This window comes from Cetorhinus maximus, chromosome 8 (genome assembly GCF_964194155.1).
Source record: "Cetorhinus maximus chromosome 8, sCetMax3.hap1.1, whole genome shotgun sequence".
Lineage (NCBI taxonomy): Eukaryota > Metazoa > Chordata > Chondrichthyes > Lamniformes > Cetorhinidae > Cetorhinus > Cetorhinus maximus.
The window spans coordinates 129,837,387-129,946,122 of NC_135886.1; the positions used below are offsets into that span (position 1 = coordinate 129,837,387).

Sequence of the window (108,736 nt, forward strand, 5' to 3'; positions counted from 1 at the left end):
TTCTCAAGTAGTACATCAAAGAAGGGGAGTTCATTTGACTGCTCCATTTCATAGGTGAATTTGAGTGCAGGATGGACCCCGTTAAGACACATAAGGGAATTGTTACATGCAGCTGCGGATTTAAATATAGCAAACGCATCATCCATGTATTGGAAAAATGCGAGGGGTAGGAGGTTCGGTGTTATTCCAACAAAGACACATTTCTCATGGAACCCAACAATGATGTTTGTGAGAGCTGGGCCTAGAGGGGATCACATGGCAACACCATCTATTTGGCATACATGGTGTCATTAAAACTGAACTCAACTGCACGAATTGCCGAGTTCATAAGTTCATTGAATACTGATTCACGCAATGGTGGCAAGTCTAGATCGCCATGATATAGTACTGCTGCGCAAATATCTATGGCTTCCTTAAGTGAAACATTGGTGAATAGGCTAGCAATGTCAAATAAGCACATGGACACAGCATTGCTATCGATATGCAAGTCCTGTATGGCCTTCGCAAACATGAAGGAGTCCTTCACCGTGTACGTGGAAAACCTGGTCAAAACTGATTGAAACAATTTGCTCAACCATTTGGCTTTCTCCAAGACAACGTCACTTGGCAACCAATCAGCACTCTCTTCACATACAATATAAATTGTTGTTTTTTTACCCCTTACATTGGTATTCTTACGAGTGTCCTGATGAGAGCAACACAAAAAGCTTAGACATGTCTTTTTTTTTAGCAATTGTCTCTAAGGTATGATCCCATGAGTATGACAGTGTCAGGCTGTGGCTTGACTAGACTGTGGGACAGCTCTCCCAATTTTGGTACAAGCCCCCAGATATTAGTAAGGAGGACTTCGCAGGGTCGACAGGGCTTAAGTTTACCACCATCGTTTCTGGCACCTAGGTCAATGCCAGGTGGTATGTCTGGTCTCATTCCTTTTAGGCTGTGTAGCGGTTTGACACAACTAAGTGGCTTACTAGGCCATATTACTGTGGGTCTGGATTCACATATAGCCCAGACCAAGTAAGGACAGCAGATTTCCTTACCTTGTAGACACAATGGGCTGAAAGGCATCTTTCCATGCTGTAGCTTTTCTATGGTTCTAACCAGGTGGGCTTTTATGACAATTGACCATTAGACTAGCTTTTAATTCCAGATTTATTAATTGAATTTAAATTCCACCAGTTGCTGTGATTGGATTTGAGCCTGTGTACCCAGAGCATTAGCCTGAGCCTCTGGATTACTACTCCATTGACATTACCCCTATGCCACCAGCTCCTCCGAGATACAATGATACAAATACAATGACACAACTCCTAATACCACCCCAAGAAATTTATGTAGATGCTCCATAACATTATATTGCTGACATGTCACAGAAAAATGGATAGATAACTGAGGGAACAAAACAGAAAATCCTGGAAAAACTCAGCAGGTCAAACAGTATCTGTGGAAAGAGAAACAGAGTTGACGTTTCGAGTCCACATGACTCTTCTTCCAAGCCATACAGGCTTGAAATGTCAACTCTGTTTCTCTCTCCACAGATGCTGTCAGACCTGCTGAGTTTTCCCAGCATTTTCTGTTTTCTTTTCAGATTTCCAGCATCCGCAGTATTTTGCTTTTGGCTTAGTAGATAACTGAGGGGTTGTACAACGAGGGGGAGGGGTGTGCAGTTTCTCTGTCAAATATATGCAATGCCATTGTCCGTGAGGAAGGCAGGAATAGAAGGACATACTAAAGGAGGAAATGAAAAGGGATGGAGGAGGTTCATGCGGAGCATAAACGCCAGCATGGACCAATTGACCTGAATGTCTGTTTTACGTGTGGTAGTTTCTATGCAATAATTATTCTCAAGGGTCAGTGGGTATAACAACAGAAGATGATGGAAAAACTCAGCAGGTCTGGCAATATGTGTGAAGCAAGAAACAGAGTTAACGTTTTGAGTCCATATGACCCTTCTTCAGATCTAAGAAAAAGAGTCATACAGACTCGAAACGTTAACTCTGTTTCTCTCTCCACAGATGCTGTCAGGCCTGTTGAATTTTTCCAGCATTTTCTGTTTTTATTTCAGATTTCCAGCATCTGCAGTATTTTGCTTTTATCATTGGACATAACTGTGTGCTTGTTTTTTATGGATAGTAAGGAATACAGGATGATGTTCATATGTACCTATGAATACAATTTTATTAATATGTTGCTGTTAAGATTTATCCAGTCCATCGGCACCTGTTTTCATCAGAAGTGGAATGAGAAGTAGAAGGAAAAGAAACAGAGACGCCTGAAAGAAATAAGTTTTAAGAGAAAGGAATAAGGCGATTTTCACTATAAACAGAAAGTATGACCGGATTTGTGGTAAAAATAAGCGATTTTTAAAAACCTTCCCTTTCTGTCTCTTTTATCTGTCTTAATCCAATCTTTCTTTCCCTCTCTTTATTTCACTTTCTGTATATGATTTGGCATTGAATTAAATATTCTAATTTACACCTTCTGGTTCCAACTCTGTGGGGTAAAAATTGAACTTGCCCCATTTGTGGGCATGGAGATTGTAATGCACTATTGTCCCATGTCCAAACAAGTTGATGCAGGCAGCATTTAAACTTCATGCTGCCTGCTAATCTCCATGATTGAAGTGTGCAGCCTGCGACTTCCACATCCTGAAATTAATTTTTTTAAAATCTAATGTTGCTGAGTGACTGCACACTCAGAAGGGGACCCAGGTTCATGTGAGACTTGTACGAGTTAAAGCTAGCTTGCACTTCTTAAAGAGAAATGTATTCTGTCTACAGTAGATGTTGGAACTGTCTCTGAAAGTGTTTCTCACAGGGAAGAAACAGGAGCAATGGAGAAGCTGACCAGCGAGCGGGCTGCCAGGTTCTTCAATGCAGCATTGGAGGCCTTAGTCTAGGAAATGAAAAGGAGAAGAGATTTCATGTGTCCATAGGGGGCCAGGAGCAATGCACTCACTAACTTTTTTTTCATGCCCAGCTGATTTGTTTAAATGCGCTGGCACTCTAAATATTTTTACGTGCAGTAACATTAAAGGAGCGACATGTACGCAGCCTGTGCAAGAACTTATGTGGTACTGCGCAGCTACACAACTTAGAGGAATCATTGACCAGGTGTACACTGTGAAGGCAATGAGAGCAGACAATACAAGGAACCTGGCCTCAAGGACTTGGCTGCAGTTCTGGAAAAAGTTCAATGAACTCACACGAATGGTCAAGGACAACAAATGTATCTTTAAATGCCATGTCCTACCACTGCATCACATATCTCACAAACTGCTCAAAACACCGTAGCTAACATTCAAATGTTTCACCTCACCCTCACACACTGTTGCAAACCTCTCACCCACATCTCAGTTTACACATACTTTCAGCTATTTATTTATGTTCGGAAATAGAGATAATTTAAGTTATATTTATATTTGGGTATGTTAAGGATAAGGTATAGCTTTAAAGTTTAAGTTTTATGACTCCTAAAAAGAAGTTAAGCAAACAAGAGTAGAAAAAAACTGTGTTATTGCCTAGCAACAGGGGTCCAGAAAACTGCAATTTTGAGTTCAGTTGGGAGCAGCCACCAGGCAGAAGCAACCTAGAAGGGACAGATAGCCAGTCCCTAGCTAAATTTGGTTTGAAGACAGCTGCCTGAAGAGACTGGATACTGGGAGAGGGAACTACAGAGATAGTAGATTTCCCAAAAGAACCAAAAGATCCTAAGGCCAAAGCAGTGAGGCAGAAACAGGAGAAAATCGCAAGAAGACCTTCTAGTCAAAGGAAGGACAGCAGCCTGGAAAAAGTCCTGTTAAGTGAAGTTAAAAATAAGGAGCAGAGGGGAAGACTCAAAGCTTCAAGCTTGAAGAGATAAAGGCTTGTGAGGAATCAGAAGGTCCAAGGAGAGAATTGAAGGTCTGTAACTCTTTGCTATGGGCATGTGAAGCAGTGGTGTACTCGTGACAACACTCAAGATAATGAGAGAGAGTGTGTGGAAGAATGCTTGATTGCACGTGGTGACCCAGGGGAGAGGAAGATCGGAAGGAGAGCTCAGAGCCCTGGAAGACATCTGAGAGAAAGTGTTGGTTTGGGAAAAGCTTCCAAACCTGTTTCTTGGAAAGTGGAGATTGGAAACCCTCATATGAAAGATGGAGTTCAGTGAGACTGGTTGGCTCACAGTGTGACAAGCGTCTGGGGGGAGTTGAAGAGAGTTCCAAAGCATCTGCCTGGGGTGGCATTTGTCACTTGATTTCTGAATATGGTGTTTCTGACCACAGGTTGCCTATGGTTTAATTGGACTGTGTACTTACTGTGAACATTCAAATATAAGATAGCTTTTGTAACTTGTGTTATCCTTATAAATCTGTATATATCTGTAAAGGTATAGCTGTGGGTGAAGGAGTAATGTAATATAGTTCACATTTTCTTGTTGAATAAATGTTTTATTCTTTTGTTAAAAGTTCATCAGCTGACTCCTGTGACTGTTCAGTAGCTACTCTCTACGTATCTAAACAAACAAATAAAAGTTAGGATCTATCAAGCTGGGTTCCAGCCTGGGATCAGGCTTGTCCAGTTATAACAAAAACAGAATTACCTGGAAAAACTCAGCAGGTCTGGCAGCATCGGCGGAGAAGAAATCAGTTAACGTTTCGAGCCTTCATGGCCCTTCGGCAGAACTGAAGCATAGTTAGAAGAAGGGAGAAATATAAATTGGTTTAAGGTGGGTGGGAGGGGGGGGGGGGGGTAGAGAGACACATTGAGGGTGTGGTGATTGTGGAGATGAGCAGATAATCAAAAGATGTCACAGACAAAAGGGTCAAAGAGGTGTCGAAGGTGGTGACATTTGTCTGAGAAAAGTGCTAATTAAGAATGGAAGACAGGATATTCAAAGTACAGCTCTAGTGGGGGTGGGGTGGAAAGACTAACAAGGTTTTAGTTTAGATTTAAAAATAATGGAAATAGGTGGGGAAAGAAGAATCTATATAAATTATTGAAAAAAAAGGGGGGGGTGGGAGGGGAAGAAACGGGGTGGGGATGGGGGGAGGGGGAGTTTAAGATCTAAAGTTGTTGAATTCCATATTCAGCCCAGAAGGCTGTAAAGTGCCTAGTCGGAAGATGAGGTGCTGTTCCTCCAGTTTGCGTTGGGCTTCACTGGAACAATACAGCAAGCCAAGGACAGACATGTGGGCAAGAGAACAGGGTGGAGTGTTAAAATGGCAAGCGACAGGGAGGTTTGGGTCTTTCTTGCGGACAGACCGCAGGAAAGACCCAAACCTCCCTGTCGCTTGCCATTTTAACACTCCACCCTGTTCTCTTGCCATGTCTGTCCTTGGCTTGCTGCATTGTTCCAGTGAAGCCCAACGCAAACTGGAGGAACAGCACCTCATCTTCCGACTAGGCACTTTACAGCCTTCTGGGCTGAATATTGAATTCAACAACTTTAGATCTTAAACTCCCCCTCCCCCCATCCCCACCCTGTTTCTTCCCCCCCCACCCCCCCCTTTTTTTTCAATAATTTATATAGATTCTTCTTTCCCCACCTATTTCCATTATTTTTAAATCTAAACTAAAACCTTGTTAGTCTTTCCACCCCACCCCCACTAGAGCTGTACTTTGAATATCCTGTCTTCCATTCTTAATTAGCACTTTTCTCAGACAAATGTCACCACCTTCGACACCTCTTTGACCCTTTTGTCTGTGACATCTTTTGATTATCTGCTCATCTCCACAATCACCACACCCTCAATGTGTCTCTCTCCCCCCGCCCCCCCACCTTAAACCAATTTATATTTCTCCCTTCTTCTAACTATGCTTCAGTTCTGCCGAAGGGCCATGAAGGCTCGAAACGTTAACTGATTTCTTCTCCGCCGATGCTGCCAGACCTGCTGAGTTTTTCCAGGTAATTCTGTTTTTGTTTTGGATTTCCAGCATCCGCAGTAGCTTTTAGCTTTTTGTTTTTATCTTTGTCCAGTTATAACATCAGCTGGGATCATAACAGTTGTGGCAGGCATATCACCCAAACACAATGCAACACACTCATTGACACTCTTCCCTCTCCCTTGCAGGACCATGTGGCACATAATAGGAGGAAGCAGTAGCAAATCAGCAAACCGCACGCGACTGCATCTCCTGAGCCCTCCAAAGGAGATGGTGCTCCCAATTGTTGGCATTGACCTGAAAGGTTAACTGCATATATCTCTCCACAAATGCTGTCAGGCCTGCTGAATATTTCCAGCAGTTTCGTTTTTATTTCGGATTTCTAACATTCACAGTATTTTGCTTTTGTATTGGTACAGTCCGAAGTAGGGCCCTCAACTGCTCAAGGATGTCCTGGAAGGCCATCTACAGACTCCTCCACTGAAAGTCAGCTATTTTCCATTGGATAGCACTGGGTAGAAACACTAGGCCAAGCAAAGAAATATGCAAGACAATCGCTAAGGGAAGCTCAAGGGTAAATAGTTCCATTTTATATATATTAGTGGAAGTGTTGTTGAATAAAGTTGCTATGGAATGGTTTTTCTGGTGTCTTTTCTTTCAGGACTTTGGCCAAGGGAACATTGTGATGGTCCATAACAGAGGGTTGGAAAGGTGGGAAATTGTGGAACAATGGTGACGTGGGGATGTTTTCAGCGGAACCAGAGTCTGATGAGCTTCTCGCAGACAGCCCATCCAGAGCAATGATGCTCAGATTCCTCCCCCTCCTTCGGCAAACCAAATGTGCGGCAATAGTGTGGAGGACAAGTTGATAAAATAAATACAACATAGTTTTTTAGATCAGTATTTCAAGTAACCAACTAGGGAACAGGTTATTTTGAATCTAGTATTGTGTAATGAGGGAGTGAGTTGGCTAAGATATGATGGTAGACAAGTAGTGGCTAGCATTTAAAGAAATAATACACCATTTGCAATAAATATAGATTCCTGTAAGGCACTAAAACCCCGCAGAAAAAAATGGTCCAACTAAATGGCTAACAAGAGTTAAAAATAGTATTAGATCAAAGGAAGAGGCTTTTAATGATGCCAGAAAGTAGTAAGCCGGAGGATTGGGAAGATTTTAGAATTCAGCAAAGGGTACCAGGAAATTCATAAGGAAAGAGAAAAGAGTGTATGAGAGTAGACTCATATAGAAAGAGGTCAGTTAGCCTAACATCAGTAGTGGGTAAAATACCAGCATCTATTATAAGGAGTGTGATAACAGGGCACTTAGAAAATCATAATATGATTAAGCAGAGTCAACAGTGATTTCTGAAAAGAAAATCATGTTTGAAAAATTTATGAGAGTTTTTTGAGGGCGTAACTAATAAGATGGATAAGGGGGAACCAGTGGATATAGTGTATTTGGATTTTCAAAAAGCATTCAATAAGGTGCCACACAAGAGGTTATTACACAACACTGATATATTAGCATGGATTGAGGATTGATTAACGAACAGAAAGCAGAGTGAGAATAAACAAGACATTTTTGGGTTGGCAGGTTGTAACTGGGGGAGTACTGAAAGGATCAGTACTTGGGCTTCAGCTTCTTGCAATGAATATCAATGACTTAGACTGAGTGTAACATATTCAGGTTTGCTGATGATACTAAATTAGGTGGGCAAGTCAGCAGTGAGTAGAACACAAAGAAGCTTCAGACAGGCTGGGTGAGTAGGCAAGACCATGGCAGATGGAATACAATTTGGTCAAATGTGAAAGTATCCCACTTGGTGGGGAAAGTAAAATAGCAGAATATTTTCTGAATGGCGAGGGACTGGGAAATTTAGAGGGGTATGGGTGTCCTTGTGTGTGAATCACAGAAAGTTAACATGCAAGTATAGCAAGCAATTAGGAAAGTAAATGGTATGTTAGTGTTTGTTTACAAAGAGATCACAGTATAAGAGTAAAGAGTAATAATACTGGACATGAGTGAGGCCACACCTGGATGTGCAATTTTGGTTTCCTTACTGAAGGAAGGGCATATCTGCCCTTGAAGGAGTGACACAAAGCTTCACCAGACTGGTTCCTAAGTTGAGGGGATTGGCCTATGAGAGACTGAGTAGACTCAGCAAATAATTCCCTGGAGTTTAGAATAATGAGGTGATCGAGTTGAAACAGATACATTTTTTTAAGGGGCTTAACAGGGGAGGTGCTGAGAAAATGATTCCCCTGCCTGGGGAATTTAGAACACAGGATCACAGGCTCAAAATAAGGGGTCAGCTATTTAAGACTGCTTAACAGGTTTGAGGAACAGATGACCTATTCCTGCTCCTATTTCTTACATTCTCCTCCTGAGATGGTCACTAAAGGCTTGTTGGCAAGGGCTTCACTCTCACGATTACCACATTCTGTAGAATGCTGTTTGAGAAAGACAATGATATGTTCCATTCTGATCCTGGTTGCAGTATAGTTACCATTGTACAAACACTGTCCATGCATGGTTGGGTGGCAGAGGGGAGTCATGAGCCAAGTGTAGAGCAGGTAGCTCTTGTTGCCGAATAGCCACCCTCTGGAACAAAGTGGCAATTCAAAGATGGTCAAAACAATTGACTGGTACAGGACATGGTGCTCTGTGCATGGTCACACTGGAAGTGTACATTGAGGGAGTGATGCCCCTTGTGGTTCCAACAGATCTCCTCATTGAAATGTGGCACCACAGAGCCACCTGCGTACAGTGAATGGTTCCCTACACCATTAGGAATCCCACTACCTTGGCAAAGCCTTGTGCCCGCTCCTCAAGCTTCTCTCTGCTTAGAGAGAAGATAATGAATTCCCTTCTCCTTCTATACAGGGCCTTGGGGCATCCCTGATGCATCACTGCATGGCAAACTGATAGATGTCAATGATGTCACTAGCTCTAGTTTGGAAGGATCCTGAGGTGTAGAAATTGAGAATGACAGTGACCTTGATGACTACTGGCAGCACCATCCTTGCTTTGCTCTGTTGCAGCCAGTCTGGTTGGAGGAGATGGTACAGTTCAATGACCACCTCCTTGGTGAATCGTAGCCACTTCGGACATAGCACCTGGCTGTGGTGGCAGTGCAGGAAACATCCTAAGTGGATATGGCCTTCTGTTGAGAGCCCTCCTCCCCCTCTTCTACGCATAGCTTCTCCTCTTTGCCGCCTGTGCTCAATCTCCCTGTTTTGCTGTAACCCAAGAGGGACAGTAGATATAGCCCCAATGACTGAGAGCAAACATTCTGTTCAGAGACCTTCAAAATCCACTCAGCTCCTAGAAATGGTCTAAAGACACTCCCTTATGACTCAAACAACTTGTGTGAGCTCCTCAAACCCACTCTGCATCCTTATAGCACATGCACACTCGTGCCATTGCCTTCTCCCAGATGATGTTCAGAGTTAGGCATGCTGGAAGTAACCAGAAGCAGAACTCCAAACCACCCCCTCCCACCCAACCACCATTTTTTAACCACTGGGTTGCAATAACACCAAAACCAATGGGCCTTTGGAGCTGAATTTTGTAGCCTGTTTACCTCAGTAAGAATTCTTCAGTCTGATTGATTAAAACACACTGTTGCTTGCCCTATTCGAATTGATCCCAGATCCACTGCGGGGGACACCATGCTGAAATAGGTTTTCTAAATAGTGCAAGTTGCAGCACAAAACCCATAGAAAGTCTGTGGGCAAATGTATGAAGAGCGCCTTTCACTTGGCACTGAGCATAAAATCCAAGCCTTCTTTCTATGTTATGATGTAGACTGAGGTATACATTTTTAACTGCACATTTACCAAACTGTAATTCAGAAGTAACCAAAAACATAAAGGTATTTTCTCTGCATAATAAAATCTTCTTCTTAGGCACTCTTTTTGGATCGAGGATGACTTCCTTCCGCTCTGGGTTCTGAGATGACTGATAAGCCCAATCACGATCTGCAGACTCTGTCACATGCAGGGCTGGTGGGGCTTGAAAGGGTTGGGCAGATGGGTTGTTTGAAAGTTTGTACACTCCTTTCGACACCCAACTTTGCTTCTGCACATTGCTGTCAAAGCCTCTTGATGTGTTAGGTGCCTTCCCAAATGAGTCTTCTCCATTTAGGTCAGTCACAAGCCAGGGTGCCCCAGAATCGACAGGTATGTTTTACTTCTTCAGGGATGCTTTGAGGACATCTGAAAGCATTTCCGCTGTCATTCTGGGAGTCTCCTGCTGCAACTGAGTTCAGAGTAGAGCAGTGGCTTCAGGAGTCTGGTGTCAGGTATGCAAGCAACATGTCCCACCCAGCAGAACAGGTCTTGAGTGATAAGTGCCTCGATGCTGGGCAAGTTGGCTTGGGAGAAGACACTGATGTTGGACCATCTTTCTTACCACTGAATTTGGAGGATCTTGTGAAGACACCACTGGTGGTACTTCTCCAGTGCTTTGAGGTGCCTTCTGTAGTTCTTCCAAGTCTCCGAAACATAAAGGAATGCAGTAAACTGCTACCCAGTAAACCATAACCTTCGTCTCGGTTTGAGATCCCAGTTCTTAAATATTCTTTTCCTCAGTTGGCCACAGGCTGAGCTGCACATTGGAGGTGATGATGAATTTCATCATCTATACCTGCCTTCATTGAGAGGAGGCTCCCAAGATATGGAAAATAATGTTTTACTGTGGGAGTTGGCTGGAAGAGCACCTTAGTTTTCAGGTATTTAGTGAAAGACCCATTTTCTCATATGCTTTGGAGAAGGAGTCAACAATGACCTGGCACTTAGTTTCTGAGTGAACGCACACAAGTGTGGCCTGCACACTGAAGCTCTATGACTGAGGTTCGATTGGTTTTGGTTTTGGATTGAGGTGGTGTTGATTGAACAATTTACCATCTGTTTTCAGTCTGCTCTGTAGATTATCCCCACACCTGTGGATAATTTGCTGAAGGTGCGGTGCACTATTGCAACAAGGAAAATGGAGAAGAGAGTTGGTGCAATGACACAGTCTTGTTTGACCCCAGTTTTCAGATAGGGTTTGTGGTGGTTCCATTGGCGAGGACCATATCATCGTGGAGTAGGCGGATGATGGTGATAAATTTCTGAGGGCAGCCAAATTTGGAATAACAAAATCAAGCATTGATGAAGTATTATCAGACGATTCTTAGGGAAATTAGAAAGTCTTTAATTCCCTTAACAGTCACAGATCCTGTATGCCTCTGTTTACTTTCCTCTCCCTATATTGGCCTGGACTAGATGGTCAACTAATAAATCAAACCACCAAATTACTATCAGTGACTTGAAATGCAGGTACATGAATGGGAATGCGGCTCCCAGTTCTCCAAGGTACTCATCGATTCTGCCAAAGATAAAAACCTTGGATGCACATGTAGAAAATCTTGTTTTTTTTTTATTTGTTCACAGGGTGTGGGCGTCACTGGCTAGGCCAGCATTTATTGCCCATCTCTAATTGTCCTTGTTCAGGGTACATTTAAGAGTCAACCACATTATTATGGATCTGGAGTCACATGTAGGCCAGACCAAGTAAGGACAGCATTAGTGATGGGTTTTTACAATTGACAATGGTTTTATGGTCCTCATTAGACTTAATTCCAAATTTTTATTGAATTTAAATTCCATTAACTGTCATGGTGGGATTCAAACTTGGGTCCCCAGAACATTATTCTGGGTCTCTGGATTACCAGTCCAGTGACAATACCACTATGCCACCACCCTCCCTGTTTTATTGATCAAGTGTTCCCAACCTCCTTCCTACTTATCCTCTACAAGTCAAGGTATTATCTTTATTTGGCATCAAACCATTCAATTAATTTATTTCTATTTTACTGAAATTTTGTGCAACCCTGCAGAAGTGTCAAGACACCAACTGCATTGGTCTGCAGGGTATTTCATGATGTTATCCTTGCTCCACTAAACCTATCTGTTAGAGTCAACTTCCTCTTGTAGATCAATGTTTTGTGTTTGCTTTGCAGATTTGCAAAGTCATTCTCTTAGTTTCATACTGCTGAATGTATATTTGCAACTTAATGCTCTTTATTTCTTGCAAACAAGACTTGCAAGACATTTTCGTTTGATTTTTTAAAATTTCATAAACTTAAGCACACACATCTGTTTAAAGCACAATTAAAATAAGTGTACAAATAGTCATTTGTAATAGTCATTTGTCATAGTCATGCAATAGTCATTAGTCACTCAAGTACAGAACTTGAGTATTGCTGAAAAAAGACATTTTGTCAAAGCTTTTCGTCTTGCACACATGAGGACAATCGCAAGTTTGCTAATGTCAGGGGAAGCAACAACTTTGTCTGTATGGGAACAGAGTGCTAATTGGTTGGCAAGTGGACTCTGATTATTAGAGGCATTGCCATGGAGAAAGCACCATTTAATGGTGACTGACAGTTAACTGTCAAGTATTGTTTGAAATTTTAAACCAGGCAGTTTGACTCTGATTGGTCAAGGCATTATCCCGAGGAATGAACTAGCGAATGGCTGTCACTTATTTTGTTTAGCTGAAACAGGTACAACGTGTGTACATGTTCTGTCTGCAAAGATCAGGGCTCTGCGTATTAATATATGTAGCTTCCAGTACATGCAAATGTGCCACACTGCAGAGCTCTGACGAAGGGTCATACAGACTCGAAACATTAACTCTGTTTCTCGCTCCACAGATGCTGTCAGACCTGTTGAGTTTTACCAGCATTTTCTGTTTTTATTTCAGATTTCCAGCAGTATTTTGGTTTTATCTTAAATCTATTTATAACTTGTTTAAGAAGACTATAGTTGTCATTAGCACAGCTTTGCTAGGTAAGGGTATCAAGGGATATTGAGCTAAGGTAAATGGAGTAATCTAACTGAAGTGTAGAATGTTAACTGCCAGGTGGAGTGGAGGTTACAGGTTTGGGTGAAAGCAGGGCAGGAAGGTTAAATGTCCAAAAAATGCCAGCATGTTAGAAACCCAGCATGATCCTGCTCACTTCTGGCTTTTACATGTGTGACAGGAGAAGTTTAGGAAAGCCCCATGGAGCTGTCAGTCTGTAATTTAATATGCAAATAATCAATTAATGCAGATTTTAACCAACATTCAGTCAACACGGCACAAGCAGTGATAGGCTGGAAAGTCTTTAAAGAGTGAAACTGCAAAGCTGGTTTGCTGCTTAAGTAAAAGGCTTGTGCTCATTGTACTTCAAGTGTGCTTTCATGCTTTATAGATCATTTCTAACTTTTTGGAAGTCATTTCACCTATCTTGGACTTAACTCACCTTGATCTGCCTTCCCTGCTGCCAGCCTTCATGGTAGCATTGGGGCAGCTTATGCACCTCTTTCTTGGCCCTCTAATGAGGAACAAGAGGGAAAGCAGCAGCACCATCACCCACAGGAGCAACAGCAAATATTGCCTTCTCCTCAGCCTCATGCCATCCCACAAGACAGAACAGATGGATACAGAGTTCCAGCTCAAAGGAGGCCAAAACCTCAGGAGGCCTAGGATTTCATGGCAGATCATTGCTGACATCTGCAGCTTCTGGATCAAGATCTCCTTCCCAGTAAAACCAGATGGGCATGCATTGTCAGTGAAAATCAAGATCAGCACAGCCCAACTCTTTCCAGGCTGGTGACATCTGTTGGATTTCACAACCAGCTGCCCACAAATACATCTCACAAGGCCATGCTGGCCAGGGCTGCCACTTATGTCCACTTTGTTACTGATGGGGATAGTCAGAGTGCTCTTGCTTTCATTGCAATGGCTGGATTCTCAATTGTGCAGGGGCCACAGACTGCACAATGTAGCAGTCAAGGTGCCCTCAGATCAACCAAACAGTCATCAATTGGAAAGGATTCCACTCCAACAAAGTTCAGTCGGTATGTGACCACTGAAAGGTTTTCATGCATGACTGTGCAAGATATCCTGGAAATTGCCAATGATGCCTTCATTCTTCGCTTGTCACATCTTCTACAAATCTCCGCACTTCCAAATAGAGTAAGCAGGTGGCTCCTTGAAGAGGACATCCCTCTAAGGATGTATCTGATTACCCCTATGAGGAGTCTTACCTCTGATGCAGAGGAAAGGTACAACCGAAGCCACATGGCCATAAGAGTGCAAACCAATGGGAAGCTGAAGATGCATTTCAGGTGCCCGAACAGGTCTCAGGACATCCTTCAATTTGCACCAGCAATGGTGTCTAAAATAGTATTGGTCTGCTCTGCTTTGCAAAACTGCAGACAGAACCAGAGCTGTGTGAGGAGGCAAGTGAAGACCATGGCAAACTGAGAGTGCAGGCAAGGGTAAGCATGCATGTAGTTCCCTACCTTGTCTCATTTTCACTGCAGGTGGTCATTCTTTCCATGAAGGTAGATATCAGCTCAACTCTTGAGACATCATGGTATTGATGTTTGTGATGAACTCCTCCAATCTCTCTCCAGGGCGTGTAATGTCTCTGGAATTGCAGATAGAACCTCACACATTTTCTGCTGCTGTTCCAGAGTAGTCCTTTTCATTGATGACTGCCAATGAGTTGAATTCTTTTGTTCATCTCTGAGGTTGGGAACCAAGCAGCCCTGGCAGAACCCAAACTGGGCATCAGTGAGCAGGTTATTGCTGTGTAAGTGGCGCCTCATAACCACTGTTAATGATACCTTCCATCACTTTGCTGATGATCGAGAATTGACTGATGGGGCAGTAATTGGCCGGATTGGATTTGTCCTGCTTTTTGTGGAAAGAACATAACTAAGGAATCTTCCACACTGTCTAGTTAATACCCATATTATAGCTGTACTGAAGATATTGGCTAGGGGCATGGCTAATTCTGCAGCACAAGTCTTCAGTACTATAGTTGGAATGTTGTCAGGAGCTATACCTTTTAATGTATCCAGTGCCTTCAGCCATTTCTTGATATCATGTAAAATGTATCAAATTGGCTGAAGACTGTGATGCTGAGAACCTCAAGGAGGAGGCTAAGAGGGATCATCCACTTGGCACTTCTGGCTAAAGATGGCTTCAAATGCTTCAGCCTTGTCCTTTGCTCTGGTATGCTAGGCTCCTCTGTTATTGAGGACGGGGCTGTTTGTTGCTGGTGCAAATTGAAGGATGTCCTGAGATCTGTTCGAGCACCTGAAATGCATCTTCAGCATCCCATTGGTTTGCATTCTTATGGCCATGTGGCTTCGGTTGTACCTTTCCTCTGCATCAGAGGTAGGAGTCTTCACAGGTATAATCAGATACATCCTTAGAGGGATGTCCTTCTCTTCAAGGAGCCTCCTGCTCTGGTTAATTGTTTTAATTGCCCACCGCCATTTATGACGTTATGTGGCAGGACAGGAGGGCTTTGATCTGATCCATTGGTTGTGGGATTGCTTTGCTCTATTTATTGCACGTTGCTTCCACCGTTTAGCATGCAAGTAGTCCTGTGATGTAGCTTCACTAGGTTGGCACCTAATTTTTAGGTATTCCTAGTGCTGCTCCTGGCATGCTATCCTGCACTCCTTATTGAACCAGGTTTGGTCCGCTGGCTTGATGACAGTGGTAAAGTAAGACATATGCCAGGCCATGAGGTTGCAGCTTGTGGTTGAAAAGAGTTTTGTTTCTACTTGTGGCCAACAGCACCTCATGGATGCCCAGTTTTGAGCTGGTAGATCTGTTATGAATCTATTCCGTTTAGTACAGAGGGTATTCTTAGCATTAAAAGGCGACTTCATCTCCACAAGTACTGTGCTAATCCTGGTCTGGACAGATGCGACAGGTAGATTGGTGAGGGAAAGGTCAAGGAGGTTTTTCCTTCGTGTTGGTTCTCTTACCATCTGCTGCTAGCCCAGTCTTGCAGATATGTCCTTCAGAGCTAAACCAGCTTCGTCAGTAGTGATGCCATCAAGCCATCCTTGTTGATGGACATTGACGTCCCACACCCAGAGTACATTCTGTGCCCTTGTTACCCTCAGTGCTTCTTCCAAGTGGTGTTCAACATGGAAGAGTACTGATTCATCAACTGAGGGAGGGCCATGTGTGGTAATCAGCAGGACGTTTCCTTGCCCATGTTTGTCCTGATGCTGCGAGACTTCATGGTTGGGGGGAGGGGTCTTTAGGCAATATTGAGACCTCCCAGGTTTCACTCCCTCCCAATTCTATACCACTGTGCCACCACTCTGGTGGGTCAGTCTTGCCGGTGGGACAGGGCACACCTAGAGATGGTGATGGAGAGTTTCCTACATTATAACTGTGACTACACTTCAAATGTGCTTCATTGGCTATAAAGAGCTTTGTGACATCCTGAGATTATGAAAGGCACTACCTAAATGCAAGTCTGTTTTTCACATACTTAATTTCCTTGAACCATCTGCAAGAGCAGAGTTCTACCCTCTTCTCCTCTTCCTCGGTTTTCTTTTGTTCTTTTATGGAATGTGGGCATCACTGGCAAGGCCTGCATTTGTTGTCCATTCCTAATTGCTGTTGAAAAGGTCGTGATGAGCTGCCTTCTATAACCACTGTTCCAGGTACACACCCACAGTGCTGCTGGGAAGGGAGTTCCAGGGTTTTGATCCTGCAGCAGTGAAGGAACAGCGATATAGTTCCAAGTGAAGATGGTAAGTTGCTTGGAGAGGAACCTGCAGGTGGTGGTGTTCACATGCATCTGCTGCCCTTGTCCTTCTAGATGACAGTGGATGCGGGTTTGGCAGGTGCTGTTGAAGGAGCCTTGGTGGATTTGTTGCAGTGCATCATATTTATGGTACACACTGCTGGCATTGTGCGTCAGTGGTGGACTGAGTAAATGTTTAAGTTAGTGGATGGGGTGACAACCAAGCTGGGTGTTTTATCTGGATGGTGTCAAGCTTTTTGAATGTTGTTGGAGCTGCACTCATTCATGCAAGCAGAGAGGATTCCATCACACTCCTGACTTGTGCCTTGTAGATGGTGGATAGGCTTTGGGAATCAAGAGGTGAGTTATTCTCCACAGAATTCCCAGCCCCTGACCTGCTCTTGTAGCCACAGTATTTCTGTGGTGGTCCAGTTCAGCTTCCAATCATTGATAACCCCAAAATGTTGATAGAGGGGAATTCAGTGATGGTAATGCCATTGACTGTCAAGAGCAGATGGTTAGAATCTCTCCTGTTGGAGATGGTCATTGTCTGGCACTTGTGTGGCACAAATTTTACTTGTCACTTATCAGCCCAAGCCTGAATGTTGTCCAGGTCTTGCTGCATATTGGCACAGACTGATTCAGTATGTGAGGAATTGTGAATGACATTGAACATTGTGCAATCATCAGTGAACATTCCTACTTCTGACCTTATAATGGAAGGAAGGTCATTAATGAAACTGCTGAAGATGTTTGGGCTTATCAGCCATCTCAGAACCCATTGAACTGGAGTAGAAGCAAATCATTCTCAATTCTAAGAACTGCCTAAGGAGTGAGAGAAGAGGAACTCCTGCAGCAATTTCCTGGGACTGAGATGATTGGCCTCCAACAAACAGAACCATCTTCCTTTGTGCTAGGTAGAGTGAGACATATGCCAGGCCATGAAGTTGCAGATTGTGGTTAAATTGTTGCTGCTTGATGCCCAGTTTTGAGCTGATAGATCTGTTCTGAATCTATCCCAATTAGTACAGAAATGTAACCATACAACACAACTTAGGGTATCCTCACTGTGAAGATGGGGCTTCATCTCCACAAGGACTTTACTAATACTGTCCTGGACAAATGTGACAGGTAGATTGGTGAGGGCAAGGTCAAGTAGGTTTTTCACTCATGTTGGTTTTCTCATCACCTGCCGCAGCTCATTGGAGAGTTTTCCCCCGATCCCCATTGACTCCAGTTTTGTTAGGGCTCCTTGATGCCTCACTCGGTCAAATGCTGCCTTAATGTCAAGGGCTGTCACTCTCACCTCCCCTGATGAAACCAAGTGTCCAACTATGCCCCTTGACCATTTCTAATGCAGCCTAAAATCAGAGCTTCTCAGAGTGTAGGAACTAACTGAAGATTGACACTGACATGCACCTGTCATGACATTGTCTATTGGCACTTCTCAACACCACTGGGAATTGGATGCCTGATTTACCTCAGCCAGATGTATCCACATGACTGTACCTGAAGAAATTCAAAGTTTTACACCTTACTGACGTTGATTGCTACCAAACATTATTTTAACTGAGGAGAAACCTTCCTTTGAGACGCTGCCGCGCGCACTCTGGTGACGTCCGCACCACTTTCAAAAAAAGGAGGCGGTTGCTCAAGCGGCTGGCCAATGGAAAGCCTCCGGCTATAGGCCGCATCGCCAGCCGGTGGCCAAATGGAAACCTCGCGTCGGCCGAGGCTCCGCCAATAGCCCACTTCCCCCCGCCCCGGTTGTAAGGGCGATCCCGATTGGTCAGGGTGGGGTGACGCCGACCCGGCGGGGGCCAACCGCCAGGCGTGGGTGGGGGAGGCTCGGCCGGCCGGCCAATGGGCAGGCGGGAGGGGGCGGGGCCGAGAGGGGAGCCAATGGGAGGGGAGCGCGAGCCGGACACCGCCAAGATCGGTTGAGGATGAAAACAGTCGAGCTGCTTGCAAGCGGCTTCATTTTAGCTGGTGCGTTGTCGTGGCCTGGAGCCGAGACGGAGGGGAGGGCGGCAGCAGCAGCAGCAGCAGCAGCAGCAAGTTAACTGCAAGCAAGCGCCTGAAAAAAAAGCATCAACACACCGGCGATCCGGACACCTCGGCTCCAGCACCTTTAACACCAGCACCGAAAAACTGACAAAACAAAAACTAACCGCCCCCTCCTGCCCAGAGAATAATGACAATGTAATTCCAGTTTATCGGGGCTGAGGAGTTTTTATTTCAAATCCACTCCCCCTGATGTGTCTTGCGCTGGACGAGACGCGGTGGTTCGCTTCATTTCCCTCACTCACCCCCTTTCCCCCTACGACCTTCTTTATTGGTCGACCGTTGTTATATTTATTTTAAATTTATTTCCTACCCCCCCCCCCCACCAACCCCATTCTCCCCCCCCCCACCAACCCCAACCCCCACTCACTCCCTCATCACCACCACCCCCCTGGGGAAAAAAATTGAGAAAGCGCCGCCCGTGGAGCCGACAGATCTATATTTATGAAAAAGGTATCACCGCTTTTACCTCGCTCTTTCTAACAGGAAAAGAAATCGTGATCGGCTTAATTTGAGGCTTTAAACTGAGCTTTTCTTAAGTTTCTGATCTAGATTTTATCTCTCGGGGTGGTGGGGTGTTCCTAGAAATCAGTTAAAATGACTGGAGTCTTTTTCTATGGTTTAATTTTCTTCCAGACACGAATTAAGTGAAGGGAGGGTGAGAGGGAGAATTATACGTCTTTTTTTATATATGTAAAAGAACCCCCCACCCCTAAACCTTCGCCCCCTTTCTAAGGCTGTACTCATCCAGTGTTGGTGTGAATCCCATCTGCTGCTGGTTTGCAGACTTGGATTAGGTTGTTTACAGTAAGGGAGCCCCTGGCTTCAAGGCCTATAGGCTACAGAGAAGGTGGGGGTCGAGAGGGCCAGGGTTTGAGGAGCAGGATCTGGCCCGAGGGATACCAAGGGGGTTAGTGGGGTGGGGGGGGGGGGGGGGGGAATGAATTGCAAATACAGCCGGAATTTATTTTAATGCATGAATTTCGCTATGCTTTAATTGAAAAAAAAAATTGAAACGCCTCCAAATACAGCACCAGAGTAGGTGTTCAAGGCAGCAGCACGAAAAAGAGGAAAGACAAAAACAATTGCAGGCTAATTTTTCTGAAACTTTTCTTTTTCAATCGCCCGAACTTTTTGGTTGTAAATGTGCTGAGTTTTTTTTTATATCCATATATATATATATATATATATATAATTTGAAGAAGCTACTCCTTGGTGCCATGAATATATCGATGAAGGGGAAAACTCTCAAAAGGTTTGCTTCGAGCATGCTTGCAAAGTAAAAAGTGTAATTTTTTAAATGTTTTATTTTCTGCTCATTAACAGCACGACGGATATAATGTGTGGAAAGCACTGGTCTTTACTACGAAAAAAAAAACCCGTGCGATGATTAAATGTGACAGTATTTGTATTTCATATTCATGTATCTGGTGGGTAGGCCATGAGGCCTGCCGGGGCCTTATTGCTCAGTGAACTGCAGGAAACCAGTTGTGTTAACGTTTTGTCTCAAAATATTCTCATGCCTTTTTAGTATTTGACATTAGTTTGCAAAAGTAATAATGTTGATCAAAGGTTATGGTGTAGGATATAGACTAATGTGAACTGCAGATCATTTAATCAGGCTTTGCACAAATTACCTGGTTGCTTCTGGAGAGCTAGGCCCCAACAATCTGTTTCAGTAATTTCCAAATTAAGTTTTTGCTGGTATACATTACCAAGATTCTTCAGTTTCCATTGCTGAAAGCATTTCTGCTTAGCAATATTTTCAAATATTACTTTGAGCAAACATATACATCTTTATATTCTGCAGTTTTTAACTTTAATGAAAAAGATTGATTGTATAGCTGAGGAAAATTGCAGTGTTTTTTGTATGTAATGTGGCTTTATATTGTTTAATTTATGAGAAGTTGAATTGAATGAAGACATAAATAACTGAGTTGTTTAATTTTGAAGCTTGTATATAAAAACTTTACTTCAATTTATTTAATTCCACTCTTTTCCATTTAGGTGCTGTTTAGGTGAAATCCTGCATGTTCTAGCATTGGCAACAGAAGTATCCAAAATTCAGCAATAAAAGAACCGTTAACATGGCCAAAGACGTAAGTCTTATATTTTGCCAGAAAGTCGTATATTTTGCCTTATGAACTACTGTGAAACAATGTTCTTTAACATAGCTAACATTTAGGTTTTAATTCAAAAATGTCCTTACCTTATTTGCAGTAGATTATTTTTATTAAATCGTGGGGTGTGGGCACCGCTGGCTAGGCCAGCATTTATTGCCCATCCCTAATTGTCCTTGAAGGTAGTGGTGAGCTGCCTTCTTGAACTGCTGCAGTCCATGTGGTGTGGGTACACCCATAGTGCTGTTAGGGAGGGAGTCCCAGGATTTTGACCCAGTGACGGCGAAGGAATGGCAATATATTTCCAAGTTAGGATGGTGTGGGGCTTGGAAGGGAACTTTCAGGTGGTGCTGGTCCCATGCATCTGCTGCCCTTGTCTTTCTAGATGGTAGCAGTTGTGGGTTTGGAAGGTGTTGCCTAAGGAGCCTTGGTGAGTTCCTGCAGTGCATCTTGTAGATAGTGTACACTGCTGCCACTGTGCGTCGGTGGTGGAGGGAGTGAATGTTTGTGGATGGGGTGCCAATCAAGCGGGCTGCTTTGTCCTGGATGGTGTCGAACTTCTTGAATGAGAATAGAAAGCAACTTCTACTTGAATTTATCTCATAACGTAACTCCTTAGGACTTTGCTAACACACTTTGCATTGAATGAATTGCTTTTGAAGTATAGTTACATTTATGTCAGCAGATGTGGCGACCAAGATCCACGAACATCAAGTGAGATGGGTGGTTTGATCTTTTTTGCATTGGTAGATGAGAGTGGAATATTAGCCAAGATAAAAGGAGAACTCCTTACTCAAATAGTATCATCATGGATCAATTGTTCTTCAGATACGTAATACCACTAGATCCACTGTTCTTCAGAGCACCATGGGATCTTTGTCTACTAGAACAGTTGGATGGGGCCTTAATTTAACGTCTCATCTGAAAAAACAATGCAGTGCACCCCTCAATACAATGTAAAAGATCTGTCTAGATAATGTAAATAATCTGGATTACATCAACAACTGTATGACTCCATCTTAAATGCTTCGTCCTCACACTTTTGAAATCATAGCCCATTGTACGTTTAGACCTCCCATTTTACTCCTTCCTCCTGTGATAGGAGTCTTTTAAAATTCAATTTTGATGCAAGCTAGTCAATATTTGCTGCTATTCTCTTGAATCATGATGTATCCTACAATGTGGACCATGGCCCTTCACCACCTTTTTGCCATTTTAAGGAGTTGTGTAGACTGATACTGCATCACTGTGTCAAAAATCGTAATTGCCTGATAATCTTTGTTAACTTATTGGCCGCTAAATTCAGTGGTCAGTAGTTTAATGTATTACCCTTCTAAAGAGAGCACCTGTGTGATGATAAATACCTTCTCTATCTCCACAGGAGAAAATCCTCACCAGTTTATTAGCTAAAGGCTGTTTTGGACTTCAACTAATTCATTCAGTAAATTTATCATGTCAGCTAATTTTTTGTTCTCAAATTTTCTCTTTCACTTTAGAAGGCAACAGCCCTTTCTGGATTATTGCTCTACAGAAAGCTTTGTCCTTGCAGTGAATTACCAAAGTGGACATGTGCAAGTGAGCCTAGTTGGTCAGTATAAGGGATTGGGGTTGGAGAAAGATGTGGAAATAACCAAACCCAATTTGTGCTTGAGCCGCCACGTGTACTTCCAAGAAGTCGATGGATAGGAATGTGAAATGACAACGATGTAGATTTACTTTTAAATTCCACATTTACCAATTGAAGATACCCTGTTCAAAACAAAGTAACCTTTTAAAAAAAAAAATGTGGTTTCTCCTTGTGTGAGGAATCAATGGCACTGCAGGTACCTGTTTCAGACTGCCATGTGTGCTCTAGGATCAGCAGTCCCAAATGACACTTGAAGCTCTTGTGCTGCTTTCCACTTGGGGATAATATATGCTGGGATCTATGCCTAGTACTACATGTCATCTGCAAATCATGAAATTATACCTGGTGTGCCTAAGTCCAAGTCATCAATGCATATAAATAACAGCAGTGGACCCAACGCCGACTTCTGGGGTACCCGCTGCAAATTTAGAATAGAATCCATAAGAATCATACAGCACAGGAGGAGCACATTTGGCCCATTGTATTTGTGCTGACTATCCAATTAGTCCCACACCCTTGTTCTTTCCCATATCTATACAGATTTCTTCTTTTCAAGTACATATCCAATTTCCATTTCAAGCTTACTGTTTGCTTCCCCACCTTTTCAGGCAAGTGCTTTCCAGATCATTATAACACTGCATTAAAAAATTGATTTATAATTATTAATATTTGAAGCCCCAGCTGATTTACATATTAATGAGATTCTTGTCCCTGATACACTGTAATAGTTCTACTGTATCTTTATATGTTAATTATTTATATAAAATAGCGATTAACTTAGTTTAAATGCTATATTAGACAACAATAATAAATTGTCTTTATATAGCACTTCTGTAACAAAATGTACCAAGGTACTTTACAGGAGTGTTATGAGGCAAAATTTGAAACTGAGCTGCGTTAGGCAATATTAGGGCAAATGGCTAAATGCTTGGTCAATGAGGCAGATTTTGAGAAGCATTTATAAAGGAGGATAGAGATGGGGAGTAGTTTAGGGAGGGAATTCCTGGATGGGGGGTCCTAAGCTACTGAAGACATAGCCACCACTGGCGGAGCAATTAAAATCTAGGGCGCTCAAGAGGCCACAATTAGATGAATCTTGATATCTCTTAGGGTTGTGGGACTGGTGGACATTAGACTTGAGGGGTGAGGCCTTGAAAAGAAGAAAAATTGAGGCATTGCCTGTTTGGGGGAGACAGTTTGTTGATGATCGCAAGGGCAATTGGTGTTTGAGACTTGGTGCGAGTAAGGACACAGGCAGCAGAGTTTTGGATGGTCTCAAGTGTACAGAATGTGGGAGGCTAGCCAGAAGTGTGTTGGAATGGTCAAGTGAAGAGATAAAAGAGACATAGATGAGGGTTTCTGCTGCAGATGAGTTGAGGTAGGGGCAATTGTTGGAATTAGGCTGCCTTGGAGATGGCATGGAAATGCAGCCAAAGTTCCTTTCAGGCTCTAATATGACGTCAATGGTAATCCTCCAGGGTGTAGATATTGGGGGATTCGGCGATAGTAATGACATTGAATGTAATGGGGCGATGGTTAAATTCTCTCATTGGTAGATGGTCATTGCCTGGCACTTGTGTGGCAAGAATGTTACTTGCCACTTGTCAGCCCAAGCCTGTATAGTGTCCAGGTCTTGCTGCACTTGGACATGCCTGGTTCAACCGCAGACAGTTCTCAGGGAGAGGGTTGGAGTTGATAATTTGGTTTTGGAGCTTGTAGCAGCCATGAAGAGAATGGCTTTTGTCTTCTTAATATTTAACCGGGGGAATTTCTGTTCATTCAATACTGGTTGTTGGACGAGTCGGACAATATAGCAATTGTGGAGGAATTGAGGTGGAGCTGGGTGTCGTCAGCATAATTGTGAAAACGAACAATGTGTTTTCGAATGATGTCACCAAAGGGAAAAATGTAGATAAGAAATGGGGGGGGGTGCGCAAGGATACATCCTTGGGCGGTACCAGAGGGTAGCGCTCTGGGAGCAGGAAGAGAAGCCATTGTATGTGATTGTCTGGTGAGTGTTGGAGCTTTTTTTCCCTCTCTCCAGAGTTGGGTTTTTGGTCGAGATTACCTTCCAGTGATAAAAGTATATACGTTTGGTAATAGCTTGAAGGTTATCAAATAGATTGAAGATTATAATTTGATAACTGAGCAAGCCAACTGTACCTGAGGAATGTAAGTAATTGATTAGTAAATAAAACCATAATAATAAGAATATTTTGATTATATCTGTTAAGTGGAGCAATACTCTCCACTGGTTGGACTAACATGAAGCACAAAGGAAGATGGTTGTGGTTATTGGAGGTCAATCATCTCAGTTCCAGAGCATCACTGCAGTAGTTCCTCAGGGTAGTGTCCTAGGTCCAGCCATCTTAAGTTGCAACATCAATGATTTGCCTTCCATCATAAGGTCAGAAGTGGGGGTGTTTGCTGGTGATTGCACAATGTTTAGCACCTTTTGTGACTCCTCAGATATTGAAGCAGTCCATGTCCAAATGCAGCAAGACCTGGACTCAAATGCAGCAAGACCTGGACACTATCCAGGCTTGGGTTGACAAGTGGCAGGTAACATTCATGCCACACAAGTGCCAGGCAATGACCAACCCAAACAAGAGAGAATCTAACCATTGTCCTTTGACATTCAATGGCATTACTATTGCTGAATACCCCACTATCAACATCCTGGAGGTTACCATTGAAACTGAACTGGACTAGCTATATAAATACTGTGGCTACAAGAGCAGCTCAGAAGCTAGGAATCCTGCAGCAAGTAACTCGCCTCTTGACTCCGCAAAGCCTACCCACTATTTGCAAGGAACAAGTCCAAGTGTGATGGAATACTCTTCACGTGCCTGAATGAGTACAGCTCCAACAACTTGAGAAGCTCGACACCATCAAAACAGCCTGTTTAATTGACACCCCATCCACAGACATTCACTCCCTCCACCATCGATGCATAGTGGCAGCAGTGTGTACCATCTGCAAGATGCACTACGGGAACTCAGACAACACCTTCCAAACCCATGACCACTACCCATCTAGAAAGGCATGGGAGCACCACCACCTGGAAGTTCCCCTCCAAGCCACACACCTGACTTGGAAATATATAGCCGTTCCTTCATTGCCACTGGGTCAAAATCCTGGAACTCCCTCCCTTACAGCACTGTGGGCGTACCTACCCAAATGGACTGCAGTGGTTCAAGGAGGCAGCTCACCACCAATTTCTTAAGGGCAATTAGGAATGGGCCATAAATGCTGGCCTGCTAGTGACTCCCACATTCCATTAAATGAATTTTTTTTAAAAAGTGCAGGAAATGTCGTCATTTGGAGGAATTTGAGTTCTGGATTTTGGAGCTGAGCAACAGTTGGTGTCATTGCAGTCCGTCCATGAGAATGTGTGTTTCATGGATAGCGTGTTTCAGGGTGTGATCACTCTACAGCTTAAGAGAATGCAGATAGAGAAGTCATGAGATCATAGGAAATAGGAGCAGAAGTTGGACATTTGGCCCATCAAGCCTGCACCACCATTTGATAAGATCTAATGCGGCCTTAAATCCACTTTCCTGCCAATCCCCCTTAATCTTTGACTCCCTTATCAATGACAAATCTGTCTAACTTAACCTTGAATATATTCAATAGCCTAGCCTCCACTGCTTGAGGGGCAAGAATTCCAAACACTCATGACGCTCTTGAGAGAAGAAATTCTTGCCTATCTCTGTCTTAAAAGGGAGACTCCTAATTCTTAAACTGTGGGTTCCTAATTCTATATTCCCTCAAGGGAAAACATCTTCCCAGCATCTATCTTGTCAACCACCCCTCAGAATCTCTTAGATTTTAATAACATCACCTCTCGTTCTTCTAAACTCCAGCGACTATCGGCCCAACCTGCTCAACCTGAGACAACCCCCACCCCCTTTCCGATCCTCCTTTTTCCAATAATTTAAAGTTTTTAAAATATACTTTTCCCACCTATTTTTAAATTTATTTCGATCTATCGTTTTATCTCCACCTTTTAGCTCATTTCGATCCCTTTCCCCCCCACCCCCACTAGGGCCATCTGCTACTTGCTTGTCCTGCTTTTTACCCTTAATGTCACCATTAGCACATTCCTAAATTTCTCACCCTCAAACTGAATATGAAATTATATTATGTTATAATCACTGTTACCTAGAAGATCCTTTACTATGAATCATTAATTAATTCTGTCTCATTGCATTTTACCAGGTCTAAAATAGCCTGTTTCCTGGTTGGTTCCAGAATGTATTCTGTCCTGAATGCACTCTATAAATCATCCTCCAGGCTACCTTTGCCAATTTGAATAGTCCAATCTATGAAGATTAAAGTCACCTATGATTGTTGCAGTGCCTTTCTTACAAGCCCCATTATTTCTTGATTGATACTGTCTTACAGGGTAGCTATTGTCAGGGGGCCTATTAACCACTCCCACCAATGATTTCTTTCCTTTGATAGTTCTTATCCCCACCCAAACTGATTCTATGCTTTGATCCTCCAAACCAATATAATTTCTCACTACAGTAATGATCTCACCCTTTATTAACAGAGCCACCCCATCTCCTTTTCATTCTTCCTGTCCTTCCAAAATGTTAAATGCCCTTGTACAATTCAGCCCCAGCCATGGTCACTTTGCAACCATGCCTCTGTAATGGCTATCATATCATACCTATTTATTTCTGTTTGTGCCGTTAACTCATCCACCTCGTTCCAAATGCTGTGTCTTCCAAAAGTCTTCAATTGTCTTTTACCATTTTTCTATTGTGACCTTATTTGTGTCAGGAAGATATAATAATGTTACGGGAATTTATTGTAAAATGTCTGTGTGTGTGTGTCTTAGATGGATTAAAGGCAGCTGGTCTGAAGGCTTTGATGTATTAGAAGATGAGCTAGGTTTGAAATGTTAAGTAGGTAAACATGGGGGAAGTTTAGAATATAAGGTGTAAAAGGGTATTTGCATTTTTAAATAAACTAGACTAGATTGTTTTCAAATGAGGGGTGAAATCTGTCACCTAGCCAGGCAAAGCTCAGAAAACTGTTTATTTTTCCCAAAGATTACTGGTAAAATTAGTACTATGAGAGATTTTTATGATCAAGGAAGTAAAGCCCAAAGAACACAATGGGAATTTGTGTTCAAAGGGGAAAATATGTACAAAGGAGGTGAAGGCTGTGTGTAAGGCTAGGCATTCTCAAGATCCAACAAGTGCGAAATGCCTTCAGACTGCTGAGAGCATCTTGCTCTCTACGTAGTGTTCAGTTCTGAATACTAATGAGAGAGAGGATTCCTCTGGAGAGTGCAGCCAGACTTGAGACCATTGCACCCATGGGTGGCTTAGCTGTACAAGGAGGGAGGTTTGGAGGTTTTTGCACTCTGTTCAGTGCCTCAACTTAGAAGTCTCTCGATGTATTCAATGCCTTCCAAATAAACCTCCGCCATTCTGTTCAGTCACAAGCCAGGGACTTCATGAGTCGACGGGGATATTTGGTCTCTTAAGGAATGCTTTGAGGACATCCCTAAAGCATTTCTGCTGTCCTCCTGGGAGCTTCCTGCCACAATTGAATTCCAAGTAGACCAGTTGCTTTGGGAGTCTTGTGTCAGCAGTACAAATTACATGACCTGTCCAACAGAACTGGTTTTGAGTGACTGCTCTTCTATGCTGAGCATGTTGGCTTGGGAGAGGATGTTGCTGTTGGACTGCCTTTCTTGCTGCCTAATATGGAGGATCTTGTGAAGGCACTGCTGATGATACTTCTCTAATGCTTTGAGATGCCTGCTGTAAGCTGTCCAAGTCTGAAGCATATAGGACTGCAGGGATCACTGCTGCCTGGTAAACCATGATCTTACTCTTAGGTTTGAGATCTTGCTCTCAAAGGCTGAACTGGCACATTGGAGGCGATGATGGATTTTGCCATCTATGTCTGTCTTCATTAGGCTCCCAAGATATGGAAAATGGTCCACGTTTTTCAGCATTGTGCCATTTTGCTTAATATGCACATAAATGCAAGGAGTATAGTGAATAAGGCAGATGAGTTTAGGGCACAGATTGACAAGTGTAAGTATGATTCTTTAGCTATTACTGGAACATGGCTTAGATAGGGACAAGAATGGCAGCTTAATGTTCCTGGTTACAAGGTTTTCAAATCAGTTAGAGAGGATGATAAAAGGAGATGGGTTAGCAATATTGAAACAATTCCTTCACTGTCGCTTAGTCAAAATCCTGGAACTCCCTCCCTAACAGCACTGTGGGTGTTCCTATAACACGTGGACTTCAGTTCAAGAAGGCAGCACACCACCACCTTTTCAAGCCAAATTGGGGGTGGGCAATAAATGCTGGCCTAGCCAGCAGCTCCCACACCCCATGAATTAATATATTTTTTAAAAAATCAGTCCTGAGAAGGGATGTTATATTAAAGGGATCATTAAATGAGGTTATACATTTGAACTAAGGAACAAAAAAGGTAGTCATACAGCTAGTAGTGTACTATAGACCTCTAAACAGTCAGACTGCAAACTTATAGACATGTTTCTGACAAATGTCAAAACAATAAGGCTATAATGGTGTGTGATATCAATTACCCTAATATTATCTGGGATACAGTCAATGTAAAAGGTACAGAGGGCACAGAATTCTTAAATTGCATTCAGGATAACTTTCTCAGCCAGTGTGGCAAGCTCAATAAGAGACGGGAATTGTAATTCTGGACTTAGTTTTAGGGAATGAAGCTGGGCAGGTGGAAGGATTATCAGTGGGACATCATTTTTGTGGTAGTGATCATAATTCAGTTAGAATTAGCGTAGTTATGGAAAAGGACAAAGATAAAATAAGAGACAAGATTCAAAATTGGGGAAAGGCCAATTTTAAAGAGCTATACAGACTCAAAACGTTAACTCTGCTCCTCTCTCCACAGATGCTGCCAGACCTGTTGAGTTTTTCCAGTATTTTTGTTTTTATGTGAATTTTATTAGGCTGGGAAGAGGTTTAGCAAAAGTGGATTGGAAACACTTACTTGAAGGTAAATCGGTGTCGGAGCAATGGGAAACATTCACGAGATTCAAGAGGTTTAGGGTAAACATGTTCCCAAAAAGAAAAAGTGTGGAATAGACTAATATAGAGATCCTGGATCACAAGGTGCATAAAGGATAAGACAAGGCAAAAAAGGGAAGCTTTGTGAGTTTAACACAGCAAAAAGCCTAGAAGAGTAAAAGGGAAATTAGGAAAGCTAAGTGCATGAAAAAATACTACCAAGTAAAAGTAAAGAAAATTCAAAGATGTTTTATAAGTGCATAAAGAGCATAAGGATAACTAAGGAAACAATAGGACCTTTTGGGCACCCATAAGGTAACCTGTGTGTGGAGATGGCAGATGTGGGTATGGTTCTTTGCTGCTGTCTTCAAAAAGATGGGGCCAATGATGGTGTTGTAGTTAAGGAGGAAGAGTGTGAAATAGTGGATGGGATAAACATTGTAACAGATGAGTATTAAAGGACCGGGCAGTTTTGAAAGTAGATAAATTGCTAGGTATGGATGAAATGTATCCCAGGTTAAAAGAAGCAAGGGAGGAAATTGCTGAAACTCTGACCATGAAATTTCAATCCTCCTGGCTACATGAGTGATGCCAGATGATTGGAGGATTGTCAATGTGGTACTGTTTTTCAAAAAGAGAGGAAGGGGAAAACTGAGTAATTATAGACCAGCTAGCTTAACTTGGGTTGTGTAAAATTTACTAGAATAAATTCAGAGGGATGTTCGAAATCTTCATTTAGGCATAGATTAATCAAGTAAAATCAGCATGGATTTGATAAGGAAAGGTTAATGTTTAATTATTAAGTGAACCAAAGAGTAGGTTAATGGTTTTATGTGGTCTAAGATATCAAAGGTGGAGGTGAGATTGAGCATATCAATAGCTGCAAAGATGTTGTGGCAAATGGAGAACCAAAGACTAGACAGTTGGGATTTTGAAAGTGATTGATATTCTCTAGTTTGCCTGTGACAAGTGAGCTGCCACTTCCTGATGGGTTGGTAGTTATACATTGTTTTTGAATGTTAATTGGAGTTTTTACATAAAATGACTGAACACACGTGTTTGTTTTGTGCATATACTTTGATTGTTAAGATTGAGACCCTGGCTGATTTGCCTGTGACAATTGAGCTACTTGTCCCTGATGTGCTGTTGGTCTTTATAGCAGTATTTTACGCGTTGATTCCTTGTTTATATAAAATAATTGTTCAGTCTCAGTGTATATGTTATTTTATTGATATTCTAAGTCCTTTGCTGATTTACTGGCGGTCCTTTCTGATGAAACCCATTGGTACAATTACAGGCAGCACGTAACTTGGACATGTCCTTCCAGTCTGATAAATAATTGCTCACCGCTGTTCCTTGCTTTCTGTTCCTTAGCCAATTAATTTGATTTTGCTAACCAGCTTATTAATGTAGCACTTTATCAAAAGCCTTTTGAAAGTCCGTATACACAATATCAACTGCACCATCCTCATCAATCCTCAATAACTTAATCAAAGAACTCATTCAAGTTAGTCAAACACATTTTTGTATTTTTTAACCTGGCCATCAACTATGGCCTTGGCCAAGAATGCTAGATTGATGAAGTATGACTGTGTGCCACATTTAACTCCAACCACATGCAGTGGGAGGGTGGGGGTAAGTTTTCGTTAGCATTAAAGTATTAATAACACAAGCTATCTTATGACTGTTGAACTTTTGCTGCTTTGTATTCCTCTTCATACGTTTTCTCTCAGCTCCCATGTAGCTTTTTACACATGACTCCTACAGAATGTAGTGACTTAAGGCAAGGTGTCCAAGCTGTGTCCCTCAGCATTAGCAATCCAGCCTTTGAAGGCCAGGCAACTCAGTGCTATTTGTGATCATTTGATACATACTGATTTGTCTTCCTTGAACTTTCTGGGTCTGAAAATTTGGAAAGAACTTTGTTTTAGCATTACTGTCTAGCATTTAGCATTCAGGGGTGGGAACCTGAGAGGTAACTCAACTTGTAAGGAAGTAAAGCTGGAAGTAGAAAAGTGGCAAGTGAAATTAGAAGGCAGACATAACAAAGGCAAGCATCAACTAAACCTAGAAAGAGGAATAATGTCAAAAAGACTAAGTTAAGGGCACTCTACCTGAATGCATGTGCATTCGCAACAAGATAGTTGATTTAAAGGCACAAATAGAGGTAATTGGGTATGATCTAATTGCCATTACGGAAATGTGGCTGCAGGTTGACCAAGACTGGGAACTGAATATTCAAGGATACTTGGCATTTAGGAAGGACAGGCAAAAAGGAAAAGGAGGTGGTGTGACGCTGATCAGGGATGGGATCAGTATATTAGTAAGAGAGGTTCTCCGATCAGAAGAACAAAATGTGGAATCTGTTAGGGTGGGGCTAAGAAACAGCAAGGGGTAGCAAACATTGGCAGGAGTTGTTTATAGGCCACCAAGTAATAGTAGTGTGGGGCATGGTATTATCAGATTAATGAAGCATGTGGCATGGGTAATAAAATGATCATGGGTGACTTCAATCTGCAAATAGAGTGGGTAAACCAAATGAGTACTAATGCTGTGAAAGATGAGTTTCTGGAGTGTATTAGGGATGGTTTTCTAGAGCAGTATGTTGAGGAACCGACTAAAGAACAGGCTATTTTAGATCTAGCATTATGTAATGAAAAAGGGCTGATGATTAATCTTTTTGTAAAAGAACCTATAGGGATGAGTTCAACCTGAAACCAGCATGTTAAATTTGAACAAAGGAAATTATGAAGGTATGAGAGACAAATTGGCTGAGGTGGTTGGGAAAATAGACCAAGAGGTATAACTACATATGCAATGGGCAATCTCTAAAGAATGGTTACATTGTTTGCAGCTATTACACATCCCTTTAAGGCACAAAAACCCAAAAATGAAAAGTCAGTCAGCTGTGGCTAAAAAAGAAGTTGAGGATTGTATAAGATTAAAAGAAAAGGCCTATAAAGTTGCCAGAAATAGTAATAAACCTGAGAATTGAGAGAACTTTAGATTACAGCAAAGGAAGACCAAGAAACTGAAAATAAAGAAGAATAGAATATGAATGTAAACTAGCAAAAAAAAAGGACTGTAAAAACTTATAGATACTTGGCTAAGTCAGAAGTGGGGATGTTCACTGAATTTTTAGCATCATTCAAGACTCCTCAAACACTGAAGCAGTCCATGTCCAAATGCAACAAGACTTGGACAATATCCAGGCTTGGGCTGACAAGTGCAGGTAACATTCACGCCATACAAGTGCCAGGCAATGACTATCTCCAACAAGAGAAAATCTTGACATTCAATGGCATTACCAACGATGAATCACCATTATCAACATCCTAGGGGTTACCATTGACCAGAAACTGAACTGAACTAGCCATATAAATACTGTGGCTACAAGAGCAGGTCAGAGGCTAGGAATACTGCAGTGAGAACTCACTTCCTGACTCCCCAAAGCCTGTCCACCATCTACAAGGCACAAGTCAGGAGTGTGATGGAATACCCTCCACTTGTCTGGATGAGTGCAGCTCCAACAACACAAGAAGCTTGACACCATCCAGGACAAAGCAGTCCAATTGATTGGCACCCCATCCACAAACATTCACTCACTCCACCACCAACGCACATGGCAGCAATGTGCCCTGTCTACAAGATGTACTGCAGGAATTCACCAAACCTCTTTAGACAGCCCCTTCCAAAGCCACGACCATCTAGAAGGACAAGGGCAGCAGACAGGTGGGAACACTACAGGTGAGGAGAAGAAAAAAGAAAGAACAATAGTGATAGGTGATTCATTGGTCAGGGGAGCAGTCAGGCATTTCTATGGCTGCAGACGTGACTCCAGAGTGGTATGTTGCCTCCTTGGCGCCAAGGTCAAGGATGTCACAGAACGGCAGCAGGACATTCTTCTAGGGAAGGGTTAAATAGCCAGAGGTTGTGGTCCATATTGGTACCAATGACTTGGGCAAGAAAGGGCATATGTTCCTGCAATCAGAATTTAGGGAGCTAGGTAGAAAATTAGCAAGCAAGACCTCAAATGTAGTAATCTCCGGATTACTCCCAGTGCCACTTGTCAATGAGTACAGAAATAGGAAGATAAGGCATATGAATGAGTGACTGGAAAGATGGTGCAGGAGGGAGGGCTTTAGATTCCTGGGAAACTGGGACTGGCTCTAGGGAAGATGGCACCTGTACAAACCGGACGGGTTGCACTTGAACAAAACTGGGACTGAGTTCCTTGCGGTGTGTTTTGCTAGTGCTGTTGGGAGTGCTTTAAATTAACTTGGGAGGGATGTGGGAACCAAGAGAAAATATTAGAGGGGAATTCCAGGGTACACAAAATACTGGGAGGGACAGATAGCACTAGTATAGAGAATAGTAAGTTAATAGCTGAAGTCGGGATGAGGGAGAAAGTAACAAAACCTAAACCAAGGTTACTATGCATAAATGTGAATGCACGGAGCATAGCAAATAAGACTGAGGAGTGATAGGCGCACATTGCCATGTGGAAATATGATGTTGTGGCAATAACAAAGACCTGCCTCAAGGAAGGGCAGAACTGAGCGTTAAGTATTCCTGGGTACAAAGTGGTCAGAAAAACTAGGAAAGGAAGGAAGGGGGACATGGCAGTATTGGTTAAGGAGAGCATTGCAGTGCTGGAGAAAGAGGATGTCCCAGGGGGTTCAAGGACAGAATCAATTTGGCTAGAGTTAAGGAACAAAAAGGGTGCAATTACATTGCTCTGTTTAGTCTATAAACCATCAAACTAGTGCGAAGGATGTAGAAGAACAAACCTGCAGGGAAATTGCAGAGATGCAAGTATTATAGAGTAGTTATAATGGGTGACTTTAATTACCCAAATGTAGACTGGGACAGTGGTAGTGTAAAGGGTGGAGAGAGGCAAAAGTTCCTAGATTGTGTTCAGGAAAATTTTTCTACAGCGGCATGTGACCAATCCGACAAGAAGAGATGCACTGTTGGACCTAGTTCTTGGAAATCACACAGTAGATCAAGTAGATCAAATGTCAGTGGGGGAACATTTAAGAGATAGTGATCATTGTATTGTATATTTTGGGATGATGATAGAAAAGGACGATAGGCAATCCAGAGTAAGACTAATTAACTGGACAAGAGCTGACTTCACTGGGCCAAGAACAGAGCTGGGCCAGATTGACTGGGATGAAAGATTGGCAGGGAAAACTGTAGCTCAACAATGGGCTATCTTCAAAAAGAATTGGTCCAGGCACAGTCAAGGTATATTCCATCCGAAGGGAAAGGTAGAGCAAACAAATCCAGAGCTCCCTGGATGAAAAAGGAGATAGAAATTAAGATTTTTAAAAAGTGTGCTTATGACAAGTGTCAGGTAGAAAATGCAATTGAGAACCAAGAGGAGTACAGAAGGTTCAGAGGGGAGGTGAGAAAGCATATTAGAGAAGCAAAGAGGGATTATGAGATAAGATTGGCAGCCAACATAAAGGGGAAACCCAAAGTCTTCTATAGACATATAAATAGCAAAAGGCTGGTAAAAGGAGGAGTAGGACTGATTAGGGACTTGAAAGGGAATCTACACATGGATGAAGGGGCCATGGCTGAGATATTGAATGAATACTTTACATCTGTCTTTACCAAAGAGGTAGATGCTACCCAGGCCATGATGACATGAGGAAACTCTATCACTAAAAGGGTTCAAAATTGATGAGGAAGTGTTGAATAGACTGTCGGTACTTAAAGTTGACAAGGCACCAGGACTAGATGAGATGCATCCAAGGGTATTGAAGGAAGTGAGAGTAGAAATTGCAGGGGCACTAGGCATTTTTCATTCTTCCCTAGACTCAAGGGAGGATCCAGAGGACTGTGGAGAGTTGCAAACATTACGCCCTTGTTCAAGAATGGTTGTAAGGATAAGTCCAGCAATTTTAACTTCAGTGGTGGGCAAGATTCTAGAAACAATTATTCGGGATAGAATTAGTAATGATATGGAAAAGTATGGGTTGATAAGGAAGAGCCAGCATCGATTTCTAAAGGGGAAATTGCGTTTAACTAACTTGCTGGAGTTTTTTGAAGAGCTAACAGAAAAGGTCAATGAGGGTAATGCTGTTGATGTGGTGTTGATGGACTTTCAAAAGATATTTGATACAGTGCCACACAACCAGCTTGTGAAAAAAGTTATTGCTCATGGAATAAAAGGGACAGTAGCAACATGGATACAAAGTTGGCTGAAAAATAGGAAGCATAGAGTAATCATCAATGGATATTTTTTGGGCTGGAGGAAGTAGAAGTGTCGTGGAGTACCCCAGGGGTTAGCACTGGGACCCTTGCCTTTCCTGATATATGTTAATGATCTAGATCTTGGTGTGCAGGGGACAATTTAAAAGTTTGTGGATGATATTAAGCTTGGGAATGTTGTAAATTGTGAGGAGGACAGTGTAGAACTTCAAAAGGACATAGATAAGTTAGTGGAGTGGGCGGATAGGTAGAAGATTAAGTTCAATGCGGAGAAATGTGAGGTGATGCATTTTAGTAGGAAGAACATGGACAGACAATATAAAATAAGAGGTGAAATTTTGAAGGGGGTGCGGGAGCAGAAAGACCTGGGTGTATATGTGCATAGATTATTTGAAGGTGGCAGGACATGTGGAGCGAGCAGTTAATAAAGCATATAGTACCATGGGCTTTATAGTAGGGGCATAGAGTACAAGAGCAAGGAGGTTATGTTGAATTTATATAAGAAACTCATTAGATCTCAGCTGGATTATTGTGTACAGTTCTGGGTGGCACATTATAGGAATGATGTGAACACATTGGAGAGAGTGCAGAAGAGGTTTACAAGAATGGTTCCAGAGATGAGAAATTTCAGTCATGAAAATAGATTGGAGAGGTTGGGACTGTTCTCCTGGAGAGATGGCTGAGGAGATTTGATAGAGATGTTCAATATCATGAGGGGGCTGGGCAGAGTAGATAGGGAGAAGCTGTTCCCGCTCATAAAAAGATCAAGAATGAGAGGACGCAGATTTAAAGTGATTTGCTAAAGAAACAAATGTGATGTGAGAAAAAACTTTTTCTCTCAGCCAGTGGTTCAGTCTGGAATGCACTGCCTGGAAGTGTGTTGGAGGTAGGTTCAATCGAGGAATTCAAGAAGGTATTAGATGATTATTTGAATAGAAATAATTTCAGGGTTACGGGGAAAAGGCAGGGTATTGGCACTCGGTCATAATGCACATTTGGAGAGCTGGTGCAGACACGATGGACCGAATGGCCTCCTTCTGCGCTGTTAAAATTCTGTGATTCTGTGACAAATGTGGGTCAGCTACAGGCAGGGCCAGGAGAATTTATAATTGGGAATAGAGAAATGACCGAGAAGCTAAATGATTACTTTGTGTTTGTCTTCACTAAGGAAGATAAAGAAATCTCCCAGAATTAGAGATCCAAGGGACTAAGGAGAATGAGGAATTGAAGGAAATTAGTATTAGTAAGAAGATTGTATTGGAGAAGTTAATGGGACTGAAGGTTGATAAGTCCCTGAAACCTGATTACCTACATCTGAGTGTTGAAAGAGGTAGCTATGCAGATAGTGGATGCATTGGTGATCATCTTCCAAAATTCTGTAGATTCTGGAATGGTTCCTGCAGATTGAAGGGTCACAAATATCACTCCACTATTTAAGAAGGGAGGGAGAGAGAAAACCGGGAACTACACACCTGTTAGCCTTACATCAGTAGTAGGGAAAACGCTAGAATTGAAACAGAAAATAGGAGCTGGAGTAGGTCCTTCGAGCCTGCTCCGCCATTCATTATGATCATGGCTGATCTTCAATCTCAATGGCATAATCCCGCTGTCTCACCATACCCTGCAATTCCCTGTTTTCTCCCTCTTTTAAATAGTGGGGTTACTTTTGCCACCTTCCTATCTGTCGGGACTGTTCCAGAATCTACAGAATTTTGGAAGATGACAACCAATGCATCCACTATTTCTGTGGCCACACCCTTTAGCACCCTGGGATGTAGATTATCAGGGACTAGGGATTTATTGGCTTCTAGCCTCATTAATTTCTCTAGCACTTTTTTTACTTATACTAATTTCCTATAATTCCTGCTGCTCACTAGACCCTTGGTTCCCTCATTTCTGGGAAGTTAAGTGTCTTCCGTGAAGACAGAACTAAAGTAGTTGTTTAATTGCTCTGCCATTTCCTTGTTCTCTGTTATAAATTCTCCTGTTTCAAACTGTAGGGGACCTACATTTATCTTCGCTAATCTTTTTCTTTTTAACATACTTATAGAAGCTTTTACAGTCTGCTTTTATGCTCCTTGCAAGTTTACCCTCATACTCTGTTTTTCCCCTCTTAATCAATTTCTTGGTCCTCCTTTGCAGAATTCTAAACTGCTCCCAATCCTTAGGGTTGCTACTTTTTCTAGCAACTTTATATGACTCTTCTTTGGAACTAATACTGTCCTTAATTTCTTTTCTTAGCCATGGTTGGGCAGCTTTTCGCGTTGCGTTTTTGTGCCAGACAGAAAGGAATGTATAACTGTTGCAATACATGCATCCATTCCTTAAATATTAGCCATTGTCTATCCACTGTATTGCTATTTAATGAAGTTCCCCCTAACTATCATAGCCAACTCACCCCTCATACCTTTGTAGCTTCTTGTGTTTAGATTTAGGATCCTAGTTTTGGATTGGACTACTTCACTTTCCATCCTAATGAAGAGTTCAATCATGTTTTGGTCACTGTTCCCTAAAGGACCCCGCACAACAAGATTATTAATCAACCCCTTCTCATTGCACAATACCAAATCTAGGATAGTCTGCTCCCTAGTTAGCTCCTCGACATATGCATTCCAGGAATTCATCCGCCACTGTATTATTACTAATTTGGTTTGCCCAATCTATATGTAGATTAAAGTCACCTATGATTACTATAGCACCCTTGTTATATGCATCTCTAATTTCCTGTTTAATGCCATCCCCTACTTCACCATTACTGTTTGGAGGCTTATAGACAACTCCCAATAATGTTTTCTGCCCCTTGTGTCTTAACTCCAAGACTCCAGATCAAGATTTTCTGAGCCAATATCCTTTCTCACTATTGCACTGATTTCATCCTTAACTACCTTGCCACCCCACCAGCATCCATTCTTCACAAAAAATCCAGATTTATTAATTGAAGTTAAACACCAGCAATTTCCACGCTGGGCTTTGAATACGTGTCATCAGAGAATTAGCCTGGGGTCTCTCCCTTAATAGTCCAGTGACATTACCAATATGCCACCGCTTTCCTCCTCAGTCTATCATAAAGGATGTGATAAATGGACACTTGGATAACAATGATCTGATTGGGCATAGCCAACATGGATTTATAAATGGGAATTCATGTTTGATGAACCTGTTGGAGTTTTTTGAGGATGTTACTAACAGAATTGATAATGGGGAGTTGGTGGACCTGGTGTCGGATTTTCAGAAGGGATTTGATAAAGCCCCCTACAGGAGGTTGGTTAGCAAAATTTGAGCACATGGGATTGGAGCTAATATACTGGCATGGATTATATATTGGTTAACAGGCAGAAAACAGTAGGAATAAACGGATCATTCTCATGTTGGCAGGCTGTGACTAATGGGGTACCACGGATCAGTATTCGGGTCCCAGCTGCACACAATATATGTGGGCACCAAATGTAATATTTCCAAGTTCGTGGATGACACAAAGCTAGTTGGGAATAAGTGTTGTGAGGAAGATGCAAAGTGGCTTCAAGAGATTTGGACAGACCTAGTGAGTGAGCAAGAACATGGCAGATGGAATATAATATGGAAAAATGTGAAGTTATCCACTTTGGTAGGAGGAGCAGATGTGCAGAGTATTTCTTAAATGGTGAGAGATTAGAAAGTGTGGATGTACAAAAGGACCTGGGTGTCCTCACCAATAAGTCACTGAAGGCTAACATGCAGTTAGGAAGGCTAATGGTATGTTGGCCTTTTACAATAAAGGGTTTGACTCCAGGAGTAGTGAAGTCTTGCTTCAATTGTATAGAACCATAGTTAGACCGCACCTGGAGTATTGTGTGCGGTTCTGATGCCCTCGCCTCAGGAAGGATATTATTGCCCTAGAGGGATTGCAACGAAGGTTCACCAGACTTGTTCCCGGGATGGCAAGACTGTCCTATGAAGAAAGATTGGGGAAACTGGGCCTGTACTCTCTGGAGTTTCGAAGAATGATAGGTGATCTCATTGAAGCCTACAAAATACTTAAAGCGATAGACAGGGTAGATGCAGGTAAGATGTGTTCCGTCTGGCTGGAGTCTAGAACCAGGGGACACAATTTCAAAATACAGAGGAAGACCTTAGGACCGAGATGAGGAGAAATCTTTTTACTCAGAGGGTTGGGAATCTTTGGAATTGTCTACCCCAGAGTGCTGTGGAAGCTCAGTCATTAAATATGTTTAAAGTAGAGATTGGCATTTAGAAATCTATCAATGATGTAAAGCAATATGGGGATAATGTGGAGAAAAAGGCATTGAAGTGGATGATCAGCCATGATCATGTTGGATGGTGGAGCAGGCTTGATGGGCTGAATGGCCTACTCCTGCTGTTGGTGGTTAATTTTAAAATCAGAACATCAACAATGGGTAGTATCTGCAGCCTGAGGGAAATGCACTTTAATGGGAACATGGGTCTAAAATGTACGCAGTCTGGAAGTTTCAGAATGCATGTCTGCATCTCCCAAAGACAATAGCCTAGCCTGATTTTAAGAGATTGACACACATTTTTCAGGTAAGGAAAAATACCAATCAGCTAATAGAGCATCAAACTTACATGTATGCTGGCGAAACCCATCTCTACCTCACTGCCATCTCCCTTGCCCACTCCACTGTCTATAAATTATCAGAACTGAACCAGACTGTTCACCACCTTGGTGCTACATTTGTCCCCAAGATGAGCTTCCAGTTGCAAATCTGCACCATTCCAAAGACTATCTATTTCCATCTCTATTATTGCCTCACTCTTTCTTATGTTAGCTTATCTACTGCTGAAACCCTTATCTATACCTTTGTTTACATATAAGCTGTACTACTCCAAGGCACCCATGACTGGCCTCCCGTCTTCCACCCTCTATAAACTTGGGCTCATCTAAAACTCTGCCTGTATCCTAATTTGCACCAAGTACTGTTCACTCTGATGGTTTCCAACATACAGTGGCTCCCAGTCAGGCAATGTCTCTATTTTGAAAATGCTCATCCTTGTTTTTAAATTTGTTTATGGCCTTGCTGCTCATTGTTCCTCTAGCCTTCTCCATCCCTACAACACCCAAAAATCTGTGTGCTCCTGCATTTCTGGCCTCTTGCACATCCTCTGTTTTAATCACTGCGCTGACCGTGCTCGCCACTTATTGGACTCGAGCTCATAAATTCCTTCCTTAAATCTTTCCACCTCAACTTTCTTTCCTTAAGATGCTCCTTAAAACCTACCTCTGTGACCAAGCTTTTGGTCATCAGTCCTAATATAATTGAGCATTCCATGGCTCTGTTAAATTTTGATGATATTCTTGTTGACCTGTTAAGTGCCTTGGGACTTTTTAGCAATACTTTGTGTCAGCCGTTGCTCAGTTGGTAGCACTTTCACCTTAGCCACAAGATTCCAGGTTTAAGTTCCATCCAGGGCTTAAGCACAAAAAAAAATCAAGGCAGATACTCAAGTGCCATACTGAGGGAGTACTGCATTGTTGGAGGTGCTGTCTTTCAATTGTGGTGTTAAGCTGGGGCCTCATCTGCCTGCTTTGGTGGATATAAAAGATCTCAAGTATTGTTTTGAAGAAAAGGAGTTTTCTCTGTTGTCCTGACTGATATTTATCCTTAATCAGCATCTCAAAAACAGATTATCTAGTCATTATCACGGTGCTGTTTGTAGGAGCCTGGTGTGTATAAAATAGTTGCCATATTTCCTACATTACAAGAGTGATGTAGGAAAAAAGTACTTAATTTGCTGCAAACCGCTTTGAGATGTCTGGGGGTCATAAAAAGTGCTATATAAATGCAAGTTTTTGTTTTCCAAAGTCACTAACTATGTTAATGCAAGTTGTTACTGCAGATTGATCTGGAAGTGCTGCTTTGATGAGTGAATTTAATCATATAGGACAGTTTCACTGATAGTGCAATATTAATAAGGATGTGCGTTTATCTGAATTGCCATTTAACCATAAACGTTGTAAGGACAATGTAGGCATAAATGGGTGTTTTTCTGGTTGGCAAAATGTAACAAGTGGTGTGCCATTTATATAAATGACTTGGATGAAGGCACCAAATTTATGGTTGCTAAACTTGCAGAGGTAGAAATAGGAGTGTAAGTTGTGAAGAGGAGATGAGCAGGCTACAAAGGGATATAGATAGGTTAAATGAATGGACAAAGAACTGACAAATGTAGTATAATGTGGGAAAATGTGAAATTGCCCATTTTGGCAGGAAGAATAAAAAAGAAACATATCTAAACGGTGAGCGATTGCAGAGCTCTTGAGATAGAGGGATCTAGGTGTCCTACTGTATAAATCGCAAAAGGCTAGTATGCAAGGTATAGCAAGTAATTAGGAAAGCTAACAATGTTATCGTTGCGAGGGAAATTGAATACAAGTAGGAGCTTGTGCTTCAGTTATGCAGGACATAGTACTCCAGACGTGGTCTCACCTGTGTACAGTATTGGTCTCCTTATTTAAGGAAGGATGTAAATACGTAAACATCTATCTGGAGATTATTGTGTTAGTCTTTGCACCCTACCTTCAGGGACCCCATGCTTTATAAGAACATTTGTTTCTCAATATGATGATATATAATACACAGGGTGAGATTATGGTGCAATTTTGTGGCATGATTTGGGTTAGCATCAGCCATTCTCTGCAAATTGAGTTCCTGATCATCCCTATGTAACTAAGAAATAGATGATGGCTACAGTTCTCATGGATTAGAGTTCCCTTGAATTGGATTCCTAATGGCTGTCTACAAAATAACCTTACAGTAGTAGAGGCCTAGGAACAAATTGCTTGTTTCCTGTCTATTTCCTTTGTTAGAAGTTGACACCTAAAAAAATTAAGAGAAATGACAAAAATGGTGTTGAAATGAATTGTTCAAAGTTATCGTCATTGCACTGTTCATTAAACTATACTCAAGTAAACTTACTATTTTATAATACTTGTGTTCTTGTTTCATAGATTGGAATAATAGAAAGTAATGGCGAGATAAAAGTTTTTACAGATCAGAATGTTAGTCCTGCAAAAAGTAAGTATCAGTGAGCATATTACTTTAGTTTTCCATAATTTAATATTTAATGTATTTCACTTGTCAAAATAAAACCATGGGGGAAAGCACATTCCTTTCCCTTCTGTTGGAAGGGCGGAATGGAATGAGTTATGCGAACTTAATTTGGCTTTATAACAAATTGGTAGAAATGGCAAGGTTCATTAGCTGAGCACTATCTGTTTAATTGATAGTAGGATGGGAGTATAGAGAAACATATTCAGAAGAAAATAGAAAAATGGGGCTTTTTAGCACAATCTTCAAATTGATAACCAAAAGGTTACATTTTCTCCATTTCTCTTCATTAAGCAGATAATCTGCCCCAATTGTACTCCAAAACCAATCATTGGGAGATTCTTCTCATACAAATATCAAGCAGAAGGCAATTTGGTTGTGATTAGGAACTCCATTTGAACATAACCATGCCCTATCAACTTGTGGTACAGCTTTTTAGCGCTGTAATGTACCATGCTGCCTGAATTATTTAATGCTGAACTGAATCTAGCAGAACTTGGCACTCTGGTGCAATAGAATAATTGCTGATGGCTAAGCAATTAATTGAAAGGGTGTGGATATTCACTCAGTTTTATACTTATATGTGTAGTGAGAGAGAGATGCATGTAGTTGTTCCTGATCTCTCCTGGGCGAAGTGGGTACAAGTCCGATGTCCAAAATCCGGCACCCTTAGATCCGAGACTCTGCCAGATCTCAAATTTCCCCGGATTTTAGAACTAGGAGCTATGGGTCCTAGTGGGTCAGTCTGGGCATCAGACTGGCAAACTGCACATGCCTGCTGTGTGTCCCCAGGGCAGCTTGACAAAGACTCTTTTAATTTCAGGCCACTGTGACTCTAGGTGGGTGTTGGAAGATAGGAGAGCCCTGGAAATCGGGGTCAGTGATCAGGAAGGAGAAGGTAGCGATCAGAAATCGAGATGACATGTGGCCAACAGCAGCCCATGTTTTTCATGCACTCCTTCACCACCTGACATTTTACTCAGGCCCGCAAGTGTTTTTACCTTTTCTGGTAAAGGTTGGCAATGGTCCCTTTAAAGACTGTTGCTTAAGTTGTGTCATTCTTGGCAGCTGCATTCAGGGTAAACCAATTGCATAAGGGGAGCATACAATGGATATTAGGCCTCTTGGGTAGATACAAAGGCACTAATGCATGTTTGAGGCACAGTGCCCTGGGTGCTTCATTTGATGCTTATACCAATATTGCATGCAGACATCTGCCTCAATGTGTGTGTTCTACCTGCCTTGTTGGACACCTGCAAAAAAGGTGACTCATCACTGATTTAACTGAATGTTAAAAATATCCGGTTTTCGGACAATTCCAGCTTTTGGACTTTGGATAGTGTACCTATATCATTTGTTTCTATGGAGGCAATCCACCTATGTTGTGCCCTAGCAATCTGCAAGGTTACCCCAAGCTGAAAGTTAAGAACAAGCCATTAGTACTTCATCTGGAGTGATAGTTGACATGACATTGCCTAGCTTCAGTGCTGATGCTGTTAGTTTCGTAACCCATCAAAATGAAATATTCAAATTATTCACAATTTCCAGTTACATAAATGGACATGGATAGAACAAAATGAAATGTGTATTTATTATTTCCTTGTGTGAACCCTCTATATGCAAATTATCAATTTTTTACATTATCAGCTTCCATTAAGCAACTTATCCCTTCTTTCCATGAGTCTCGTTGACTCAGAAGTTCCTTTTCCAATTCATAATATAATACATTTCACAGGTGCCAGTATGCCTTTAGTACCTCTCACCTAAACAGTTATTCATGAAGTGAGCCTAGACAGTGAATGTTGGCATGCTATTTGACTAAAGAGAGTATTACAATTGAGCCCAGTGCTATTCTCCCCTGACATCCGCACATGTACTTTCCAGAAGGGATCACTGGATATTGAACAGAAATTCTGGCTAATTTTGTCCTCCACTTCATTCCAAAAGTACAGAGGCAAGGTGAAGTGCCCTGGCTTGAGATCATCTAGTTTAAAGAAGAACCTGTGTTTCATCCTTTGGTCTTTATGGGTATATGACCACACTTAGAGATACTTATTGTTCACTTTTTATGTGAAAAGCTTTCTGACATTGGCCCTAAACACACCGCACTACCAGGGGATAATAATCTCAATCTTACCTGCTGAGCAGTATCTAAATGTTTTTTATATTAGCAGAAAATGCTGGAAAAACTCAGCAGGTCTGACCGCATCTATGGGGAGAGAAACAGAGTTAACATTTCAAGTCTGTATGACCCTTCTTCAGAGCTCTGAAGAAGGGTCATACAGACATGAAATGTTAACTTTGTTTCTCTGTCCACAGATGCTGTCAGACCTGCTGAGTGTTATCAGCATTTTCTGTTTTTATTTCAGATTTCCAGCATGCACAGTATTTTGCTTTTATTTAAAAAAAACCTTTTTGACTGGAGCAAAAGACTGACTATTAAAACTGAAACAAGGTTATCCAGCATAAGAAGTATAGTGCTGTGGTTGCTTCCAACTATTGGCTTCTGTCAAAAAAATTGATTCAAGACTAAAATTTCAAAAGTAGGTTTAGTTTTGGAGATTGTTGGCCTCCATTGCCTTCATTAATTTTTTTTTAAATGCACAAACAAGTTAAATTTGTTGTAACAAAATTATGAAACTTGTTTGTCTATATCTTGTCTCATCTAGCTGGCTTCCATTTTTATTTCTTGTAATTGACAAGTATACAGATGCTAGAAGGTCTTGAACTACCAAATGTTTCCAATGCTAATGTAAATACCAGAAGATGGTGCTGGTGCTTGCAACCTCTCTCTTTCTCTTTACAGTTGCATTAGTGACAGTAGCATCTTCGCATCTCACCACCCCAGGGAAACAAATTTTGCCAAAAACATTGGGTCTATCAAATGTTAGTAACGCTCCTCAGATGGTAAGGATGCTGAAACACCAAATATTGATTGTTGCAGTATGATAACATTTCTTTCCCGTTATCTCACCTCTTCTGAAGGCTCAATGAGTGTTGGTAGTTCTCTGATAACTTTCCCAAATAGGCAGTCTTGAAAATGACAAGACTTGATGAGCAGTAATGAGGAGGATATAACTGTACCCAACTCGTAACTCTGTTGTGCAAACACTTAAGAGAGAGATGAGATGGTTGGATTCCTATTCGCAATTCAGTGAGCTCTTCTAGAAGGTTACCTACATTAATAAATGAAGACAAGATAAATAGGAATGTGAAAGGTCGTTCTGTCCATTGTGACCTGACTATTTTACAGTCACCTGTCACAGCATCTAACTGCCTGTAAAATTATTGCATGTTTTTGCTCTTCACTCCTATATTTGCATTTTGATTGTTGATTCTTCATGAAGACATTCCTAAATTTACCTTTGTCAATTTAGACCTATTCCCCTTTGTATTACTTTTGGCTATCTCCTTTAAATAATGTGCTGGGTTGCTTTTCTATATACCTTAATATCTTATACTTCTATAATGTCTGCTTTCATTATCCTCCTTTCAAAGCTGAAGAACCCAGATTCACCAATCTATCCTTAACAGAAAGATTTACCTTGTACCTTTTCTCTACATTATCTCCAAACCTTGAATGTTTCTTGTGCCTTAGTAATGAAAACTGTTCCAGTTACTTCAGTTGCAATCTCATAAAAGCTGTACGGTTTCCATTACAGTACGGCATCCTCTGACTTGTATTATACTAACTCATATTCTCCTGCCTTAGCAACATGGTTCAGTGTTCTGTTTGTTGCTTCTTGGTGACCGATATGACTCAACTTCTCTGGATTTTTCAACTTCACCCATAACTAATTCCATAACGCTTTAAGCTTGGGTGTCACCTTCTCTCCTCTTTTCACCCACCATCCCTCACCCCTGCCCTCATACGCTCACAGGTGAATAGGCTACCAGCACTCAATACCTTCATTTGCACCTGTTGATGGTTTTGATATTAATGATATTTTATTCCAGCAGAGAATGTCCATTTTTACAAGAGGAGGGAAGATAATTGGGAATGGGATTAAGTTGTTGGGGGTGAGGAGGTTAAAATTGATTGGCCTGATACTTTTAACACCAGCCAGTAACAGTGTAATAGCTCTCCTAAAATTCTTGAGAGGTGTTATCATACAGGATCTTTCCTGAGAGTTATCTAAACTGCCCTTTTTGTATCTCCGATGGCTAGCTTCAGATCAGCATTGGTAGAGACCTGGAAGGAAGCCACTTTTTGTTTCTGGGATTGCATTTGTGCAAGGGGACCTAATTGGGAATTAGAAAGAAAAGTACTTGTCACCTAAAAAGGCATGTGGAATTGGAATTTGGGAGCGAAAAAAAATAATCTTTACAGATTTTTGGCCCTTCAGTTGAACGAGTGGCTTTTTTTACTTTACAGCCTTTGATAGCACAGAACCTCTCAATATAGAAAGAAGTTATTTGCTAGAGCAATTAAAGCTAATCCAACTTTCCAGCCATGGCCATTTATCCTTCCCTATTTCAAATATTTATTTTGCCTTAAATTGAAATGGCCTCTACCTCAGACATTCCCTGCTCTAACAATCCTCTGTTTAAAGAAATTTGTTCTAATCTGGCATTATGGAGAAATTGGAGGCACAAACTTGATCCTGCCATTGTGAATATGGCATGTTGCACTTCCTTTATACCATACGATTATATATCGGTATACTTGCATAATGTTACTGGACTAGGAGTTCGAAAGACAATGCTAATGCAATGAAAATGAGAAGTTATGACACGCATCTTAATACTGCAAATATCTTGCGCACAGGAAAACCAATTATCCCATTGCTCTTGAAACTTAATGCATCAAGATTGAAGTATATTGTTTCCTAGCATTTCTATATGGAATATACAATTTATGACAAATTTAGCCTTTAAACTCATGTAATCTTGTCGAGGCTCATTTTCATTTTGAGATGGAGTTCTGGAAATTCTATCTAGGTGGGCCCAAGATGTTGCCATATAATTTTAATCTGTCTTGTGTAATTAAACAATTTAACCTGGTTTTTAATCCTTTTCTGTTTTTTCCATTTTCTATGTAGATAATTAGTACACCTCAACGGGCACCGACAACACCTACTGTTTTAGTGGGAAGCCCCCATGGTCCTAATATACACATGTTAACTCAGGGTGAGGCATCAGACTCTTCTCCATGGAGTACAGGGTAAAGTAAATAAACTTCTTCAGATTGTGCTTTAGGCAATATAGTTTTTTTTGCACTTAAGTTTGTAAAATTAAACAGTATCTTAAATCATGTTCTCTGTCTTTTGGGTAATCTTGTTTTGTTGAAGCTCATTTCTACTTTGAGATACGATTTGTGAAATTTTGTCTGGGGGTGGGAAAGGTTCTATGGGCCATGAAGCTTTGAAGAAAAGTGCTTAAATCATTCAAAACAGTCACGCGCAAACCTTAATCAAACTTGTTAATCGACAAAAAAATTGATTTTTTATTTTTCTGTTCTAAATCCAAGCATACTTGAATCCTTTATCTGACAAAGGAAGAGCACTTAACCAGCAGTAAGATTTTAAAAGTTCATTTGTTAAATTGTTTAGCAATTCATCCCCAAATCTGACTAGACCTCGTAAAGTATTATTGGGCAATGTTCTCCATCACTAAAAGTGCCCACTATTTCAAGATCACCCAGGAAGGCAAAGGTAATACCCAGTTTCTCTTCTCCACTAACTGACGTCTTTAAACACCTTCAACTCCAACAATATGTGCATGAGCTCATGGACTTTGCAGTAAAAAAGATTGAGACTGTCCAATCAGCTGCATCTGTTGCTTCCCTCCACTCTCCTATCCCACTGGGTCTAACTTCCTCTAAGGTTTCCCCTTGCCATGAATTCACATCTACCCCAGCTGCTCTTCTATCTCCCCTCATGCCCCCTCCAAGCTCAACTTATTAATGAGCCCCACTTCCTTTTCCCTCCAGCTTACTCCCAATAAACTGCTAACCACCTCAATTCTCTTCCTGATATTGTTAACAGTTCTCTGTTCAATTACATGCCCTTTTCCTTCATATCTGCCGTCATCATCCCTCTCCTCAAAGAAACAACCCTAAGCCCCTCCATCCATGCAAGCTACCACCCACCTTGAACCTCCCTTTCCTCTCAAATCCACCTTTCTTGAGACTCCATGTTTCAACCCCTCTAATCAAGTACGAAATCCATCAGAAGATTTTTTTTTTTTAAAAAAAACAATCAATAAGTGTCTACCAGAATTCCAGATGCAAGTGGAGTTCCCTGCATGAGAAATAGAAGGACTTAACTGATGGCATATGGTTCAAAATACCTGGCCTAAATGCAGTGAAGAATATGGTTTGTTTCAATGCCAGTAGCCTTAGGCCATTTCCTATGATGAACTGTCCAGTTCATCAGTGTTGCTGGTGTCTTGCCATGGGACAAGAATTAAGAAATTTTAGAAAAAAATTTTAACAAGAAAGGAAAGGTACTGAATCTAGTTGATTAAATGCAACCGATTTCTTTAATCTCCAACATGAAGAAAGGCTCATTCCTTTTTTCCTCAAAGATGAGTTGAAAATTGCCCAACATGTTGCAGCTTGCAGGTCACACTTTGTGGAAGCTCCTCATACTGAATTAGAAAAATGCACCTTGGCATTAAGATCAAAAGTTTAGAAATTAACACTTTTCTAACGAGTTGCTTGAGAGTAAAATACTGACCCAAAATATTCTTTTATAGTTTCTGACATATAGTGTAAAGATGCACCTTTTAACTTAGCTGTCCAGGTGTACTGAAATGATCCTGTAAGGTGGGAAACTGCATCAGTTGTTCCTATGCATGATGAGGGATGCTTCTGGTGAACCCAGCATGCCCCCCACCACTGCACACTAAATCCACTCTATCTGCTGTTAATTGCATTACAGATCTTTGAGCAGTTACTGAATAAATTCTTTGAAGCATCTGGTATTGCAGACTTGGATTTTAGCATAGTTAATCAGCAGACAAAGTATGACATCTCCCTGTGGTTGGCAGAGTGATTTGGTCAATAGGAGGGAAAGAGCAACCAATAAGAATTTGTGGTTTTCACCATATCAAGTATTGTGGCCTATTACTAAATAGTGAACTGGAATTTGTAGTTTATTTTTAACCTAGCTGTAGGATTTCACTTCCAGTAGACAGTGCAAGTGACCATCTTACAGAAAGAACACTAGAAGGGAAGTGACCATATGATACTTCTGGTACCTGAGCTACATGGAGCAACTGTGGAAGCTGAGTTCATTTAACTTAAAGCAGACTGTGGAGTCAGTACTGTATTGAGAAATAACTTTACCATGGCCAGAGTTTGACTGAGGGTAGGACGAAGTTCAGAAGACGGAAGGTGAATAAACTGAACATGTATAAATATTTCAGAGGGATGTTGGTAAATTTTTGGAATAGGTTGCCCGAAGAGATGATCAAAACTAATGGCATTAATAATTTTGAGATGAAGTCTGATAGATATTCAGCATGAAAGTGAAAAGGAGGATATAGATATGGGGCAGAATCATCCCAGATTTGCACCAAGTGTGGTGGCGTGCGTGAAAAAAGTTGTTTTATCTGCCAGCCGTATTGATGGATTTTCACGCCGTATTGTCCCCTTCCTGGCGCATCCCACCTCATTAATACTGCATTCACGGGAAACATGTCGGATCGTTGGTGGGTGGCCCCCAATTGGCCCACCCTGCTGTCACCTCAGGCTTTCAGTAATCTGGGTGCCATATTTAAAGGGTGCCCCTGCACAGAGCTAGCGCATACTAAGGGATTGAAAGCTGCTGGAAAGCCATGGCTGCCAAAGGGAGGACACATGGTGCCCCCAAATTTTGTGATGACTCCCTTGAGCGCCTACTGGACGCAGTGGAGGCTCACCTTGGGCGAAGACCAGCAAGCAAGGTGACAAATCCAGCATGGGTGGCAGTGGTTGTTAGTGCCAACACCATGCAAAAGAGAACAGCCACCCAGTGCCAAAAGAGGATGAATGATCTCCATTCCGCCAGGGTAAGTCACTCTCCTCGTTATTCTCAACTCACGCACCCACAAACCTATCACACATCCACATTGATCTCACCCTCTGCTAATTCAAGGGACGTCCCTAAATAAAGTGGGTTTCATGTGCATTGGGAGGGGTGCTGGATTCAGTAGAAGCATCCCTCATCCTGCATAGGAACAACTGATGCAGTTTGCAGTTTCCCACCTTACAGGAGCAGTTCAGTATACCTGGACAGCCAAGTTAAAAGGTGCATCTTTATACTATATTTCAGTAACTATATAAGAATATTTTGAGTCAGTATCTTATTCACAAGCAACTTGTTAGAAAAGTATTAATTTCTAAATTTTTGATCTTAATGCCAAGGTACATTTTTCTAATCGGTAATTAACTCTCACACACAACTTCATCTGCCCTGCGGATTGTGCCCTCATCCTGTCTGTGGCACCACTCACCACCTGCAATGCCAGGAATCCTTCTCATCTGGCCTGGCCGGTGTCCTGCTTACACTCTTTCCACCTGCATTCTGGCTGGCACACAACAAAAGGGGGAGAGATTGCAGATTGGTGAAGAATTGCCTGACATCAAAGCCCCCTCAGATTTTGAGAATAGCCATCCAGCTGCCCAATGACGATCTGGATCGTCCTTGTGCTGATGGCAAGGTCCGCATTACTCAACCAAAAGAGGATCCAGCAGTGCAACATCCATCAAACCACCATGCTGTGAGTGAGTTCCCCTGTTCCGCAGTGTCCTGCCATACACTATCTCTCCTTGCTTTCGCACGCACATCTGGGAAGTAGCTGAGGGGGTCCATGAGCCAGATCCTTGACTCAAGCCGTGAAGACATCTCAGAAGAAGATTCTGATGACATCCTAATTGAAGACCCGTTCTGAGGTGATATCACCGGCATTGCAACGCTGGTAGAATGGTGGCTGCCATGGAGACTTTGGTCCAAGACATTGGTCCTGCACCTTTACAGGGCTGAACTCCATTGCTGGTGCCATAGCTAGCCTCTAGCAGTGTCAATGCGAGAGGGATGTGGGGCAGCTCGATCTCACTCCAACTTCCCCTTCTCAAAGAGTCAGCCAGGGGCCGCCAGACACCCATAGGTAGGAGGACCAGCAGCTCAACACCCTGGGGCCACCCACCCAGGTTACTCCAGGAATGTCCAGCTGATCCAAACTCCCTGTCCTGTGATCCCTGCAACTCCAGCTCAACAGGCAGAGGAGGGCACAGTTGGCCCACAGGACACCCAAAATAAGCCAGTGCTCTCCAGGTCTCAGCCCTCCAGAGGACGCCTCCCGCCAAGGTCGTCACAGGGTGTAGCAGTCAGCAGGCTGCCTCTGCTGTGGATTTTGAGAGAGCACCAAGACGTAGCTTCCGGGTTAGGAAGGTTAAAAGAATGGAATTGCACAGCCTGGGCGAAGGTGTTAATTACCTGTACATAATGTTCACTCTTGTAAATAAACTGCCAAGAATGACTCCTTGCCTATGGCTCCTTGTTCTGATGAGCAGCATTCGTGTCACTCAGATGTGAAACCTTGGTTCCTGCACAAGGTAAAGCCAGGGTTTCTCAGTCCAGGGCCTATTCCCTGTGCAGTCTGTAACCTTCAGACCAAAGTGATGGCCTGGCTTCTCACTCACTGGACACATTAGCAATGCCTGCACCTCGATGGTGCTTGTCATTGCTGCCAGAATGTCGTGGGCAGGTGTCAGAGTTCTGTCATTCTCTCTGTGTGCTCTCAGCACCTTTTTGAGGTGGGGCTGGCTCCCCATCTCTTCAGAATCTGAATGGTGACATTGTGCTCCTGATGGGGACAGGTGCTGAAGGCTGCCAAAGGATCAGGTGCATTTCAAATTTCATGGCTGCGCCGCAATGATATGACCCTGATCATGGAGTGCAAGCGAGCTGCCCTCAGTTGGACAGGAGTCAGACATTCACAGAGGCTATGTGAAGATCTATGGAGTGTCCCACTACATGTTGTTGTCATCCTCTTGGAATCTAGTGATTGTTAGGGCCTCTGCTGTGTCTCCATAACATGAGCCTGAGCACTGAAGGTATGTGCACTGCCATCAGCCACACAGGAGTCAAACGTTCACGGATGCAAGGTGAGGATGTCAGGATTGTCCTCACTGCACCTCGTCATCATCTATGAATCTTACAGCTACGAGATCCTCCCAAGCGCACCTGCCTCATCTGATCAGTGTGATGGCCTCACCGCCGGCATCCTTGCCTTTGAGGACTTTAACACTGTCATTCCCTTCGACTCCCTCATCAGAGGAGATGTGCAGCTCTTCCATCTCCTCCTCAGCCAAGTCCTCTCCCCATTATAGCGCCAGGTTGTGTATTGCGCAGCAAGTGACAGTGATGTACGGCACCCTCTAGGCACTGTATTGCAGTGTTCCACCAGGCCTGTAAGGCACCGGAATTTCATTTTCAAAATGCCTGTTGCTGGAGCAAACAAAGTCCTGGTCGCAGCACAGGCGGTGATGGTGGTGTGGGTCAATCGAAGGCTGTCTACCAGCAATCCAACCTATTTCCTGTGAATGCATTATTGATGAGGGGGGACATGCTGGGAAGGGGATGATACAGCACGAAAATCTATCATTGCGGCCAGTGGATAAAACAACTTTTTTCTCACACACTACCACACAGTACAAATCTGGGACGATTCTGCCCCATATCTATATCCTCCTTTTCACTTTCATGTTGAATACCTATCCAACTTCATCTTAAAATTATTGATGCCATCAGTTTTGATCATCTCTCTGGACAACCTATTCAAAAAAATTTACCAACGTCCCTGTGAAATATTTATTTGTTCAGTTTATTCATCTTCCGTCTTCTGAACTTCGTCCCACCCTCAGTCAAACTCTGGCCATGGTTAACAGTCATTTCTCAGTACAGTACTGACTGCACAATCTGCTTTAAGTGTAAATGAACTCAACTTCTGCAGTTGCTTCTTACAGCTCAGGTACTAGAAGCATCATATGATTACTTCCCTTCTAGTGTTCTTCCTGTAATATGGTCACTTGCACTGTCTACTGGATGTGAAATCCTACAGCTAAGTTAAAAAATAAACTACAAATTCCAGTTCACTATTTAGTAATAGGCCACAATACTTGATATGGTGAAAGCCGCAAATTCTCATTTTCAAAATGCCTATCGTTTGCCCCACCAAAGTCCTGGTTGCACAAGCGTCAAACTGCAGCAGAGCTACGGTACAATGAGGCTAAAGTCTCCCTGGGAATCATGCGCAGACTTGTAGGATGCACTTGTGGTGGTCGCACTCCAGCTGAATATTGATTCAGTGAGTGGAAACCCTTGCTGTGGATGTAGTCAACTGTTTGTTGCCATGGAGACCTAAGCACCACGTGAGTGCAGTTGATGGCACCCTGCATATATGGAAAACCAGAGATCTGAGCAAACCCCAGCGCTTTTGCTTCCTGGCTTTCCTGATCCTGGTGAAGATGCACAAAGTTTTGTGCCTTTGTGAAGATGGCGTTGGTGACCTCCTGGATACACTTGTGCATGGAGGCTTGTGAGATCCTGCACAGGTCACCTGCAGAGTCCTGGAAAGAGCCACTTGCGTAAAAATTGAGCACTGCAGTCACTTTCATAGTCACTGGCAGTGGATGCCCTCATGTCCACATGAAGTCAAAGTCCTACAGGAGGTGGCATATGTGGCCAACCGGTTCCCTAGACATGTATAATCTTCAGCGGCATTGGTACTTAGTCATCTGCAGGAATGACGAGCCACCTATAGATCCTGGGCCTAGCAAAGCGCCTACGAACATTGGCTCTCTGTGGATCTTCAGCTGAGTGCGCAGCAAGCCCTGCCACCCCTTCATCTTGAGGGAGGTGCAGCTCCCTTTTCTGAGTCAGGCACCCTCACCACATTCTTCTTCTTCTTCTTCTCTGCTCTCTGTCTGCCATGAGGCAAATCACCAGGCTCCATGATCCTGATGTTCTCCTGCATGATCAAAGAGAGACGCGTGGGTTAGCATGTGTCCTAAAAACCTCTGTTGGTTCAGTCTGAATGTCCCCTCACGCATGCAGAAGAGTGCTGGCCACTGCTTGGATGGCTAGTGTGCAGTGCCACTTGACTGGCAGCAGCTTCAGCCACTGGACTGCATGCTGTGCTCTCAGCTCAGGCACAGGCATTTTCCTAATCTGCACTGCAAGACTGTTGTATTAGCTTGAACTATGATGGATACTGGTCCAAATCTTAATAAAGACATCGTAAGGGACTGTGACTGGCCACCTTTCACAAGGGGTTTCTGCAACTTGCCCGGTTCGCTAATTGTTCTGCTGCCCCCTAAAATGCACATTAAGAATTCGCCCCCCAGCCTGACCCGCATTGGAGCCCTAGCCTCGTTACCACACTGAAAACCAGCCAGGGAAAAGTGACTTGCCTGTGTCCCCTCACGAATGCGTGGTGCCTCTTCCTTGATGTCCTACGGGCAATGCAAACACTGCGCAAGGTTGTGTGCACTCCTCTCCAAGTTCAAGTCACCAGGTAGACTCCTTTTAAAGGCAGCCGTGAAGCAAGCTGTTTTGAAGTCACACCAACGTGGTGGGTAAATTTGACGGGGAGGGATAAACCTGGCAAGCAGGGCTTATAATGATGCTAAAGTATTGAAATTAGGTTCCCCACATGCGGTGGCCATTGACGGGTGGAGTGGACAATCGCAAAATGGTTTCACAACAGCCTGAAACAGATTTTTGGCCTTCGCACCATATTGTTCGCTCTCGCCTGCCATGACGCCTGCTGCCAACAAGACCAGGCAATTCCACCCATGGACAAAAGAGGTGAGAGTGACTGCCCTTGACATTAAGGCAGCATTTGACCGAGTGTGGAAAGGAGTCCTAGCAAAATTGAAGCCAAGGGAATCAGTTTGGGGGGTTGGGTGTTGGGGGAAACTGCAGACTTGTTGGAGTCGTACTTAACACACTGGAAGATGGTTATGGCTATTGGGGGTTAATCATCTCAGGCCCAGGACATTACTGCAGGAATTTCTCATGCTATTCCTAGGCTCAACCATTTTCAGCTGCTTCATCAATGACTTTCCCTTCATAATGAGGTTAGAAGCTAGGATGTTCGCTGATGATTGCACAGTGCTAAGTTCCATTCACAACGACTCATATAATGAAGTAGTCAATGCCTACATGCAGCAAGATCTGGACAACATTCAGGCTTGGTCTGAAAAGTGGCAAGTTACATTCGTGTCACACAAGATCATCTCCAACAAGAGAGAACTTAACCATTTCAACCTTCATTACCATCGCTGAATCCCCCACCATTAGCATACTGGGGGTTACCATTGACCAGAGCCTTACCTGAACTAGCCATGTAAATAGAGTGGCTACAGGTTGTGGGTTCAAGTCCCAGAGCAGTGACCTGACCAAGGCTTAGTCAAAGAAGGTGGTTTTGAACAATTCTGCGATGCCATGGCATACAAGGCTATGGACCTAGTGCTGGAAAATAGGATTAGAATAATTAGGTACTTGTTTGACCGGCGCAGATTCAATGGGCCAAAGGGCCTTTTTCTGTGCTGTAGACCTCTATGACTCTAAGAACAGGGCAGAGGCTAAGAATTCTGTGGCAAATAACTCACCACCTGACTCCCCATAACCTGTCCTCCATCTAAAAGGCACATGTCAGAAGTATGATGGGATACTGTTCCACTTGCCTGGATGAGTGCAACTCCAATAATAATCAAGAAGCTTGACACCATCCAGGACAGTCACTTGATCAGTATCCTCTCCACCACCTTAAGCATTCATGCTGTCATCCACCACCACCATACAGTGGCAACAGTGCGTGCTATATAAAAGACACATTGCAACAACTCACCAAGCCTTGCAAGCCCATGATCCCTCCCACCTAGAAGAACAAGGGCAGCAAAAGCATGACTGTTGCTGGGTCAAAAAACCTGAAACTCACTTCCAAACAGCACTGAGTGTACCTACACTACATTGATTCCAGCAGTTCATGAAGGCGGCTCACCACCGCCTCAAGGAAAATTAGGAATGGACATTAAAAGTGCTGGCCTTGCCAGCAACACAGTCATCCCACAAACAAGTTTTTTTTTTAAGTGAATTGCGTGCCCTGCTTTTGAACTCCAGGACTGCCTAAATGCAAAAAAACAATCTTGTTTGTTTCAGTCGAGTGCCATTTGGTGTACAAATGACCTGTCTTGTAAATGCTTGACTCCCTCTCTTCCCCTCCTGGCATAAATATGCTGGTATGAACTGCGTTTCTAATCTTAATCTTTGAGAATTTTGCTAAGGCCATTAAGGCACGAGCTTGTTGCAAGTTAAGCTGCTGCTGAGCTATTTTTATTCTGCAGCTCAACCATGTTCTAACTGTGAATTGATGGCAAAGACATGTAATATTAAGCTTTTCTACTCCTAGTTGATGACAATTGATCTTTCTTTTAAAAAAAAGCCTGACACAAGTTGATCGTGTTTGGGTCTTATCCGCTGAAATCCGCCATGGGTTTGTTGGCCTTACTTGTGAAAGACCAGTAAAAATATTATCTTTATTTTCTGCGTGCATAATGCCTGCAGCCGTCATTTAACTGCTACAGTCATAATCTCTGTCTTCAGATGTAAACTGATTGTTTTGGACTGGCCATGTAGCTTTTTCATTTATTAGGTAAGATAAAGTTCAAAGAAAACCAGCTGGATTTTGTGCTGTAAAATTGGCCTTCTACGTGTAGTTTGCTGTTGACAAGTGGTGCAGACAAAAGGGAAAGTAAAAAAGCCTTCCCAGTGCTAATACGTCTCAGTATTGATTGTCCAGTAAATACTGATTAATTACAAAACTTTTGAATGCAAAATACAGTTGTAGTTTACAGTGATGTCCAAGAAAGTTATGCAGGCAGGACAATCTACACAATTTTATTGGTATTCAAGACTTGGGTTAAATACAGATGGTTACAGTTCATTTATATTAGCTATAATGCTCATGACATGAACATGGGTATCTGCACAGACTCTGGCCATCCTTGTAGTATTATTCAGGTTTGAGTGCCTGGCTGCAGCCCATTAATGTTGGAATAGGTAAACTCTTGCCACAAAATAGAGCAACCTTATCCAGCCTGATGGTTTTGCTATGCTATGTTTGTATGCAAGAAATTTCCTTTGGAATTGTAAAATGAAGCTACGGTATAAGGATAAATAATGAGTAGTCTTTGTAACTTACTCAGACAACTGGATCTTCACCTTGCATTGGCTCTTGTAATTGTGTCATGTATTTGCCCAGCTTGAGTGCTGTTACTAACTGAACTGAATGTAACTGATGGAGAAATTGGTACCCTTCAGAAGAGTAAATGAGAAGCACGGTCAAGGTTTTTTGACTGACTTAGTGGTTTTTATTTCACTACTGCTTTGACCATGTATCAGCCCATTGTCAAATTACAAAATTATCTGTCTTCCACCTATTCTTTACTTTTCTGTTTGCTGGTTAGACCTAGAATTTAGATGTTCATATGGAAGGCTAGCAATGAGTTGTGTTCTATATAGATTTTACTTGATATATCTGTTGTAAAACCATTTAAATTGGAATGAGGCCTAATTCTTTTTTGGAGAAAGATGGGTTAGGAGCTTCTATTTGATGCATGACTTGTGTGCGTGTCAGTACAGTAATTTGAACCAGATTATAAATGAAAGATAACTTGTGAATTCATCCAAATGGAAAACCTACGTATGAAGAAGTGAGTAATGGAGGTATCTCATAATTGTTGCCTTTTTGTCCCAATTCTGTAGAAATTTTGTGTGATAACTTTAGTATGCAAATATAAATTTGAGCACAAGTACATTGGCTGTTTTCAGAGTTAATTTCCCCTGTAGATTTTTGTGATTTGTGTATCTAATTTTCACATTTATAAATTATATTCAGGTTGTGGTAATGACAATTACTTGGAAATACTTTTGTTACCAACTGTATAACTATCTCTGGAGTTGTAAAATGATTTATCTTTTTTAAAATGTCTGCAGATATTGACATGGTTGACCGCACCTTCCTCTAGTAATGCCTCTCCTCCATCAATCAGCTTTTTGGGACTGTCCCAGCCAGGTTCCATTCCAGTCATAGAGGATTAGCTGCATTTAGAGAAAAGCAAAATACTGCAGATGCTGGAAATCTGAAATTAAAACAGGAAATTCTGGAAGTATGCAACTGGCCTGGCAGTATCTGTGGTGAGAGAAGTGACAATTAATGTTTCCGATCAATGAGCTTACACCAGAACCACTCTGATGTCAGGTCATTGATTTGAAATGTTAACTTTGTTTCGCTCTCCACAGACTGCCAGACCTGCTGCACATCACCTTGACTTCTCTGCACACATCCTGTTATTTCTGATCTACATGCTTCCCAATGGCGACATAATCTGAAAACACCAGTGTTCAAGTTCCCATGTGAATACTGATAACACCCAGCTGTACTTCACCACCTCCCCACCCAAAATGTCTGATTTGGCATGCCGCTTTGTCTGACACACACAACTAGATGAGTATAACTTTCCTCCCTGCTAAATATTGGGAAGTCTAAAGCTATATCTCTAGTTCCTGCAAGAATCTTAGTTCTTTTAACCACTGACGCTATCCGTCTACCTGACCACTATCAGAAACTGAACCAGACTGTTCACAACCTTGGCGTTCTATTTGACCCAGAGGTGAGCTTCTGACCCCATATTTACCTCATCACCAAGATTGTCTACTTTCCATCACTGTTGCATCACCCATCTTCAACATTGTCAGCTCATTTTGTATTGATACCCTGATTTATGCAATTGTTGCCTATAGACTCTACTTTTCCAAAGTTCTCCCGGCCAGGCTCTCATTGTCACTTTCCATAAACCTGAACTCACCCAAAACTTTGCTGCCCATATCATAGCACACACAATGTCTCATCCAACCATCACCCCTGTACTTACTGACTTGTAGGGAAATAAAGTTGTCGAGGCCAGGTAAAATAAAGTTGCAGAAGTAATTCAGTAAAATAAAGTTAATGCAAGGGAAGCCAATTGAAGCCATGGCAGGACAGTTCAGTCTTGTGGAAAGCATGCCTTGTAATATGTGGGAAGTTGTGGATGCTACATGTGTCCTAGATGACCACGTGCAGGAAGTGTCACCAGCTCCAGAACCTTAAGCTCTAGGTTTCAGAGGTTGAGCACTGGTTGGAGTCACTGTGGTGCATCCACGAGGCTGAGAGCTACGTGGATAGGACGTTCAGAGAGGCGGTCACACCACAGCTTAGGAGCCTGGAGGCAGAAAAGGAATGGGTGACTGCCAGGCAGTCCAAGAAAATTAGGCAGGTGGTGCAGGAGTCCCCTGGGGTCGCGCTTATCAACCGGTTTTCTGTTTTGGATATTGGTGAGGGTGTTAGTTCCTCTGAGGAGTGCAGTCAGAGCCAAGTTTGTGGCATCTTGGGCAGCTTTGCTGTACAAGAGGGGAGAAAGAAGAGGGGAGGAACAGTAGTAATAGGGGATTCATTAGTTAGGGGAACAGGCAGGTGTTTCTGTGGCTGTAGGTGTGACTCCAGGATGGTATGTTGCCTCCCTGGTGCCAGGGTCAAGGATGTCACTGAGCAGCTGCAGGATATTCTTCTGGGGAGGGTGATCAGCCAGATGTTGTGGTCCACGTTGATACCAATGACTTAGGTAGGAAAGGGGATGAGGTCCTGAAATTAGACTTTAGGGAGCTAAGAAGGAGATTGGAAAGTTGATGTAGGAGGGAGGGCATCAGATTTCTGAGGCATTGGGACTGGTTCTGGGGAAGATTGGACCCACACAAGCCAAACAGTCTACACTTGAACAGGATTGGGATGAATATCCTCGCAGAGAGATTTGCTAGTGCTGTTGGTGAAGGAGGGGAGGTAGGGGGGAGGTTAAACTAGGTTGGGGTGTAGCATTATTGGTTCAAGAATCAATTACAGCTGTGAGGGATGAGAAACTAAATGAAGCATCAAATGAGGCCAAATGGAGGGAGCTCAGAAATTTAAAAAAAAGGGGGGGGCAGCCACACTGATAGGAGTATACTGTAGGCCCCCAATAGCGGGAGTTAGAACAGCAAATATGTACACAGATTTCTGAATGTAGAAACAATAGAGCAGTAATCGTTTGGGATTTCAACTACCCTAATATCAATTGGGATACAAACAGTGTGAAGGGCACTGACATGACACAGCAGTTGGTAGGGATGAGTTATTTAAAATCCCAGAGGGAAATTTTTAAACAACTGTCATAACCTATATTTCCTTTTGGTATGTTTGAGATGCATCTCTGAATTCAGGCATAAAAACCACCAATCCTAGAGAGGTTTTTTATATAAACTAAATTAAACATTTATTAATTATAATAAGAAATTAAATACATACAAATTACTACCATAATAACTTTTAAACAAAGCCCAAAATTAATCATTCCCAGGTAATCTTGCCCAAGGCAACAATAACCGTAGACTTAAATATAGACACCAGGCAAAGCACATTTTATCTTACGAATTTAAAATGAGGTTCCTTTCAATTTGTTCCTTCGCAGACAGCGGTAGGGCTTATAGGCAGCTTAGATCTCACATGCCTCTGACTTACTCATACAAAACTCTTCTGTATATACCTAATCTTCCCTTTGAATGTAAATTCTCATTGTATCACCAGGCCCCTTGAACTCTCCACCTCTTCTAACAATAAAACCCCTTTCACAGTACTAATTTTATTAGTAATATAAACATATTGCTTGGTGTCTCCTAGCTAGGTGCAAGATTTCACCCCCAGTCTTTGGTTTATTCAACAAAATGCAAATTCACTGTTTACCTTACTGTTTACATCTCAAAACTACTATACATCAAAGCGCCCAGACTAGCTTTAATCCAATTAACACACACACCCTACTATAAGTCCAATTTAATATAATTTCCAAGAACGTTATATACATTAATACCCCTTCATGACAGGCAAAGTGGGCGCAAAATTCCTGAACTGCATTCAATGAACTTTTTTAGCCAGCACATAAGCCCAGTGAGAGGGCGCACAATTCTAGATTTAGCCTTGGGAAATGAAGATGGGCAAGTGGATGAAGTAGTAGTGGGAGACCATTTTGGAGATAGTGACCATAATATAGTTAGATTTACCATCATTATGGGAAAGGACAAAAATAGAACAGGAGTAAAAGTTCTAAATTGGGGGAAGACAATTTTTTCAAAGCTGAGAGGTGAGCTGGCGAGAGTGGACTGGATGCAGCTATTAGAAGGAAAAACTGTCATATCAGTGGAAGGCATTCAAAGATGAGACTCTATGGGCACAGTGTAGACATGCCCCCACAAAGAAAAAGGGTGGTTCTGCCAAATCTAGAGTCTGCTGGTTATCCAGAAGCATACAGGCCAAAATAAAGCAGGAAAAAAAAAGCTTCTAACAGTCACAAAAGACTTAATACTGTAGAAAGCATAGAGGAGCATAGGAAGTACAGGAGTGAAGTAAAAATGGAAATTAGGAAAGTAAAGAGAGCATACAAAAAATATTGGCAGGTAAAATCAAAGAAAATCCTAAGATGTTTTATCAGTACATTAAGAGCAAGAGCATAACTAAGGAAAAGGCAGGGCCTATCAGAGATGTACATGGTAACTAATGAGTTGATGCAGAAGATGTGGGCAGGGTTCTCAGTGATTACTTTGTCTCTGTCTTCACTAAGGAGAGGGATGATGCAGACATTCTAGTTAGAGGAGGAGTGTGAAATGTTAGATACAATAAGCAATAAAATGAGGCACAAGTCAGGAGTGTGATGGAATACTCCCCACTCGCCTGGATGAGTGTAGCTCCCACAACGTGCAAGAAGCCTGACACCGTCCAGGACAAAACAGCCTGCTTGATTGGCACCACATCCACAAACATTCACTCCCTCCACCACCAACACACAGTAGCAGCAGTGTGTACCATCTACAAGATGCAATGCAGGAGTTCAAACTCATGACCACTACCGCCCAGAAGGACAAGGGCAGCAGATAGATGGGAACACCACCTGGAAGTTCCCCTCCAAACCGCTCCCCATCCTGACTTGGAAATATATCACTGTTCCTTCACTGTCGTTGGGTCAAAATCCTGGAATTCCCTTCCTAACAGCACTGTGGGTGCACATAGACTGCAGTGGTTCAAGAAGGCAGCTCACCATCACCTTTTCAAGGGCAACTATGGATGGGCAATACATGATGGCCCAGCCAGTGAAGCCCACATCCTGTGGATGAATTTTAAAAATGCATAGTGAGAAGAAGTGCTGGAGGGACTGGCATCCTTGAAAGTGGATATATCACCCGGGCCAAATGGATTGTATCCCTGGCTGTTGAAGGAAGCCAGGGAGGAAATAGCAGATGCTCTGAGGATCATTTTCCAATCCTCACTAGATACAGGTGAGACCCAGAGGATTGGAGGTCTGCGAATGTTGTACCATTATTTAAAAAGGCTTCAAGGGATAGGCCATAAAATTATAGGCTGGTCAGTCTGATTTCGGTGGGCAAACTATTGAAAACAATTAAGACAGGATAAACTGTCACTTAGGCACAGATTGATCAGGGATAGTCAGCATTGTTTTGCTCAGGGAAGATCGTGTTTTACTAACTTAATAGAATTTTTTGAGGAATTAACAAGGAGGATTGATGAGGATAATGGAGTGGATGTTGTCTACATGGATTTCAGTAAGGAAACAAGGTCCCACATGACAGACTGGTTCGGAAAGTGAGATCTCATGGGATAAGGGGAAAGTGGCAGGTTGGATCCAAAATTGGCTCAGTGACAGGAAGCAAAGGGTAATGGTTGATGTTTTTGTGAATGGAAAGCAGTCTCCAGTGGTGTTAGACAGGGCTCAGTGTTGGGGCCCTTGCTGTTTGTTGTGTATATTAATGACTTAGACTTAAATGTGGGAGGCATGCTTAGGAAATTTGAAGATGACACAAAAATTGGCCATGTAGTTGATAGTGAGCAGGATAGCTTTCAACTCCAGAATATCAGTGGTTTGGTTGAGCGGGTAGAGACATGGCAAATGGAATTCAATCTGGAAAAGTGTGAGGTAATGCATTTGGGGAGGGTAAACAAAACAAGGGAATACTCAATAAGTGGGAAGTTATTGAGAGAGGTTGAGGAAATGAGACACCATGGAGTGCATGTCCACAGGTCCTTGAAGCTGGCAGGACAGGTGGACAAGGTGGTCAAGAAAGCATATGGAATGCTTTCCTTTATTGGGCAAGGTTTTGAATACAAAAGCAGGTATGTAATGATGGACCTGTATAAAATGCTGGTTAGGCCATAGCTGGAATTTTGTACTTTTCTGGTCGTCACATTACAGGAAGGGCATAATTGCCCTGGAGAGAGTGCAGAGGAGATTTACAAGAATGTTGCCAGGGTTTGAAAATTACAACTATGAGGAGAGATTGAGTAGGCTAGGGTTGTTTTCCTTAGAACAGAGGAGGCTAAGGGGTGGCTTTATTGAGGTGTACTAAATTGAGGGGCCTAGATAGGGTAGACAGGAAAGACTTTTTTCCCATAGCTGAGGAGTCGAATACTAGGGGCATAGATTTAAGGTGATTGTTGGAAGGAATAGAGGGGTCATGAGGAAAAAATTTTCACCCGGGGGTGACGGGCATCTGGAATTCACTGCCTAAGTTGGTGGGTAAGGCTGAAACGCTCAACTCATTAAAAAGGTACCTGGATCTGCATCAGAAGTGTTGTGACCTGCAAGGCTATGGACCAGGGGCTGGAAAGTGAGATTAAAATGAGTGGCTAGTTTCCTTTTTCTCTTTTGGCTGGCGCAGACACTTTCTGCACCATAGCTTCTTGATGATTGTATTGGCTCTTTCTAGCGACACGTCAATTTTTAAATTCTTATCCTTCCTTCCAAGGCCTGCCCCTTCCTAGCCTTGTAGCCTGAAGCAATTAGGAAGGCAAATAAAATATTTGCCTTGGAGGAAGTACAGTGAAGGCTCACTGGATTGGCTCCTGAAATGAGAGGGTTGTTTTATGAGAGAGAGAATAGAGTGGGCTGGAGTTTAGAAAAATGAGAGGAGACCTCATTGGAATGTATAAATTTGAGAAGGTTTGACAGGCTATATGCCATATGGCATATTCCTGCTCCTATTTCTTATGTAACCTCCTACAGCCCTCCAAGATCTCTCTACTCCTTCAGTCTAGCCTCTTGTGCACCCTTGATTTTAGCTGCTCCACCATTGGCAGCTGAACGCAGAACTGCTTAGGCCCAAAGACCTGGAATGCCCTCCCTAAACCCTCAATACCTTTCTGTTCTCCTTTTAAGGCACTTCTTAAAACCTACACCTCTGAGCAAGTTTTTTGTCACCTGTCCTAGTATTTCCTTATGTGGCTCAGTGTCGAATTTTGTTTGACAATGCTGCTGTGTAGCCCCTTGGGACCTTTTCATATATTTAAACTGCTATGTAAATGTAAGCTGGTATCTAAATATCTTGCAAGATTTGTTCTATGATTTTGAAAGCAGAATATTTTTGAAGTTTGAATTTATTTACTTTTCAGTAAAAGGAATAAAAAGGGTGAAAAAAATGGCAAAGGATTGCGGCATTTTTCGATGAAGGTCTGCGAGAAAGTGCAACAGAAAGGAACAACTACCTACAATGAAGTGGCAGATGAGCTAGTGGCAGAATTCAGTAACACCAACAACCAGGAATCTGGCTCTGATGAAGTAAGGCACTCCTAATACTTACCAGGTTAATAGTGGCTGCAATTTTAGTCCACAAAAAATAGTAACTCATTGTAAAGCTTTTAATATATCCAGGTACAGGAAACTCTTTTAATCATGTAAATTTGTGTGGAGCAGACATTCCTACAATGAACAGAACTGTAAAATAAGATTGTGTGCTTGGTGACAAGGCTTTGTAACTTTAATATAAGGGATATTTGAATATCCTTCCTCAACTCACAATCCTTTTGTTGATGGTGGGAAAGGGAAGCAAATGAGAAGAGGCTGGATTTTATTCTCCCATTCTACTGACATCAGAAAACAAGCTGACCTGGGTCTATCAAATAGGGTGATCAGAAGTTTGGTTGACTACATGGTGGAGAGTACATCGCATTGATGTAGATAAAGCTGAATCTAATCATTGTCTTGTTGCTGACTTAAGTGTGTAATTGAAGGAAACACAAGGTGCACATTCATAACAATTTTCTTAGTTGATGAGCAATTTGGCAAAACAGAGTTCTGTTGAAGGGTCATGAGGACTCGATACGTCAACTGTGCTCTTCTCCACCGATGCTGCCAGACCTGCTGAGTTTTCCCAGGTATTTCTGTTTCTGTTTTTGTTTTGGCAAAACAGAGTTCAGTTTGGTAATTGGCAAGCAATTTACTGACTGACCTGGCTGTGAGGAAGAAAAGTGGAACGACTGAAAGAAAAGTAGCAGGTGCTCAGTCAGAGAAATTCAAAGCAGTACATAATGGTTATAGTCCTTTGTTAGAAGAACGTAAGGAATTTAAGGGGCTAATAATGGATCATTAAATTTGAGCCTGTGATAAAGGATGGGGAACGAAACTTTAGAAGTGGATGTGACCAACTAATATGTTCAGACTATGAACTAGAGGCCAGAATTGGAAATTCTGAATTGAGAATTGACAGATGGAAGAAGATGGGAGCACCTTGAAAGTTTATGGAATTATCACAGAATTACTTGAAAGTGGTATAAGGGTTTGACTTATCCAGCCTAATGAAAGAAGTATATATGGTTTGGAAGCTGGCAGCAGGCATGCTAATCTTGAAAAAAAATGGTCGTTTTGGTGTTTTTGAGTTCAGTGGTTTGAAGTGTTTGAGTTTCGGAAGAGGTTGCAGATATGCTGACTACATCTTTGCAAGAAGGGAGATCTAAGACATGTTGATAACATTGAGAATATCTATGGTGTTGGGCAGTAACTGTAGAATTGTAACCCTTGAAGGTGTATGGCCAACATATGAAGAATGGAGAATTGTTTGCTGTTGTCTTGAACTAATGGACTCTGCTGAAAAGACTAATCAGTTCAACTTCTTCCCAGAAGGTCATATATAAGTGACGTTGCAAAACAATGAAGGAAGTAGGCACTGAATGTGTGAAAACTGGTGAATTTGTGCACAAATTGAAGTGGAAACAGAAAATGAAGACACATTGCTGTACCTGGAAGGTCCAGAACATCAAAACCACTGGAAAAGTTGGTTTGATGAGAGTTTGAGGCTAGTGTCCATTGCAGAATTAAATCCTGGTGAGAGCTACTACAGCTGTGTGCAGAAACATGGGCTGGATATGTGTGTGAATATGTTATGCAAGATAGATATTTGGTATTGTTGTGAACACAGTGATCAACATGGAAGTAGCAAAGAGTGGCCTGTGGATAGTGCTATGGCAAGAATATTATAATATGCCTTGTGATTGATAACCTTGAAAGATCACCAGCTGGAAAAAAGGTAGGAAGGCCATGGTGAAATGCCAATGTGAGATGGAGATACTGTGTTCAAAATGAATTGAATGAGTGTAGGGAGGAAGGGTGATGGTGATGAAGTATTCTGGTATCAATAACGACCTTGTTTATGATTAACAAATGTTAGGCCGTGGAATGAATGAGAGTGCTTTTGGCCCTTATATACGAACATACGAGTTAGGAGCAGGAGTAGGCCACTCTGCCCTTTGAGCCATTCAATAAGATCATGGCTGGTCTACTTTTAACCGCAACTCCACCTTCCTGCCTACCCCTGATAACCCTTGCTTCTCGAGAATCTAACGCTGCCTTAAAGTTATTCAAAGACTCTGCCTCAACCACCTTTTGAGGAAGAGAATTCCAAAGTCTCTCGACCCTCTTGTGGGTGACCACTTATTTTAAAACAGTGACCCCTAGTTCTAGATTCTCCCACAAGAGTAAACATCCTTTCCTCATTCACCCTGTCATGTCCCCTCCAGGATCTTATATGTTTCAATCAAGTTGCCTCTTAACTCTTCTAAACTCCAGTTGGATACAAGCCTAATCTGTTCAGCCTTTCCTGATAGGACAACGCACCCATTCCAGATATTAATCTAGAAAACCTTCTCTGAACTGCTTCCAATACATTTACACCTTGCCTTAAATAAGGAGACCAATACTGTATACAGTACTCCGGATGTGGCATCACCAATGCCCTGTATAACTGAAGCAAACTCCCTACTCTTGTATTCAATTCCCTCGTAATAAATGATAACATTCTGATAGCTTTGTTAATTACTTGCTGTACCTGCTTTCTAATCTTTTGAGATTCATGCACTAGGAAACCCAGATCCCTCTGCATCTCAGAGCTCTGCAATCTCTCACCATTTAGATAATATGCTTCTTTATTTGTCCCACTAAAATGCACAGCCCCTCATTTTCCCACATTATACTCAATTTGCCAGGTCTTTGCTCAATCACCTAATCTATCTATATCCTTTTGTCCTTATGTCCTCTTCACAATTACTTTCCTATCTTTGTGTCATAAACAAATTTAGCAACCATACCATTGGTCCCTCCATCCACATCATTTATATAAATTGTGAAGAATTGAGGCCCTAGCACTGACCCCTGTGGCACACCACTTGTCACCACCTGCCAACCAAAAAATGACCCATTTATGCTTACTCTGTTTCTTGTTAGCTAGCCAATCTTCTATCCATACCAATATGTTACCCCCTACACAATGAGCTTTAATTTTCCTCAATCACATTTTAATGTGGCACCTTATCAAATGTCTTCTGAAAATCTAAGTACAGTACATCCACCGGTTCCCTTTTATCTGTAGCACCTTCTTCAAAGAATTCCAATGAATTGGTTAAACATGATGCCCCTTTTGCAAACCCATGTTGACTCTGCCTGATTACTTGAATTTATCTAAGTGCCCTGCCATAACATCTTTAATAATTGTTTTGAACATTTTCCCTGTGACAGATGTTAAGCTAACTGGCCTGTAATTTCCTGCTTTCTGTCTCCCTCCCTTTTTGAATTAAGGAGTTACATTCGCTATTTTCCAATCTAATGGAACCTTCCCCGAATCTGGGGAATTTTGGAAAATTAAAACCAACGCATCAACTATCTCACTAGCTTCTTCTTTTAAGATCCTAGGATGAAGTTCATCAAGACCCGGGGACTTGTCAACATGCAGTTCCTACAATTTACTAAGTACCACTTCTCTGGTGATTGTAATTTTCTTCAGTTCCTCCCTCCCTTCTAATTCTTGATTTACAGCTATTTCTGGGATGTTACTTGCATCCTCTATAATGAAGACCAGTGCAAAATACGGTTCAATTCATCTGCCATCTCTTTATTTTCCATCAGTAATTCCCCAGACTCTCACTCTATAAGACCAGCATTCACTTTGTTAACTTTTTAAGATATCTATAGAAACTCTTATTAGCTGTCTTTATATTTCTAGCTGGCTTGCTCTTGTACTCTCATTTTTCTCTCCTTATCAATCTTCTGGTCATTCCTTGCTGTTCTTTAAATTCTGTCCAATCTTCTGATCTGCCACCCACCTTTGTGCAATTGTATGCATTTTCTTTTTAAGTTTGATACTGTCTCTACTTTTCAGTTAACCACTGATGGTTGATCTTGCCCTTGGAATTTTTCTTTCTCGTCGGAATGTACTTATTCTGTGTGTTCCGAAATGTCCCTTTAAATGTCTGCCACTACATCTCTATTGACCTATCCCTTAACCTAAATTGCCAGTTCTAGCTTTGTTTTCATGCCCTCATAATTGCCCTTATTTAAGTTTAAAAATGTAGCCTTAGATCCACTCTTCTCTCCGTCAAACTGAATGGAAAATTCAATTATATGATCACTGCTACCTCAGGTTGCCTTCACTATGAGGTCACTAATTAATCCTATCTCATTGCGCAATACCAGGTCTTGTATAGCCTGCTCCTGGTTGACTGCAGAAAAGCTGATCCAAGCAATTATCCCAAAAACATTCTATGAAATCGTCATCTACACGACTCTGTCCATCTGATTTTTCTAGTCTGCATGTAGGTTAAAATCCCTCATGATAATCACCCGACCTTTCCAGCAAACTCCCACTATTTCTTCTTTGATTACCCTGTTCTGCAATGTGATTACCATTAAGAGGCCTGTGCCACTCCCACAAGTGACTTCTTGCCTCTACCATTCCTTATCTCTACCCAAACCACTTCTATACCCTGGCTTCCTGAACTTAGGTCTTCCTGCTCTATTGTGCCAATGTCATCTTTAATTAACAGAGCTACCACTCCACATTTTGCTAACTTCCTATCCTTCACATACCCTTCAATATTCAGGTCCCATTCTATGTCATCCTGCGGCCATGTCACAGTAATGGCTATTAAATAGTGCAAATAGAGATAAATAAGCACGATCAGTTCATCTGTTTTGTTTTGAATGCTATGTGCGTTAAGTTTTGTCCTTTTTATTACTTTTGTAACCTCTAGCCTTATCTGTTGATTTACTCTTAGATTTGTACTCTGTCACTTCCCATCATGTTCTGTTTATCATTTCCCATATTAATACCTTCCCCTCTTACCTTGCCTCTACTCTGTGAAATACCACATCTTCCCACATTTGATCCCTTGCCCCACTATTTTATTTAAAACCATGTCTACTTCCCTAGTTCAGGCGTAGACCTTGCAAACAGTACAACTCCCACCTTTCCCAGTGCTGGTGCCAGTGCCCCACAACCGGAACCTACTTCTCCCACACTAGTCTTTGAGCCACGCATTTGTGTCTCTAATCTTATTCGCCCTATGCCAATTTGCACATGACTCAGGTAATAATCCAGAGATTATTACTTTTGAGGTTCTGCTTCCTAATTTGATGCGTAGCTCCTCAAACTGACTATCTTTCCTTGCTCTGCTTATGTTGTGGTACCTTCATGGACCACAACTACTGGATCCTCCCCCTCCCATTCACTGTAAATTCCTCTCCAACCCTGAGCAGATATCCTGAACACTGGCACTGAGCAGGCAACACAGCCTTTTGGGCCCTTGTTCTTTGCTGCAGAGAACTGTACTGTCCCCTACTAGCACTAGATCTTTCTTACACTCTCCACTGTACCATGGTGCCATGGCCAGTCTGCTCATCCACTCTGCAGGCCTTGCTTTCATCCACACAGGTTGCATGCACCTCAAACCTGTTTGACAATTGCAAAGTCTGAGTCTCCTCCACTCCTGCCCGCTCGGTCCCTTTTACCTGCCTCACTCAGGTCGCGTCCTTTGGTCCCTCACCGCTGACCAAAACAGACTATCCTATTCTAAAAGGTATGACCATCTCCTGGAACAAAGTGTCCAGGTACTTCTCCCCCTCCCTTATGTTGTGCATTATCTGCAGTTGCGGCTTCTGGATCGGTAGTCCTGGTCAGGAATTCCTCTTACACTTTCTGCAGGCGTGTTTGTCCTGGATCGCCTTGACATCCAAAAGTTCCCACGTTCTACTGCTGCAATGTCTTGCCATTATTATTTGTTATTTTGTTAATTGAATTACTTCCTTAATAAACTTTGTAATGCGCAAAGGAATTATACTATTTACTGTGCTTATTAAATGCTAATACCACTTACTACTAAAAGTTATACGTTTCTTAACTACACAGGTATGCGTTTTAGGCATTTATTTTAATTATTTTATTTTTATTATATTAATTTTTGGTTCATTTTATTTTAGATCTATCTTAACTCTGGTGTCCTAAGCCACCTATTAATATACTGTCCCTTACACCAAGCACGTACCGGCCAATCAACTTACTAGTTTCCTGTGATGCCACAGTTGTTTTTTCACTTGGTTTCTTCAGCAGCTGAAATGGCCGCACTCCCGGCACCTTCCCCGCTGATTTTAAACATGCTGGCAGATTATCTCCATCAGTTGCAGGTAGCCATTTTGTGGTTGCTAATGTAACTGTGACCATTCCTTTTAAAAAAAGGTAAGCAAACAGTGTAGCATAAATAGTTAGTACTTAGCTCTAAACCAGAAACTTCCTATTTGTTGCTGCATTGTCTTCGCCAGGTGAATTTCAGCAGCTGGCTTGCTGACCTGTTAAACAGATGATTGGGAAGCAAGGTTCTTCTCCTGTGGGTCGGGAACAGGAAGAAAATGAGAGAACTGTTTTGTTCCTTTGCAACCAGCTTTTAATTTTTCTTCCTACTGAACAGGGTGAGATTGTTGGCAGCAATATGCAGTCCACAATATCGTAGCTGGAAGAGAACCCACTGCAAGGGAACACAAATTAATTGTGTCCAATTAAGAATGAATTACAAAGGTATATTACATGATGGAATCTTTCTCCTCTTGATCGGCACCCTGGCCGATGGTGTATGGGCGTTCTACAGTTAATTTTCTTTTTGGCTTCATATTGCTACATCTAGTTCCTTCCACAAGGCGACTTGTATGACCTATGTAATAAAAGTTCTTTGGTGGTAGAAATGGGCATTCTTAATACACCCAAACTTTTCTTTATCATTGAGTTTTCATCTGCTTGTATTTCAGATCAATGTGTAATAGAACTGTTTGTACCCTTGAACTTCATTTAGTGATGGATTTTATTATAACAATGTTGTAGTACCCTTTAAAACAAATAAAGGCAGGTGAGAGTAATTTTATTTTTCTTCAGTTTCTTTGTATTTATTTGTATTTATAACCTTGATCCAAATTGCTTGAGTATAGGAAAGGCAGTGGGCCATTCAAACTCTCAAACCTGTTCTGCTGTTCAGTGAAATTGTAGCTTTTCTGTATACTAATTCCATCAGTTGCATTGCCTCTTTATTCCTAACCAAGCAAAAAATCAATCTTAGATTTTAGATTCTAAATTGAGCTAGTATTTGCTACTTTTGTGGGCGAGTGTGCCAAATTTCTACCACATGTTTTTACCTAACTTCTCTCCTAATAGCCTGGCTCTGATTTTAAGGTTATGAACCTTAGTTCTGGGCTCCCTTACCAGTGGAAATTTTTCTCTATCAGCCCTATCAATTCTAATCAAAATCCTAAAAAAAAATACAATCAAATCACCTCCTATGTTACAGGGAATACAAGTCCACTTTGAAGCTTCTCCCCATAATTTAACTCATAGAGCTATGGTACAATTTCAGTGACTCTGCACTTCACACATTCCCAGGCCAATAAATCTATTCTTATGATGTGCTACCCAGCACACAGTACTACAGATGTGGGGTAATTAAGTATCAGCTGTGACTCAGTTTGTAGCACCCTTGCCTCTGGGTTCAAGTCCCAGTTAAGATTGAGCACAAAAAATCACGACGGTCACTGCAGTGTAACACTGAGGGAGTACTGCCTGTCTGAGATGCAGTCTTTTGGGTGAGACATTAAACTGAGGTTCCATTTTCCTGCTTGGGTACATGTAAAAGATCCTATGGCACTCTTTTGAAGAAGAGCAGGGGAGTTAACCCAGGTGTCCTAGCCAATATTTATCCTTCAAACAACTTCTCAAAAACAGATTATTGGTCATTATCATATTATTATTTGTAGGGGGTTGCTGTACAAATTAACTGCAGAGTTTCCTACATTACAACAGTGACTACGCTTTGAAAGTACTTAATTGAATGTGAAGTGCTTTGAGACGTCTGGTGATCTTGAAAAACACTATATAAACTCAAGTCGTTTTTTAACCGGGGCTTTGTAGTGTAGTAGCAAACATTCTCCCTTTTATGTTCTAGCCCTCAAAATATTTCACTTTATCATTCATTTGAATTTATCACTGCACGTCCAACCTTACTTATTCAATTATAACTTTAATGGCCTTAATAGGCCTTTAAATTGCCGGGTCCGCTGCCGACTCCTGTGTGCGCCTGCCGACGGAAATATTGCACGAGTACGCGATGATGGGACACTCTCCCGTCGTCATCGCGAGTCATTTTACGATCGGTTGGGTCGGGCACATGCCCACCCGACAAACATTATATTATGGCTTCTGTCTTCTGTGTGTTGACCAATCCTCAATCCATGCTAATACATTACCCTCAATACCGTGAGCTCCTATCTTTTATGTGACACCTTATCAAATGCCTTCTAGAAATCCAAATACACTGCATCTACCAGTTCCCCTTTATCAACTCTGCTGGTTATATCCTCAAAGAACTGTAGCAAATTTGTCTAACATGATTCCCCTTTCACAAAACCATGTTGACTGTTTGATTGCATTAAGCTTTTCTAAATGTCCTGCTATTTCTTCCTTAATAATGGACTGTAGCATTTTCCCAATGGCAGACGTTAGGCTGACTGGCCTATAGTTTCCTGCTTTTTGTCTCCCTCCCTCTTGAACAGGAGCGTCACATTAGTGGTTTTCCAATCCACTGGGACCCTCCTGGAATCCAGTGAGTTCTGGAATATTTCGACCAATGCCTCCATTATCTCTGCAGCCACTTCCTTTAAAACTCTTGGATGCAGGCCATCTTGCAAGCTTAGCGATTTGTCTGCCTTTAGTCCCATTAATTTGTCAAATACTTTGTCCCTCGCGATAGAGACTGTTACAAGATCTCTCCTCCCATTAGCTCCTTGCTTATCTGATATCTTTGGAATGTTTATAGTGTCCTCCACTGTGAAAACCAATGCAAAATATGGGTTTAAATGATCTGCCATTTCCTTGTTCCCTGTTTATCAGTTCTCCAGTCACATCCTCCAAGGGCCCCACACTCATTTTAGTCACATAGAAGCTCTTGCTGGTTGTTTTTATATCTCTTGCCAATTTACTTTCATAATCCATTTTCTCCCTCTTTATTAATTTTTAGTCATCTGCTGGTTCTTAAAAAAAAATTTCAATCCTCTGGCCTACCACTAGCTTTCATCACTTTGTATGCTATAGTTTTTGATTGGATACTCTTCTTGACCACCTTTGTTAAGCACAGGTGGTTCATCCTTCTCATCAAGTCCTTCTTTTTGACCAGGATAAATTTTTGTTGAGCATTATGAAATATCTGCTTAAATGTCTGCCTCTGCTCATCCACTGACCTTCCCCTTAGTCTATTTTCCTAGTCCGCTTTAGACAACTCTTTCTTTGTACCTCATAATTGCCCTTAATTAAGTTGAGGACACTGGTTTGAGACCCGAGTTGCTCACCCTGAAACTGAATTTGAAATTCTACCATGTTGTGATCGCTACCCCCTAGAGGATCCTTAACTATGGTATCTCTTATTAATCCCACCTCATTACACGTTACTAGATCTAAAGTAGCCTGTTCCTGGGTAGGTTCTGCAATGTAATGCTCTAAGAAACCATCCCTGATGCACCCTACAAATTCGTCTTCCATGTTACCCCAGCCAATCTGATTTGTCTCGTCAATATGCAGATTAAAATCACCCATGACAATTGTAGCACCCTTCTTACACATCTCTATTATTTCCCCATTCAGACTTTATCCTACCGCGAGGCAACTCTTCGCGGGGGGGGGGGGGTGCCTAAAGACAACTCCCACCCGTGACTTCTTCCCCTTGCTATTCCTTATTTCCACCCAGACTGATTCCATATCACGATCTATTTGTACCTATATCACTACTCACTGCCGCATTGATACCTTCCTTTATTATCAAAGCTACCCCAACTCCTTTTCCTTTTTGCCTATTTTTCCAGAACATCAAATACCCTTGAACATTGAGTTCCCAGTCGTGGTCACCTTGCAACCATATCTCTGACTTGATAGCTATTACATATTCATTTATTTCTATTTGTGCCGTCAACTCACCTATCTTGTTACAAATACTGCATGCATTCAGATAAAGCGCCTTAAGCTTTGACTTTCTACCATTGTTACTCATTTTGGTTCTAATTTCTGCACTCTTCTGCTTATGTTTTCTGCCCCTACCTGTCACACTTTGATTATCGTTTGCCTCTTCACTATCCTGTGCATCTGCGCTCTCGTTCCTTTTTGATTTTTTAAAAATTCCCTTCACTTGAATCCCCCCGCTAATTAGTTTAAATACCTACCTACAGCCCTAGTTATACGATTTGCCAGGACACTGATCCCAGCATGGTTCAACTGAAGCCTGTCCCAATGGAACAGCTCTCTCCTTCCCCAGTACTGGTGCTAGTGCCCCATGAATCGGAACCCATTTCTTCCACACCGATCTTTGAGCCACACATTTACTTCTCTAATCTTATTTACCCTATGCCCTCGTCCTATGTGGCTCAGATAGTAATCTAGAGATTATTGTCTTCGTGGTTCACTTTATAATTTAGCCCCGAGCTGCTCGTAATCCCCCAACAGAACCGCTTTCCTAGCCCTACCTATGTCATTGGGACCTACGCGGACCACGACAATTGGATCCTTCCCCTCCCACTCCAAGTTCCTCTCCAGCCCAGAAGAGATGCCCTTAAACTTGACACCAGGTAGGCAACACAGCCTTTGGGATTCTCTGTCTTTGCTGCAGAGAACAGTATCTATTCCCCTAACTATGCTATCCCCTATTACTACTATATTTCTCTTTTCTTCCCCCCACTTGAATGGCGCACTGTACCATGATGCTGTGGTCAGTTTGCTCATCCTCCCTGCAGCCTGTGCCCTCGTCCACACCGGGAGCAAGAATTTAGTACCTATTGGACAACGGCACTGGCTGGGGCTCCTCCAAAGCTAAATTCTGGATTGCCTCACTCGCAATCACACCCTCCTGTCCCTGACCACGGTCCAAATTTGATGTAATTAATCTAAGGGGTGCGACTGTCTCCTAAAACACAGCGTCCAGGTAACTGCCCCCTCCGCCCTCCCTGATGTGTTGCAGTGTCTGCAGCTTGGACTCCAGCTCATCAACTCTGAGCCGAAGTTCCTCGAGCAGCCAATATTTGCTGCAGATGTGGTAACTGGATTGCACCAGCTCCCACATACTACAGCTGCAGCACATCACCTGCCCAACCATCTCTATTCTGTTTAATTAATTAATTTGGATGTTAAATATTTTAAAAGTGAATTTCTTAATTGTACTCTTCAATGAGGCTGTAATAATGTCTCCTGATTTAAACCACTTGACCAATCAAATGAGACATGGAGAGATACCTCAGCTCTCCTCACTGTTTAAACCGATCTCCCGGGTCTCCTCGCTGTTTTAAACCGAACTCCTGGCTCTCCTCGCTCCAACAACTTTTAATTTTTTTTGTAGTTGACCACAGCATTTTAGAGATGTGTATATATGAACCACTAAGTCTCTTTGGACCTCCACTGTTCCTAAATTTTCACCATTTTAAAAAAAAACATTTTGAGCTGTCTTTTTTGTGTCCAAAATGGGTGACTTTCCTGCTTTGAAATTCATCTGCTACAATTTTGCCTATTCAGTATATTAAATGTCTCTTTGTAATTTTGTGCTCCCACTAACACTACTTGCAATGTCACCAATCTGATAAAAATATATGGCTCTCTATTGTGGTGAACACAAGAAATAAGAGTAGGAGTAGACTATTCAATACGATTGTGGCTGATCTTGGGATTCAGCCCCACTTTCCTGCCTGTTCCCCATATCCCCTGATGCCCTTAGATTCCAAAAATCTGTCTATCCCAGTCATAAATGTATTCCATGATGGAGCAACAGCAATCTTTTGGGGTAGAGAATTTCAAAGATTCACAACGCTTTGAGGGAAGTAATTTCCCCTCATCTCAGCCTTAAATAAGGTGCTCATTTTCCAGCAAAAGGAACCCAGCTGGAAATGAACCGCAACCAAAGTGTTTATTTGCCTACTGGTATCAAAGTAATTATTAAATATAGTGAACAGTTGATGCTTCAAAACAAATCCTTGTGGGACGCTGCAGGTAACTTGTTTCTAATTTGAATACATACCCATTATCCCTCTTTCTGCTTAACAAACCATCTAACCAGGTTATTAAGCAAATGGAAAATTACCTTTATCCCCTTGGGGGTCAAGTGCGAAATTAAGAAACTCTGCCATTCAGTATGATCGTAGCTGATCTTCTATCTCAACGCCATACTCTCGCCTTCTCCTCATACCCCTTGACGCCTTTAGAGTCTAGAAATGTATTTCCTTCTCAAATATATTCAATGACTTGGCCTCCACAGCCTTCTGTGGTAGAGAATTCTAAAGGTTCACCACCCTTTGAATGAAGAAGTTTCTCCTCATCTCAGTCCTAAATGCCCTATCCCATATCCTCAGACTGTGACCTCTTGCTCTAGAACCCCCCCAGCCAGAGGAAACATCATTGCTGCATCCAGTCTGTCTATCCCTGTCAGAATTTTATACATTTCAATGAGACCTCCTCGCATTCTCCTAAACTCCAGTGCATACAGACCTAGTCGGCCCAATCTCTCCTTATACGACAATCCTGCCTTCCCAGGAATCAGTCTGGTGAACCTTCACTGCACTCCCCCTATGGCAAGTATGTCCTTTCTTGGGTAAGGAAACCAAAACTGTGTACACTACTCCAGGTGTGGTCTCACCAAGGCCCTGTACAGCTGCAGTAAGACACCTTTGCACCTGTACTCAAATCTTCTCGCAATGAAGGCCAACATACCATTTGCCTTCTTAACTGCTTGCTGCACCTGCGTGCTTGCTTTGTGATTGGTGTACAAGGACACCCAGGTCCCTTTGTACATCAACATTTTCCAATCTATCACCATTTAAATAATACTCTACCATTCTTTTTTCCAACTGAAGTGGATAATAGCACCTATTCAGCCTTTTAGAATTGTTAAATAAAGTTTGTCTTAATTTTTAAACATTCATTTATGACTTTGTTATTCTGTGACAAGAGTATTAATACTGTTGCATCGGTGTGGTGATTAGTCACTTATGTTGCCTTTTGTCGAGATGTAGTCTTTTGACCTACGAAAACAGACAATTTATCTTGAGTATCAATGCCTATAGTCATCCAGAGCAGGTTCTCAAATGTGCCCTGACAATTTTTGCACTGCATTACCTAATTACTTTTTGAGAGAGGATGCGAAGGGTGGACGTTTCTCAAATTGGGTGAGGTGAATGGGAAGATGACTGTATATTGATCTGTTAATATGTCATGCTAAGCCAAACAGACCAGGAAATTTCCATATTTGAGTTCAGCACATGATAGTGTTGATATCACTTTAGGCTTCAGTCTTCCTGGGCAAGGGAGGGGAAATTCATCTTAGGTGCTGGAGAAAAGTGACCTGTGTGTTGCAACAAAATGATAATTGAAATACTTGGTAACATTTATGGAATCACTTCTGGGCCTTGGAAAAATTTATTTTTTTATTCTTTTGTGGGATGTGAGCCTGACTGGCAAAGCCAGCATTTGTTGCCCATCCCTAATTGCCCTTGAGAAGGTGGTGATGGTGAGCTGCCACCTTGAATTGCTGCAGTCCAAATGGTGTAGGTACTAGCAATTGATACAATTGAATTCCTTGCTAGGCCATTTCAGAGGTCAGTTAAGAGTCAGCCGCATTGCTGTGGGTGGAATAGAAAAGCAGAATATTATTTAAAAGGAGGGGGCTGCTGAATGCTGTGGTACAGAGGGATCTGGATGCATGAATCTCAAAGATAGCATGCAGATACAGCATAAAATTCGGAAGGGAAATGGATTGTTGGCCTTTATTGCAAGAGGGACTGAGTATAAAAATAGGGAAGCCTTGCTACAACTGTATGGGAATTGGTGAAACTGCACCTGAAGTACTGTGCACAGTTTTGGTCATCTTAAGGAGGGATATACTTGCTTTGGAAGCAGTTCAGAAAAGGTTCACAAGGCTGATTCCTAGGATGAAGGCTAGGTTGAGCCTATGAGAAGTTATCTTATTGAAACCTAAGGCCATAATATAAGATTCCTGAGGAGGCTTAACAGGATAGACACTGAGAGGAAGTTTCCACTAGTGGGGGAATCTAGACCCAGGGAATACAGTTTATCAATAAGGTGTATCCCATTTAAGGAGAAGGTAAGGTGGAATTTCATCTGAGAGTCATTGGTCTTCCACAGAGAGCAATGGGGCATTGAATATATTCAAGGCCTTGGCAGATAACTTTTTGATCTACAAGGGAGCCATACATTATGGGGGGGCAGGCAGGAAAGTGGAGTTAAGGCAGCAATCAGATCAGTCCTGATCTTATTGACTGGCGGAGCAAGTTTGATGGGTCAAATGGCCTACTCTTGCTATTTCTTGTGGAGTGGCGTGTAAGCCAGACTGGCAGCTTTCCTCCTTAAAGGACAATCGTGAACCAGGTGGGTTTTTACGTCAACCTTGTAGTTTGACAGCCACCGTTACTAATACTAGCTTTTATTCCAGATTTATTTAATCAAATTTAAATTCCACCAGCTGGTGGTATTTGAACTCGTGTCTCCAGAGTATTAGTCCAGGCCCTGGATCACTAGTCCAGTGACTCTACCACTAAGCTACCGATCCTCTGGGTTTTTGAGAATTTTTTTCTCTTGTCACATTTGATTTTTGATATGGGGATATTGTTCAAAAAAAGCAATCCAGTGCTCCAAAGACACAATGGGTCTGTTCCTATCTTAAATAGTCAGATTTTGGACTGCTGAAAACTGTACTTGTTTTGTAATTGGCCCCTCCCTGCTGCTCCCTGTTCTGCAGCTAAGGGTGGCCAGATAACCAATTTGCAGACTGTTCAACTAAGACTTGTTCACTTTCCTTCCATTTGTGGAAAGTGCTTAGCCTTTGCTTGGCTCTGCGACAGTTGCCTTTCCTGGCAAGTGCATGTGTAACCATGGTAGATTGACAGAATTGCATGTGCAATATTACTTTCACTGAATTAATAATCTGTATGAATATTTTTACTTGGAGCAAATTAAGATTGTATTTAGTGATATTATGCAACCTCTAATGCACAGCAGGGATATGATCAAAAGAATATAAGACGTCGTGTATATGATGCCTTGAATGTGCTTATGGCAATGAATATCATTTCCAAAGAGAAGAAGGAAATCAAATGGATAGGACTTCCCACAAACTCAGCTCAAGAGTGCCAGAATCTGGAGGTAAGAGTACAGTGACCTTTTGTGTCTCCATGAAGCATGGTATATTTCCAATATATGCAGACTGTTAGAAATTTTGGTGTGCGAAGATTAATGCATTGGGCTCTTCAGTTAGAACAAGTTCTGCAATTCTGTTATGTGCAGTTAGCATCTGTGGATTCTTCTGCACTGTTCAGTTACATTTTCAGACTGTTGTTGCTTTTCTTTTGTTGCTACCAGATATCCACTTTTCCCTTCTTCCTGTTTTCCCTTGCCCAGTCTCCCAGCTGCCAGCACTGCTGTGTGCATTTTGTCTGACTGAAAGCCAACTGGTCCCAGGTCACTACTTTTGGTGCCCTGGTACCCATTAGATCCCAATTTGGCTTGAGGAAAGACTGATATTTCCATGCAACACCTACCACTTCAGCCTCTCCTCTTAAAATGCTCCTTAAAACCTACCTCCTTGACCACCTGCCCTAATATCTCCTTATGTAGCTCAGTGTCAAATGTTGTTGGGTAATACTTCAGTGATGCTCCTTGGAAAGTTTTACGATGTTAAAAGTTCTGTATAAATGTAAGTTGGTGTAGTTTACAGCAAGTGATGGACTTCTATTTAATTTTTATGTGAATAGATGGAGAAACGGAAGAAAATGGAAACGATTAAACAGAAGCAGTCACAACTTAAGGAGTTGCTGCTGCAGGTAAAATAAAGCTCAAAAATGTGTAGTTTGCACATTGTGCAGTTTTCATTGCTGCTGTGCAAATCCACATGATGGGTAAATTTATTCTCATCCCAAGGAGTGCCTTTTTCAAATGTTTTGCCTAGCTTGCATATACTGTAATATTTTTGAATAGTATTAATGCTATGAGTTGTACAGAAGATTCCACATTATGTCAGAGCTCCTCTTGAAAGATGTCTGCTTTGGCTCAGTGTTAGCACTCCTGCATCTGAGTCAGAGGTTTGGGTAGATGCAAAAGATCCTGTGGTACTATTTGAAGAAGAAATAGGAATTCTCTTGATGTCCTGGTCTATATTTATCCTTTGCTGAAATGCTTATATGGCTGGATTGGCTGGATGCTTTTGAGAGAGAAAGAAGGGGCAAGTAAATGTAAGTAAAATTACAGTCATTTATTAAGTACATAAGTGAGTTTAAATTACGAACAATTTGTGTTTTACAGCAAATTGCCTTTAAAAATCTGGTTCAACGAAATCGCCTTGTAGAACAACAATCTGGCAGGGTTCCTCCTCCCAATACTGCCATTCAACTGCCCTTCATTTTAGTCAACACCAGCAAAAAAACAATCATAGACTGCAGCATCTCTCCTGATAAGTAAGTATGGCAAACCTGACTATGTTTTGTATGATGAGCAAACTTGGCTTTTTCATCAAATACGTTGTATGAAAATGTTATGAAAGCCAAACTTAGCTTGATGTTGAGAGTGGAGGTCAGGAACTTAACTTCCGACAGGCCTCGGAGCTTTTGTGAACGTGCAGACGGGGGAAGGCACTCTTACGTTCTTTGAACCCAGCGCTCCTGTACCAGAAGAAAAATGACGTGACCACCTAAGTCAGGTGACTGGGAGCCATGGAAGACTAGTGCCAAGGAGAGGGGACATGAAGAGGTCCCAAAAGAAGAGCCCCAGAGAGGGAACAAGGACAGGAAAAGGCCCTAGTTCTGTGTGGTGGGGTGGGAGAGGGAGGGACAGAGAAACTGGCTCCAAACAGGAAAAGGGCTGCAGGGAGCAGACTTTAAGTGAAGAAGGCAGCCAAAGGTTGGTGACTCCATGCTGCAGGCCACTGGGGCAAAGGTATCCCTTTGGAGCAGTAGTATTCTGCTCGGTGCGGCCGAAGATCTGAGTTTGTGCTTGGTTACGTACTCAGGAATCCAAGGGAGCAGAATCTCTGGAAACAAGATTCAAACCCTGCAACATAAGAACATAAGAACCAAGAGTAGGCAATTCAGCCCCTCAAGCCTGCCCTGCCATTCATTACGATCATGCCTGATCTCATTTTGGCCTCAACTCCAATTTTCCGCCCCTTCCCCATAATCTTTCAACCCATTAATTAAAAATCTGTGTCTCCTCCTTAAATTTATTCAGCATCCTGGCATCCATTGCACTCTGAGGTAGTGAATTCCACAGATTCACGACCCTTTGAGAAAAGTAATTCCTCCTCATCTCTCATTTAAATCCACCACCCGTTAGCCTAAAACTATGGCACCTAATTCTAGAATGCCCCAGAAGGGGAAACATCCACTCCATGTCTACTTTGTCTATCCCCTTTAGCATCTTGTATACCTCAATTAGGTCTCCTCTCATCCTTCTAAACTCTAGCGAGTATAGGCCTAAACTGCTCAATCTCTCCTCATAAGAAAAGCCCCGCATCTCTGAAATCAATCTAGTGAACCTCCAAGGTGGGCCGTCCGAGTTGAAGCAACTTTGAGAATTCCCAGATTAGATCTTCGAAGGTGAAGAAGTGTGGGCAAGGAATCAGACCAGAAAAGATGCAAGTTTTTTATTTTAATAAATTTTAAGGAATTCTGAGAGGGGATATTTTGCCAGAAACATTTGAAAAGCTGGTGTGTGACTTTTTCTTGGGACATTTTTTGAATTTCCCAAAAGTGAAAAATTCAATATTTTCACTTTCTTTTCCACAGGTTTGAATATTTTTTTAACTTTGATAACACATTTGAAATCCACGATGACATTGAAATACTTAAGAGAATGCGAATGGCTTTTGGATTGGAGTCTGGTGGCTGTTCTGCTGATGAATTGAAGATGGCTAAGAGCCTAGTACCCCACGTACTGGAACCATATGTAATAGGTAAAATGGGGGGGTGCAGGTTGTGATTTATACATGGTGTCTGTCATATATTTGATTTTTGTATATTTAACATAGTTGTAAGATCATGGTGAATGTATTAATATAATTTATCTAATTTTACCGTGCACTTGTTTGTATTAAATATTTTTGGTACTTGCAAGTTAGTTAAAGAAAGATATACGATTTATAAAAGCACCTTTTCATTTCTCAAAACACCTTACAATAAATTACTTGGAAGTTCATTGACTCTTTTTCAGGCAAACACACAAATGACTTGTGTAGCTAATGTATTGAAGAGATAAAACCAGACTCTGTTGGGATGAATTCTGCTTCTACATCATTAGACAGGATTTTTTTTTCTCTATGGTTATGATAACTTGTACAATGTGTGTGAGGGTGTCAATACTCAAATTCAGAGGACAATAATAAGACAAATAATTCTACTATTGCATATGGCACCTACCCTCCGGCTTGCAGACAGATTTTAACTCACTCCTAGCTACCAATGATCTATGCCAGCAAAGAGCTCAGCCTACTTAGAGAGGAAAGAATGAAATTGGAACCTTGTCTCACCAAGTAGTTATCAATTGTTGGAATCCTCTTACTTATTTATCTAGCCCATGGATGATGAGATTTCTTGTACCCATAGCTCAGGTGATTAACACTATGGCAAAGCTCACCATGTAAAACTTTGCTGTGTAGTTCAGTACTTTTTTTGGGGATTTTTTTGTGGCTTGGGGCAGGGGTGGTGGGTGGGGTAAAATGGTACATCCTTTTTTGATTTCAAGCCATCTAAGGCAATTCAATTTCATGGCACTCTCCAACATGCTTCTGCTGATGGCTTGGATCTTCCATCTCGTTGTAGGTTGGGGTCTTGCATTTATTATTTATGTACAGTAAAATCCCAGTGAGTTGAATCCTAGGGGACCTGCCCACTAATTCAGAGTTTCGTGCTAGCCAAGGAGACCCAATTCTCACATGAATGTATCTCTGTAACCTGATCTGCCTACAAACGCGGCCTGTATCAAATACAACAGATTCAACTGCAAAATGAAGACGCGGTGAAGTAGTAAATGGGTGAAAAAGCCTTTATTCAATTTGTTCACATTTTGCAATGGCCCAAACTCGTAAAATGCCAGAGCTTTGCATTGAAGTTAGGTCTGGAAAAATTCCGTAATCTCTTTCTGCTTAGCATGCTGTCTTTGGGTGTGAGTGATTCAATCCGCCATGTTGTCAGTGCAGTCAAACATGTTTTTGGTGTTTTCGTGCTGCAGTGTGAAATCCCGGAGCATCTCCATGGCCTTCGCAGCACCGGGTAGGGAAACAGGCGGGTGAATGGGCGGGAGTTCATCAGACTCTTCAGAGTCACCTGGCTTTGTTTGAAGAGCATACTGCATCTATGATTGTATCATCTGTCAGTTCCATTGTGCAACGTACAACATTATCCACCTCTGGGTAGGTTCCCATGGCCCTCTCTGCTCGAATTTCCAGGCCAGCCTCCTGCAGGCAAGTGAAAGGTGCCTCATCATTGTTGATTGGCCTCACCCTCCTGCTCGTTGTCAACCATTTGTGGAACCTGTTTGAACCAATCATGGCGGAAGTAATTGGCATTTGTGTCTTCTGTCACCACCTTCCACACCACATTGAGGGAGGTGTCAGCTGTGGCTCAGTTCATAGCACCCTCACCTTTGAATCAGAGGGTTGTGGGTTCATGTCCCACTCCCGGAAACCAAGAACTGTGATTGTACTCGAAAGGGTTGCAATCTGTGACTGTTGATAACTCGAAAGAGTTTCCACACCACATTGAGGTGTCAGCTGTGGCTCAGTTCATAGCACCCTCGCCTTTGAATCAGAGGGTTGTGGGTTCATGTCCCACTCCCGGAAACCAAGAACTGTGATTGTACGCGAAAGAGTTGCAATCTGTGACTGAGTTTCCACACCACATTCACCAGGAGCATGGCCTCTAGAACAGTTGGATTGTACTCCACATCAATGGCCTCAATAGCCTGAGAGATCAGCTGCTGTTGATAGTGGGTTTTCAGGTTCCTAATTCCCTGATTCGTTACTGCAGTTTGGCTTTGGTGTTGGGAATCATGAACATCAGCTTGACACTCTTGAGCCGGTGTTGCCTGGGTGTGTGTGGCAGTTCTCTATAATGATGACAGTTTTCCTTTTCTTTCATTTTGATGCATTTTGTCCACTTTCCCGAGCCATACTTCAAAAATGCTGGAGCCATCCAAGTGGTTTTGTTAATCTTGTGCTGACATTCGTGAAGCAACGTGACTTCTTGGATTTTCCTGTCACAAGCGACAGCTTTCGGGCGCCGTCCATGTTGGTACAGACTATAGCAATGACACATTTCTTGCTGCGCCCTCCATTACATGTTTCACCTTGAAGCATCAAAGAGCGGTCTGGCAAAAGACAGTAAAACAGTCGGGTTTCATCCATGTTAAGAATTTCCCGGTGCTTATTCAAGATGTGGGCAAGACTATTTTGGAGCCAATCATCTGTTATTGCTGGTGTAACCGCTGCACCTTCACCACTTGCCATGCAGGAATACTATTCCGTATCTTGTCTTGAATCAGCCCAGCCATCCGTCGCAGCAGGTGAACTCCATGTGGCCCAGCTTCTTCACCATGGCGACTCCCCTTTCCTGCAGGATTGGACCCGGAGATGGGAACGTTCTTTGCTCGGGCTGCCTTGAACCACATTAGCAGAACTTCTTCAACATCGGATTAGGCAGCCGGTCTCATCCTCACCCTTGTTGCAGAGAATGCCTGCTTGTCGAGCTGTTCCAAGATGTCCACCTTGTGTTTCATAATGGTGAACAAACTCAATAGTGGAATCTCTTCCCACTGCTTCAGGATGTTGCTTTCCACTTCCTACCATGGTTTTCCTCTTGATGTATCAACTTCACCTTCTCTCCAATCAACAACTCTTTAAACCTACGTGAAAGTTAATTCATACTCACAGGCTTTGCACATCCTTTCCCAGGGCAATCCCTGTGTCAAATGATGGCTTGCGCAATGCTCCATGATTTCATACTCTTATGTGTCTAACTCTCAATGATTGATTGATGCAGGCACAGAACAAGCTTGGACAAGTATGGCTAATCCAGAATTACCAGTGCAGAATTTCAGTGTATCACGTGCATCATTCTATGGGATTTACTGTTCTGCCGGTGGAATGGTTGATGACCTCTGCGTAACCAGATTTTCATCTCATCGCAATTTCACTGCTTTGAGGAGAGCCCTGTACAAGCTTTTGACTAATCTGTTGGAGCTCTTTGACAGAGACAAATTTTATGAAGATTAGAGGCAAATCTCAGGAAATGAACAAGTTTGAACAAAGCGTCAATCAGGTCACAGGTGAAATACTGTGTACAATTCTGGTCACAGTATGAGGGATGTCTAGGTCCTTGAGCACAGAAAGGCAATTAAATTGATAACTGTGATTAGGTACCTTGGAGGAGAAAACTCAAGATACAAGCTGGCAAAGATAAGATGACACTTTGCCTAACCTAGTCAGAGATTGTACAAGAGGCGTACACATAAATTTAGAAAATGGAAGATGAGAGGATAGTTTTGATTTAACTACTTCACAAAGGGTGGGCTGAATTACTAATAAATGCAGTAAAAGCTCAATTGAACAGTGAGTTGGAGAAGTTTCAGGTGAAAAATTTGATAAAGGACTGTGGCCAATATTAAGGATTATAATATTTCTAAACCAAATGAAGATCCTTTTTTTTCCCACTCCTATACATTTCTATGTTACACATCCTCCAAACAAGTAAAAGTCTTGGCGCTGTTCACTTGAAAATTCTAACCTAATGAGTCGTAATTTCCATTTCAGAAATAAATATTACATCTGCTTCACGCCCTTGAGGTATTGTCAATTGAGGATAAAGATGCCAACTATTTTCAGTTATCTACTGTTGTTAAAGTAAAATTAGTTCTAATAAGAAATCTTCTTGATACCTGGTTCTATTTAGGTATAGATAGCGCAATCTAATACCCTGCCATTTTGACTAGCGACTATACACATTGAATCTAGTGATCAAAATATGTCATAAAGGTACATGATTCTCCAAAACAAATGGAGCAAGTGTTAGTAGGGTAACATGTAGGGAACAGTAAGCATGGTAACATAAGGTTTTGATTAGCCATGTAAAAGGACAAGGAACAATCTGGAGTAAAAAATACTTAATTGGAGGAAGGCAATTTCAGTGAGGCGAGACAGACCTGGCCCCACTAAATTAGAATTGAGGGCTTGACAGGCAAAACTAATGGAACCATGGACTGCCTTTAAAGAGATGGTTTGTGTACTGCACTGTCGAAGTACATTCCAACAAGGGGGGAAAGTACGGCAACCAAAGCCAGAGCTCTCTGGATGGCAAAAGAAAGAGACTAAGGTGAAGTAGAAAAAGAAGGGATGGGTATGGCAGATATCAGATTAATAATACAACTGAGAACCAGGTGGGATATAGAAGGATCAGTGGGGAAGTGAAAAGGAGATGAGAGGCAAATAGAAAATATGAGAAAAGACTGGTGACTAATGTAAAAGGGAGTCCAGAAGTCTTTTGTATGCATGTAAAATAGCAATAGGAAGGGTGTGGCTGAGTAGGGGCCAAAAAGTGGATATACACATGGAGACAGGAACAAGGCTGAGATGCTAAATGAGTAATTTTCATCTGTCTTTACCAAGGAAGATGATGCTGTCGAAGTGAAAGAGGAGGCAGCTGAGATACTGGATGGGCTAAAAATTTGATAGTGATGGAACTAAAAAGGGTGGCTGCATTTAATAAGTACTGATGGAATGCATCGAAGGATGCTGAGGGGAGTAAGGGTGGAAATTATGGATGTACAGGTAAAATCCCCCAATTCTTCTTAGAAATGGGGGTGGTGCTAGAGGCCTGGAGAATGTTAAATGTTACACCATTGTTCAAAAAAGGGTGTAAGGATAAACCCAGCAACTCTAGGCAATACAGTTTATCCTCAGTGATGGAAAAGCTTTTAGAAACTATAATCTGGGACAAAATTAATAATTGCTTGGGAAAGTGTGGATTAACTAATGAAAGCCAGTGTGAATTTGTTAAAGGCAAATCCTGTTTAGCTAACCTGATGTTTTTTCATGAGGTAAACCGGGGAGCGTTGATGAGGATAATGTGTATATGGACTTCCAGAAAGCCATAGAATAGACTTGCCAGCAAAGTTAAAGCCCATGGAATAAAAGGGGCAGTAGCAACATGAATAAGAAATTGACTGAGTAGTGGTGAAAGATTGTTTTTCGGACTGGAGGAAAGATCCCCAGGGGTCAATACAAGCACCACTGCTTTTCTTGATATATATTAATGACCCAGACTTGTGCAGGGCATAATTTCAGAGTTTACAAATTATACTAAGCTTGGAAGTTCTGTGGACTGTTGATAGATTTCAAGCGGACATAGGATGGTGGAATGTACAGATACGTGGCAGTGAAACTCAGTACAGAGGAGTGTGAAGTCATACATTTTGGCTAAAAGAATGAGGGGAGGCATTATCTGTAGCAGTTTAATTCAACTGAGTGTCTTGCTCAGATGGCAGTTAAGAGTCAATGACATTGATGTGAGTCTGGAGTCATGTAGCCCAGACCTGGCAGGATGGCTGATTTCCTTCCCTGTGTTAGTGAATTAGATAAGTTTTTACAACGATTTGAAGCAGCTCCAACACTCGAGAAACTCAACAGCATCCAGGACTAAGCAGCTTGCTTTATCAGCACACCATTCATAACCTTAAATTTCCATTCCCTCCACCACTGAACTGCAGCAGTGTGTACCATCTGCAGGATACGCCCCCGCAACTTGCCTAGGTTCCTTCTACAGCACCATCCATAAGGCCATAAGACATAGGAGCAGAAATTAGGCCATTCAGCCCATCGAGTCTGCTCTGCCATTCAATCATGGCTGATAAGTTTCTCAACCCCATTCTCCCGCCTTCTCCCCGTAATCTTTGATCCCCTTACCAATCAAGAACCTAAATATCTCGGTCTTAAATACACTCAATGACCTGGCCTCCACAGCCTTCTGTAGCAATGAATTCCATAGATTCACCACTCTCTGGCTAAAGAAGTTTCTCCTCATCTCTGTTCTAAAAGGTCTTCCCTTTACTCTAAGGCTGTGCCCTCGAGTCCTAGTGTCTCCTACTAATGGAAATATCTTCCCCACGTCCACTCTATCCAGGCCTTTCAGTATTCTGTAAATTTCAATCAGATCCCCCCCTCATCCTTCTAAACTCCATCGAGTATAGACCCAGAGTCCTCAAACGTTCCTGCATATGTTAAGCCTTTCATTCCTGGGATCATTCTTGGGAACCTCCTCTGGACCCTCTCCAGGGCCAGAACACCCTTCCTGAGATACGGGGCCCAAAATTGCTCACAATATTCTAAATGTGGTCTGACCAGAGCCTCTTAAAGCCTCAGCAGCACATCCCTGCTTTTATATTCTAGTCCTGTGACCTGTGACCTCCTACCACCTTGAAGAACAAGGGCAGCAGATGCATGGGAACACCACCAACCACAATTTCTCCAAGTCACACACCATCCTGACTTTGAACGATATCACCACTGGGTCAAAGCCCTGGCATTCCCTCCCTAACAGCAGTATGACTGCCAGTGGTTCAAGAAGGTGGCTCACCACCACCTTTTCAAGTGCAATTAGGGATGGACAATAAATGCTGACCTTACCAGTGATGCTCAAATCCCATGAATGGATTTAAAAAAATACAATTCTAAAGAAGGTGCAGGACCAGAGAGACCTGGGAATATATATACACAAATCATTAAAGGTGGTAGGCCTGGTTGAGAAAGTGATTAAAAGGCATACAGAATCCTGGGCCTTAAAATATTGTAGAGGCATAGGGTACAAAAGCAAGGAAGCCATGATGAGCCTATATAAAATGTTGGTTTGACCTCAACTGGAGAATTCTGACCCGTTTGGGGAATCGCACTTTAGGAAAGATGTGAAGGATTTATGAGGATGACTTTCGGGCTGAGACACTTCAGTAAATAGATTGGAGAAGCTGGGGCTGTTGTTCTTGGAGAAAAGGCTAAGAGGACATAGAGGTATTCAAAATCATGAGGGGCTTTGAGGTCTCAGAGAGAAACTGTTCCCATTGGTGGCAGGTTCACAGATTTAAGATGATTCCCAAAAAAAAAACAATGGTGACATGACTGGTTATAATCTTGTATGCACTGCCTGGGAGTGCTGGATGCAGATTCAATCCTTGCTTTCAAAATGAATTAACTGAAGAGAAAATTTGCAGGGCTGCGAGGTAAAAGATGGAGAAAAGTGGGACTAGCTGAGTTGCTCTTAGGGAGTAGGACAGACAGGTTGGACTAAATGTCTCTGTATTCTAACTATTCTATGATTGTATAACTAAACTCAATACAAAAATCATTCATTTCAGTCACATTTAAACTTCTTGTTCCATAACTCATTCCCAATCTATATGCATTTCTTACTTAAAAATAATTGAAAATGTAAACAACAGTTGCCAGTGTTTCTCAACAGTGTTCTTGGACATTGCATTCAGGACTAATGGAAGATGAATAGTCTCTAAATAACCTCAAATATTCTCCAGAGTTTTAATTTCGATTGAGTTTGTTCTTCAACAGTTTTTTTGCCCTAAATAGAGAGATGGCTCAAGGTAGTGGATAGAGAGCAAGAGGACAAATGGAAAGGTTGAATTGGACAGTGGTGGACAGATGGCGCTTCATGATGTTTCTGAAAGGAATTTGAGTAGAGATACTAAGGAAGGTAGTTTGTGTGGTAATGGTATAGCTGAAGCAGCAATAATGGTTCAGCAGTGAAAGCAGGAATGAGAAATGGCTTTTTATGTAGAGGGTGTGTTCGCACAATTGCTGGTGAAGGTAAGGTAGGTTAAGATCTGGGAAGCATTTGAAAGTGAGGACAAGAATCTTAATAATTCTGTAGCTATGAGAAGCCAGTGGAGCTTGACCAGTACTGGGGTAATGTGATGCAGGCATTTTTCATGATTTCAGCCAGGAAGACTTTGAAGCATTAAAAGCATGGATTGTAATCGTGGCTGCAAAAGATAAAATTCAGAGTGGAGGTTTATATATTTTGGAGGTGTATAAGGTTGTACTGTTGGCTCACATGTGGGGATGGGGTGGGGAAATAAGTTGTAGAATGCTTTATACTTGCAGCTTAGTCTAAGGGGCCAGCCAGAAGAGTCATTCCAGTTGATGCTGAAGGCATTTGATGGGAGTGAAGAGGGTGGCCTCTATTTGCTAACATGAAGCTGGGGGATATTTAATCATACCCCAGTCTTAATGTTGAGCGAGAATTTAGATGAAGTGATAACAAGTCCTAGGAACAGTGGAGGAGGCAGTGAGTAGAGGTGAGTGTCGCACCCATTGCAGCCTCCTAGATCTCTTTGAGAGTAGCAGGTAAATGGTAGAGGGAGGAGGCTAAGAATGGAACCCGAGTTGTACCAAAGGTGACTATGTGGATTCAGAATGAGAAGGGATGTGTTTTAATTGCACTCTGCGTACCTGCAGCAAAGCAACTAAAATCAGAAACTCAGTGGCATAGGTATAAACCCACAAACTTATCACTCTATGGTGCTGCATGTTAGTTCTCGATGCATTTTAGAATTTCAGTGTGGAATTAGAAGTCCTGAAATCACTAAGCTAACACATAGTCGAGACACTAATCAGCTGCTTACCCTGCTTTGATGATTGAGTGAGGTACTAACCAAACCTTTTTGCTTTTTGCTAAAGAAGGGAAATGAAGTCAGGGGCCTGTTCAAATAACATGTAGGGCTGAATTTTCACAAAGGACACTGGAAGTGTGAGTCAGGAAAGTTCCTGCCTCCATTAAGAAGACCCCCACCCATATATTTTCATTCCATGGAGGTGGGGACAGGATGGAGTCAGGCCTGCCACCTCCAGGGGCAATCCCGAGGCAGCAATTGAGGCAAGTGGATGGTGAGACCAGGCTAGAAGGGCCCGCCTCCTTTCGCTGGGACATCAGCCTAGTTGTGATGATGAATCTCGGGTCCTAAACCTCCCTCCTACCCCTCCATGCACCCTCATATCCCCCATGCCTTCTCATATCCCCCACGCACCCTCCATTCCCACAGTCCCTGAACCCACTATATACTTAACTAGTCAGCCATTGGCAAGTGTTTGAAATGTCCTGAAACTGGCACAAATACAGAGGCTTTGAAAATCTACTGTGGAGGAAAAAAAGCTGCCCAGGTTATTACAAGGTAATGAATATGTCAATTCCCTGCAAGCTGTGTCAGCATTGCCTACTGAGACCTAAGTGCATTATTCTTGGAGCTCAGCCAAGCATTCATGGTGCCATTTTTCAATGTCTGTTTATTTACACAAGATTAAGTGGATAATAGCTTTTGTCATTGAAACTATGAAAGGCTGTGATTGAAATATATTGACAACTTATTGAGAAGGTAAGGGGGCAAGCAAAGGGAATATTAGATGGCTATTTTTCTTTTTGATTCCTTAAGACTAGGATTCTTTCCTCTATGGTTCACAACTCCTCTGAGGTGCTGTGAATCACACCTAATAACACAATGGACCCAGTTATGTCTATTATGTTATGCTGTTACAGACAGGTGGGGGGGGGTGCGTTGTTGACTAATTTCTCCTCTCACCACCCATCCATAAACAGAAAGGTGTTTTGGTTTGCTTCCCTCCTTGGCGTGTTTTCCATCCCCTTGGTTTCGGTGTGATCCAATTTCGAAATTTATCAGAACTCTTTGAGGAGTAACAGCAGGATAAATAAAGGGGAACCAGTAGATGTAATATATTTGGATTTCCAAAAGACGTTTGATAAGATAAGAGCCCATGGTGTTGGGGGTGGTACATTAGCATGGATAGAGGATTGGCTAACCAATAGAAGACAAAGTTGGGAGAAGGGGGGCATTTTCAAGATGGCAGCCTGTAATTAGTGGAGTGCCACAGGGATCAGTGTTGGGGCCTCAATTATTTACAATATATATTAATGACTTAGATGAGGGAAGAGAATGTACTATTGCCAAGTTTGCGGATGACACAAAAATAGGTGGAAAGGCAAGTGGTGAGGATGACACAAGGAGTGTACAGAGGGATATAGACAGGTTAAGTGAGTGGGCAAAAACTTGATAGCTGGAATATAATGTGGGAAAATGTGAGGTTATGCACTTTGGCAGGAAGAATAGAGCTGAATATTATTTAAACGGAGAAAGACTGCAGAAGGCTGCGGCACAGAGGGATTTGGGAGTCCATGTGCATGAATCCCAAAAAGCTGACACAAGTTCAGCAAGTGATAGGTAAGGCAAATGGAATGTTGGCCTTTATTTCAAAGGGAATGGAGTATAAAAATAGTGAGGTCTTGCTAAAACTATACAAGGCACTAGTTGGACCGCACCTAGAATACTTTGGTCACCTTATCTAAGGAAAGATATACTGGCATTGGAGGAGGTCCAGAGAAGGTTCACTAGGTTGATCCCTGGTATGGAGAGATTTTCTTATGAGGAGAGGTTAAGTAGGTTGGACATGTACTCATTGTGGTTTAGAAGAATGAGAGGCGATCTTATTGAAACATATAAGATTATTAGGTGGCTTGACAGGGTAGATGCTGAGAGGTTGATTCCCCTTGTGGGAGAGTCTAGGACCAGAGGCATAATCTCAGAGTGAGGGGACGCCCATTTAAAATGAGATGAGGAATTTCTTCTCTGAAGGTAGTCAACCTGTGGAGTTCTTTACCGCAGAGGGCTGTAGAGGCTGGGTCGTTAAGTATATTAAAGGCTGAGATAGATTTTTAATCAGTAACGGAATCAAGGGTTATGGGGACAAGACCGGAAAGTGGAATTGAAGATCATCAGATCAGCCTGATCTCATTGAATGGTGGAGCGGACTCGATGGGCTGAAAGGCCTACTTCTGCTCCTACGTCTTATCATCTATTAATAACTCCACAGCAAACTCGAGATAGGATGAACTCAAAGGGTTAGTTTACTTGCATACACTCAAACTCGGGAGGTGGGTGGTGGGGTGGGTGTGGGTTGCATCGTTGCCCCCTTTGCATTCATACAGTAAAAGAAGGATACGGAAAAGAAAGATTTACAGTGCAGAGACCACATAGAAAAGAAATGGTGTTTCACATGGGTTCCAGAGGCCAGAATCAAAGTCCAATAGGTGTATTGCTTCATGGAGGTCAGCCAGTTGAAAATTGATGATGTATAATTCACTTTTCCATTGGAGTTGACTTCACACGATGAGCTAGGCATGCAGAGATGAATCAGTCTGGTAGGCGATGGTACAGAAGTTGCAGCAGAAACAATGTAGATGGGGCCAGGTATTTAATCTGGGCAGAGCCCCTTTTCTGTGAGGCTGCTTGTTTGATAGTAAAATGGCAGACTGAGATTTTACAGTACAGCAAGGCATTATTACTGGTTTCACAAACTAGAGACCCCTATCACATGACTCCCACCTCTTCTCAGTGCCTTTGACAAAGGGTTTGTGAATCCCTCGCCTGCGTCCCCAAGATGGTTAAATGTCTCAATCATTAACAATTAAGAAGGAGGTTGTGTGGCCCTTTGACCTAGTGGACGAGTAGGCTCTGGTTGGCCAACCTGGGTTATTAAATGCAGGTGGCCTTTGTAGAGCTCCCTTTGAATTTGGTCTCTGCAGCCCACAGGGGAGTGAGTCGTTCGTGTTTCTTCAGAGATAACAAGGTGCAGTTTTCTTTGATACTGCCAGAAAGCTCCTTTTGTTTGAGGGCCATAGACCGACATGGATTTAGCCATTTTGAAAGGTCATTGTCCAGTTTTGAATTTTAGAAATGGCCATGGTATCTGTATATATTTTATAAAAATGTACATCCTGTTTCTGATTAGAACACGATGTATGATGAAGATGGGAAAGTGTAGAACATGTTCAGGAGTACAGAATTTTGAGCTTTTTGAAAATTCTTAATATTGATCACAATTGGGCTGTATATATTTCCTGTTTGGTAGTGTAATTTAACTATCTGTAATTATCAAGTAACTACACAAAAGACTAATTGAGCTTCTGTTATACCTGTTGGCCACCAATTCCCCATTTACAACTGTCCATTGTGAAAAGAATGTCTAATTAACAGACTTGAGTAATGTGGTTTGCCTTTTGCAAAACAATGACCTGCATACAATGATGAATAAATTTCTGTAACAGAAGAAATAATTAAAACGAATGACAGAAACTCTAGCAAAACATCAGTTTGATGCAATCAGGCTCAACCAACAAAAATATATGCAAGGCTTCCAGTGTTTTGTGTTTGTTATCAGAATGTGTGAGCACAGGTATCAGATGACAAATGAACTCATCCAATCAAGTTGAATTCTTGTACATAAGCCTGCTTGTTGTTAAAAAGCTGGTGGTGTAGGAAAGCATGTGGTAGCTAACATGAAATCTCTGTTTAAGTGTTAGCTTAGCTTGGTGATAACTGTCCTCCCTTCAAGTCAAAGTTGTGGTTGATAATCCCACTCCAGGATTTGGTGTGCAGAATCTAGCACTCCACTTCAGCACTGAGGGTGTGTTATGTTGTCTAAGTGGTATCTGCCAAAAAAGATGCCGATCAAGACTCCCGTTTGTGTCCCCTGTTGTCCTTGTCAATATTCATCCCTCAACCATAAATACAAATGTTCGTCTCATAAGGGTTAGTGGGGTCGTAATGTACACACATTAGCTGTTACATTTGTCTGCAAATGGCAGTGACTATATATTAGAATGCTTTGAAGTATTTTGGGGCATCAGAGGTGCTATATAAATGTAACTTTTTTTCTGGCATTGCAGTGTTTAGCTTTTTTAATGCAATATAAATTGAAAAATACACTTTATTTTATGTGTGTCTATTTTAATTAACATAGCATACAAATTAGAAGCAGGAGTAGGCCATTTGATCCCTTGAGCAAGCTCTGTTATTTGATAAGATCATGATTGTGGCCTTAACTGCACTTTCCTGCCTACTCCCTATAGCCTTTAACACCCTAGGTCAAGAATCTATATAACTCTGCCTTAAAAATATTTAACGACCCTGCCTCCACACCTCTCTGGGGAAGAGAATTCCACAGACCAACAACCCATCTGAGAGAAAAGATTTCTCATCTCCATCTTAAATGAGAGAACGCTAATGTTCAAACTGTGTCCCCTGGTTCTAGTGCCTCCCACAAGGGGAAACGTCCTTTCAGTGTCCACCATGTCAATTCCCCTCAGAATCTTGTATGTTTTAATAAGATCACCTCTCATTCTTCTAAACTTCAGTGGATACAGGTCCAACCTGTCCAGCCTCTCCTCATAAGATAACCCCCTCATCCCAGGAATCAGTCAAGTGAACCTTCTCTGCACTGCTTCCAATGCAATTATGTCCTTTCTTAAATAAGGAAACCAAAACTGTACACAGTACTCTTAAGTATGGTCCGACTAAGGCCCTGTACAACTTGTAGCTAAACTTCTCTGATTTTATGCTCTCTTCCCCTTGCAATAAATACTAACATTCCATTTGCCCTCCAAATTACTTGCTGTGTCTTTATACTAACTTTTTGTGATTTGTGTACCAGAACACCCAGATCCCTCCGTACTGCAAAGTTCTGGAATCTCTCTCAATTTAATTATTATCCTGCTTTTCTATTCTACCTGTCAAAGTGGACAAGTTCACGTTGTCCCACATTTTACACCATCTGCCAAATGTTTTGCCCACTCTATTAGCCTATCTTAATCCCTTTGCAGACTCCTCATGTCGTCTTCACAACCTAGTCTCCTACCTACCTTTGTGTCATCAGCAAATTTAACAACCATACATTCGGTCCCTTCATCCAAGTCATTGACATAAATTGTTGAGGTTCCACCACTGATCCCTGTGGCACTCCACTCATTACATCTTGCCAACCCAAAATGACCCATTTATATCTACTGTCTGTTTCCTGTTAGCTAACCAATCCTCTATCTATGGTAATATGTTACGTCTACACCATGAGCTCTTATTTTGTGTAGTAAGATTTGGTGTGGCACCTTGTCAAATGCCTCCTGAAAATCCAAGTACACCACATTTACAGGCTCCCCTTTATCTGCATTGCTTGTTACTTCCTCAAAGAACTCTAATAAATTAGCCAAATAAACTTCCCTTTCACACATCCATATTGACTCTGGCGGATTGCATTGAAATTTTCTAAATGCCCTGTTATAACCTACTTAACAGATTCCAACATTTTCCCTACGGCAAATGGTTAAGCTAACTAGCCTGTAGTTTCATGCTTTTTGCCTCCCTCCTTTCTTGAATAGAGGAGTTACATTTGCTATTTTCCAGCCTGATGAGACCATTCCAGAATCTAGGGTATTTGGAAATATTAAAATGAATGCATCTCCTATCCAGCACGTACTTATTTTAAGACTCTAGGAAGAACCCATTAGGACCTGGGGCCTTGTCAGACTTCAGTTCTAATAATTTTCTCAGCACCCTTTCACAGAATCACAGAATTGTTATGGTGCCAGAAGGAGGCCATTCAGCCCATTGTGTCTGCACCGGTCTCCGAATGAACATTATGACTCAGTGGCCATTCTCCTACCTTTTCCCCGTAACCTTGCATGTTATTTCTGTTTGGGTAATCATCCAATGCCCTCTTGAATGCCTGGATTGAACCTGCCTCCACCCCACTTCCAGGCAGTGCAATCCAGACCCAAACGAATTGCTGTGTGGAAAAGGTTTCTCTTATATTGCATTTGCTTCTTTTGAAAATCACTTTAAATCTGTGCACTCTCATTCTCTATCATTTTACAATGGGAACAGTTTCTCCCTATCTTCCCTGTCCAGCCCCCTCATGATTTTGAACACCTCTATCAAATCTCCGTTTAACCTGCTCTCCAAGGAGAACAGTCTCAACTTCTCCAATCTATCTTCGTAACTGAAGTTTCTCATCCCTGGAACCATTTTTGTAAACCTCTTTTGCACTCTGTCCAAGTGTCCATGTCCTTCCTAAAGTGTGGCACCCCAGAAGTGTACACAATACTCCAGCTGAGGTCTAACTAGCGTCCTTTACGAGTTCAATATAACCTCCTTGCTCTTGTACCTTAGCCCATATTAATAAAGCTTAGGATAATGTATGCTTTATTAACTGCTCTCTCCACCTGTCCTACCACCTTTAATGACTTATTGTTATGACGTGGCAGGTGATGTGTGTCAGGCGGACCAAACCCACAAGGGAAACTTAGCCAAGCTATCACAACGGTTTTGCAATTTGAATTTATTACAAGAAGATTTGTGCACTGAATTCCGAAGTAATGAGTCCACTAACACCTTTAGAGATTTTAAAAACTAAATTAAAACATTTATTAACAAAGGAAAATATTTCAAGCACATACATAAGATTATAGTTACTTAATATTATAACAAATCCCAAAATTCCTAATTAAACTGACTCCCAAATACACCCCCTTTTAAGGCAGCAGCCCAAAATAGATTTTAAATTTAAATAGCAAGTCAGCAGACTTATCACAGCACCCATGCGATAGCGGAATTCCCATGGCTTTTCTCCAACTTTAGTTACTGGACACAACAGACTTTTGCAAAAATGGCTGGAGGCTTTCCCAAAGCTGTGTCACACACTCCTGTTAGATCTTACACGGCCCCACAACAATACCTTCCTTCCTTTATATACGTTTTTTGCTCTTTAATCGGTAAATTCCATTGTTCTGTATGTCTTTGGAAATGTACTTTTCCCATAATATAAAAATCTTTCATGTTGCCAATATGGTCAATACCTTTTGGGAAAAATAAACATAATAATCTTGCCCTATTTATCTTGTTATTTGTAAACATCCTGCCATCACTTTGAAACCCAAACAACCCCTTCACTTATCTAAAAATGCAAATTTCCTTCACACCCTACATGCTCAGACCTCATCCATGTTTACTCGTGCTTTTTACCCCTAACCTCTTTTGATAATTTCAAGCTTGCAGTCTATCTGACTCAAATTTAATTAAAACACACAGGCAGAACCATCTACCTTCGCACCCATTTACAATAAACCACAATAATATTATGAAACATATAGTTTTGTGACATTCTGCACATATATACCCAGGTCCCTCTGCTCCTGCACACCCTTAAGTGCTGTACTCCTTATTTTATATTCTCTCCATGTTCTTCCTACCAAAATGAATCACCTCACACTTCTCTGCATTGACCTTCATCTGCCACCTATCTGCCCACTCCACCAACTGGTCTGTCTTTTTGAAGTTTTTACACTGTCCTCCACACAGTTTACAATGCTTCCAAGTTTTGAAACACTTGCAAGCTTTGAATTGTCCCCTGCACACCAATGTCTGGATCACTTCCCCTGTGATTATAATTGTTTAAGTTCCTCCCTCCCTTTCACCTCTGATTTACAATTACTTTAGGGATGCTATTTGTGTCTTCTACAGTGAAGACAGGTGCAAAATATCTGTTCAATTCATCTGCCATTTCCTCTAGAGAACCAACACTCATTCCAGTTACTTTTTCCTTTTTAAATACCTGTAGAAACTCATACTATTTGTTTTTATATTTCTAGCTAGCTTTCTTCATTCTCTAATTTCTCCCCCCTCTTTTTTCATTAATTCTTTGCTGTTTTTTGTATTGTGTCCAATCTTCTGACCCACTAATCTTTGCGGAATTGTACTTTTTTTTTCTTTCAATTTGATACTATCTTTAAATTCCTTAATTAGCCACAGATGGTGCGCCCTTCCCCTAGATTCATTCTTTCATATTGGAATGAATCTGAGTGTTATGAGTAAAGGTCCCCCCCGCCACTGCCCCCCGTAGCAATGGCTTAGTATACTAATGCTAATAATGGGCTCCTGTGGATACATGCATGTATATTTATATTTCACAGCCATATCTCCTTTCTCAGTGACTGTCTCCATCTCCGACTCACCCCACGTGGATTTCAACTGAAATTCCATCCCTCTTGTTTCGAACCCACCCAGGATTACAGGTATCTCCGGGACATAAAACGTTTCTCGGACTGCTGTTCCCGTCGCATTCTGAGATCCACACTCAGTGCCATGCGCCGCCATATGAACACACTCGACCTCTCCCTCCAGCAGCACCGCCGCACCCTTTTTCAAAGCTGCGCGTGCCCCCAGTTTCATTTTATTCTTCGCCTCATCCGTCGCCTCAACAAGAAACTTTTTCTCTTTCTCTCAAGTGCTAAGGAACGCAAGCTCCAACAACTCATCGACACCAACACCCATCTGGGACCCTCCACCCCTGCTTGTCCCTCCGTCCCCATCCCATCTTCCAATCCCAGCCCCAGCCGCGTATTCACTATACCCCCTGACCTTCCCCTCTCCGATGCTGAACGTTCAGTGCTCAGCAAAGGACTTAGTTTCATACCCTTACGCCCTCATCTCAATGAATTTCGGGCTCGGCATGATGCTGAACTCTTCTTCCGCCGTCTTCGTCTCCGTGCTCACTTCTTTGGGCAGGAGTCCTCTCCCCGTTCAACGGATCCTTTTACCCACCTCCAATATTCTCCCTCCACCTGGACCCCTCCCTCTGGATTCTTACCTTCTCTTGATCTTTTCATTGAGAACTGTCGGCGTGACGTTAGCCGTCTCAATTCCTCTGCTCCTCTCACCCATTCTAATCTGTCTCTCTCTGAACTCACTGCACTCCGTTCTCTCAGGTCCAACCCCAACATTGTCATCAAACCCGCTGACAAGGGTGGTACTGTTGTAGTCTGGCGCATTGACCTCTACCTCGCGGAGGCTGAGCGTCAACTTGCAGACACTTCCTCCTACCTCTCCCTGGACCATGACCCCACCACAGAACATCAAGCCATTGTTTCCAGGACTGCCACTGACCTCATCTCCTCTGGAGATCTTCCTCCCACAGCTTCCAACTTGATAGTCGCCCAACCTCGGACGGCCCGCTTCTACCTCCTACCCAAAATCCACAAACAGAACTGTCCTGGCAGACCGATCGTGTCAGCCTGTTCCTGCCCCACGGAACTCATTTCTCGTTATCTTGACTCCCTTCTCTCTCCCCTTGTCCAGTCCCTTCCCACCTACATCCTTGATTCCTCTGACACCTTACGTCACATCAACAATTTCCAGTTCCCTGGCCCCAACCGCTTCCTCTTCACCATGGATGTCCAATCCCTCTACACCTCCATCCCCCACCAGGATGGTCTGAGGGCCCTTAGCTTCTTCCTTGAACAGAGGCCCGAACAATCCCCATCCACCACTACTCTCCTCCGTCTGGCTGAACTTGTTCTCACACTGAACAATTTCTCCTTTAACTCCTCTCACTTCCTCCAAATAAAAGGTGTGGCTATGGGTACCCGCATGGGCCCCAGTTATGCCTGTCTCTTTATGGGGTATGTGGAACATTCCTTGTTCCAGTCCTACTCCGGCCCCCTCCCACAACTCTTTCTCCGGTACATCGATGATTACTTCGGTGCTGCTTCATGCTCTCGTCGGGACCTGGAAAAATTTATTAATTTTGCTTCCAATCTCCACCCCTCCATCATTTTCACATGGTCCATCTCTGACACTTCTCTTCCCTTCCTTGACCTCTCTGTCTCAATTTCTGATGATAGACTGTCCACCAATATCCACTACAAGCCTACCGACTCCCACAGCTACCTCGACTACAGCTCCTCACACCCCGCTTCCTGTAAGGACTCCATCCCATTCTCTCAGTTCCTTCGCCTCCATCGCATCTGTTCTGATGACGCTACCTTCAAAAACAGCTCCTCTGACATGTCCTCCTTCTTCCTTAACCGAGGTTTTCTACCCACGGTCGTTGACAGGGCCCTCAACTGTGTCCGGCCCATATCCCGCATATCCTCCCTCACGCCTTCTCCTTCCCAGAAACATGATAGGATCCCCCTTGTCCTCACTTATCACCCCACCAACCTCCGCATTCAAAGGATCATCCTCCGCCATTTCCGCCAACTCCAGCATGATGCCACCACCAAACACATCTTCCCTTCACCCCCTCTGACGGCATTCCGTAGGGATCGTTCCCTCCGGGACACCCTGGTCCACTCCTCCATCACCCCCTACTCCTCAACCCCCACCTATGGCACCTCCCCATGCCCACGCAGAAGATGCAACACCTGTCCCTTCACTTCCTCTCTCCTCACCATCCAAGGGCCCAAACACTCCGTTCAAGTGAAGCAGCATTTCACTTGCATTTCCCCTAACTTAGTCTACTGCATTCGTTGCTCCCAATGCGGTCTCCTCTACATTGGAGAGACCAAACGCAAACTGGGCGACCGCTTTGCAGAACACCTGCGGTCTGTCCGCAAGAAAGACCCAAACCTCCCTGTCGCTTGCCATTTTAACACTCCACCCTGCTCTCTTGCCCACATGTCTGTCCTTGGCTTGCTGCATTGTTCCAGTGAAGCCCAACGCAAACTGGAGGAACAGCACCTCATCTTCCGACTAGGCACTTTACAGCCTTCCGGGCTGAATATTGAATTCAACAACTTTAAATCTTAAACTCCCCATCCCCACCCCGTTTCTCCCCCCTCCCTTTTTTTTCAATAATTTATATAGATTCTTCTTTTCCCACCTATTTCCATTATTTTTAAATCTAAAACTAAAACTTTTTTAGTCTTTCCACCCCACCCCCACTAGAGCTGTACCTTGAGTATCCTGCCATCCATTCTTAATTAGCACTTTTCTCAGACAATATCACCACCTTCAACACCTCTTTGATCCTTTTGTCTGTGACATCTTTTGATTATCTGCTCCTATCACTGCTTGCTTATCTCCACAATCACCACACCCTCAACTTCTCTCTCCCCCCGCCCCCCCACCTTAGACCAGCTTATATTTCACTTTTCTCCTAACTATACTCAGTTCTGCCGAAGGGTCATGAAGACCCGAAACGTTAACTGATTTCTTCTCCACCGATGCTGCCAGACCTGCTGAGTTTTTCCAGGTAATTCTGTTTTTGTTTTGGATTTCCAGCATCCGCAGTAGCTTTTAGCTTTTTGTTTTTATATTTATATCATCCTGTTTAACATTTTCACAGGTGTAAATTCATCTGTGCCCATTAGTCCTTGAGCTTCATCATGCTTGAAACATTTCCTTGCACATTTGACTCTATTTGTAGAAAATAAAGATTGGTGGCTAGATTTTTCTCTCAAATACCTGTTCAAAATCTGGCAGGATAGAATTGGGGAACAGGAAAAGATTGAGTCATGAAACCTATTGCTGGCTCTCCACAAGACCATTCCTTTTTCTCTCCCACCCCCTGCCAGGACTGTCACTGGCCACTTTTTCCCTGCCTACAGTATACAAATGTCAGTGCTTCCCAAGATATTTTCTTGTGGGATTGTGCCACTACTGGAAAAGCCTGGTGATAAGTCTTATAGGGGAGCAGCCCAAACAGCAAGGATGGGGAGTAAGACCCATTTTATTCATGATCTCCCTCCAATTTGACTCCTTTAGTCACAGACCTGAGAATTATGGGGATTTTAGAATTTAGTGAGGATGGCCAATAAACTGATTTGGAGGAAGATAGAATATGAGAGTAAACTAGCAAATTTTACTAAAAAATTATAAAAGCTTCTAAATCTATTTAAAAGTGGAAGAGATTAGCAAAAATAAGCATGGGTCCCTTCATGGTAGAAGACGCATAAAACATTCTGGAAATGGTGGAGAACCAGGGGTCTAGTAAGACTGAGGAACTTGGAAAAATTGATATTTGTAAAGAATTAGTACTGAAGAATTTAATGGGACTAAAAGCTATCAAATCTCCAGGACTTTAGGGCTTTAAATGAGGTAGTTGCTGAATTGGTTTTGATTTTGATTTTCTAGAATTCTTTAGATTCAACCCAAATTTGGGCCTACTGGAAATCAAATTTTCCACATATGCCCCTTCTTAGAAATCCCTCCTGCTAAATGGAGCTAATTTGGAATATTCTAACATAGCAATTTTGGTAAATGTTTAAAAAATGCTAATTTTCCTTGTTTTACAGAAATGGCTAAAGGAGTGCAAAATGTTAACTCAGGCCCAAGTTCAGTAGCAGCATCCGCATCTTCTTCAAGCTCCCAGTCTAACAGGTAAGACTGTAAAAGCTTCTTACTTCCCCTTATGTTTTTACATCTGATTTAGCACAACTGGATGCTTTTACCTCAATACTCTGCTAATAATATTAAAGCAGCTCTTGTATCTTTGAAGCAAAAGTGTAGTGAAGTTTTTTTAATAACTCATACAATGCTCTTAAAATTTGGCAGTTCTTCATTTGATAGTCCTCCTCATACCATGGGTAAGTCTGACAATCTGAATAAAATTCCACTGATTGACTTGCCTTTTAATCAGATTTTTATCTGTACCATGACTTTTGTTTTCGCAAGTGGTAAATCTTCAGTTTATTTTTTCCAAACATTTTTAATGAAAATGCTTCTAAAATTTAAAAATCTGTCAAGCATAATGTTCTATCCAGAGATGATACCTATTTGAATCTAACATTTAGCTTACTCCTCTGATTAACTTAAAGTTGATCTATGGTAAGCATTTTGGTTTGAATTGAATCAGCTTTCTACGTTATCTTAGGGGAAAAAAGCAAGTAAATGATTTGACTTTGAGTGCCCATTTGTAACAGCCTTGAACAAAAATTTGTTGCTTTGAAATAACAGTCCTCATTAATATAGTTGAAATAACCTGGGTTCAGACCAAGCAGATTCTTCCCCTGTCCACTTATTCTTTTATTACTACTTCAATAATTTTTTTTTTATCCCCTCTCTCTTCTCTGTCCCCTCTCATCTCTGTTTTTCTTTTCTTTCGCTTGTCTTTTTTTATGCTGAAGTTCCTTTTTTTTTAATTCCTCTTCAATAAATTGTTTTACTTTCAGAGCATTTGGTGCCAGTGACGAAATAGCCTTACCAACTGATACCGAAGTGGCCTTAGTGACCAGTCAAGCACAAGGAAGTTTCAATGGTACACACTATTCCGATCCCAGAATGGAGACCCCTACGTCCTATATTGAAGATGACGATGATGATGATGATGAAGAGGAGTATGAATGAATTAATGATCATACTGCATTTCTTCCTATTTTCTGTTGCTTAAAGTGGCATCTCTGAAAAGAACTGTCTCTGACACAGAGACTTTAAGAATTGTTATTTTGACTTGTGAGGGGTTTAACTTAATTCTATTCTCTTCTAATTTAAGCATAAGAAACATTTAATACAGAATTGTAGAGATACCTTTCTGAATTTAAGAACAACAGTTGAAATTTTAAAGAAGTTTTTGCCTCTCTGTTGAGGACCTACAATGAGTTTTCTAACTGCACCAAGTGCAGCTATAAAAGCTACTGGTTGTTCAATTATATCTTGGGGGCACTATCGCAGTAACATCTCTGGCTTCACTGCCTGGTGCTGATGTTTACATGTTGTAGTTTTGCTATTCTCAGCTGAGCTGGTGTAGCACCTTACAAAACAGTCCCATTTCAAAGGAGGAAGAAATGGAGTTGGTTACCTCCCCTGCTACAAGTTCACCTCCTGTTAGATCCACCAGAAGGCATTGAAAGTGGTCACAGATGGATCAGTGATTTGTTCTATCTCCTCAGCTTGGAGATGTTGTTTTGAATAAATAGTTGGGGTAACTAAGGAGAAAGCGTTTATTTAAAAAAAAAAGTGCTAGTGTGGAAAAATGGTGTTTGAAGTGTTACATGTAATTTAAAAGCTTTTTGCTGCTGCCAGAGAACTTTGTAAAAGGCAATCCTGTGATTGGTTTAATAGAATTTCTGGTACTAGGTCGCCATACAGTGTGCCATATAGTTCTATTTAGTATGCATCTGGCGCAGCAGTAATGTATGAAGTACTTCTTAAAAGCTTTATTTCACCTTTTCAAACACAAGTATAGTGGTGTATTCACTGAACAGATGCAGATCTTTTTACCCATCTTATCTTTGTAACCACCTACAAATAAATGCTGAACAAAGTCTGTTGTGGAATCAACAGTTTTTATTAAACACATTCTTAATTGAAAAGTCTCTCGATGACCCAAAGGATTTAAGAAATTTTTTGCAGTGTGTACCCAAATGCTTGGTTTTCTGCGGCTAAGCTAAAAGCTTAATAATTTACACTCTGGTATTTCTGGGCTTACTACCTGTACAGGTTTATTTTAGAGTGAAACTGCTTTTGTAGTATAACAGCAGTTGTGGTTTCAATGCACCTGACTTTCTGATCCTCCAATTCGATTTGAGTAAATTCATCACTTTTCTCAGTGTGTTTAATTCCAGACGTTGTGCTACATGCTGTTGGAGGGTTGGGGTTGAGGTAAGGTCTGCCGCAGGGTGAAGGGGGAGCATGCAACATTTCTTATTAACAGATTGCAAGCAGAGAGGGAACAAACTTTGCTCCTATCTAGTAGGACATTGGTATAGGACAAATGTCTGGTGTATATATGTCTGTTTTAGCTTGGCTAAAGCTACAGCTGACTTCCTAAACTGATAATGAGTCAATGGACTTCCCATTGCCCACTCTGTACTACATAGTTGATCTATTTTTATCATTGAAGAAGTGGTTTGCTGGATTGCTTCCTGATACTGAAGAGTTCAATTGTGGAAAGCAGGCATTTCCTTTCTCCCTGGTGGAAGCATACTTCCTGTTAATTATTTGAACGTTGGACATGGAGAAGACTACAACCTGGAATGGTTGTATTTCCTAGTTACAGCGCTTCATAAAGTCAATTGGAAAGAGTAAAGGGATGGAAAAATTTGGTATTGAGCCAAGGTTCCTTGAGTATATTTAAATACAATGAGAGTAAAGAAAATAGAATCAAGTTGTGAAGAATCCCTCAGAAGTATTGCTTTTGCCCTGTTGATAACAAGCAAAAGTGTGTTCATGTATAGTTTTGTTATTCAAAACACTTTACTTGCCCTTCAAACTTTTGTCTCCTGAAAATTTACTGGGTACAACAACTTTGTACTCAATGCTTTTTTTCATGATGTTCAGTTGTCTTTCCTTTCCTGTTTATTTCATTGACTATTTGGAGCAATACAAAATGCACTTCACAATTTGCTGTTTATCTTAATTTAACAAGAGGGTGAAACTCACCCTCCTCCTAAACATTGCATTTAAAAAAAAAGTTACCAGTAAGATCAAATAGCTGAAGATTCAAACTTGAAGTGAAACTTAAGAGCGTGCGTGTGTGTGTGTGTGTGTCTGTGTGTGCGTGTCTCTCTCTCTCTCTCCCTCTCCCAGGTTTGAGTTTGAACATTTGGATCGAATAAAGCATAGGAACTTTGGCCCCATAGTAACCTAATAAACTAAGTCTGTATCGTGATTCTTAAATTGATTTTAAGGAAGTTTCCTGAAGCAACTTTTTGAGGAACTTTGTACATTTTCAGAAGCTTGTTCACAGAATTTTCTATAAACACTAGGTCTATTTGTAGACCATCTTGAGTATAAAGAGAAGGCAATAACTGGAATAGAAATTATTTAAGACTGACAAGTCTCTAAAAAAAAAAACACCTGGAGCAAAGCAATCTGCAATATTAAAAATACAGTATTTAAAATTTATGAAATCCCGAAGGTGTATATTTTGTTGCAATAGTGTGCTTCAGTGATACGAACATTGTAGTTACAGATAATCTTTTCCTATCCTAAAGACATTTTTTGGTTGCAAAATGAGAGTTGGGGGAAGGAGATTGTAAATGTTGAGACAACCTGATTTCTCAATGCTGCAGTTTAATATCTGTAATTCAACCATTTAATTCTGTCTACCTTGTTACATACAAGGATGTTGTTTTTAGTTTCATGACTATCATTAAAATTTATAAGCTTGAAATAAAAATGTAATCTTATATTTGACTTTGGTCGAAAAATGCTATTTTTTACTTGAGGTTTCAGAACTTGTGCATAACTTGCTAACCACTCTTGTTTTTCATTTGTCATGAATTTTGAACAATTGCCACAAAGTAATTTTGTACAGTAATTAGTTGCCTTTTGGTGTGATTGAAACTGTCTCAAGTTTAATGTGAATGTCAATGACTGTCACTGTGTTGGATATCTCTCTTGCCCTCTTAAAGTATTCTGTATTTTTATTCAGTTTTATTGCCTGGGGAGAGGAAAAGGAGAAATGGAATCAGAAGAAAGGAGACAAAAATCCATCTTAATTACAGTCCCATTCATTGTTTTTCTTTAGCTCGGATCAGATTTTGGGCAAATAGTGGTAGGATTCTTATTCATTCCTTGCAAGCAATTATTTGCCATACAATCTGGGGAAGTTACAGGATAGTATTTTTACATTTTTTCCTCATGATACCTTTGTGATACTTCCCCTGCTCCAGTCCTGTGCTTTATACGAAGCCTCACTCTTGTCGCACTCTTCTGCGTAAACTCGATTCCACCAGTGCTAGACACAGAAAAAGTTCTTCAATTCAATCACTGAGAAATTAAGTTTTTAAT

General features: G+C 41.9%; 1 protein-coding gene across 7 annotated transcripts; it reads left to right on the plus strand.

Moving 5' to 3' along the window:
• The first annotated feature begins 18,941 nt into the window (after positions 1–18,941).
• LOC144683967 (transcription factor Dp-1-like) lies at positions 18,942–108,139 on the plus strand. 7 transcript variants are annotated; one of them, XM_078547604.1, is made up of 13 exons: positions 19,684–19,784; positions 20,537–20,628; positions 22,146–22,237; positions 42,497–42,563; positions 45,403–45,503; positions 47,639–47,760; positions 65,115–65,280; positions 80,339–80,485; positions 81,094–81,162; positions 81,641–81,792; positions 83,119–83,285; positions 104,299–104,383; positions 105,175–108,139. In XM_078547604.1, the coding sequence occupies exons 5-13, from the start codon at positions 45,501–45,503 to the stop codon at positions 105,347–105,349; spliced, it is 1,086 nt and encodes a 361-aa protein (XP_078403730.1). In that variant the 5' UTR covers positions 19,684–19,784; positions 20,537–20,628; positions 22,146–22,237; positions 42,497–42,563; positions 45,403–45,500; the 3' UTR covers positions 105,350–108,139. The 7 variants fall into 7 exon arrangements, with proteins under 7 accessions (XP_078403725.1, XP_078403727.1, XP_078403730.1 ...); XM_078547605.1 differs by having other exon boundaries at positions 80,342–80,485; XM_078547599.1 differs by lacking the exons at positions 19,684–19,784; positions 22,146–22,237 and adding an exon at positions 18,942–18,979 and having other exon boundaries at positions 20,535–20,628.
• The last annotated feature ends 597 nt before the right edge of the window (positions 108,140–108,736 follow it).

What these genes read in the sequence shown, in the direction of transcription:
- LOC144683967 (XM_078547599.1), top strand. An exon ending in TTAGTAACGCTCCTCAGATG is followed by an intron (nt 45,504 to 47,638) that starts GTAAGGATGCTG and finishes TTTTCTATGTAG; the next exon opens with ATAATTAGTACACCTCAACG. An exon ending in TCAAGCTCCCAGTCTAACAG is followed by an intron (nt 104,384 to 105,174) that starts GTAAGACTGTAA and finishes TTTTACTTTCAG; the next exon opens with AGCATTTGGTGCCAGTGACG.